General features: G+C 34.9%; 1 protein-coding gene, 2 long non-coding RNA genes and 1 pseudogene across 5 annotated transcripts; 3 read left to right on the top strand and 1 right to left on the bottom strand.

Moving 5' to 3' along the window:
• Positions 1–33,051: 33,051 nt before the first annotated feature.
• Positions 33,052–33,443, top strand: LOC102538219 (ubiquitin-ribosomal protein eL40 fusion protein-like; annotated as a pseudogene).
• A 13,471-nt stretch (positions 33,444–46,914) lies between these two features.
• LOC116281264 (uncharacterized) lies at positions 46,915–62,311 on the top strand. The gene is made up of 3 exons (XR_012074457.1): positions 46,915–47,048; positions 54,163–54,264; positions 62,227–62,311. It is a non-coding gene; the product is annotated as an uncharacterized lncRNA (long non-coding RNA).
• Positions 61,992–118,247, bottom strand: LOC140697423 (uncharacterized). Of its 2 annotated transcripts, none has more exons than XR_012074456.1 (4): positions 118,130–118,247; positions 114,049–114,174; positions 104,110–104,210; positions 61,992–62,281 (listed from the first exon to the last, which is right to left on the bottom strand). It is a non-coding gene; the product is annotated as an uncharacterized lncRNA (long non-coding RNA). The 2 variants fall into 2 exon arrangements; XR_012074455.1 differs by lacking the exon at positions 61,992–62,281 and adding an exon at positions 89,471–89,654.
• Positions 118,248–118,286: 39 nt separating this feature from the next.
• Positions 118,287–139,030, top strand: TMEM106B (transmembrane protein 106B). 2 transcript variants are annotated; one of them, XM_006217749.3, is made up of 8 exons: positions 118,287–118,485; positions 121,013–121,234; positions 124,285–124,348; positions 127,706–127,865; positions 130,971–131,111; positions 131,341–131,390; positions 132,221–132,274; positions 132,987–139,030. In XM_006217749.3, exons 2-8 carry the CDS (start codon positions 121,015–121,017, stop codon positions 133,123–133,125), a joined length of 828 nt encoding a protein of 275 aa, XP_006217811.1. In that variant the 5' UTR covers positions 118,287–118,485; positions 121,013–121,014; the 3' UTR covers positions 133,126–139,030. The 2 variants fall into 2 exon arrangements, with proteins under 2 accessions (XP_006217811.1, XP_072821019.1); XM_072964918.1 differs by lacking the exon at positions 132,987–139,030 and adding an exon at positions 132,384–132,966 and having other exon boundaries at positions 118,328–118,485.
• Positions 139,031–144,179: the final 5,149 nt, after the last annotated feature.

The raw sequence follows: 144,179 nt of genomic DNA, 5'->3' as shown, positions 1-144,179 counted from the left end.
ATTTTTCATACAATATACAGTTGTGGGAAAAAAGTATAATTTTTTAGATTGAAAGTATTTACAGACAACCTAATTACTCATACAGGGAAGAAAAAACAAATGAGCCATATTATCTAGTTTTAAGTGACATGATTTTTTTGGTCAAATATTTACTGATTTTAATAACAATTATATACTAAAATGACCATGTATTTTCACTTAATCATTGAAAGAGATGCTAGATGGAGGGTTCCTGGACATTTGAAGTGGGGGGTGGGGTGGCACACTATGAGAGGCAAAATGCAAGCAGTGTTCACGAGCTTGTATGTCTAGTAACAGAATGGATTACAGGGCAGCCTTCTCTCTTAGCTGAGATAGCAGGCTGGCCTAGAATTGCAGGAGGTGGATAACTGAGTCTTGCAAAAGCTACAAGCTAGGGAACCAGAGGAAATCTGAACAAGTGGGAAAATCACAAAGCAAGATTCAGTACCCAAAATTAAGCAAGACCTGATCAAAAAATGGGAAGTGGTGAATTCCTATGGACAGAAGTAGAAAGTGGCCAGGGCCACAGAGAAAGTATAAGGGACACTGAGAGTCACCACGCTCCTCTCCCCTGCCATGAGGGAATGGTCCCAGTATTCCCTAAATCACCTACCGCAGTGTTCTCCACTCAGGATGTGCATTAAATCACCTGAGCAGCTTTTAAAAAAATACTGATATCTGCATTTCACTCAAGACCAATTTAGTCAGAACTTCTGTGGGGCTCAAGAACACAGCCAGCATTGAGAACTACCAATTAAATGGAAAGAATTACCAAACTCAGGGAAATACTGATGGTGAAACGTAGGTTCCTACAAGGAAGCCCCTGAATCTAAACCTTCCCAGCAGAATGTTCACAAAGCTGATAAGGTTACAGGGCTTGCAGGTCACCAGCAGCCAGGGGGAAGGATCTGCCAAGTCACTAAGCCAGTTCAGAGGACGTGCTTAGCATCGTACAGCAGAAAAAGATTACATAAACTTGTTTAAAATTTGATGTCTATAATAAAGTGTACTCTAAAATAGATTATCACAAAATGGTTATGACTTAATAACTTAGGTTAAGTGTCTATTAAAAGCAAACAATGAGAGATGCCCTAAATTCTTCCCAGCTTCAATCCAGCATAATATAGGGGAAAATGTTTCAAAATTAGTTGAAAGCATCTTTATTTCCAGATTTCTACAATCTGCCTTTATCCCAAATGTTCAGAAGTTCATATATGAAAAAAAAAATCTCTAAAGAAGCTGATCCTTATAGCTGCAATATTTTTCCATCCTGAAAAGCAGCATGCTTCTGTGTATTTCTAGACATTTTTCTCCTAAAATGTGCACCTGACAACCGCAATGAGATGCCATCTCCTCCTCTGTCTGAGAGTCAGAAAAGGGGCTTTCAGCCTTTGCCCTGAGGAGGTTAAGAGCCGTCTTGGAACCTGTCCATCATTAAAACAGTGCTTAAGGGAGTTTACCTGCTCATACTTTCATTATTGTTCTACTCATGTTATTTGTATTAATCCTATGGACATCAACCCTATATCCCTTTTTAGCAATTATTTTCCTTGTTTGTTAAGACATTTGGGTTTACACCAAAACAATCAGCTTTTTAAAATTCATCATATTCACTAGTGTTATGGTGAAATCCATCCCTTGCACTGCTTGTGCTGGAAGACAAGATAAACACGCCACCTGAGCTAACATTTTAGACTGAGTCAGCATAATAATTACGTTATTAGAGAAATCGACTGTACTGATTAGCATACATCAGCATACAAATCAACTTCAGCATAAGAACCAAAACCTTCATCCAAATGTGGGTACACTGGTGCAGCTCCCCACCTGGCCCCACTCCTTTTCCACCAGAGGAAGCTGGGAAACAGAGCCAAAGAAGGATTTCTGTAACATGACTTTAACCGTTTGAAAGAGACAAGACTGTAAATGAACTATTTTCCTGCGTTAAATGTATAACTTGAGGAGGTCAATTCTACAAAGCCAGGGGAAGAAAAAGAGCAGATAATGAGCTGGACAGTGTGGAGTATTCAACACTAAAGGTTGGTTCTGGTGTGTGTTCATTCTACAGTAAAAGATGAGAGCTCACTGGATGGTTTTTGAAATCTGAAAGAGGACAGTTCACTCTCTTAACGGGCTCCTTGAGGATAGAGATTAACTCTTAGAGGTCCTTTTTCTGTGTTTTAAAAGCAAAAGCTTTATTAGAGTAATTTTCCTTTCTCAAACCTTCACCTTTTCTATTTTTACCTGCAACTTAGCAAATTCCACTTTTATTTACCTGTAATTAATATTTATTTTCATGTTGTAAAGTCCCAGAAGACAGAAATCACATCTTACTTTTTCATTTCTCATGATGTCTAATACCTCAATATGTTTCTTAACTGTTCATTATTTCCTTTTTTCAGGAAAGATAGTAAGGTATCTGAAAAGTTACTTACTCAGGGCATTTCCAAGTGGAAGAGATGATTGGAAGGTCCTATGCCAGCAGATATCATCTCCCAGATTTGGCATGTGTAAATAAGAACCATGCATATTATAGAAAATAAATATATTTGGACATATATAAGGGCAAACTGCATTTCCAAGCAGGTAATTAATCTTTTAAATTAAAAAAATCATTTTTCAAAAGTATGAATAGTAATTGCTTAAATAGTAAAGGTCAATGACTTAGGGTAACACATTCTAAAACATGCTTGGATCAAGACTATTTTTTTCTCAGCCTTGCTCTTTAACATGTCCTATTTCATCTTTGAAGACATCCTATTCACTACCATTCCGGCTTTATGACTTTTATCGCATGAAGCTAAGACGGCAGGAACTCTAAGCACTTTGAACAGAGACTGGAACTTCAAATACATTCAGTGTATCTTAGTTAATTATAATCATTAGTATAATTATGTTATCTTCCCTAAATCATTTTTTTCTTTTCTATATGGAGAGCATCTTGGTGGCTAGCATATAATTCTATAATTCTTAATTGAAAAATCCATACACTTAGTTTTATCTATGTAAGTAGGAATGTGTAAAGAACAGAATGCAAAGCATGGCTAAAGTAATAGTGCTCAAATGCATTCACAAGCCTGTAAGAAATTCTATATACTATAACTGATAGCTACTTAGTACTAAAAGACAAAAACCAAAAATCCATTTTAACAAGAATGTTGTAAATTTTTTAGACATTATTCAGCATATCAATAAATGCAAGAGCAAATAATAACACATGAAGATTTATATAGAATTGCTTGTTTTAATTCTGGAGCTCAGGGGGATGATGATCACCAGAGTGAAGAATGATGATGTTAATTCATTCATCAAAAAAGGACTACATGTCACAAAGAACCTCAACAAATTACTCATATAGGGTATTAGTTATTGAATGTGTCACAAGTCAACGCTGTGCCACTATTGACTTTTCAGGCGTTAGAAGAGCTCCAACGTGAGAAGTCAAACTTTCCTAGTATGTATACATGCTACTGGTTCACTGACAACCATCCTCCCAGCCGTCCCTCCTAGAAACAGCCCCTGAACATTTGTTGATGGTTGTGGTTTGCAAGTGGTCATGAGGAGGAATGTTTTTCTTGTTGAACTGATGCATACAAGCCATCTATAAAAAGCATCAGTACTTAAACGAATGCTCACAGATTGTGGTAATAATTCACAACTGAAATTTTGCAACCAAGTATTTCAAAGAGTAATTTGTACTCTAACCATTTTTCTTGAATCAATTACTTCATTGTTGCATTATAGCGTTACGTCAAAGCTGTAAGTTAAAAGTGCTACCAAATGATTAAATACTATCTAATTCCTTTCATGTGCTATTCTCATTTGTTTGCAAAGCTATGTGAAATAGGCTTCTGGGGAAATGATATATTAATATACGTCTGCAGTAGTTCACAGTGCTGAGTTACATGAAGTAATAAAATGCCATTTTCACTACTTTACTGAAGGACAAGGTTCTTATCAAGAACTGAAAGAAATGACATTTTTATAAGAAATTTGAACTTACATTGAGACTAAAAGTCAAGAGCAAGGAATACGTAAACATTTTCAGATTTTCTATGTTTGTCATCATTACTTTTACTATCACTCAACCTCAAGCACTTTACCTATAACCACTTTATTGCAAGAAAAAAAAACAGCAATGATGAAAAATGAAATAGATTAAGTTCGGATATGAGCCACAGTGGGAATCCTGTTGACATTTGGTTCAAGTTACAGCATGGAACTTGAGGTACAGATTATGTAGTTACTTAAAGTTTGTGAACAGTGCAATTTAACAGTCTAAAACATAAAGTAGGATTTAGACAGGGAAATTCAGATCTAACCAATTACTGAACAAAAATATCCATTAAAGGTTAAGTACTGTTAAGCACATTAGTATATTCACTCCCAGGTTAATATGCTGCTATTTACTGCACAATATTTTTGAGTAGAGTGGTCAAGTCTTCTCAAATCAATTATCACAAAGTCTGTAAAAAGTAACATACTTAAGTATATTTTACATTTTTCATCTTCTATAATACACTGTGCTTTTGGCAGAAAAATGTGTTGCAGAACAATGTTTCTGGTGATCACTCGTTGTGGAGAAACTATCCAAAATTCAAATTACAACATTCTGAAGCTGTTGGAAAAATACCAATGTGTGGACTTGAGAGGTCCTGATCCCAGAGAGAAGGTAAGTAAGTACAAAGAATAGAGCCCAACATTCACTACTGCTTTTCCCTTTAGAATCATTTGCTAATCTATAAGCAAAGAGTAGGGGCTAAAACACTACAGAGAGCTTTTTATGGGGCTGGGGAGACTGAAATTGGAGTTAAGGGGCATCAAGGAGAAGGAGTCCTGGGAAACACCTCAGCTGGGATCCATGAATGTTGGTATCAATTATACACAGCCAAACAAGATTATATTTCAACTGCTTCTATTTGTATTTGTGCATGTCTATGTGTATACATATGCACACAAATTTCAGAGCTGAAACAAAAGCAGAGCAGACCTAAGACTGAATTGCAATTCTGAGACTGAATGGAATTAACAGTCTATCCCTTCTCTAAATGTGAAGGAGATTGTCCAAGATGGCAGAGTAGAAAGACCGAGAGTCACCTCCTCTCATCACAAGTGTCCCTACCACAAGGTACTAACAATTGCATTACCCTATTTCTTATTGAATGATGACTTAAATGCATATGTATGAAATATCTTGAGTTCTAATACATCACTACAGGTCCACAGGTTTATAATTCAGATACATATAGATTTTTGTTTTACAGCAAAGTCAGCAGTATTATATCAGGTAATCTAGCACACAAAATTAAAGCAAATACTATTAAAATTTCATTGTAAAAGAGCAGTTTCCAAGAAGCAGATATCCAAAGAATATTTTTAAACAGTGTTAGATTGGAAGGCGTCTCTATCTGAGAACTCATAGGGCTCTGTTCTATTCAGGATGTTTTTCCAAAGACTAAATTCTTGATATAAAGACAATTCTCAAACTCATGATGACAAAGAGCATAGACAAAGAATAAGGAGAAGCCAGTATCATGTATGTTTAATTATTCAGCAATAATTCGGGAGCCAACACCTGTGATTTATTCCATATTTAACTATGCCAATGCCATTATTCCCAGCTTGCTTCCTCAAAGTTCTAAATTAGCTTCCGCTCCTCAGAATCTTGAAATGTTTGTTTCCAATAAAGTAATCTGGTCATCTGAGGCCCTGACTCATGCAAACTCTAAAACACCAGCTCCAGAAAATATTACCAGAGTTAAATGTGCCACAAGACTAATGAAGTACTTCTAAGCTCTCAATGGAATGAAACTCTCCCAAAGTCCTGAGAGATGTCATATAAGTATGTTCACATGGTCATATAATTCTGCAAAATTTTTACCGATTACATTTTAGCCATTTTAAGATCACTACCTCTTTCCATTTTGCTTCTAATCCATTATTCTTCCCATATTTTTGGTCGACATTGAGCTGGTTACAAGCATATATATATATATATATATATACAGCTAAGGGAAACTGATTTGAGAACAAATAAAGCAAAATATATTTGAGTTATAGTCATGTGTATTTATTGTAACCATTAGCTGTCTGGGCATAGGAATGACTTCCAAGCATAATTCCCGTGACCACTCAGCCAATCATTGCTTCATGAAAGTACAGGGTTTGAGATCAATTACAGTATATTTTGAATGTTCCCTGCAGGGCCCAGCACCCCAAGTATGTGGCTCAGAAACATGCTTAAATGTAGCCAGAAGTTGGGTCGCTAGAGAATTACTCCTGCTTTTATTACCATATATGATGAAACATAACTCTCAACTCCAGAATTTTACATGACATTATTAGTAAAAAAAAAAAATTGTGAGGCTGAAATTTTTCTACACTATCAATTTAAAATAAAAATTCAAACAACCATACTAGGAGAAAGACTTCAATATTTTGTTCTTTTTATAAAAAATGATATAAAGCTGCTGTCCTATGAAGAGGTGGTCAAAGTATGCAGCCAAACCTAGGAAAATACAGAAGTGTTTTAGGCAGTTAATTAAGAACATTAAGTTATCTTTCAGGACTTTGCAGTGGGCATGGTGTCCACCAGCTTCTGAAGATGTATATTTCTGAGTTCTTTTCTCAGTCTAAGTAATCATTTCATACGTGTGTGTTCCTGATTTTACATCTATTTTTTCAAGAGTGGGCTGGATAAGTCCTTCTGGCTTTTACTAAGTATGATTATATCTCTGGTATTAACCCAGTTTAGGATATTCAACAAATATAAAAATTATTTTTAAATTATATGGATTCTAGAAATAATAAATGCAATGACCATGTATTATTTCCTCTGATTATACTATACATATGTCCTCAATTTTTAGCAGGAATGGTCAGATAGAAGGAATTTTGAGGCCAAGGGAACAAAATATGCAAAGGTTTAAGGTAGAAAGGAATGTAATTCTTTAAGGGAGCTGGAGGTTTATATAACTGTAATATTCTCTTAAGGTTATTAGTATGTGATAAAAATAAGGCTAGTGTGAATAAAAGGAGCCAATTTTTGATGCTAGGTGAATAATCTGGAAATTTATCCTGAGGGGAACACAGGTCTCTGACAGGTATTAGGCAGAAGGGAAGACATGGAATCCAGAGCCCAGATGGTCGAACAAACCTCAGAAGAATCACTCTTTTCATTTATCAGAAGGGAGAGAGAAAGTATGGTGTGAAGTTAAAATTCAGGTGTGCCGGCAAGAATCAGAGTTGCTCTGTGAGAGAGTTCATTTCCTGCAAAAAATGGCAGGCATGGTTCTATGTGCTTCGCAGCCATGGAGAAGACAGGACAGTCAGACTGATGAAAAATTAATGTTTCACCAAGGGGATGAGATGAAACATGGGATAATGGAGTAGAGGGTACTGCCACGAAAGTGGTTACGTCACATATAAATGAGATTAGAGAAAGCACTAAAGGGAGAAGGCTAAACAGAAGAGTTCTACCATTAACTCCTTCAATTCATTCATTCATGTGACAGATATCTATGAAGACCTATTATGTGCCAAGATCTATCCAGGCATTAAAGAGTCAAAGTACTAGCAATTTCATTAAAATAGAAGAGTTAAGTCTAGTGGGAAATATGACATAAAGCTGGGAATATAAAGCTATGGTCTGAAAATCAGATTTGAAAATAAGGTTACAAATATCAATCAGGAATGCCTGCTATAAGCACCAGAAACAAAGGTGATTAAAGAAAAAAGGCAATGGATTGGCATATGTAAACGAAAAGTCCAAGGGATGAGTTAGCTTCACTGCAGAAGATCCAAGGTTCCAAGTATCAGGACTTGCTGTATCTCCATTCTCAGGTATAAAATATGTTTGGCTTCATTCCCAGGTACCACAGGTAGCTCAAAACTTCTCCTTCAAAGAAAATGGCCACAGAAACCTTAGCCTCATATCCTTTTCGTGACATTCAACAATAAACACCACAGGTCTTGCCCAGTCTTCCTCAAATATTCTGTGACGGAAAGAGACTGGACCAGCTCAGGTTAGGCTAAACCAGTCCAGTTATTCACTGAGGAGACAGCAGTACTCTGGCTTCCATTGGGGTTCTCTGGGCAGAGAACTATCAAGACACATGGCCTTGGATCTCCAAGGGATGAATAAACAAAATGAAATAGAGGATTGTAGCTAGAATAATAAAAATTGGCTGTTAGGGAAGTGAACTATAGATGCTCACTAAAAAGACACAGTTTTTCTAATGTTTCTTATGTTATTGTTGTACCTTCTTATATGGCCACAAGAGTTGATGGCTAACATGGGTGGGAGCTAGATCACTGGAACTGAGAAATTCAAAGTGTTGGTTCACCAGTTTAGATACTGAAGTCACCTAGGATAATGGGACATCTTAAGAGGGAGAAGTAGATTCCAATGTGCCAAAAGGTTTTAAAATAAAAGTGAATGAGAGGGATGACAGAGGGGAAAATAAGGAATGGTAGAGGTGGCAAAGCTAGATGACTTAAGTCCACTATGATTTTTCTAAATAGTGTTATATCCCACATATTGCCAAACACCACTTTAATTGGTCTTAAATATTATTCTTGAAATAATGATTGTTTTAAAAGTCTTAGTTACTTACTTATCTAACACTGTTTAATGTTTTAGGAAATTAAAACATACTAAAAATACTCTTGAAGTATTTTCAGATTTCACAATTTATGTAATATATAATCATATTTAATCCTTGGATTTGTAATACATTTGCCTTCTGCCACATTAAAAAAGAATAATTTCTTTGCCACTCTGATTATATGCAATTTAGTAACATTTTTCATTTCAACATTTTCTGTGAATTATTTTCATGAAATTTCATTCATACTACTAGAAACAATGTGACACTGTTATACATACGTACACCCACATATATATACATTATTCAGGAAAATTTATATTTGTAAAAGAATATTTTTTCAAGAATCTAAATAACAAGAGTAGGGAGAGGGAGGTTGGATGAAGGCAGTCAAAATGCACAAAATTCCAGCTATAAATACATACTAGGGATGTAATGAACAACATGATAACTATAATTAACACTGCTGGAAGTTCTATGAAGTTGTTAGGAGTAAATCCTAAGTTCTTACCACAAGAAAAAAATTATTTTTCTTTAATTTTATATCTATAAGAGATGATGAATGTTCACTAAAGTTACTGTGATAGTCACATCATGATATATGTAAGTCAAATCATCATGCTGTACAACTTAAACTCATACGTACTGCATATTAATTTTATGTCAGTAAAACTGGAAGAAAAATCTATGACACATTTTAAATAGTAATGCAAGAAAATATGTTTATAGTTAGCTTTTGCTTGAGAAATAGAAATTATGGGAAATATTACTCAATTTCAGTTTTTATTAACACTAATGTCTTCTACAGAATAATTTATCTTTAGATTCAGTGCATTTAGAAGCAAATATTTGAGAGGGAACAGAATATGTCACCCCCAAATTATTTGGGGCTGAAAGCAATCAAGACTAGCAGACTGAGGAAAAGCTTTTTACTTCCCATTTAACTGCCTAAAAGAATTTAGATAGGGAGCCTGAACCAGGAAGAGAGCTATTACCAGAAACAACATTTTTATCTGAAAGACTGACCTATCTACACAGCAGGGCAAACATCTGCTCTTCTCATCTCCCTGTGAATCGCTCTCCTCCTCACTGAAGCCCCAGGCTCCTTACCCTTAGCTCAGGATAGCATAAGCCTCAACTGCCTGACTGCATTTGAGTCTCCCGTTTTTGTGGGGTTCCCATGTGTACATAATTAAATTTGTTTTTCCTGTTAGTGCCCCATGTCAGTTTAGTTATTAGACCAGTCAAAGAACCTAGAAGGGAAGGGACAAGTTTTCCACCCCTACATATTATTCAGGTTAATTTTCGAAAAGAATCAAGCATCAGGTTACCACAGTGATTTAGTGAAGCTATCACCATATCCCAGTTTCCATCAGACTGATATTATTTAGAAATGCATGTTTACCTTCTTACCTTACAACTGAGTGGGGTACTCCTCCCACTTCCTCGTCCTCTTCCTAATTCCCCCTCCCCCATCTTCTCCTTCCCTCTCCTCCACTTTGTAAGTGTAGCAGAAAAACAACTTGAGAGAGATGCCTTTTCATTACTTTATACACACGTTTTCATATTTCAAACTCATTACATTTAGAAATAATTAAAATTTACATTAATGAATCTGTACTTGCTGCTGTATGAAAAATTATTTTTTGGTTCACAAATAAAATGTTTCTCAGTGAGAGAAAACAGTAGACAAAACAGCACTGTCTTGAGAGAAAACAGTAAGGGCTTTCTTTTTAAGTAAGGAAAACTAAAAGTCATGAGAAATAAGTTGAACTGATTTCCAAAGAGTGATCAAATTTCTCTACTTCTTCAAATAAACTTCCAACGCAGCAATGCGTATCCATCAAGAGTTGCCTTGTGAGACACTTTTTCTGTTCTGCACTGTAAGATTACAATAGGCATTAAAGACAACAGAGAAGGCCTAATACATTTTTTGAATATTTCTTAGATAATATCAAACCAAATAGCCACAATATGTGACACTACCTTCATCTGAAGAAAATGTATGCCAGATATTTCTGTGGACAGGGAAAACTGTGTGACATACTCTGGCATAGTTCACAAAGAAATGACAGCAGGAAGGCCATTAACACCGAAAAATATGGAGAGGCACTGAGGGGTTTTTTTTGTTTTGCTTCTGTTTTCTTTTAAACAAAAATATTCATGTGTATTTGCCCCCACCTCCAGTTTTAAATGTTTTTAGGAGAAGAGGGGAAGAAAGATTTTGCCAAGTAAGGAGGAAGAGGAGAGGATGAAATCCAAGTCTCAATCCCATCATCTACCTCAGTCTGAAGTATGGAGCTTTCGTTCTTAGTTAGAAACTTGGTCTCTTAAGAGTTAAAGATGGACAAGAAGGTACACTTGGTAAGAGAAAATGCTTTGGGGCTACAAATGTATTCACTCATTGAACAAACACTTAAGTACCAGCTATATGCCCCTCCAGATAAAGCTAGGAAACAGTATCTGCTTTCAAGTAGCTCACTGTCTAAAAGTGGGGAGCAGGGGCAGAATATGTACCATGAAGCATAACACAAAGTTCAATAATATGTATCCGTCCTGGTTACTAAAGAAGAACAGGAGTTAGCAACACTGAGGAAGGAAAAAAATATTCAATGTACAGAGAGCAGTACAAATACACAGAGGCAAGAAAGAATGTCAAATCCGTTAGCTAAACAGTAAATACCTTGCTATACTTGGAATACAGGACTGTGAGTAAATATAAGGAAATATGACTGCAAAGTAGGTAGGGCTTTTAACACTGCTATAAAGTTAGGAAATACTATAAACAAAAAAATAAGATGCCATTGAAAGATCTTCTCATACACTAGTAACACATATTTTAAAAATACATCTAATTCTCAAAAATAAAGGCCAAAGTAAAAATCACATATAATTCTTTCTAAATAAAATCAACATTAACTTTTATTTCATTTCTATCATAAATACAAAATAAAGACTCTTGTTTTGTAACATGACTGATATCAATAGCAAATGGGAAAAAAAAAACAGGAAGAATTCCTTAATGACTGAAATATCCAGTTGGTGCTATAAGAGAATTCTGAAATAGGATGATGACACGACCATATTCTCAACAGCACTGGCAGACAGGGGGAAACTGAGGTGGGCAGAGGCAAAACAAGATAGTAATATAATGAGTTAGAAGCCAACTGCAAAATCCCAGACAATCAAGATGCTTGGACTCCAGTTCAAAAACACTGGATGGGAGTCTACCTTTATTCAACTCCATTCACACTAAAAGAGTAACTAGTTCTACCTATATTGAAGATGATTAATTTTAGCAAAAATCTAGTTAGAAAGAAATGACTGGGCTTTCTAGAAGGGGACCATAAAAGTCAAAAATTAGAAACAAGGATTCCTAAGTTTGGGGTGCCTTGTATTAAAATCTGTAACTTTCTAATAATTAACCCTTATATATTAGTTATTGACTCTTTACATAGGAATAAAATAGCTTTTAGACCTTAAAGCAATGATAAAGTCATTAAAGGCCAATTTCAGCTCAGAAGGCAGTTTTCCTAAGAGTTATGGCGCAAAGACAGAAACAGAGAAGTAAGGGATTCGAGCTCAAAAACCACAGATGTGCAACATTCTTGATACTGCCTTATCCAAATCTGGCTGTCTACGTTCCTAACTAACCCTGGAGCGTCCTTTGCAGTACTGGGCCTCCTGAAGAACAAAATGAGACCTCCTTTTTTGACTAAGTCTAAGGTAAACTAGTAAATTTGGGAAAAGATGCTTTCCACAAGCACATCACACACTTCCACCCCCAGAATTACATAGGCAGTGTGCCCTGGAGTGCAGCAGAAGAGGGAGTGCTCTTGGAGAACATTTTAGTACTTCCCCAATTTGTAATCTCCATCCAACTCCCCTCTCAAAGAATAAGCCAGCCACATCCTAAGGCAGCTTTTGGTCCTTAATTCCAATGCCAAATTCACTAGTATTACACATATAAAAAGAAGCTGATTAAGTTCTTAATATCCTCATTTTGAAAGATAAAAAATTGAAGGAGGTAAGAATATAACTTTTAATGAACTCCTTTATGTGCCAGACACTGGATAGGACATTTTGCCTATTTTATGTCACTTAATGAGCAGATGGCTGATGGTTTGGCCATTAGAATAATTTGATAACAGTAAAAATGTGGTAAAAAAATTAATACTTGAAGCATCAATATCAAGTAATATAAAAAGCTGTAAGTTCTTCACTCTCCTCTTAAATTTATTCAATTTATGTTATGGCACCTAATACATATATAATGACTTTGTTTTGATCAATGTAAAGACTACTTTGTCTGAGAGATTAGCATCGATTGATTCATGTGGAACTATGGTCAATACTGGAATCTGAGCGTCATTTATTTTTGAAATGTGTAACATTATTGACCATATAATGACCAGGTTATAACTTATGAAATGCATAATATTAGAAAAAGATACATATGAAGAGAAATGACTTGCCATTTTAAAGTTGTAGTAACATAGGAAAATTAACTATCAACTTAGTCACTTAACTCAATTTTTGAATAAATTCTGAATCTTACTTTGAATTTTTATCCTCAAAGCTTTCTGAACAGTGCGGGTACTGGCAGGAGGTCTGCAGGGGCTGGTTGTGGAGAGAACTAGGAAAACATGCTACCTTCCCTCTCACTCTAACACTCAAAGTGAACACTCTCCCTGTGATCTGCATCTCCAGATTTATAAGAGCCAACAAGGAAAAAAGGAAACATGTAAACAGGAAAGTAGATAGAATACTAGAATGTGAGAACCTTCAGAACAGTTTGCTCCAAAGTCAAAGAAAGCAATTTTAGCTAGCAAAAGATCAGGAGTACCAGCTCCTAGCCATAGGTTCTGGAACTGCACAGAACCTCCTTAGCTTTCGGAGTTCTAAAACAGGCCCCTGTAGAGAGGCAAGTGGGGGAACCAAACTCCAGAATCCCACCAGGAAGGCGACAAACTATTTCGTTTTGGAATGAGTTCTACTGCTTACTGAGGACTACTGTTTTTTCCCTAAAATATAGGAGTCAACATCCTGATGAGCAAAGGACATTTGGGGAAACATTTTCCACATGGTTTGAACTGTGGCCAATGCCTCTTAAAAGACCTTGTCAGTTTAAATTCTAGCGTCTTGTGTTTGTTTTTTTGGGTTTTTTTTTTTGGTTTGTTTTTTTTTTTTTCAGTTTTTCAAGCCAGTAGTTTCTTAAGCCAGGTTGGTACAAAGGGTAATCACAGAAGAGAAGTTCAGTTAATTAACTTTCATTGATTCTTCATGTGAAAAAAAAAAAACTGAAAATGATATGATTCCTGGAACTGGATTTTTTTTTCTATTTTACAAATACTAAAACACATACATTTACGGAGTGCTTTCCATGTCCCAGGCACTGAAAAGCCTGTATGTATAAACTCATTTAATCCTCACCTTTTCCCTATGAAATATATGCCATTTTTTTATACATAAGAAAACTAAGTTTAAGAAACCTACCCAACATAACCAAGCTAGAAAATGACAAAAAAGGATTCAAAACCTCTCAGTAAGGTCTTACAGTTCCATGCTCCTAGCTGCTACAACACACCAAGTTTACTGAGTCTTATGTTCTTCCAGAACTTAGGAGGCAAACAAGTTAAACAAAAATAGGTAGAGCCCATGTACTGAATTAAGGATAAAGGAAAAGAGTGAAACAATTTTAAGAAAAGACTTTTAAAGTATGTTCTGGCATAAATCAGTAATTTTCCAGAAATAAGACTATCTAGGCCAGCCTCCCAAAACGCCAAGTGAATTTCAGAACCATTTTCTTAATGTCCAAAAGGCAAGTCACAAACAGAAGATATCATTAGATGCTGCCAATTAAAGAACAGTTTAAATGTATTCATTTTTATGTAAATAATTCAACAAAAACTGGCAATTCACAGAGTTGTGAACTAGATGAATCCAAACTATGAATCTTTGATTAAGATTCGCAGAACTGTTTTTTTAATGAGTCAATTTTGGAAGTGCTTTCTGTAGAAGAGTAACTCAAGGAGAAAATAGCTCTGTATAAAATAGAGCAAACAGCCACGATGAGGCACAAGCTAAGAAAAGTAGGTCATGCTTTCATACTAAGAAATCTAAGGAAAATACAGAAATCTAAAGAGTTGTTTATGTATATGCAATAACTTACACATTGATTTCTTCTGGTATTTCATAGAAGAGCATGTTCTTGGGGGAGTCAAACAACTTTCAGGCCCCTATCTTTTTTCTTATTTTTTTTTTTAAGAGTCCCATGATCCATTCCTTTCATAGGTAAAAAATCTTTTAAATTGTTAAGTGTGTATTATTTGCATTTGACTTATCTATGTCACAAATATGTTCTCCTGTTTTAGTATTTGTTGATCTGGTAGTTTTGTTTTATTTACTTACTACATGTTTTAAAAATGATCAATTAGATGGTATCCAGATGAAAATAGAAAAGATGACATTGAGGGGTCTGGGAAAGTCACCCCTTGAGTAATATTTTGGCATAAAAATGAAAAAGTAGAGGGATTCCTGATAAACCTCTGAATATTTGAAAGAAAAAAATCTGTTCTGACCTGCTCTTGCTACAAAATGCTAAACTAAGCTTCCAAATATGGTTCTAGACAAGCATTTATTACAGGGACCAAGAATAAGTGCGATGACTCCTAAACCCCTCAGTCACACCATAAAGGTTTAGAGTATTTTCAAAGAATGGAGGGATGGGAAGCACCATCTGCCAACTCCAAATCAATAAAGGGGGTGGTAGGGAGGGAAGGAGATCCACAGAACAAGTGCTTGTCATCTTTGCATTTTCCAGGTTAAGGTCAAACACCTAGCTACCTTTCTGATGAAAGGCACAATGGAAAATGTAATCCCCACTGGTCGGCTGGTACTCAGAATTTTAAATGAAATGAGTTTATCAGGGTTTTCCAAAGTCAAGATGTAGGCTACATAAATGAAGGAGAAGATGTGGGGTCATTTAAGCTCCTTTCCATAAAGACCACTGGAAGAGGTGTAAACATCTCAGCAAAAGAAAGAGTACGTGACTGGTTAGAATGGAGATTGAAGAGAACAGCTAAGTACCAGCCAATCCACAAAGGCTGTATCTTGACTAACTCCAACTATGTAACATTCTTGAAAAGAAAAACACTGGAGACACTAAAAAGATTAGTGGTTTCTAGGGATCAGAGGACAGGGAGGGATGCACACAGCACAGAAGATTTTCAGGGCAGTGAAACTAATACTCTGCCAATATACAATTATTGTATACTGTCAAATCCATAGATGGTACCACTGAGTGAATCCTAACACAAACTGAGGTATATATACAGTTCATACATCAACATTCATTTATCAACTCTAACAAATGTACTATATCAATGCAAGATGTTACTAGGGAAAATTGCATGCAGCTGGACAGGGGGATATGTGAAAATCTCTGTACATTTCACTCAATTTTTCTTTCAACTGTTCAAATAAAGTCCATTGGTTCTTTAAGATATCCTGAAAAGAAAGCAGCCAGAAACTGTTTTAAAACAGAGCACCAATCATGGAAGGGGGGGGGGAGAGGGAAGAGAATGGGGGAAGGAATAGGGAATGAATAGTGTCTGAAGGTGTGAAGAGTGGGTGAAACTATCTGAAACATGGTTTAGTATGCACTCCTAGACAAATGCTTTCAGACGTGTTATTAGGCACCGTGCCACTGGGAGAGGATTCTGAGGCCAGTGGTTAAGAATCTTCCAGGAGTGTCACTCCTGATACTTAGTCAAGTCACAATCTGTCCTTAAGGATACTTTCTTTATACCTCTAGCTGCGAATATTTATAGGGGTCTCCCATTATTCTAATATTCATTTTCCAAATTCCAGACCTTATAAGGTAGGACAGAAAAGCAAAACACCATCCCAAAATATTAATAAGTGAGTTGATGATCTGTAAAACCCACTAACACTCAAATCTCCCCCACTTAATACTACTTATACGCACATTCGTTGCTCAACGTCTTTACTGTTCAGTCCCTCACAGGCTGTCAACCGGAGCTTTGAAAAAACTGTGCAAATAATACTGAAGTCATTTACAAAGTAAAATTTTAAATGTAACAAATATTAAGTTTAGAAAATGATGTTGGAAATTTGGAAAGCCATCGACAAATGGTGATACGCTAGAGTTAAATTAAAATCTGATGAAAAGAATCCACCAAGCTGAGCTTCAAAGAAGATTAATTTGAATATGAAAGCATTACTAAAAGTTCTAAGGAAAATGGGTAGTACATGGTATCAGGCGTTTTCAAAAGGGATTCTTGTACTAACTTCTGTATGACTCAAATGTAAAATGGAAGGATTAGGTCATAATGCCCTATCATTTTTGTTTGGAACATAAGAAAATACCCTGAACTATTGCAAATAAGAGAAAAATATCTCTCTTCTATTTTTTAAGATAATGTCCTAGTAATGTCCAACCCCCCGCCCCCAACTACCTGCTATGACATTTTGGTCCTTTTATGTACAGTGAGCTTCTGATACAATTATGTTTTGGTAAGATTCCCATAATTGCCCCTACACTTGCCCTATTCAAAATTTATAGGAACTATGACAAAAGAGAACAGACCAAGCATCTTGCATTGGTTTTGCCCCACCTTTAAGCTCAGAGTACCACTATATTTAATTAATAATGATTAATTAGTAGTTTCGTAACTAAAGTGCTTTAACATGATAATTTCCCACTGGTTGACCCTCATCTGTATTTCCAATGCTGTGCCTGTCTCTATTATTGGCACTGAAATGAACACAGAAGAATATGGCCCCATGCCTAAGGGAGCTGCATTCTGATTGGAGTTACTTTTATAGTTGTAAATCACAAAAATATATTCACACTTAATTATCATTTAATTATTTAATTACTCACAATTTAATTAGTGAAAAGGGTGAGGGCTGCAGCAAAAAAAAAATTGAAGGACATTATCAAAGAGGCAGAACTTGATTGTATCCTTCAGAAATGTTTTAAATGGCCACAAAATTATGGAAACAACCTAAGTGTCCATCAGCAGGTGAACAGAAAATAAGATGTGGTGTATATCTACAATGGAATACTATTCAGCCATGAGAAAAAGGAAATCCTACAATTTGCAACATGGAAGGACCTTGAGGCATTATACTAAATGAAATAAGCCAGAAGCAGAAAGATAAATACTATATGGCACTGCATATCTGGAATCAAAATAAAAAGTCAAAAACTCATAGAAAAGTGGCTGCTAGGGGCTGGGGGAAGTAGGGAGACATTGGTAAAAGGGTACATACTTTCAGGTATAAGACAAGTAAGATACGAGGACCTAATATATAGTATGGTGACTATAATTGCTAACATTGTATAATCGGAATATGTTAATAGAGAAGAACTTAAATGTTCTCACACACAAAAAGATAAATAGGTGATGGATGTGGTAACTAGGTGAACAGAATCCTTCCACTGTATATGTATATCAAATCGTAATATGCACTTTAAGCATCTTGGCAGTTTTGTCAATTATATCACAATAAAACCAGAAAAAAGGAGGTGTGTGTTCAACCATTTAAAAAAGAAAAAAAAAGCCATAATTTTTAAATCATAGGTAATAGAGTTACATAAAGAGTGAAAAAGCTAGAGAAAGAGTAGAGAATGTTCCCAACAGAATTAAACTATAACGACAAAAATGAACCATGGCAGTTGTTTTTGTTTTTTAACAATTGTTGGGGCCTGACAGGGTTGGTATTTTATTAGGAAGCAAATGATATGAAGATAAAGAGGGGGAAATATATGATCAATTGGGAGTTTATTACATTAAATCTTTGCTAACCTAGCCATTAGTTTAAAATGCTATAACAAGGTAAGTTTTTCAAATTAGCAACATGTAAGGATCTGTTCAAAACAGCACAATTAGTATTTGACCTTGGAATAGTTAACTTACTTATGTTTTCCATACTTTTGAGCCCAGGATCTTTCTGAACCTTGACTCTCAAATTACATAATTTTACAGAGAATATTTTTCTTAAAGGGAATACCTTGTATACCCTGTATATCCTTCTCATCTCCACTTAACCTCAGAATGTGAATTTTATATTCTGCTCTGTCCTGAATGACAGAAGCCTATCTCCTTGCTCTCTAGTTCATGCAATTCCCAGCTTGTAGATACCCGTCTGCCAGATTATTTTTCTCATTCCTCCTCCCCTGTCCTTCCACACTCCCAATACAAATGCAGAAAAGGAGAAAAAAGGGCAAATTTGCACATGTCTATATTAAGTATAACTTTTGTTTGGTTTTCTCCATTGCCTACCAGCTCACACTCCTCTCCTAAGCTTTTACATTTGACAAAATATGGTTTAAAATGTACACAACACTAACTTAACTGTCTTTACAGCTCCTGAGATATCTGCACTTGTTGTAAACACCTCTATGTATCACTGCTCTACCAAGATGCCTTATAAAATGTTTCTAAAAGATTTTATATGTCTAGGAGAGCATAATATTTTATAAAGCCTTTAACGTTACTTTCGTTTAACTTAAAGGGGTTTCATGATCATCACGAATGCATCTCAGCCGTAAAGTGGAGCCCACAAATAAATTTCATTTTCAAATAGTAATGCTGATTCTAATAAATGCTTTATTTTACAACACCCTCTACTTTGTTTGAAAAGGTCCTTGCACAATGTGAAGTAAATTATGCCTAAAAGGAAATCTGTGATTATTCAATATATTCCATAGATGTTTCTACACTATTCAGAACTCAATACACACTGGATATTCCATAAGCACTGAGTAACCTACCATGAGCCTCTAACCCTGCAGCTGTCCCCAGTCACGAGGATGAAAACTTCAATAATTGCTCACTCAGAATTCTTCATTTTTAGCTTACAAACACATTCCCTTTCATTTTACATGTTTCTACTATCCAATGTTCAGAAAAACTCTAATAAAATTTGGACTTGCATATTTGGAGAATAAAACTTTTCTACTTTGTCACCCTTTTATCAAAGAACAAAACTTCCCGGGTTGGGATTTGATTTAGGGAGCTCATTTGCAAAGGTTAACTTTAAGGGTACATGTCTTTGAAATAATCATGTCCTTTTATTTTTCCTACATTAATGGATGCTCCAAAGTCTCAAAAAAAAAATTTTAACACTGCCACTAGAGAAGTCACAAATTGTTTTACCCTATAAGAAATAACTTTTTTTGTTTAGATCTTGGCAGGACAAGATGTGGTTAGTTTTCTCCAGAATTGATACTTGCAAGCAAGTATTTGATTGTTTCACAACCAAAGGAAAATCAAAGACTAAGGCAGTTTCTCATGATTTTTAAGCTGATTAAGATTATTCTGTAAGAAAATTGAGAAATAGACACATGATGTGACAGATGATGTGACATTGAGGTTTTTGCACAAACTATTAAAAACTATTTCAAATGTGGGATACAACCTAATTTTGCATCTTGGCATTAATTTCTGTTGTTTCTGAGTTAAAGACAGCTGTTCTGCATATGTTACTGTCAGTGGAAAAAAATCTTGTCCGTATACACAGATGATGTATTGGTCCACTACTAGAAAAGTTCTTAGAGAATTCTTTATCAAAGAGGAACTAACTGTGGGTTTTTCTTAGTTCCCTTTGCAAACAAAGCCAAACATTTAAAACAACTGTTAAGAGTTACATGTAGAACTGCAATCACATTTTCCACTGTTTACTCTTTGCTAGCTCCCGTTTTAAACATCTGAACTATGAGAAACACTGTATGAATCATATGAAAGCATTTGTATGGGAAATGTGTAATTCAACCCATTTTAAAGAGGGAGTCCTAGTTAAGTAACTTGTGTAAGATTACCCAGCTATAAAGTAGCAAAGACAATCTTCAATCTTAACCACTGAACTGGAACCTTCCTACATTGAATTTTTAGTATACTTTGGGGAAAAAAATTCTTTGACTATTATGTTCTAGTTCGCAGCTTTTTAATCATGAAAGGAATCTTCAAAAAAGATTGGGAAAAAGTGATCTAATGTATACAATGACAGGTGTGCATGTCCTCTGTTGTTCCCTGATTAAGGTTTGTCAACATTGTGTTTAAGCACATACATAGAACAGTCCACACAATTGCCCCTAGCAAGAAGATGTCTCTTTAGGGTAAAGAGAAAGTCTATAAATCCTTCTGCTATGTCATCCACCAAAATATTACTTATCTGTCTCTCTCTCACACACATACAGATCTTTATATATTTTTATATAATCACATACACATATACTTTAGTCTTAGAAAAGTTAGATTCGTATCTGTTAAAGGGAAAATTAAGAGGAGAAAGCAAGAGGTGAAAATTTAGCACAAAATAATTTGAAAAGCACTACACCAGGACAAAAATCCGGTAGGGAGGCTAGTTGGTAGTTAATGTTTGTTGATAATTCCTACGTGTTATGCAATATTCTAAGTGCTTTATATTTATTAAGTCATTCAGCTTTCACAGCAAGGCTTTGAAGAATGTATAAATATGTCACTTTACACACAAATTCAGCCTCAGGGAGGATAATAAGTTCAAAAATCACATGGCTGGGAAATGGTAAAGCCAAGATTTGCACGCAGCCTGCCTGAATCCACATTTTTCACCATTAATGAGCTAGTTTTGTTTAAATCAAGAGTGCAACATCCTCCCAACAAATCTCTTGTGTGTGTGATTGAAGGTACTATTAATGGTGATAATGATTTATGCTGGCAAGAACTTTGTTTCGTGATGAACCAACAATGATGATTTCAAGTTAATGACAATATAATTGTAAAAGAACTAAATGCAACGCTGTATTCTTGAACTGTTACTAGAAGACAAGCCAATTTCAATCATGTCTTAAGTATATTATGATGCACATTAGCCACAATGTTTAAAATAGTTCCAGAAGCCCCATATTCCTATATTTAATATCTGATTATGAATCACCTAATTAAGTACTTAAGTCCCACTATTTCAGCCTGGTGTTCTCATGCACAGCATCAAAGATACCTAGGGACAAAATAGCAAATGGGAGGAGTTTATTTTATTATGCATTTTACAGCCAATTTCAAGAACTAACATGGATGAACTACCATCTACCCTTTATTTAATGACCCAAATCTTCCTTCAAATACTCCCAATGATTCTAACATCACTATACATTAAACACATGGAAATTCCTGGGAAACTGTTCAGTGTGTTTTACATTTGTCTCTAATAGCAGCTTACATTGTTACTTACCTAGTTTCACACCAAGTTTGCCACATGGCTGGTTAAATTAAGGGCATCATTTTATACCCAAAATAATGTTTTACTTTAAATCATGGTGATTGAAGAGAAATTAGTTAAAGAAGTTTGAAGAGTAGACGAATACTTATGAGATTTCTAAATTTTATAGACATTTTCAAGCCCTTCTAAAGAAAATCATTTATGTTGACAAGTTTAATATCTTCTTTATAATTTAAATATAGCCTAATTAGAGTTGAAATAATTAATAATTTAATTCATCCACAGTCTCACTCCTTTCAAATGGATTGCCAATTTTATTATTTATCAAACAATTTCTTTTATCTATAAAATTTTCACAGTAAGGTTGGATTTTTATTGGGAAATGAATTTCTATACATAAACAGTATCACAGATTATAAATGACTAAACTAAATTATTTTAGTACATAATTCAGTAAACACCTTTAAAGCCAGTTAAGAAAAAAGTATGCCGAGTAGTTAATAAATTTGACAAACACCAAGTAACTCAGAACTACTCAAGTTTACCAGAATTTGAACATTTAAGTCCACACACCAGCACATAACCAAATACTTAATACATCCAGCCCTGAAATTAAAGTTATAGAATGAGCATTATTAAAAATAATTGACTAATTTAAGTATGAATGCTGGTTCACATTCCTTAAGAATTTTTTTTTCAATTCAACAAAAGTTCAAATCTAGAAAATGCTGAAAAAATGAGCATTTTAAGGAAGACTGCCATATTCTACTAAAAAAGGAAAGGACTATTAATTCCTATGGGTTTTTCCAAATGACTTTCAAATGTTCTCTCACATTTTTGAACTAGTATTTTATACCTTTAAGCTAAGATAATTTACATAAATGATTTACAAATTACTTCCTATTTCTTCATTAAATAAGACTAATATTACACAAAATTAGGCTATTATCACTTACATAAAATTGACCAAAAACCAAATCTTTTAAATTATAAAAATAAGACATTGTCACAGAATCTTAACGTTCCTTGGCTGCTTTTTATCATAGATAATAAAGGGGAACACCTGGTGTTTAGCTTCCAGTCCTGGCCTTGCTAGTTGACCTAGAACCTTCATCTAAGATTCAGCTATAAAATGGAGGAGTAGGACTACGTAGCCTACGAGTACACTTTCAACTCAAAATTATATTCCACGCTTGTTATTTAAACACTTGCTTTCAGAAGACAAGATGAGCACAGGAAAGAAGCAAGTTTTAAAATATAGAATCTGTATTTCTAACATCTTCACCAAAACTTTATTGTTTACTGCTCTTCAAAACTTGGGTTATTGCAAACAAGTAGTTTATTCTATGAAAATATGACACTGTACATCCCAAAATGGACACTTAGAAATATCAAAAGATTCTTTCAAGTTCAGATGGATTTGCACTGATCCTTTGCTTCCCACACTTGGATTTTTCTCATCTCTAATTTAAGAGCTATAAAGCTGTGGAGGGAAAATGAACAAGGAGTTGCACAAAGTTATTTTGTCAGATTCTACTGATTACATATTTATAGAGAATTAAGTACCCTTGAAATCACATTTTAAAAGGCAAGAGGCTAGAGACAAGAAGATCAAAGTGCTAAGTACTTTTTCTTCCATTAAAGAACAGAAAAATGCATCATGGATTTTTTTTCTTTTTTACACACATTATAGCTCAATTTGTGGGGTTGAACAAGTGAGTTGGATGCCTTCTCTTTGGGGAGTTTTATTACTGCAGTTATTCTCCCTGGTATACAGAAACTTGCTTGTGTAATTTTACTAAAAATTAACAGAAAGGCCAAAGCCAAGCCAAGCCATGCCTTTATGTCTGAGGTTATCAAAACCTATCTTCACATTTTCAGTGCCTTCCTAAACAAATATCACTCCTCTAGTATTTAGTATTCATCTTTAATTTCATAATATATTGGTTTCTTTTCATTCCTAAACTGAAGTTACAAAGCCAAAGAAAGTAAAAGCATAATTATTTCTTGGATAGTCATCATTCAAGCACCATTTAAGTGCTTTTCTGTAGTTTAAAGCCAAAGTAGTGGTTCTGCGATTTCACATGTTTACATATTGTCCACAGCCACTGCCTCTGATGTGGAGTATCTGCAAATAATTCACTGGCCTTAGGATCTGGATGTTTATATAATCTGACCTTGATGTATTAGCTTTGCCTTTTTTCAACAATTAGACTCTGTTTTGAACTTCATCAGAATCTTCTTGTTTTACTTTTCCCCTAAAACTATTTAATGGAAAAAATAATGACCCACAGAGGCTCTGATTTGTACTCCTATTTTCTCAACTCCATATTTAGTTGTATCTTTAAGAAGTTGTTTCATTGTGTTTGCTTCTGAAGGAGTCAGAAAAGGCTGGTTAGGGAAGTTGAAGCGTCCTTCCTCACACCTGGGAGCAGCAGCCAGAATCAAGGGATCAGACAAGTTTATCCTTTTTGTCACCACTTTCTTCTAGCCCAAGCTCAGAAATCTGTTGCCTTAGCCACTTTGTTGGTGAAATACAGCCTCCATACCCCGTTTACCAAATTGAGACTCAAGGACAGACTCTACATAAAAGCTTCTGCAGTTTAAAGTCAGGTTGCTAAATGCTTCTAGCATTTTAGGCAGGCTGAGGCCTGGGACCTGCACCTGGAAAAACAGAATACAAGGAAACCATAAAGTGCTAAAAAAAAAAAAACAAACTGCAGACATGTGCAGCTGAGGCAAGTTATGAAAAAGTTATGCACAGAACACCCAACTGCTTTTTCTGAGGTGTGAGGGTCAACAGGAGGGCACTGGGGACAAGAGCAGGACACTGAGGATGAGCACTGCACACAGCACCATGAGAGGGTTGGGCAGACCACCCAAGCCTCCCTCCTCTCCAGCCCAACCCTGGTCAGCAAGAGCATGAGAAAAACCCTTTAAACCACTATACAGTTAAGCAGTTACAAACACTATTACAGATATCAGAAGGTCACCAATGATGACAATAGGATCCTGCTCTGTTACAAAGTCATTCTGATGATTTAACTTAACAGCTTAGCACCTAATTGAGCCCAATACTGAACTAGAAGTTATGACATTTGTGTAAAAATCAAAGGTGTTGATAACGCAGTACTTGTCTACGCTGTGTCAGGCATTGTGTTAGTAACAATTTATTTCTCACATATTGTGATTTGAGATAGGTACTAATTTTATGCTCATGTACTGACACAGAAACCAAAGCTTTGGACAGATTAAGCACATTGGCCAAGACTCCATGGCTAAGCTTAAGACAAAGGAATTAGGAATAAACCATTTATTTAAAGAAGTCAGGACTCCTTAGTGTGCATAAAAAACTTTCTCCCACTGTCTTTCAGCCTCCTCTGTGCTAGTTCTTCTCTTGCTCCTGGGAAAAAACCTTAGGAAGTGTCTACAACTTTCTAGTTCCCTTTAGTCAAAAGAATAATTTCATTCCACTAGCTGAAATGTCCACTTACTGTAATAATCCAAACTTTAAACTTCACAGAAAGTGAAACATCTCTTCCATCTTGAGCCCATTTCAGGCTAAGAAGCCTGTAGTGGTGACAGGTTAGGTGCTTTCTTCTCCTAGTCCTGCCCCCACTCAACTGTGACTTATTAGGGGTCAATGGGGGAGGGACAGGGACCACTGTCACGTGGAGGCAGAGTCCTTGGGGTGACAGAGGACAAATCCTGACTGAGGAGAGAGGGAACGCATCGTCAGTTTCTCAAAGGATCATCCACTGTGAACAATGAATTTCCTCTGACATGGAATATTCCTCTCTGCTGGTGGCTTCCACTCACTTCCACAGGTCCACCTTCAGTCCTCTTGGGTAGAAAAACTTTCAAAATGGCTTCAAGCCAAACTTCTTTCCAAGAGTCAGCCAAATTTGTACATCCTTCCCCCACTGCATGTCACTGCAGCTTGATCCTAGTGCAGTTTTCTACCTCTCTGCAGTCAGGCAGGGGCATCGGTCTCATCTTTTCAGGCACATTTAAGTATTAATCTCCAAAACTCCAAGAAACATTATCAGGCCCTATGAATGGATACTTTGAAGTTTCTTCAACTTGATTTCTGGTAAGGGGGAAACATTTCCCTCCCTCAAAAAGCGTTCCCTTTCATTCCTCCATAGCAAAGGGGTGAACCACTCATAATTTGACCCAAACAAGCCTGTCCACAGATTTCAACACCCTCACCAAACCTCTAGCTACCTCTAATATATCTTCCTAGTAACTGGTAAGTTCAGAGTTGAAAACTAGATTTTTTCACTATCTTGTTTCCAAATCTTATGTGAGTGGTGTACTGGCACAATTCTTGTATACCTTATTTGAAATTCTCTAATTTTAATAGCATGTTATGGTATTTTAGAGGTTAAAGACAAACGGGATAATTTTCCCAACTACCCTCGGAAATAGCTGATAAATAGGTTTACAGAATCCAATCTGCACAGACTATCCAACCAACATAAGCAATCTCAAATAACATACATCAAGGGCTGAGATCTCTTGACTCAAATTATTAATATTCACAAGAAAATAGGGTAGCAATCCTCAGTCCTTCAAAATACCATGAATGTATGTATATTCATGACCTAATCAAACAGCAAACCTAATATTATATGATTAACATGTATATATTATAGCAATCCATAAAAATAAAAAGTAAGATTCATTTCTAGGCATGGCCTACCAAAGATAAAATAAGTATTCAAAGTAACAAAAAAATTCATCAGATACTAATGATTCAAGGTAAATTCTAGAGAAATCAAGGAAAACAGGGCACATCTTAAGGCAGAGATGGGGTTCAGGGGAGCCCAATTTTCAGAGGATCTCATCCAGACAGTCTAACATACAAGTGTACCAAATTAGAAATTAAACATCTAAAGCTATTTTCCTGCAGCCCAGTAAGACTTTGAAAGTATTCACTCCTACACTTTAGGCCTACACATCCCATGAATTTAACACATACGCACCATAGTCATGGTTAGACACAGTATTTCAACCAAATATTTCAAATACAATGCAAAGGTATTCACTACTCCACCCAGCTTAAGTGTATATTTTACTACTTTTGTGCTTAAGAAAAAAAATATGACTAAAGTAAAATCTTTGGCAGAAAAATCAAATAATTAATAGTTTGCGAAGTTACATGGTAACTCACCCAGCCTTTGGTCCAGACCCAGCCTTTAGTTCAGGATTCAAGGATCTCCTGATGAGGAGGGAAGAGGAAGAGTCCATGATCAGAATCACCTGGGAAATACCCTATCTCGCCCTATCCTACCTCTACCTGGTCCAGCTCAAGCCGTTGGGCGTGAGGAAGCTGAGGTACTGTCCGAAAAACAGCGATAAACAGCATATTCCCACTAATAAAACAATTGACTAATATTTAAAGTTTGAGGAAACTGGCCCCAAACTGTCAAGTGACTTGTCCCACACCACACAGTGAATAAGCAAAGCTCCAACAAAAATCTGACTCCTTTTGCTCCATCATACGTGAAAATGAAGTTGTATCAAAGTAGCTTAATTTACAGGTTTGGCGTTAAATTCACTGTCTCTTCTAGAAAAGTTTCCTTACCACCCCCAGCAACCCCACCGGCCCCAAAATTGTCCCTTTCCAAATAGGTTATATTCATAGAACTGTTCAAAAGTGTTTTTCAGTAAGATACGCACAGTGCCAGGGTTTTAACGCAATTAGCAAAGTTAACCATAACTTTCTTTTCATATAAAGTCAACATGAACTCTAGATGCAGGCAAGCAAGAGATAAAGGGAACTTATTTTAAAACTTTTGAAACGACTTATCCTGCCATTTTGTTAACCAGGCCTGTTTCAGCTGAAAAGGATTATTCCATTAACTACGTTTGCTTGTCTAATGAGGCGCTTCTCCATTTTACTCTCAATACGGTCTTCCTTTTTCCACTGAGTCTAACTTCAGGTCATATTTGTTCAAGGAAATAAAACATGACCGCTTGAAATGATGAAACTCAACGATAAATATGCTAATTTAATATATTTACTGTTTCCCTCGGGTCAAGTTTCCCTCACACTCCCCACAGTCCACTCCACACACACACACCCTAAAAAACAGAGAGGGAGAACTACTTCAGAAGTTTTCAGTTGTGCTGACTATGGGTTCTCGCCCCAGAAAGCCGAGTCGAGGTCCTGCGGGGCACCCTCTCCGTGGGTAGCCCGGGTCAGGCGGGCCCGGGGTGGGGGGCTCCCCGCGGCGCCCTCGACAGGACACGTGGCCCAGAGATACTCACTAAGCCTACGACGGGGCGGGCGCAGCAACGGGGCGAAGGAGACAGACTGACTGGGGCGCGGTGTGGAGCCGGGAGCCAAGCAGGCGCCACACTCAAAAGGACCCCGCGCACCCGGGAGGGAACTTGCCGGCGGCGCGTCCAGCCCGAGTTCTCCTCACGCCGGGACCCCGCCCACGCGCCCGACGCCGGGGCCGCGCCTGCGCCTGCGCCTCCGCCTCCCGGGCCGCGCGTCCCAAACGCAGTGCAGCTGTGGCGGGCTCTGCGCGCCTCCCTCCGCCCCGCCGGCCCCGTCCCTGCTGCGCAGGTCTGATCAGTGGCAAAAGAGCTGGATTACGTGAAAGAGGAGAGCTCCTAGGAGACTAAGGCAGGATGAGGCATAATACGTTTCAGTACTTAACATCTGATAGTAAGAGTTGGTTTTCCATCTTAGAGAAGGGGAAACTGAAGTTCTGAAAACAGTAAGTCCTTCCTCAACAGTCAGTAAAAAAGAGAACTGTACTTCTTTTTTATCTTGCCACTCTCCCAAATTGCTCACACCTGTTCTTGACACTGTCTCTTTCCCACTCTTCCAAACTGACTCTTATAAATGGTATGCTTTTCTCTACTTCACTAACCTTGATCAGACCTGATGATGGTTTATGAACTCTCCAGAATACACAGTTAGACTCAACACACTTAATACACTCTATATTCCTTGTTGAGACTTGAAGACCCAGAAATTGATAAACCTGAATTTAAGCTTCAGACTAAAGTAAAATCACTTTGAAATGACTGCACAGCTAGTTGGTAAGCTTCAGGACTAATCCAGAGAGCTAAATAAAAATAATAATAATAATAACATCTAAGAATTACAGAACAGCATAGCTAAAGTAGAATTACAGGCCATCTAATCTAGCCCTCTCCTCAATCAAATTTTGGCACCTTGCAATCAGCAGGTGAAGGTCATTGCTGACAATGGTGGAAGAGCTAGATTAGGTACAGGACAGCTCCTAGAAAAGTAAGGCAGCATGAGGCAGAATATGTTTCAATACTTAACACCTGATATAAAAGTGGCTAAGACTGAAGTATCATCTTATAATAGAGAGTCTTAAGGTTTATTTGTGTATCTGTTGTGAACGTGTGTATTTCATAATCACCTAGGCATCTCCAGCCCAGCAGATTCTATGAGTGAACAGAGAGTAATGTGATTATCACAGCCATTCCTCAACACTTACAACACCCTGCCCCATACTTCAACATCTTTTAGAATAGTGAATCTCAATTCTGGCTGTACATATATACCACCTGTAAAGCTTTAAAAATCAGAGTACCTAGATTCCAACCGCAGAGATTCTGATTTGTATGGTGAGGACCTGGAATTGTAAGAGCTCCCCAGCTGTTACAACAGTACATTGATTCCAATATATTGCCAGGATTGAAAGCAATGGTTTTAGGACTCTGGCCTTAAAAAATAAGGAAAGTCAGGTTAAAATAAGCAATAACAGAAATTGGGGGTGGGAGGGTATTTATATGCCTTAATTTAAATACTTTAAATTGGAATCTTAATTTGGAAATTAATATTATATTTTTGCTATCATTTTAGCACAAAAAGTCTATATATGTATATAAAGCCTAAAACACTAGCTAATCAAATTCAAAAATGGGTTCAAAAGATAATACAGTATTATAAAATATAATTGACATTAACGATGTATATAAACTTTAACATCAAAAAATGTATCTCTACAATTCTTCTCATTGATGCATCAAGAAGAAAAACTGCAAGATTATGTTTATATATGGAGAAAAGGAATTTGATAATGTCCATTCCTATATGTTGTAAAAATTATCAGCAAACTGGAAATCCATCAGTTCCTACTAGTTAAACATACACCTACCCTACGAAACAGAAATCCCACAATCAGCACATACCCAAGTGAAATTAGTCCGTATATACCACTAGAAACAACAAAAACCCTTGTGCAAGAATATTCAAAGCAACTTTATGCATAATAGTTCCAGGTGTGTGTTGGAATCACTTTGCAAAAGCTCGCAAGGAAAACTGCAAGCTTGTCATTAAGCCATACAGCTTGAAATTGGCCATGGTGAAATTATTTACATCAGGGCAATTGGCAAATACTACAAATCAGTGTGTACAGTGCTACAAATCCCCCTCCCCTGTAACCCTCAGCTCCTTTACCAGCACATCATTGAATAGCTCCAAATTGGAAACCATCCAAAAGTCTAGCAACAGGAAATTAGACCAAAAAAGTGGTATATTCATAAAATAGAATACTATATGACAATAAAAAGAACAAATTACTGATGCAAAGACATAAATGAATCTCAGAAATATTATGTTGATTGAAGGAAGTCAGACCAAAGGAATATATAATTAACCTATAATCATAGAATTCAAAATACTGATTACCTCTGGAGGTGAAGTGTTACTGAGTATAAAGGGGTATGGACAGATTTTGGGGGTAGTGTCTATGTTCTACATTTTTATTCTAAGTGGTAATGACATGGTTAGATACACATACAAACATTCACTGAGCTGGACACATGTACAAATGATATCTTAATAAATAAAGATTAAGGTTTAAAAATAGGTTTATATGAAAGATTAAAATATATAAATCACTAAGGCAATTTTGAAAGAGTTGACCCAAAATATCAGGTACATGCCCTATTGGATATTAACACATGGTAACTACAATAGTAAAAGCATATGGAATAAGCAGAACAGAGAAATAACCTCATGAAAAGAATACAGAGCTCAGAAAGATATAAACATAATTTTGATATATGCTAAATAAGGCTCCACAAAGCAATGAGTTATAAAGAGATTATTTAATAGGTTATGCAGGGAAAACTTTATGATTACACAGAGGAAAATAAGACTGAATCATTAACAGATACATTAAGTAAAAAATGGAGAATATCTTTGTGACTTCAACATGAGAAAGTACTTATTAAAGAAAACCCTAAGACTGAAATCCCCAAATCAGAAATTAATGTGATTGAATAGATCAAAAGTAAAGATTTCTTTTGAATGAAAAAGATCACAGAGAAAAGTAGCAGAGAGTCAGGAAGAAGCCAACTGCAGTAGGTAACATCACCAAGGGACCGATGTCTAGAACTGTACTCTTTAGCAAAGTAGCCACTAGCCACATGTGACTACTTAAAAGTAAATTAGTTGGAATTAAGTAAAAGAAAAATTCAGTTCCTTAGTGCCACTAGCCATATTCCAAGTGCTCAGTAGTTACATGTGGCCAGCGCTATCATATTAGACAGAAAGAAATAGAACATTTTTATCATTACAGAAAGTTCTATTAAACAATACTAGCCTAGAATATAGGAGTTTCTGCAAATAAAGTGGAATAGGATAGCAAACATGATAGAAAAATTAGCCAAAAAAAAAAAATGAACCCTAAAGGACAAAAAAGACAAGCCACCAAGGAGAAATCCAGGGAGTTTATACGAGTTACTCAAATTTTCTAGTAATCCAAGAAATGCAAATTTAAAAGATATTATACTTCTACACCTACTAAACAGAAAAAATTTGGATGTGGTATAATACCAAGTATAGTCAAGGATGTAAAGAACTAGGAATCTTCATGCACAACTGGTTGGGATACAATTGTTCTGGTTTTACTGGGAAGCAGTTGGTCACTATGAAGTTAAATTGAATATGTATATAAATTATACCCCAGTGGCTCCACCCTCAGAGAATTTCTCTCAGAATTTCACAAAGGTGTTTACACAAGGTTATTCACTGTAGTGTTTCATGCAGTTCCAGAAGGCTGAAGGCATATACATACTAGGTATCTTTTCTTCCAGGAATGGATAAGCAAAATGTGGTGGATGCACACTGTCAGATAGTATGGAGCAATTAGACACAGTTCATTAGGTAAATTTACATAAAGCAATAAAAGTATTTAAATATATTTTGAATATATTATGAATGTTATTATAAGAAGTATCAAGCAGAATAAAGACTATATACAAAAATATTTATGTAAATTCAAACATGTATATACAAAATAACTGTATTTTATAATATATATAGAAAAATGTGTATATATGTTTATATGTACATGTCAAATACACATACACACAATAACAATAGGAGTGGAGATAGGACAAAGGGAAAAACAAACAAAAGAACAATTGAATAAGAAGTGTATAGATCAATGGAATAGAATAGTGTCTAGATTCCAGAAATTCACGCACACATATATAGGCAATTGACATTCAGCAAAGATGCAGTCAATTCAATGGAAAATGATAGTCTTTTAACAAACAGTGTTGGAACAAATGGGCATCTATATGCCAAAAAGAAAAGAAAAGGAAAAAAAGATAAAAAGTAAAGAAATAAAGAACTTCAATCCATAACTTGTTCCACATAAAAATATTAATTCAAAATAGATCATAAACCTAAATGTAAAACCTACAACTATAAAACACTTAGAATGAAAACAGTAGAAAACCTTTGAGCTCTTGACTTAAACAAAAATTTCTTAAATATGGCAGTACAAGCATGATCCATGAGAGAAAAATGAAGATAAATTGGACTTCATTAAATTAGGAAATTTTGCTTTTCTAAGTAAGACACTGTGCCATAAATGAAAAGTCCTACTCCAGAGTGGGAGAAAATATTTACAAAACGTATCTGATATAGGACTTGTATCTAAAATATATAAAGAACTGTTAAAACTCTAAGAAAATCTAATTAAAAATGGGCAAATGGTTTAAACAGACACCTTACCAAAGAAGCTATACAGATGGCAAATAAATACATGAAAAGATGCTCAACATCATTAGCCATTAGGGAAATGCAAATTAAAGCCACAATGAAATACCACTAAACATGTATTAAAATGGTAACAATTAAAAGGCTGACAGAGCCTTCTTTCTCTTCACCGAGGCAGCTGAGCAGCAGAGGCAGAGATGCAGATCTTTGTGAAGACCCTGACGGGCAAGGCCATCACCCTCAGGTTGAGCCCAGTGACACCACTGAGAATGTCAAAGCTAAAACCCAAGACAAGGAGGGCATCCCGCCTGACCAGCAGCGTCTGATTTTTGTGGGCAAACAGCTGGAGGACAGGGACACTCTGTCACACTACAGTATCCAGGAGTCCGCCCTGCACTTGGTGCTTGTCTGCGAGGCGGCATCATTGAGCCTTCCCTCGGTCAACTTGCCCAGAGATACAACTGCGACAAGATGATCTGCCCCAAGTGTCAGGCTTGCCTGCACCCCCGCGCTGTCAACTGCAGCAAGAATGCGGCCACACCAACAACCTGTGCCCTAAGAAGAAGGTCAAATAAGTCCCTTCCACCAGCTCCTCCTCCATCGGCTCCTCCGTTTCCCACAGGGTAGTCTTCTGCCCAAGCTCCTGGGGCCTCAGTAAATTTTCCCTTTCGTTGACTAGAGCAAAGGAAAAAAAAAAAAAGGCTGACAGAGCAGTGTTGTGAACTCTTGCATAAAACTAATGAGATTGTAAACTGGTACATCCAATGTGTAAAAAGGCTGGATGTTACTTTAAAAGTAATCATTCACCTATTATATGACCCAGCCATTCCATACCTAGGTATTCACACAAGAGAAATGAAACATATATCCACAGAAACACAGACATTATTGCTCATAACAACTTAATTTGAAATAGACAAAAACTGGAAATGACCCAAACGTCAATTAACAGATGAGTTGATAAACAAATTCCAAACACTGTAATACTACTTAGCAGTAAAAGAAAGGAACAATACACACTTCAACATAAATGAATCTCAAAATAATTATGCTGTGTAAAAGAAGTCAGACAAAAAACAAATGCATACGGTATGATTTCATTTATAAAAAATTTTAGAAATTGCAAACTAACTTATAGGACAGAAAACAGATCTGTGGCTGGGAAAGTGACAGAAAGGAGAACTTACAAAGAGGCACAAGGAAATGTTCAGGGCTGATGCTCATTATCGTGATTGAAGTGATGGTTTCATAGGTGTATTTATAAGTTAAAACTCATCAAATCATACTTTGAATAGGTTCAGTTTCTCATATGTAAATTATACCACAATAAGATTTTGAAAAAGTAAGAGAAAGAACAAAAACGAGAGAGATGTTTTGCATGAAACAGTGTTGACTGACGATATGCCATGAGCTGGGAAAAATGTTTCCCAAACTACCTCATCCATTGCACCTAAGTTCCTCAGAAAATGTTTTAAATGAAAAACTATACTTAACTAGAAGATCTGCTCAATGGTCTCAGTTGTGGTTGCTCAGAACCAGATCACCAATTCCACCACTCATCCAGTGCTAGCTAACCTTACTATGGTTATAAAAGAAACAACCTCCCTTTGATATGCAAGCATTAAAACTAACTTAAAAAAAATTAGGAATTCAAGATTTGCAGATACTAACTACTATATATAAAATAGATAAATAAGTCTATGCTGTACAGCACAGGAAATATTCAATATCTTATAGTAACCTATAATGAAAAAGAATATGAAAATGAATATCTTTATGTATATGTATGACTGAACTATTATGCTGTACACCAGAAATTGGCACAACATTGTAAACTGACTATACTTCAATAAAAAAATAAATAAATAAAATAAATCACATGGCATAGAAAAAATTAGAAGCAATCACTGGTGTCATGAGCAGCTAAAGTTTAGAGAAGATTTTAGTAGTGTTGTGAGAACAAGACTTGGATTAGGCAAATCTGAATTTCGATAGTTTATCTAACATGAACAAGCTGATGACAAAAAGTTGGTCTGGGTATGAGTCCTTCTCTCTCTTTATTTACTTGAAAGGATTTTTACAATAATAAGTAAAATATTAAGCTGGTTTTACTCCTCTTTGAGTTAAAAAATATCATCTCTTACTCCAGGGCTCTGTCGTCTATTCAGTTGTCCATAAAAAACTCACATCTAAAGGAACCATGTTTCTTTAAAGATACTCACAAAAGAAGATATTCAGGCACAGACATCCTTAATGGGTACACCATATTGGAAACTTCTCTCTTAGGATGGGGAGTACTTTGGAAAACAAAAAAATTCATGAAAAAAGATGACCTATTTCCACATTTTCATGAAATTCGAAGCTAAAATATGACATACTAAGTCTAATAAAGCCTACAAGGAAACACTGTAAAAGCAGCTGAATTACCCTCACATATTGAAGCATGTTCAGTGTGTGCCCCTAAAAAAGGAAAGGGGGAAATAGAGCTTAATTTATGGTGGTCCTCAAAATTACCCAGAAAAAAACTCTTCAGATCCTTTCTTTCAGAGAGACGTTTCAAGGTAACATTGAGTCTGGATCAAACAAAAAAGGTAGCTGTAATTTTCTAGCAGAAAAATGTAATTTCAAAGCAGAGTATTTTCCTAAAATGTTGTAAGCGGTCACTGAATGCCTAAACTCTTTATAGAGAAGCAAAAAATATCTTGCAGACTGTGGAGCATGCAGGACAGTAGTTTTCTTCCTGAAGTGAAAAGGTCGATTCATTGTTATTACTCTAATATTTAACAAATGCTGGGGTTTTAAAGAGAATTACTTTTCATTTTAGCTTTGGTATTAATTTTATATACAACATTGCTCAAATTTCAGATCCTGTATATCTCTTGATTTTTTATAAAGCTGCAAAAGTTTATCTTTAAAGATTAATACGAATTATAAGCTATTTTTCATAAAAATATGTTAAAAGGATTTTAAACTTATGAAGAAGAAATTATGACATTAACTTTTAAAAGACATAGCTAAAGAGATGTGACTCTTCAGATGAGAAGTAGTAAATGATATATTTTCAATATTTGCTCGACTGGAGGTTGTTTGAATCTGTAGTTTGATGTAATAAAACTACCTTGAATCACTACTCTTACATGGATTGACATGTCAAAAGCTCCACTGAGGAAAGCCTTGTATGGTTGTCATTAAAAGACTGTAAAGTGACATGCTTTTCAAAGATGAGATCAAGCAGTTACATTGGGTATTATATCATGTGTATAATAAATTGTGTAGTATATTATGCGGCATTACAGAATCAGTTTATGAAGTGCCATGTGAAAAATACCATGACTTTAGGTAAGAGTAGTCCAAGTTTTCTTATATATATACCTAAATATAAGTGGATTTTACTGAACAGTAATCTTAATTATCTGTTTTTCATTCTGCAAGGGAAAAAAAGGTTGCTTCTACAATAGGCCTTTTTAATTTACAGTTAGCTGACTGAAGTGCATGCAAATGGAAATAAAACTGCAGCCCTGGGACATTCTAAAACATGACACATGAGGTTGCCAAGGTAACCCACCAGGAGGCTGTCTTGGCATCTTCTGGAATAAAATGGGAAGAAAACATTATAGTGAACAGATGGGGGATGGGGATCTTCTGGGCCCAGTTATATAACAAAAGTGTTGCAAAAAACTACAGCTCCATGAAATTTGTTCCAAACAAAAAAGGAACAAAATATCTCTCAAACTTCCAAGGTTAAATTGGATTTATGATCCTTAAGAGTGGAATTTAAAACAAATTATTTTCAATATTATTTAAATGGTATAATTTCTTTAAAGCCACTATGTGATAACATTTATAAGCTTTCATACTTGCAAAAATTCAACATGGGTACAGATCTGATATTCAAGGTACAAAAGTGATGCTAACTTTGTAATATCTGACTATTAGAACAGATCTTGGGAAGGTAGCAGAATTTGCCTTAGAAAAGATTCTCAAGATCTGCGTCCCAAGAGAACAAAAGATGACAGTCAGAATCATTTCACTTTAGCTCATGGATAATTTTACATTTATTTCTTACATTCTTCTTTCAGAACTGCAAAGGATTCCTTTGATTTAGGAGTTGTTTCCTTATAGTCCACAGTGATGCTGTTTCCATTAAATGCACACACACAGCTTCAGCTCCCTCTCTTTGAAGAGCAGATTCTCTCTAACATAAGGTTATTCTATAAATAGTCAGTGAATCTCCTTGGCCTGTCCTTAGGCTTTTTTTATTTCTCCTCTGTCCCTGAAGATTGAATAAGAACTCTCTGAGCTGATGAAGGGCAAACACAGAGATAGGCCACTTGAGCTGGTGTGTGACAGCACTTGTGGCTGTCACTGCTGAGCTGCATTTAAGAATTCTACACACAAGCAAAAAGTTCCAATAAGAAAAAGGAGAATTAAAAAATAACACCATCTATTCTAGATGTTTATAAGCTTAATAATTGCTTTTTTTTTTAACTTTACATGAAAATACAGAATTTGTGTCCTTTGGAACATTGCCCAAAGCAAGATCACTAGAATCTTTGATTATTGTGTGCCCTGGATTGCAGTAATCCAATCAATTCCATTATAAAAAAATCAAAGCTGATTATTTTACATTGTACATTCATTCATAAAAACCAATGTTACTTTGTTGTTCTGGTGCAGTAGAGATATTAAGGTACAATCTTCCTTTTAAGAGATTACTTTGCTTTTAATACACAAGCAGCTACAGACCTCCATCTGGTCATATCACTATTTTCCTTAAAATCTTTCGATGTTTCTCATTACCTGTAGACTAGTAGAGTCAGCTTACTATAATTCTTAGGGCCTTTCTCAATTAAGCCCACAGATTCCTGCAAATGTGCGGTAGGCTCCCACTATCAGAACTCTTCATTCTCTCTGAACATCCAGTAGTATTTATTTTTGGTCTCTCTAGGGCATCTGTCTACTTCTCTGGAGACTTGCTTCAATCCAGCTCACATGTCATATCTTTAAAATACTGTACCCTCCGCCTCTCTACTAAGGGAAGTGGTTTTTTTCCTTTGCTACTATTGTATTTTGCATTTATAATTGCATTATGTATCCCATTGTGCATGATTTAGAACCCTACCTCTCATGTATGAGATTCTTCTTGAAGACAAAGCTATGTCTTGCTCATTTTGGACCCCTGGTACCTAGCAGGGTCTCCAGCACACAGTATGCAATCAACAAATGTCTGCTGAATATTGAATGAATAACTGCAATTATAGAGTGAAGAAGTGCTGGGGTGAAGAATGGATTCATAACTAGCTGATTCCTAAATTTGTATTAGATCAGAGTCACAGAGTGAAGTAGGTCTGGAGTTGGCCAAAGACATCTGCTTCTTAAATAAGTATTGCACATGATTCTGACATCAAAGTCTGGGAATTGAGACATAAACTACTGAAGAGTATTTCACATGCACCACAAAAATTTTCTAACATAGGAAAAATGGATAAATGGAGGAATAATGTAAAACTGGAGATATTTTCCATTAAATAACTGACCTAATTCATTTTAAGAAAATGCAGCATAATGTGGTATAAAAGCTGACCATCAAGTCTAAAATGTAATCTGTTTGCAACTTTTTTTAAAAGAATATCTGTAACATTTTAGAGAGCAAGTTACAAGGTCACAGAATTATAATCTCAATTAGAGAGCATGCTCCATCTTCTCAAGTTCAGAAGAGCACCTGTAATATCATCTTTGTAAGCATCCAAATATGTCAGACCAAGGAACTCTAGAGTTCCTTCAGTGAGAATCCTAGTATTCTTTCTATTTGAGAGAAATCAGAGAGAAGAATTTACAAAATGAGTGTCAGGTATAGAAAACCACTGTATCATGGACTGAAGTCTCTGCTGCTTGGGAAATGAACACTGGACACCGATAAGTTAGCATAATTATTGGTTATATTTTAAATTTTAAAATAATTAAATCAGGCTTATTTGAAGAGCTAGGGAAGTTGATGCTTATACATGTCAGCTGATCTGTACCTAAAATTATTCATTTTGCTACTGCATTTCAAAGGTTGCTAAGGATCCCATGGAAGAGTGGGAATGAGTGGTGTGAAGGAGATGCTGAACGGGCTCATCTCCTGTCCCCTCTGCCTACCATTCAATAGGGATGATAACTGATCTCTCAGCTGTGCACACAGTATATGGTGTTGAGTCCTGCACAGCCGCAGTCTGTATCAGCTTCTCGGCAGGAATGAGGTAATACATTAAATCTGTGACTCTAACTCGATCTCAGATTCGAATGCCAGCTCTCAAATAGGGAAGGAACATTTTTCTGAGTCACACCTTCTTTGCTTGGTTCTGATGTCCCGTCTTGCCTTAGCTCTCACTGTCACCTTAAGATGTGAATAGCACTATCTGTCATTCCTTCCAGATCCCAATCATTGGCCAGAATTCCTTCACGGTGAGCAGATTACTTGGATTAGAATTTTACATCTTGCCAGTTCTCATGTGGCTGTACCCAAGTGAAGCATAGGGCTCTATAATTTAGCCAAAATTGCCGTGTCCATGACTCTTCTCTCTAAGCCACTGAGGTAATATACAGATAATTATTCATTGCAAGATTCAGCTCTCTAGCTGTATTCAAATTCTTGCCCTGATAAAGCTGAATCTTTACTTCCTCCTCTTTTCATTAGATTAAGATGCAAGGGCCTCAGCATATATTACCATGAAGCCTGCATGTGCTAGGACATGATTAAGTCTGATTAAGTCATGAACTCACTGGGAAAGCAATGCATTGTTTGCTACTGAGAGTCTAAAAGTCCTCACTCTGGCTGGGAAAAAAAGAGTCACATCATTTAAGCACGGAATCACTGAAGATGGAAGAGTTACCCCTGTTGATCTCCTGGCACATTTCCTTTTAAAGGCAGTTTTTGCCTGTATATTAAAAATATTCATTCTCCTCTCCTTTAAAAATCCATACATTATTTACCAAAAAAAAAAAAAAGTAGCATAGAGGAGAGAGTCTCCTCATAGGGAAAGAAGTCTCTTTTCAAAGAAAAGATGCACTTTGGAATTGATGGACTATGAAAGGGGAGTTATCCCAATTTTGGTTGATTTTTGTTGGTTATTGTTGCTGATTCTTTAAACTGAACTGGTTGGTTGAAGTAAGCTGTAATATCATCAGACTAAATTGGAAACAAGAAGAATAAAGGGGAGAAGAGAAATGGCAAAAATGGAAGAGACACAAGAAACAATGTCGTAACTGAAAATACGTTTCTTCCTCACAACTTTCTCCAAAAGGCTTTAAAATCCAAAAAATAAGAGAGCCTAGGGTCAGAGGACCCCAAGGTGCTCAAAAGTGTGATATATCTCTGCTTTATGGATTTCAAAAAAGTAATGGGAGAAAAGCAGCCCTGAAAAAAGCAGACAGAGCAACTCTACTTGCTTTCCTTCCTTGCTCTACTGCTATAGTCCTCTGAGGACTAATAATGCAAAATGCACTAACCTCCCCATCTGCTTTGCTTCTAGAGCCGTAACACTAAAGGATAAGTGTGTATATAAATTAATGTTATGGAACATCAATTTGTATTTGTAAATTTTACTAGAATTTGACAATTATTCCAGTAATATGCTGAAGACAGAAAAAGACCTTGAGTAACTTTGCCTGAGTGGAGACTTAGAATTAAACCCAAGGCTGTAAGAGAAATATAGTTTTGATACCATAACCAAGTTACTTCTCTATAATAGCTACTTAAATATATATATCCAAGTGTTTATCTAGTGATGAAAATGTAACCAAACTAAAATTAAATACCTTTAATTCTTGATTAGAAAGCAATGTAAAACTTGCTTCCATATATGACACTAAGAAAAGATACAAAGGTGTGTTGTAGTAGTAGTGGTGGTGGTGGTGGTGGTAATGGTAGTGGTAGTAGCAGTGAGCTCGTGACTACAATCATAAGTATCATGACCCAAATAGAATCTGGTCAGATAAAAATCTCAAAACCAAACATCAATCCTACATGTTGAATCTTATTAATAAGGTCAATGTTAACTGAGACGTATTAAGCACTGTGTGCCATTCACTGTGTTATATGCATTGAGATTATAGTATTTCATTTAATTGTCATAAAACCCTAAGAAGTAGACACTGGGAAAAGTTAATAGCTGTATCTGTGACTTTTTCTCTAGCTTTAGGGATGTCTGAGGATGTGAATTAAATCGAGTCTCATAGCAATATATTTCACAAAATTTGTAAGAAAATAGGATACCAGATTGAAAATAAGAGAAAATCCAGCCCAAAACTATGTATTGGACCAAATACTCACTTTATTGTCCAGAGCAAGTAATGAAGAATCTATATTGATAAGAGGCAAATTTTCTGAAGAATGGGCTAACTATGAGCACCTAAGGTGGCTGTGTGAGTAATTAAAGAAAAAGCTAAAGGGACTGCAGCACTGATAACTCCCTAAGCCGAGGTTGTCCAGCATCTTGTCTCATGATTTCATTGTCCCAAGGATAAAACGACTGAGACATCAAAAGCAGTACATGTTAGTCGTGCAGAGTCCATGGCCTCTGCTATGTCATTGCTATGTGTGATGTATTTCCTTCTTATCCTTTCTTAAAGCTAAAAAAAAAAAAAAAAGACGCTGGTTAAAAGATATTGTGTCTCATGGGTTTAATGGTCAATCCAAACCATACCCCATCTGCTAGTATGACAGAGCGAGTTTGCAAGGACTATTTACTAGCTCTGTTTTGCAGATAAGAAGACGTAGGCTTAGAGATTTTAATGATGAGTGGCCAAGCCAGTACTGGAATTGCCTGACATCAAAAAATGTGCTTTTAAGTAATACCAGATGTTTTGTCCATATTGCTCCCTGCTGTCTTAGCAAGCCCAGTTATGGGACTCTAAATTGTTGGTTACTAATGACTTCATCATATAACTGCATTTTGATAGCTAATGTATAATCTAATCTTATTCTCAATGGGTGAAACTCATCACTGTACTGCGGGAAATCTATCTGATGTCGAGAAGTATCTATCCTTCAGCTCTTTCTGATTTATTTCCTTTTACTGTGCAAATCATCACTGAAGTCCCGTATTTTTCCTGAATTTCTCCCCAGGAACAGAGGAGAAAATAACAATTTTTTTTCCAAGGCTTATTTACATATGCATCTATAACTATTTTGGTGATTTCTTCCAAAATGCACCAAACTCTCAGTTTATTATTTTTGTTTCTTATTTAATGTCAGGAATATTTATTTTCCTGAATACTCTTTGTGATTGTTCCCATCCATGTTATCATAGACAACAACTACCTTAAAGGTAGGGAATGTGTCTGCCAACATCTTACTCTATGTGCCAAGATATCACACTTGTTTAATAGTGGTAAATATTATAATAGAAGATCATTAATGGACATATGTCGTATGCACAGCTTTTATATAAATAAATAGACATCTGCTAAACTCGACTGAGGCTACCATTTTTATAGAACGCCCCCAAAAAAAGAGCTGAAATTTATGAACCTGGATTTATGTTAGAGGGTCCATGAAAGAGAAATTTCATCTGAGTTGCAACTTCATATTAGCCTTAGGTATAGAAAACTTTATTCCCCTTTGTTATTACTTTTAAAGAAGAGATAAATTTTACTACAAAACCTACACAAACTTAATGATGAGAAGAAAAGGAGTTAGTTTATCTTCTAACCTAAATGTAAAATAAAAATAACTGAATGACCTGGTTCTGCCTTATATACAGTTGTTCAGGAAAATATCCACTTTTCATTTTTGTGGGCCCAATTTATAACTGTGTGAACCTTTTAGAGTTCTTCTACCGTCCAACTTTCAAAAGCAAAATTATACCTTAAACATCTCAGTGGATCACATCTGGTTTCTGTAGCGTACATAAGCACATACTCAATGATGACAGGATTACTTCCTAGAGATACTTACAAATACAGAAAATTATCAGAGGATATATATTATGGATGATAAAGATTTCCTCCTATCAGATATTACTATTTTTATTCTAAAAATATGAGGCAATAAAGACTTACTAATGTTATATATTGTACCCCTTAGCTTACCCAATAATTACATTAGGTTACTTAAAATTCTATTCTTTCCCTAGTTTATTGCACTATTGTTCTTTTTATATATTCAGCTGAAGATATATATATATACTATACATATTAAAATCATATATAAATATTATATATGTATATGTAATTATTGTTTTAAATCCATGGAAATGTCTTAGTTTGTTGGGGCTTCTGCAACAAAAACACCATAGACCAGGTGACTTAAACAGCAAACATTTATATCTTACAATTTTGGAGGTTAGGAAGTCCAAAATCAAGATGCCAGAAGATTTGGCGTCTAGTGAGAGTTCACTTCCTAATTCATAGACAGCCATATTCTTGCATGGTAGAATGGCAGAGAACTCACTGGAGGTGCTAACCCCATTCATGAGGGCTCCACACTCATAATTTGATCACCTCCCAAAGGTCCCACTTCCAAATACCATCACATTGAGGATTGTGTTTCAACATATGAATTTGGGAGAAACACAAACATTCAGTCTATAGCAGTAAATTATTAATAGTATAATTATTTTTTAAAGTGTAAGAAGTTTTTCATGGCTCAAATAATTGTTTCATTGGAAAGGATACTTCATTGACCTAATCATGGTTATCCACGAAAAGCCTACATGAAACTTGATGATCATCTTCTGTCCATTTTTAGATTGAGTTGTTTGGCTTTGTTGTTATTCAGTTGTATGACATATATTGTTAAATATTCTTTCACACTACATTTCATGGTTGTGTAATACTCCCTTATAATAATTTACAATAGAATAATATTACTAACTTTCAACTTACAACCTGTGTTGTCAAGTATTTAGATCATACAACAACATGAAATTAGCCAAAAAAGTTGCTTTTGACATTGGTTATATTCATGGCTTTCCAGCCTCACCCTGATACATTCCTCAATTCTGAGCAATTTGAATTTTGTTCTCTACACTCAGCTGAAACTATTCTTGTCAACAGCAATTTACAAGCTTCCTGTTACTAAATCTAATGACTGTGTCATTTTTCTTAACTGACTCATCTGCAGGGGGTGTCACTGTAGACAACTTGCTTCTTTTCTTCTCTTAGCTCATCTAAGGTCATATTCACTTGTTTTCACCCATTGATTTCTCCACCATATCTTTCAAATCTTAGCTTGAAAGCCACCTCCCCAAACAAGCCCTCTCAAAACATTCTCTGCAAACAAGTTTCCCACTGCTTTACACCCAGAACACCATTCATTCAGAGACTAAGCACAAGTTGTTCTTAAAAACAACAAAAACAAAAACAAACTGTTTGTTTATTGAATGGATGGAAAACACCAAAGTGAAAGAAACATTTCTGTTTTATTTAGAAATGTAAGTCTATTTTACATCATAATGTCTAGCCCTGTGTACTGTTCCGAACAGTGAATGGAACTTTCCTTTCCCTCATTTCTCATCACGGAGAAGGACTTTATTTGAAACCTTATCACTGAAGGGCATGCAAGTACTATGTGACTCAAGGTAATACTGTAAGCTTTGTATAATTCATGAAAATATTTTTTTAAAGTAGTAGCATCAAAAAGAAAAGAATGTGTCTCTTACAGGGAAAGTATCCCTTCTTCCACTCATGAGGTCCTTGCTAAAGAAACCTATTAAAGCTGTCACTAACTGTGTGTGATCATAAGCCAGTCAACCTGCTCCAGGACAGAATTTGATCAGTAATTATAGACAACTCACCTAGATTAATAGTTTGAGACTCTTCATTAAAAAATAAAAACGATGCTAAGGAAATGTCATAAATGCACACACATTCTTTGTTTTCACCTTTTAAAGTAGATGATTCTATGTTCTTGAAAATTCAATTATACATCTCAAAAAGGACAATTGCTACTATAACACTTTCAGTCCTGAAGATTAATTACTTTCCCCTAGCTTTGCTCCTTCAGTTGAGTCTCCTATAGCAGACATTTGCTAGTGATTCCATTGTCAGCATCTTTAAACTTTGATCTTAATTATATATAAATTTTTGCAAACTTTTTTCAAGCTATTGTGGTTCAAAGTATTAAATGAATGCTTCTATGAATCCTTGCATATTTAAGTGTGCCCTGTAAGTTCAAATGTTAGTCTTGTCTCCTGATGAGAAAACATGCTTCATTTTATTCTTGATTTTAGAGAATTGACTAAAGCTAATTTCTTGGCTTAAAAAATATTTTAAACTACATTTGTTTCCAATGTTGAATAACTCCCACATTAAAAAAAAAAAAAGAAAGAAAAACACAAGCTCTATGCAACCCACCAATTACCCAGTTCCTGTCTAGATCTCTGGTTTCTCTAGTCCACAATTGCCATTACATGTAGATTGCACTCCAAACACAAACCAGCCTCTTTCCCAAGCTCATCACCTGGCAGCACTCTGTGAGCAAGAAGCAGTTCCAGAATATGTTTACTTAACCAAGATTTTTTTTTTCTGGAGCTATCATGTCCCTTTCAAAGATAGTAGTATACTCCTAAGATCGCTAAAATTCCTGAGATAGTTGTATTAAACAATATATTGATAGTCTTAATCTTAAACATAGTATTGTCATGCATGGATTTCTTAAAGAAGATAAGTAAATTGCAGCTGCAGTCAGTTTCTTCATTATTTTTTTCCCAGGAATAAGAAATCATTTACATTGTTGAAATATATTTAGTTAGTAACAATATGACTTGTTAATCAGTAGATAGGGCAAATAGTTATTCCATAATTGCATCTCAATGAAAACAGTTGTTATGTCCTGACAAGCAACCAACACATATTCAGTATTATAAATGATGTTCTCAGAGCATGAGGTTTTATGGTGATTAGTGCAAAATTGCAAGTCACAGTACTTGTTAAGATTTTGACAATTTATATAGAGTCAAGCCAAACACATAAAGTAAAATAAGCATTTTAAAAGCTTGAATCTGGTTTCTCTGGTAATAGCAAAAGTTTAAAACTAATTTCTGCTTCCAGTGAAGATCTGTGCAGGATTTTTATTCGTTCAGTAGGTGTGTGTGGAACCCCACCAATAAGACAAACTGCCCTGGGTGCTGGCAATAGCAAGACGAACTATGCACGTGAAGACTCTGCTCTTACAGAACTTTTATTCTACTGTAGAGGAGGAGGAGGCTAACCAACAAAACCAACATAAACCGGAAGAAAATACCACCAACGACTGTCCCAAAAGACAACAGAAACCAAGAGAGGTAATAGTCAATGATGGGTGGTAAACTTCTAGATTAGTCAGAGAAAAACTTCCCGAGAAGGTTACACTTGCTTTGAGTTGGCATTGACAAGGAGAAGATAAGCAGGGAGAGGAAATAACTACTTCAAAGGCCTTCGTGGAGAACAAGCTTAGGATTGGGGCCCAGAGGCAAGGGTGTACATCACAGGACATGGTTAACAGGAGCCCAACATGTTGGTCTACAGACCTTAACTGAGGACTTCGGCCTTTACTTCAATCGTGTTGTAAAGTTACAGAATGTTATAAGCAGTAGGAAAGGGGATATGGTTGGAGACTATGGGTCTAGTTGTATTTTTTAAAGATCACTCTCTGAAACATAATAATTATTCAGTTTTAACAGGATTGCTTGCTAGAGTTTCACTATTGATCAAAAATTTCATGACTGTATGTATGGAGGACATAGTCTAAGGTGACTCCCTGAGTCATATCCTTATATAATTCCATTCTTTTGAGTACAAGCAGAATTTGTGGTTTGCTTCCAACCAATAAAAACTGATAGAATGTGACAAAGGTGATGTGATGTCACTCCGATGATTACCTTAAGTTTCATAAAACTGGATTACATTAGCCCACAGTTGGGAGAGATGCTCTCCTGCTGTCCATGTTCCGAAGCACCCAGCATGGCAGGGAACTGAATGTAGCCACTAGGATCAGGGAGCAGCATCTAGCCAATAGTAAGAAAGAAGCTGGTGCCCTCAGTTCTCCAGCCACAAGGAAACCAATCCTGCCTGCAGCCTGAAGGAGCTTCTAAGTAGATTCCTCCCTAGTCAAGTCTCTGGAGATGGTGATTTCATATATATAAGTTAATGTTTTAGAAGGATAATGAGGACACAGTTTGCAAGATGAAAGAGATTCTTCAGTCAGTTGTGATAAGGTATTTGAAAACATCATTTCTCTGTTATATCTGCAGCTTCAGTTTGCACGTGCTTATTAAGTCCCTAAATCTTTCTCCTTCCTCCAGATACATTCTCTAATCCATCTTCCACTTTGCAACCAGAGGAGCCTTTCTAAAATCTTTCTATGGCTTTTTCTTCTTCAATGGCCCTTTTCAGGCTGAACAATAAGCCTCTAACCTTTTGCCTTAGCATATAAATCCCTCCACATTGTGCCCCTGCTCAACATTCTAGCTTCATCCTTCATAGTTCTCTCACACTTATTTACTATTGAGCATGTGAAACATTCCCTCACACCTATAGACCTTTGCATGATATGATTTCTCTGTCTGGGATGATATGATTTCTCTGTCTGGCCCCACCTACAACTATTATCTCTAGTCACACAGGCCCACAGTCCCTCCCCAAACAGATTAAATCCAATTTGCCAACCTAGCCTCCTCTGAAGTATCTCTCTTTTGCAGCTCCCTCTAATCCCCTAGTCTCAGGAAAACATTCTTAGCTTCATAAACTTTGAACATCATTTCACTTACTGAGCACACATTTGCCTTATCTGTCTATTCTTCTAGATGATAAATTCCTTGATGGTATGAACTATTCATTTCTTTTCTGAGCAAAGGGGAAGGTTAAAATATGCAGTAATTACTATAAGTCTTATATTTGCATAGGCATGAGTTTCATTCAGACACTCCATCTGAGTTGGAGCACAGTTTACTTTGTCACAAATTTCAGTCTGTTTCTATCCACCAAAACCCATGTACAAATTCTGACACACTTAACAGTAGAAATAAATGGTAAAGTGAATTTCTCTTCACACCTGTTTGTTTGATATTTGTTCCTCCTTCATTAAAAGGGGAGCAACTGCATCACGGGTAGGTAAGGGGAAATAAAGATATCAAAATGGACTAAGTTTGTCTCTAACAAAGCTAAAAGTAGATTTGGCCAAGGTTTAATTGGATCATATTAGGCATTATAATTCATCATAAAGTTTTACATTTTTAATATTTTATCCTGTCATCCTTCATTTTATAAAAGCGGTTATAATTATATATCAGTCCCTTATAATTCTTTTTATAATAAAAGCACCCCCAAAATATTATATGGGAAGATTTGGAATCATGGCTAATTCACTACAGCACATATTTTTATTTACTTTTATACTAGGCAGATTTTTACACTATAAGCAAGTTGTACGTAAAAAGATAATACAAGTAATCCAAATATCTATAATTTAACACTTCGGGTTGCTTAATCTACTTGGGATGCCAAACTGGCTAATGGTATGGTATTTTTTTTTTACAGTGGTTGGTACTTCATACGCTCTAATTCCAACGGGGCTTAATCAGTACATTGCAAAAAAAATGAACAGTATAATTATTACAGTAAATTATTACGGAGACTCTAAAAGTGAATATTAAAGTAAAAATAATTCTCCTTAGTTATTTAAAAGTCACTCTCTTCTATTATATTCCTTTCCTAACATGCTCTAGCCATTGCATCTCTATTTTTATTTAGCGTTAGGAATTATTTTAAAGCATAATGTATTTTCTGTTTTTATAAATCAAAGGAGTTAGAGAATATCACATATCAAATTTTCTTTATTCTTTCAGTGAGGAGGAAATAACAGGCACTAGAGAGAGGATTTACTGAGCATCTACTCTATATGCGACCTACAGTCTAAGGATAAATACTGGATTTTCACTATCTTGTTTAATCAGGCCCACTCTCAACATTCTACAACACATCTGAGATGGCCAGGTCTCTACATCCTTCCTGTTTGGTGGCATCATCCTACCTTTACTGTCCTCTCTGTCCAGCTAAGATCCTATAACTTATTATTCAACTACTCTCAGTATTTTTCCCTGCAATCTGCTTTGGTGTTTCCTCCCACCCATCTGCCAAAGTCCTAGCAAGTATCCACCATCTCTGAGCTTGCTTCTAGGCTCCTAAATTCTGCTAGAAACAATAACCAACACTAGGGATGGAGATTGGACTTTCCAATTCCACCAATTTCAAGATTGCCTAATAAATTTCTGAATGCATAACAAGTAAAAAAAAAATTGGGAGGAGGGGTGATATAAAAAACAAAGCTTTTATCTAGTGTATTTAGCTCTATGGAAGTTAACAGGTTGTCAAATCTTAGAAAATAAATTTTAATTTTATCACAAAAATCTTATTGGAGTTTTAGATACCAATCTATCAAGTGGCAAGACAGTAATAAGCACACATAGGCTTTATGATGACTCACTCTTTTAAATGATAACCATTTGCAAAGACTACACCTAAGCAACCCACAATTTATTTTATTGTTATATATCCTTATGAACCCAATCTGCCAAAAACCAAATCTATGGGGTTTTTTATGGCTTTTTTATTTAACCCAAGGGCACCTAATGCCATTATTCTGGCTCTACGTGTATGTAATATGGTTGAAGTTAGGAACCTGCCAGCTTTTCCCCATTAAATACTTACTATTTCATTCACCTTAGCCTTATCTGTGAAGCAGTGATAAGACTTAGCTATCAGCTCCTTGTGCAATAATTCTTTCTTACCCCTATGTCAGAAAACTGAAGTTTAAAAAATGTAGCCCTTCATAATTATAACGAAGTCCTAAGCTCTTTTCACAGTGGTATCTAAATCTAAACTTCTAAGCACATAATTTTATCACTTAAAATAATTTTTTTTTTTGAAATTTGCAGTGAAAGGATCGTATTCTGTTTTCAATACCTATTTAAAATTTTATTTAATGTGCAGACCACTAAGCAGAAAATACAAAGACATACTTTTGTTAACAAAGAACAAATGACTAGAACGAAAACTAATGTTCAGCCTGTTACACTCACTGAATACTTACAGGAAAAACATAAAGACCCTGATTGCTGACTTCTTTCTGGACTGATTGATCACTGACTTCTCTTTCTGATCACTTCAATACAATTTATTTAGAAATTCAGGTCTATCTATCTAGTTGTCAAATTCAAGTTTTAAAATCTTAACTTAATATCTCTTCCATGGCTCATTCCTGTTGATTATTTCCCTCTTAATCACATTTCTTTTCTCCCTATTCTCTTACTTTAACTCAAGTTGTGTTTTTAATATTCTTTCCCCTCTCCCCTCTGCCTCCCCCCCCCCACACACACGCACACACGCACACTCAATTAGCCCCTAACACCCCTTAGTCTACCCACAAGCATCTCTGCCATCAGTCATCTCTTTTCCATGTCAACAGCCCCAAACATGGTTTGGGTGGTCAAAAACTCCTAAGTGGCAAAGCTTTATAACCATTAACTGATTTCCTTCTTTAATCTACTTGTTTTTAGCCTTTGGGAGTTTCAGATTCCTTTGAAAATCTGATAGCTTCAGATCCTCTTGCCAGAAAGCTCTCATACACATGAAATTCACTGTACAGTTTCTGATGATTAGCCGAGTTACAAAAGCCAGACCACGAGAATTAGTTCAACAACTTGCTTTTGTTTCCCCCACTTCCAATATACCTCTACCGGACTGCCACTTTAAGTCCCCTAAATGTATCAGTGAATCATATTCATTTCCTCAAAAAACTTGTTCAACCCCAGTCTTCACTGTATTAAATCTAAATCTTTATTCTGGATGCAAAATTCTATAATCCACACCTTTAACTCCTGAGACTCACCATTACCTCACTCTGGAGCCCACAGTCTCGCCTATATTGACATTCACCAAATTTGCTCCCATGCTGTCCTTTCCTTGCTGATTTTTTTCTGCCTAAGTCTTCTCTACTCCAATTAAATATACCAACGCCTAGGGCCTAAATCAAGACATTCTGATGTAGTCAGTTTGGGGTATAGCAGGAGCATCACGGGTTTTAAAGCTTTCCAGGTGTCTTTAATGTGTAGCAAAGTTGAAAACCACTGATGCAGATAATCTAATACTCTAATCTCTCAGTTCTTTCTCCATTTTAATAATCTTTCCCTTTAGCCTCAACTCTAGAGGATAACACAGGAAAATATTTTTATAACCAAATGAAAGGCAATGCTTTTTTTTTAAAGCACCAGGTATAAAGGAAAAAAATGCTGAATTAGACTTGGTTTAAATGAAGAACTAATGTTCATCAAAAGACGAAACTGGAAGTAGATATTTCAAACATATTTACCTGGTAAAGGACTCTTATCTATAATATATTAAAACTCTTGAAAATTAGCAAGAAAATGGCAAATAAAAAATTTTAATGTGCAAAGGACTTAAACAGGCATTTCATTAATTATAGTACACTTATCTAAGTGACCCAATGATAAAACAAAGGGATGAGCAATATCATGAGCCCAAAGATGCCTGCAAATGCAGATGACAGTAAGATACTACTACACATGGAGAAGGTTGAATAAATAGTTTGACCACAAAAAGTGGTGGCTAGCAAGTTCAGAACTAGAATTTCCCACTCAGACACATGTAAAACCACTTTGGAAGATGATTTCACAGTATCTATTAAGGCTGGACATAGCTGAATATACATATCCTTATGACCTGTTAGCAATTTTACTCTTAGGCATCATCCCCAAAATGATGTTCACACACATAAAACAGGTAAATATAGCATTATTCAAAATATCCCAAAAAGTGGTAAAAATATCAAATTTCATTGTACAGTAATTAGACAAATAAATTGTCTTATGTTCATAGAATGGAACACTACACAGCTATTTAAGATAACAAATTACTGCTACATGCAGCAACATGGACAAATCTCTCAGACATAATGACTAGTGAAAGAAGCAAGAAAAAAGAGTATACTCTGTGTGGTTTTATTTACTTAGATTTAAACTGGCCAAATTAAACCATGGTGGTGGAAGACAGCATAGCAGTGAATTTTGGATGGACAGATGGAGGTAATGACTGACAGGAACATTAGGAAGTCTCCTGGCCTGCTAGACAGTGTTCTAAATTTTGATTTGGTTGATGGTTACAAACATGTGTTTACTTGGTAAAAAATGCATTGAACTATACATTTACCTGGATGTACATTATATAATATACTTCAATACAATGTTTTCAAAAAGGAAAGAAGATTTGTACCGGCATACCTCTTTTACTGTGCTTCAGTTTATTTCACTTTGTAGATATTGCACTTTAACAAATTGAAGGTTTGTGGCAACCCTGTGTTGAGCAACTCTATTGGCACCATTTTCCTGACAACATTTGCTTACTTCATGTTTCTGTGTCACATTTTGGTAATTCTCACAATGTTTCACAATTTTTCATCATTATTCGATATGTCATGATGATTTGTGATCAGTGATCTTTTATATAACAAAATAATACAAGACAGTGAGCTGAATGGGTAAATGTTGTATGTGTTCTGACGGCTCCACCAACCATGCAGTCCCCCATCTCTCTCTCTCTCCTAAGGCCTCCCTCTTCCCTGAGACACAACAATATTGAAATCAGGCCAATTAATAACCCTACAAAGGCTTCTAAGTGTTCAAGAGAAAGGAAGAGTTGCACATCTCTCACTTTAAATCAAAAACTAGAAATTATTAATAAGTTTAGTGAGGAAGGCTTATTGAAAGCTGAGATAGATTGAAAGATAGGCCTCTTGAATCAAACAATTAGTCAGGTTGTGAATGCAAAGGAAAAGTTATTGAAAGAAATTAAAAGTGCAACTCTAGAGAACACACAAATGATAAGAAAGCAAAACAGCTTTATTGATGATATGGAGAACATTTTAGTGGTCTGGAAAGAAGGTCAAACCAGCCACAATGTTCCCTTATGTCAAAGCCTAATCCAGAGCAAGGCCCTAATTCTCTTCAATTTTATTTGGGGTGAGAGAGGCAAGGAAGTTGCACAAACAACTGAAGCTAGCAAAGGCTGGTTCATGAGGTTGAAGAACAGAATCCGTCTCCATAACATAAAAGTGCAAGGTGAAGCAGCAAGTGATGGTGTAGAAGCTGTAGTGAGTTATCCAGAAGAGCTAGCTGAGATAATTCATGAAGGCAGCTATACTAAATAACAGATTTTCAGTATAGATGGAACAGCCTTCTATTGGAAGGAGATTCCATCTAGGACTTTCATAGCTGGAGAGGAGAAGTCAATGCATGGCTTCCAAGCTTCAAAGGACAGGCTGACTCTCTTGTTAGGAGACGCTGTAACACAGCTGTTAACTTTCATTTGAAGCCAATGTCTGTCCTGAAAATCCTTGGGCCTTTAAAAATTGTACTAAATCTATTCAGCCTGTGTTCTATAAATGAAACAATAAAGACTGCAAGGCAGCACATCTGTTTACAACATAGTTTACTGAGTATTTAAAGCCCACTGATGAGACATTTGCTCAGAGAGAAAAAAAAAGGCTCCTTTCAAAATATTACTGCTCATTGACAACGCATCTGGTCACCAAGTGCTCTGATGGAGATGTACAACGAGATTACTGTTGTTTTGTGCCTGCTAACACAATACACATTCTGAAGCCTATGGACCAAGAGTAATTTCAAATTTAAGTCGTATTATTTAAGAAACACACTTCATAAGGTTATAGGTGCCATAGACAATGATTCCTCTGATGGATCTGGGTAAAGTAAATTAAAAACCTCTGGAAAGGATTTACCATTATGGATGTCATAAGAATACTTATGATTCATGGAAGGAGGTCAAAATACCAACATTAACAGGAGTTTGGAAAAAGCTGACCCAACCCTCAAGGATGACTTTGAGGGGTTCGAGGCTTTGGTGGAGGAGGTAACTGCAGATGTGGTGGAATCAGCAAGAAAACCAGAATTAGAAATGGAGCCTGAAGATGTAACTAAATTGCTGCCATCTCATGATACAGCTTTCACAGATGAATTGCTTCTTATGGATGCTCAAGGAAAGTGGTTTCTTAAGATGTAATCTATACATGGTGAAGATGCTGTGGAGATTGATGAAATGACAACAAAGGACTTAGAATATTACACTTAGGCGATAAAGCAGCAGCAGGATTTGAGAAGATCAACTCCAATTTTGAAAGTTCTGTCAGTAAAATGCTATTAAAAAGCATTGCATGCTACAGAGAAATTGTTCATGAGAGGAAGAGTCAATTGACATGGCACATTTCATTGCTGTATTATTTTTTTAATATTGCCACAGCCACCCCAGTCTTCAGCAGCCACCACCCTGATCATTCAGCAGCCATCAACATTGAGGCAAGACCAGCAAAAAGATTGTAACTCACTGAAAGCTCAGATGATGGTAAGTATTTTTTATCAGTAAGCTACTTTTAATTAAAGTATGTATATTGTTTTTTAAAGACATAATGCTATTGCACCCCTAACAGACTACAGTATGGTGTAAACATAACTTTAAATGCACTGAAAAACCAAAAACTTTTTGTGACTCGCTTTATTTTGGTATTTGCTTTATCGCAGTGATCTGGAACAGAACCCACAATATCTCCAAGGTATGGTTGTATATATTTACATATCACATGGGTAGAGCTTTAAGATGTATTGCTATATGTAGAAAGGCACATTTTATGTAAAAAAGGAAATACCATTTGGAAAATTATGGGTCATACTTCAGTGGTGAACATGGATATTCAACAGTGGTGCAGTTGTCCCTCAGAACCTACAGGGGATTGGCTCCAGGAGCCCCACATATACTAAAATCTGTGGATGTTCAGGTCCCATAGTTGGCCCTCCATATCTGCCTTTCTGCATCCATAGATGCAACCAGCCTCAAGTCATGTATTATCATATGTATTTATTTAAAAATAAACAAAAAAACAGTGTATTTGTGGACCTGTGCAGTTCAAATCCATGTTGTTCAAAAGTCAACGGTATTATCATGTTATAAAGGACCCATATTTGATAATAATGACACCCATGCCACACTGATTCTGCAATGCTGAATAAGGAGAATCAAGGACATGAGTGCTCAGATAGGAGTTGAAGTAGGAAGATGTAAACCCTTCATACAGAGCAGGGATACATGATGATTGTTGCCTGTTCTCCCACAGTTGAGGTAGTAGTGGCCTGCAATGACTGGCTTACCCTCATACATGAGATTTCAGTTTAAGGGACACATATTTCCTTAATGAATTTCCTAACATCCAGGAAATAATTTTTCTTTTCTTAAAACAGGCTCTGAATCCTTCAAATAATTTTACAGTTTTTTCACTTTCTGGAAAATATGAATGTATCACTATTAAGGGGAAAACAAATTTGTCTCTCCCCATTACATACACAGTTTACTCAATATTTTTCAAACAGAAGCAATGCAAGATTAATTTAGGTCACCAAGTTTATCATTTCCATTAAAATAAAGCTTAAATATTGATTAGATATAAAATGATATGGTTATTTCAAACTAACATTACCAATTCTATATGATATGTTGCAAAATAGAAAATTATTATTATGTGTTAAAAATTTTATTGTGACATATTTAAAGATTATACTTTCAATCACCAAGAAGCTATTCTCTTTTGTAGACAATCTATATTAAGCACAATGTATATGAACGATCCTGTTATTGACATACTTTCATAAAATAATGGTTAGCTCCTTATCTTAGCAGCAGACAGAAACATGAAATTTATTTTTACTCCACTCCTCTTTTTCCTAATCATATGTTTTTATCTGCCTGTAGAAACCTGGTCAATGTATCATCGTATAATTCATGTGTTAAGGTGCATAAAATTCAGAAAACCTGAGGTTTATATCCAAATCTATCCAAAATAGATTTTTAGCATCTAAAACTATATTCTTTAATTGTGAACTATGATCATTTTTGTAACTAGAAGTATAAATTTTCAAGATTAATATTAATTATTAAAATATATATTAAATAAATATTTCTGCTAACTATACTAACAAGCATTTAAAATAGCTAGAAAGTATATAATTGATTAACACTATATTTAATGGTAAAAAAAGTATACATTATTAGGGCTTTGTGTTTAGATTAAATTTTTTTTAAATAAAAAGGTTGGGTATATCTTAAAATCAACTCATGTGAGCCAATTACCTTAGAGGCACTTAACCAAAGACTGTATATGGATGGCAAAAAAGCATATGAAAAGATGTTCTATATCATATATCATCAAAAATTCAAATTAAAATAACAATGAGATACCACTGCACACTTACTAGAATGGCTAAAAATTTTAAAAACAATGACAACACCAAATGCTCGTGAGCATGTGGAGCAACATGAACTCTCAGATATTGCTTCTAGAAATGCAAAATGGTAGAGCCACTTTGGAAGAGAGTTTGACATTTTCTTATAAAACTCAGCACACTCTTACCATAAGATCCAGCAATCATGCTCCTTGGTATTTAACCAAAGGAGCTGGAAACTTATGTCCACAAAGAAACCTGTACATGGATGCTTATAATTATTTTTAATAAAGCTGCACACAACTTTATTCATAATTGCCAAAACTTGAAAGCAACCAAGATGTCCTTCAGTAGGTGAACAGATAAAGTGTGGGACATCCAGATAGGGGAATGTTATTCAGTGCTAAAAAGAAATGATCCATCAAGCTATGAAAAGACATGGAGGAAACTTAAATGTGTATTACTAAGTGAAATAAGCCAACCTGAAATGACTATATACAGTATGATTCCAACTATGTGACATTCTGAAAGAGGCAAAACTACAGAGAGAGGAGAAAGATCAGTGGTTGCTAGGGATTGGGAGAAGAGTGATGAATAAGTGGAATATTTTTAGGGCAGTGAAAATACTCTGTATGATGCTATAATTATGGATACATGTTATTATAAATTTGTGTTATGTACATAAAGACATTTGTATAATGTATATACAGAATGCTCAACACCAAGAGTGAACCCTAATGTAAACTATGGACTGTGGGTAATAATGGTGTCAGTATAGGTTCATCAATTGTAACAAATGTACCATTCTGGCAGGGGAGGTTGATAATGGAGTAGGCTATTCATGTGTGGGAACAAGGGGTATATGGGAAATTGCTGTACCTTCCTGTCAATTTTGCTTTGAATCTGAAACTCCTCTTAAAATAAAGTCTTAAAACAATCAATTTATGATGGAATATAGAGGAGAAAATGTACTTCTCTAGTTCACTTTTCCAAAGTGTTTCAGAGAGTATTTGCTGTAGAAGATAGGGAAGTTTCATTAACTTTTTTTTTGTACTGACATGCTTTGATTTCTTTCTTACTTTCTTTTGTGTATCTTCCATAGATGTTTTCTTTGCGGTCACCAGGGGCTTATAGAAAATATCTTATAGTTAAAAAAATCAATTTTCTGATAACAACTTAACTTCAGTCATATATAAAACTACTCTTCTACATCTCCCGACCTGCAGTTTATGTTATTAATGTCACATTGACATTTTTATTTATTGTGAATCTATTAATATAATTTTATATATTTATTTTTGTACTTTTTGTCTTTTAAGTTCTGCACCAGAATTAAAAGTGCTTTACATGCCACCAACACAGTATTATAGGATTCTGTATTTGCCTATGTATTTACCTTTACCAGCAAGCTGTGTTTTCATAATACTTTCGTGTTGTTGTATATCATCCTTTCATTTCAACGATCAGGACTCCCTTTAGAATTTCTTGTAAGGCAGGTCTGATGGTGATAAACTGCCTCAGCTTTTGTTTATCTGGGAAAAGATTTCTTCATCTTTGAAGGGACAGTTTTGCCAAATACAGTATTGTTGGTTGATAGGTTTTTTTGCTTTTCCTACTTAATTATAATATGTCTCTTGGTGTGGGCCTTTGAGTTATCTTAGTTGAAGTTCATTAAGCTTCCTTAATTTGGCTGTCCATTTCCTTTCCCAGATTTGGGAAATTTTTAGCCATTATTTCTCCATATATGCTCTCTGTCCCTTTTTCTCTCTCTTTCTCTCTCCCCTTCCCCTGCCTTCTGGAAATCACATTATGTATATATTGGCTGTGTAATGTTGTCCCTTAAGCTCCTCAGGCTTTCTTCATTTTTCTATATTCTTTTGTTTCTTTGCTCCTTTGACACAATAATTTCAATGACCTATTATTGAGTTTGCTGATTTTTTTTCTTACACTTGAGCAAATCTGTTGTTAAAACTCTCTAGTGAATTTTTCAATTCATTTATTGTATTATTCAGCTCCCGAACTTATTTTTTGGTTCTTTTTGTCTCTTCATTGATATTCGCTTTTGTTTATGAATTTTCCTGATTTTGTTTAGTTGTCTATCTGTATTCTCTTGTAGATCACTGACCTCCTTTAAGACAATTATTTTTAATTCTTTGCCAGGTAATTCATAGATCTTTGTTTAGATTTTATTTTGTTCCCTGTTTCTTATTTTGTTTCCACGTTTCTTTGTGTCTCTGTGATTTTTTTTTTTTTTTTTTTTTTTTTTTTGCTAAGCAACACTTCTTCCAGTACTTTATAGGTTGGCTTTGTACAGTGGAAGCACTTCATCAGTTAACTAAGCTAGAGATTCTGGGGGCCTCTGAAACCTTTTTCAGGGGGATGCAACTTCTCTGGGCTTGTACATGTAATTGCCCAACTAGAGAGATTTGCGAATTTCTTTTTCAGGAGTTCATAATCTCTTGCTCCCTCTAGTGTCTCTGTGCAATATTGCAGGTCCTGTGGTGCTGCAGCAGCAATTGTCCAGTTCCCTTTTATTCTCAGTGGCCTACTGGCAGCCAAAGTATCCTGGCTCCCTGTCAGGTCTCCAAGTCAGGCTAATCAGAAACCAGTCTGTCGGGCAGCCCTTCAAACACCTAGATGAATGCTCCACTCTTCTATCTCCCTCCCCAGAAGCCACCAGTCGGGTGCATTCTTCTGATAGCACCAACCCACACTGGCCTCTGCCTGTGGCACTGCAGGTCCTCTGGCGTGAGAGCGAGCTACTGCTACTCTTTCTTACTTTCGGTGTAATCCGAACTATGCTGGTTCCAATCATGACAATGCTCCAAGTCACACGAGAAAAAACAAGTCCCTTAGGCAGCCTCTGAAAATCTTGCACGTTAGACACTTGCTCTACTCTTCTCTTTTCCCCCAGGGAAAAGCCTTGAGCTGGAGTTCTCTCCAATGGCACTGAGCTGTGCTGACTTAAGGGTGAGACAACGGAGGGTAAAGTGAAATAGGACTCATCGCTCATTTCAATGTGGTTGTTCTCAACTTTTCACCTGCCTGGGGTACTGCAACTTCTTAACTGGTTTCTGGAGTTCTCATAAGGATATTTTGGTCTATATATTGTTGTCAGGTTAGTGTCTTTGTGTCTTCTTATTCTGCTACCTTGCTCTTAGTTTCATTGATTTCTGCTCTGATCTTATTTCCTTTTACCATTTGGTTATATTTTGCTCTTCTTTATTTTGTTTCTTTTGGTGGACACTGAAATCATTGATTGAGACCTTTTTTCTTCTCTAATATAGGTATTTGATGTTGTACATTTCTCCTTTATTACTGCTTTAGTAGCACCACACAAATTCTAATTCATTGAATTTTCATTTTTGTTCAACACAAAATACCTTCTAATTCCTCCTTTAATGTTTTTCACCCATATGGTATTTAGAAGTATTATTTAATTTCTAAATTTTAAAGGATTTTTCCAGAGAATATTCTGTTAGTGATTTCTAACTTAATTCCATTGTGGTTGGTAACATTCATTGAATGCCTTGAATCTCTTTAAATTTAGTGAGATTTGTTTTAAGGTCCAGTGTAGTCTATCCTGGCAAATGTTTTGTGTGTACTTGAAAAGAATGCTTGTTTGAGTGTGGAGTATTTTATAAATGTCAGATCAATTCAACTGACAGTTATTAGAATCTTCTATTTTTTTTTTTTTGCTTATTTTTCTCTTCTTCGGTTCTATCCATTATTGAGAGTATTATTGAAATCTCTGACTATAATCGTGGGTCAGTCTCTTTCTTCTTACAGTTCTCACAGCTCCTGCCTCATGTATTTTCAAACTCCGTTATTAGGTGCTAGCAAATGAGAAACTAATTTAAATGTGTATTATGATGACCAGCCAATAGTGGTCTCTCTAAGCAATGTGATAGATCTTTGATGACAATATACCTTATAGACTCTCCTTTATTGTATGATTTGGCATTAAAAGTTTACTAAAAATATTCTCTAGTATCTTTTCTCCAAGCTATGGTGGATAATTTTTCTTTATATTTCATTTTTCTAATTACTGTAAATAATAAAAATAAATGTAAAGTAAATATATTTCTGATGTTGTCTGAACACTTTATGAAATACTAAGTTTAGTCATTCACATGAATCCTTAAAAATACTTTATAAAAAGAAATCATATTTTCTGCCACTTCCCTTGCCTACAGATATATTTATTTACATGAAATAAATTATTTATTTACATGAAAGAAATCAATGACCAAATTTAAAAGCTAGTCATAGGCTTTCTTTTTTTAAATTAACATCTCAATTCAATAAACAGCTATCAAATACACAACTGAATAACTTCAGATAATCCTTTGTCTTAAGATTTTAACATGCACAATATTATTGTGCAGAACTTTGATTTGCTAGTTTGTGTGTGTTATGTAATTTGGGTTTTTTAAGTCCATATGAAAATGTTGCAGATGCACAAGGGGGCAAGAGCCTAGATTCACAATAATATCCCCATTCTGTGCTACACCTTCTTTTTCATTATTTGGATGGGCAGGAAATGCAAACAGGGCCTATAATAATGCAACCATTTTATAGCAAGTCAGGCCATGGATATTAATCCAAATCATGTATATGAGAATCCCTTCCCAAGATTTGGAAAAAAAGGGTTCTTGCTCTTCTTTCTTGCAAAACTGTCAGGATATGAGAAAAGTGCTACCACATTCTGTGACTTTGGTTTGGTGAAGAAAGCAATATGTGAGTAGTGAAATGATACCAGCAAGTAAACTGAGAGAATGTTATGGTGCTCCTCACAGCTTCCAGCTGTCAGTCATCTTCAGATACACCCATTCTCTTGGCAGTTACATTAGCCAATGAGTGACCTCTTATGCTTAAGAGAGTGAGTTAGGTGTCTGTCACCTAAATTGTTCTTAAATATTGATATTAAAGTATTAAAATATGCTTTTAGAAGAAAATCTTACTCAATATTCAACCAAAATTGCTTGATTCAGTATGAATATAATTAGACAGTAAAATTTAGGTAGTAATAGAAGTCTTCATGGTCCACAATTATAAGGATTTTTTCTTGGATAAAATAGAGATGATGACTTGAAAGGAAATGGAAAGGTGGGACATAATAGCATAACTGAGGCCTGAAATGAAACACAAAATGTAAAAGAGATCCTGGGACATCTGGTTAATCCTGGATTTGATACTGTATCAGGAGCGCAAAACAAATTTATAAAGTAAAAGCGTTTTTTGCAGTTTTTATTTTTCCTTCTCTAAGATATCCAGTAATTAATATGATAGATATGCCTATCAATTCTACATTTTTATCATTTTATCTCATAATATAGTCATATATTTTCTGTGAGTAAATGGAAAGCAGATCAACTGATAGATATTAACTGATTTTAAGGCACTGTGCAAGGTACTACAGGCAGCATTGCAGACAGGGGATTTCAACACTCTCTAATGTTTGCTTCTGAAGTGTTTACATTATGAATAATATGATTTAAAGATTCTATATCCTCTAATTGGCAGAATTTTGTTAAAACAAGTTTTAACAGATTAGGAAGGAGAGGAATTACGGATAGTTGAAGAAAAAGATGACTCATACTCTCAATATAGCCCACAATTTCCACCCCCAAATAGTTCCCATATATGAAACCCCTTAAATTTTATTGTAACCTTTCCCTCTAGAGTCTTGACCTGCAGTTTGAGAAATACTGGCATTGATATATGAAATACACAGATAATGCAAAAAACTCATTTTACCAGAGAGTTTCACCTTCTGCCCCCATCAATCATATTACAGAATCTGTCAACAGGAAGCAAATTGCCTGGCTTAAATTTCAACCCCACTCTCTTCACATGGTCACTTTAGAGGATGTGTTAATGGCCAATATAAATGTCAACAGTGAACAGGAATATAGATATGGAGACACAATTCTAGTTAATTAGCCTCTAAAGAGTAATATTAAACTATATTGCAAACTTGTGTTGAAAGAAAAAAATGGATCTGTTTTCATTATGTCTTGAAGAAGGATTGATACTATTCTCCAGTATCCGTGTTTCCCTTTTACCTTCTCTTTGCTTTCCTTCTCTGCAGGTCTTTGGCCGATTTTTTAATCCAACTTTCCTCCTTCTTCACCTCACCTAATAGCCTGACAAAATTCAACATGGTAAGAGGGTGCAAATAAACTTGAAAGAAAATATCTTAGATATATGAAATTATATAGTAAATTCTAAGTTACTGTATTTGTCAGTTGCCTAATATTTACTGTGTGCCTATAACCTACCAGACAATATTATACATTCAGATGATGGACATGGTTAGCAAAATAGCTCTTTTTCTCATGGAGTTTACATTCAACAATTAACAGAGAAAAAAAAATATTGCACCAGTATTTACTGGCTATTAGAAATTGTTATGTGGAAAATGTAAGGAGTAGATTTTTATAGTGCTAAGGAAATGTGTAAATTGGAAATCCAGCTTATTCAAGTGCATTAGGAAGGTTCACCTGCATAGCAGTATTCAGGCTGTGATTTTAAAGAGGACCACCATCAGATAAGGCAAAGAGAAGGGGCAGAGCATTCCAGGAGGAGGGAACAGTGTGTGCTGAAGCTGTGAAGCAGGAGAAAGCACTGTCCACTGAAATGGAGAGCCAGAGTGGCTGGCATGAAGCGGGCACTTGGTAGAGCTGTGCGCGTGAACCTGGGGAGCCAACTGAAGGACAGGTTGTTGGGATTTTACAGGCATTATTTGAAGGATCATTGGAAATTGTTGAAAGATTTTAAAAGAAAAATGATATGTTTACATCTCTGCCTTAAGAAGGATACATTCTGGCTGCTGTGTGGAGAATGGAGAGGAGGAGCAGAAGGATTATGGCTGTGGTGACCATAGACCAGTTGAGGATTCTGACAATAAACATAGATAGAGGTGAATGAATTTAAGAGTTAGGTGGTGGAATGTATTAAATTGGGGCATAGGATGAGAGAAGAGTCTAGAATTATGTTTACTTTTTATTAAAAGATGGCAGACAGTAGAGAGTTTTACTGAACTTGGGAAAACTGAAGATGGGAAAACATTTCTTAAATGGGAAAAAAAATGTGTTTATCTTTGGATCACAAAGGTGACCCAAAACTTAACTACTAGCTGAATATTAAATGTTTAATTATCAATCATTCTAAGTGCCCTTTTTAGGGATTAGGAGAGTTCTGAGTACATGATTTGGATGGCCTATTTCTTACTAAAACTTTCCCAATTTTGTATGAACACCTACGGCATCTAAAGTAAATATCACAATTATTTTCAAATATGGATGTGGCCAGTAATTTATTTCTCATGAAGAAAAAGAGCCATTTTTAAAGAGCTGAAAAGCATGTCTTACTCCTTTGTGAATCCAGAAATAAAAGAGGAATTTCTAGTGGTGGAAATAATACCATCAGGAAACAGTGAGAGCTTTAAGTCTTTTTTTTTTCCCCTCATTTGTCCCTTCGGCCACTGAAATTTTCAGTTTGGGCTTGTAATTCTGTATTCTCTACATGATAGGCTACAATTTATATCTTACCCTGATGCACAAACCCAAAAGCTGCCAGCTGCTTACACAAAACTGCTTTGAATATTCTTTCTGTAAAACAAACTCCAGTTTTATTACGTCAATTTTTTCCCATACTACAGCCATAGATTTTGGTTCAGTAATCCAAAAATTAATTATTCATTCAAGTTTAGTGTAATACCTATTTTGAGCCAAGCAGTCTGTCTGCTAAGTGCTGAGTTGAAACACACACACATTAACTTATTATATATCTCACAATGATTTAAATCTTGCTCAACTGATAGCAGAGTGCTTCATATAATTTTAGGAAGAGTAAACAAGTATAAAATTATTAGCACCAAGTTTTAAATTAACTAACTAATATGTTATCATTAAATATTTCTGATATAAGACTTAAAGTATCTTACCAGCTAGCATAATCGTCTTTTTGTACAAAAATCTCATACTAAGATCTTTGTAAAATCTTTGTACGAGATTTTTGTACATTCAAATACTTATAAGCTAATCAATTAATCTATCAGTTATATTTAAAATGTCTCCTTATCACCATCACTGTTGCTCCTTGCTAGCCTTGAGTGATTATCAGAGTTAAGATGCATGTTAACATTAGTAACTGTGAGGAGATATGTTATTAATAATTCTTCTAAATGAGAACACCACTCTGTCTTGCCCAAACTTTGAAGGTTGTTTTCCAGTGATTAGCCAATTCTATTTTAGATTCAGATTTTAGGAGAATTGCACTAAATTTATATAAACATTATTTAAAATTCTCATCTTTTCAAAAGCAAATAAAAATGAGATAAAATCTTTAGATGCATTCATGGATCATATATACCTATTGCTTCTGTGATAGATTTCCTGTCCTGGTGTTTGCTATTAATTTGAATCAGGCATAATTTATAATGCTAACATGGGCTTCTGGTTTAAAATGACAAATTAGGCACAGATATTTAACCCTTCTTACTCCTAAGTTTAGAACATCTTGCAGATTTTATAAAAGCATAGAATGCCTGAACAAACAAAACCAGTTTAACCATTTTCCCACATCTCATCCCTCTGTTATCCAGTTTCTTCCACCTGTACATTATATTTTCATTGCAAGGTTGGCAATATTTACATTCTATTCAATGATAATATATAAAATTTGCTATCTTTTGAATATTGGTTAATTATAAAAGTTTATAGCCTATAACAGCATTTATCTCACTATAATGATATAAATTGTTCATTACAGAGCCATATTATCTTCTTTTTTAGTTCTATTTGCACTTCACAGGGGAGAATTTCTAATAGATTTTTTGTATCTAACCCTTTAACCAGTCTGAACAACAAAGAAAACACAATACAATAATAAATAAATAGATAGATAGACAAACAGACCCTCAGAGATCTGTAGGACTATAATAAAAAATTTAACATTCTTATCATCAGAATCCCTGAAGAAGAGGAAAATGATGGGGCTGGAAAAATACTGAAAGAAATAAGAAATCAAAGCTAAATAATTCCCAAATATGGCAAGGGACATAAACCCTCATATTCAAGAATCTGAGTCAAACCCAAATAGGACGAACCCAAATAAATCAATGCCAAGACATATTACAATAAAAGTTTGATAACTAAAGACAACAACAGTATATTGGAAATAGCTAGAGTAAAAGAATCCCTTACTGTAGAGGGCAAAAGGGAGTAGCACAAAATTTTTCAGGTGCAAAAATACCAAAACTGCCCATCTAGAGTCCTACATTCAATGAAAATGTTCTTCAACAATGAAGAGGCATTCAAGATATCATAAGGAAAACTAAGAAAGTTTGTTGCTAAAGAATACAGTAAACAAAATTATGGGTAAATAAAATAGACTCGCCTTCTCTTGAGTTTTTAAAATTATGATTATGGTTAAAGCAAAAATTCTAATACTGATGTGGTTTTAAATATACATATGAAGAAAATATTGTTTATAAATGAGGGAGGATTAAGGGAGATAAAGAGAGATAAGGTCTTTATATATCACTCAAACTGCTGATGAAATGATACCAGTAGACGCCGATTAATATATCTACATAATTATAGTATAGACATAAATATAAATATATATAATTAAAATATATAGATATAACACAATCACACATACTCATACATATACATATATGTAATGTAATAGAGCAATCACTGAAAAGCCATACAGAAAGAACAGAAAGACACACTCAAAAACAATAAAGATAAAGCTAAACAGTAATCTAACAATGCAAATAAAAAGTATCACAATTTGAGGGAGATCCCTAAAGCAGTGCTGAGAGGAAAATTTCCTGCACTAAATATGTATGTTATCTGTGTGTGTGTATATATATTTGCTTAGAAAGATAGAGGATCAAAAATCTTAAGAATTATACTTCAAAATATTTTAAAATATGTCTAAGTTGTAAATATGTGTATATATGTATTATGTATATATGTATATGTATTATATATTTTAATATACATACATAATAAATATAACAGAAACACTTGAAAATATTTAGAGTATAACTCTTAAGATTTTTAATATACTAACCTTCCAAACAATAAATTTTGTATAAGAATAATCTTATTTTTTGATTGCTTAGGAAGACTAAACTGATACATTCAGTTTCAAAAGCTGAGCATGTGTGGTATTGATTGATGTCCTGACTCTTGCTTTGTGAGTGTTTAAAATGTCTTAGGTCTTTTCTGACACTGCAGTAATGTAGATACATTTAAAGCTGGGATTTCATATATGAAAAGGGACTATCTACCAAAAACCATGTAGCCAGACCTCTTCTCTGTACTCTTTATGCCACCATCATCTCTCTCCTACCATCATCATAGTCACTGATGGCTACGGATTCCACTAAGAACACCAATCTCAACAAATTGGACACAGAAGCCACTGAGCTCAGAGAATTCAAATGAGTGAGCTACTAACTAGAGCATCAAGAACATAAAGACATTGTCAGGACAATGCAGCAAGTCCAATTAGAGTGTAACAGAGGAAGGCCATGAATAAACTTCGGTGCTTACAAACTAACATTGACTGTAGCCACTTGAGTCCTGGAATAGAAACGTGATCCCGGAACAGAAAATGACGTTCGTGGGGAAAAAAAATACCCGAAAAATCTGAATAAATCTTTAGTTCTTTTTTTAATAATTAAGTACCAATACTAATTGCTTATTTCAACAGATGTGCCCTGGTTTTATATGTCAACACAAAGGGAAAACGGACGAAGGGCATCCGGGATCTCTCTATACTTTCTTTGTAACTTTTTTACAGATCTAAACACATTCCACAATGTAAAGTTGATTCATAAAACATTAACACTTAAATCTTGTGTACAAACACAGACTTAGTAGTGAGGGCTTTGAAGCATGGAGGTGTCATTCTATCAAGACTCAGAATAGGTGGGTCAGGAGCAAGGAGATGTGCCAGAACAGATGAACCAATGCTGAACCAAGACTGGTTCTTTAGTCATACTGGTTAAAGATCGTCACCACTTTCTAAGTGGTAAATCCAGAATGAAATCAGAACGTATCACATGTTTTACATAATTTCACAAATATAATAGTGTGCATTAATCTTGTGCCAGAATAGTTATACTTTGGAGTTGCCTATGCTTGCTGTATGCCTTAGAAATGAACACAAAGAATCTTCAAATTCCCCACACAACAAAAGGACATTTGTATGCAAAGATGGAGAAACGTTGAGGAAAACTCTGTATAATACTTTTACTAAATAAAGACTGTCTTTAATCTTGGAAGCAAAGTATAAAGAGTACGAAGCCCTTGTGACAGGCCAAGCAGCTTGAATTGAGTTTCACCTACAATATGAATTCAATTTTCCTCCGGGTTGAAGAATGTAAAGCCATAAAGGTGAAATCTCTTCAAGCTACTTACCATATTTTCTCCTTTAAGCAGATATTATAATTCCTTTGAGGAAAAAACCATGAGTGCAGAAAAGCAAGCCTGTGTCCCTTGCACTGATGTTTTCCTATGTTGCACAAAAATGTGAGTTGGCTGGTCATTGTCCGATCCCTGTCGATAAATCTGTCTTTGGTTCTGTATCTACAGTAAGTAGTTTGAAAGGACCTACCATTTGATCCAAAAGTTAGAAAACATGAGAATGTGGCCAAGGAGTATTTGACATCATTCTGCTCCTTCAGGGGATTGGAAAGTGAGTAAAATTAGCATCAATCTGCAACATCCTTGCCCAAATGCAGTGTGAATCTGTGGTGGATTATTCCCTGTGTGTTTTGAGGGGCCAGCTCTCAAACGTTCTGAAAATTGAGTTAACTGATTTCCCTTTTAAATTCTGGAGACGTATAAAAAGAAATAATAAGGAAAAGATGACTGTAATTTTAAAGGCCAGAACTAGGTACTCAATTTTGTTTTCTTCATAAAATACATAACAGAACATAAAAATTCCAGAGTAAATGCCATAAAATATTAAAACTAATTAGAGTAGGCAGATATCCTACAAACTGAGTTAATTTGTATTTAGAGACTATAATTTTTCTCCCATTGAACATAGCAGATTCTACTACAAAAAGAATGAGTAAAATAAACAGCTGGTCTTGGTGGAAATGCATTGCATCAGCCATAGTTATTGGCACTATGTTTGCTAGTTAGACGCCTTCTCAGGAACAGTCAATCCTACACATTATACTTAAGCCTCTAGATCAGGTTACTTTGATGAACAAGTTTAAGAGAGTTCAACAACAACTTTATACGTGACTTACTCTGTAATAAAATTAAGCATAAGCCATGCAATTTTATATAGGCATATACTCTGTCCCTCTGATATGAAGGTGATTTGCATATATCTAAAATCATTAAAGTTGTGTTCTTTAAAACATTAGAAAAATTGAGACCAATGAATTAGAACTTACACTATAAAATACTTTTGTGTTCTAAATGTCATTATTCTTCAGATAATTCATACCTAAAAGACATTAAAATTAAAATATTTCAGGGTAATTTATCATCTTATGCCACTGTATTAGAGTAATTTTTAAATTAATAGATTTGGTCTAAATTATTAGTCTATTTCTATTTAGACACAAGTCTAATTATTTCTTATTATCAACACATAATTTTGTGTGCAAACAACAAAATAGCCAAGGGATTAAAAAATGTAGAAACAATGCGATGAGATAAATAGATACTATGGAAAAAAAGTTTTTACAGCTTTAAGAAGCTGATTCCCTCCAGGAAAGGAATAATATTGCTCGTTTGCACTTCAGTATGAGTAAGTCACTTTCCTCTTCTAGGAGAGGATACATTTAAATTGGGAGAATAAAAGGATTGGCCCCTGGGAAAACACTACAGATGTTAGCAAGGCAGAGGGTGGCATCTGTGGTCAGGAGAACTTATGTTTTTGAAATCAGACCAGACAGGTACAGCTGCCTCGCTGGCCTTTGTCCTGGGTGTGCCCCAGGTGGGAGGGCTGGGTCAGTGGGAAAGTCCCACCATAGACCCCTCTGCTTCCCCTTTCTTCTGTCTGTTTTGAGAACACACACTGCAGTCCTGACACAGCAATCCCAAAATGTGTATGAGCATTCCTGCACCGGGGAGAGAAGGTGTGGGAGGCCTCACACACACTTCATATCATCTATACCTGTTGCTTGGAGGCAGGCACCATCCCCCTCAGATGGCTCTCAAAGGATCAACTTCTGTGAGTTGGGCCAAGTTCCAACAATAATTTTGTCATCTTTTTCCTTTAATTGTTGTTTTACTTAACTTCATCGAGGTGCAATTTCTATGTCCAATTAACTTTTTTGAGGTGTAATTTGCACACTACATATATATAAAGTGTAAAATCCAATGAGTTTTGTAACTAACACCCCAATCGAGACACAGAACATTGCCATCAATCCAGAAATTTCCTCCTGCTCCTCTGCAGTCATTTCTCCCCTGCCTCCACCTCAGGAAACCCTGGCTCTGTTTTCTGACACCATGGATGAATGTGGCTTTTTCCAGAACCGATACAAATGAAATCATACAATACGTTCTGTTGGGGTCTAGCTTCATTCACTCACCATAATGGCTGTTGAGATTCACCCATGTTGCTGTTTCTCTCTTTATTGCTGATTAGCAGCCCATTAAATGAATATACCACAATTTATTTACCTGCTTATCTGTTGGTGGTCATTTGTGTTGCTGTTTTTTTTCTTGTACATATATACTTTTTATTGAAGTGTGGTCAGTGTACAGTGTTGTATCGATTTCTGGTTGTACAGCACAGTGCTTCGGTTGTGCATGAACATATATATATTCATTTTTATATTCATTTACACCATAAGATACTACAGGATATTGGATATAGTTCCCTGTGCTATACAAAAGAAACTTGCTGTATGTGTTGCTGTTCTTTTCATTTTTTAAATTAATCCACAAGCTTCATTAAGTACCATTAATGAAATTACTTTATTAAGTAAGCACTGAGCTAGGCTTGGGGGACACTGACCACTATCCTGCACGATTGGCAAGACGAATAAAGTCACTAGATAGAAATGTTAAAAAAAAAAAAAAAGAAGCTGATTTCCTCTTCTCTTCTAAGAATGAATAGAGAAAAGTTAAATAATTTTTAAAACAAGGCCTCCATTTCTACTTCTTTTGTCAAGCAAACCATATTAAAGGTAAGATGATTCTTATTAGGGAAAATGGCAGCAAAAAAGTATAATGGATTATAATTTCATATAGATTATTTGCAACACTCTTTCATAATAGTAATAATCAGATGGCTTCTGAAGTCAGATCATCTGGCTTCTAATCTCAGATCTGATTACTTGCTGTGTGACCCTGGGCAAGTCACTTAACCTTTCTGTGCCTCCTTCTCTTCATCTGTATTGTGCAGACAATAATTGTACTTACAAAGTAATGTTTAATACAATTAAATGAGAAATAAAAACTGCTATTTAAGTGTTAGCTGGTGGTAGTAATAGTAGTAGCAGTAGTTGAAGCAGCAATATAGCTTAGCCAGTGTCAGAGTTATTAAGGTAGGTCTATGTATGAACACCTCGAATCAAGATAACATGTACTAAGAAAGAATTTCACTTTACAGATGAATTGTATACATAATAGTAATTCTTTGATTTTCTAATGATTTTCATAGTAATAAACATTAATAATTTGTCTCTGACAATACTATACAGACATATAAAGAACATACAAAAAATTTAGAGGCCAGGAATTACCTTTCTAAACTCATGCCCACAGCTAAAATCACATATAAACTATCTTCACCATAGATGATTAATTTAACATGTATCCAAATATAAATGTCTAATCTTGCTCATAATTATGTATCTTTATTTTAATGTTAAAGTTAATAAGGTGATAAATATATTTTTTAACCACTTATAGCGTCTCTTCTCTAGATTACCATTATGATAATACCATTCATTTCTCTTTGAGTCTTTTTTTGTTTTGTCATGTTGAATCACATAAAAGGAATAAAAAATGTATTTCAATTATGTATATGAATCTGGAACAAGTCTAATTACAAATAAGTTAAATAACAGTGTGGTGGTCTGTATGCAGTAATAAACCTGAAGACTTCAATCTCAATTATGTAACCTGAATTCAATATTCCAGCATAAATGTTTTAAAGTATGATTTTAAATGTGTGACATTTTTTATATGTTAGGGGTTGAATTGTGTACCCCTCAAAAGATATACTGAAATCCTAACCCTCAGTACTTCCAAATGCAAGCTTGTTTGGAAGTAAGATCTTTACAAAGTAAACAAGTTTAAATAAGGTCACTATTCTGGGCTGGTGTCCTTGTAAAAAGGGGAAATTTGGACATAGAGACAAACACACAAATGGAGGGAAGATGATGCAAAGGTGCACAGGAAAAATGTCATGTGTAGATGTAAGATGGGAGTGATGCGGAACACCTAAGGCTACAAGCATAAGAGCCTTAGAGAAAAGGCAGGGAAAGCTGCTTCTCTACCGCCTTCAGAGGGAGCAGGGCCTTGTCAACGCTGCCTTCAGACTTCTGGCCTCCTGAACTGTGAGACAAGAAATCGCTTGTTGTTTTAAGCCATCCAGTTTATGATACTTTGTTACAGAAGTCCTAGGTATATATGACTTTTTACAAGAGATTCTGTTACTTTTCTGATGTTTAGTTACCTGTCTTCGACAATCTTAATCCTAGTTCAAACTGACACTGTTCTGTAAGGATGTCACATTCCAGTTGAAATAATACTGAATCTGAAGGTGTGACGCCACAGGCATATGTCAGATGTTTTTCATAAGTAACTTTTTCTGTATTCTTTTACATTCTGTAAAATGTGCATTTTATCTATGCATAAAAATTGGATCAGGGTTTTCCATGGAAAAAGCTAATATAAATTTCAGAGTTTTTAAAAACTAGAATAATCTATTTTATCTTGGACTTTTTTTCAGTGAGAAAAAGGATCTTCTATGTTCTTCTACACCCTGATCTGAATATTCAACAAAAACACATCTTAATATCAATATTGGGTCAAGGATAACAACGTTGAGAGTAAGAGAGATATACTAAATCACATCCTACATATAATTTGAACCACAATAACTGAATACATTGTTAATATGTATTAGTCATAACCATTCACCAGAAGCTAAGTACAGAACAACAAAAAGGAATCAACTAAAATTTCTCTTATAAAACATTCCATTATAATTGAGAAACATATTTTCCATCATCCTTCTTTTCATATTTGAGGAAGTAAATTCATTCTTCAAGTCATAATTCCTGGGTTACTCCTATATATAATGCATATACTCTACTTGCATAATAACTGTAAGAATGATGAAAATGTTTACTTTCTTCTCTCCTACTCAAAAATACCTTCCTTCTTTTCTCTTGGACTTTCTCTTTCAGTTCAAACTAATAGATTTTTATTATTCCTTCCCATGCACTACTTTAATTCAGTTTTGAATACCTTAGATATTTCAGTCTTTAGTGAGAAGACTAAATTAGTAAAAGATTATGTATATTACATAATGTTAAAGCAATTGTGGCCTGCAAAGACATATGTTGACAGCTTCCAATGGAAGGAGAAAGTAACTTGGTATGATCTGGATGGAGGACAAGAGAAAACAAATTAAGAAGAATGGAAAACCATGAAAGCATAAAGAATACCAATCAATGATCAGAAGTGGAAACTTGGAATTAGGACCCAGGCAAGTCGGAGGCACCATAAAGAATGCAGTTTAAACAAATGGGACCTAGTTAAACTTAAAAGCTTTTGCACAGCAAGGGATACCATAAACAAAACAAAAAGACAACCTACAGAACAGGAGAAAATATTTGCAAATAATGTGACTGACAAAGGATTAATTTCCAGAATATATAAACAGCTCATACAACTCAATGACAAAAGAACAAACCAAACCAAAAAGTGGGCAGAGGACCTAAACAGAGATTTCTCCAATGAAGACACACAAATGGCCAATAGACACATGTAAAAATGCTCAATATCACTAATTATCAGAGAAATGCAAATCAAAACTACAATGAGGTATCACCTCACACCAGCCAGAATGGCCATAATTCAAAGTCCACAAAAGATAACAACTGGAGAGGATGTGGAGAAAAGGGAACCCTCCTACACTGTTGGTGGGAATGTAATTTGGTGCAGCCACTATGTAAGACAGTATGGATATTCCTTAAAAAACTAAAAATAGACTTACTGTATGATCCAGTAGTCTCACTCCTGGCATATATCTGGAGGAAACTCTACTTCAAAAAAATATATGTACCCCAATGTTCCCAGTATCATTATTTACAATAGCCAAGACATGGAAACAACCTAAATGTCCATTAACAGATGACTGAATAAAGAAGCTGTGGTATATATATGCAATGGAATACTACTCAGCCATAAAAAAGAATGAAATAATGCTATTTGCAACAACATGGATGGACCTAGAGATTATCATACTAAGTGAAGTTAAGTCAGAAAGAGAAAACAAGTATCATATGATATGACTTACATGTGGTATCTAAAAATGGCACAAATGAACTTATTTACAAAACAGAAATACACTCACAGACATAGAAAACAAACTTATGGTTACCAGAGAAGAAATGTCAGGGGAGGTATAAATTAGGACCCTGGGATTCCAGATACTAACTACTATATATATAAAATAGATAAACAACAAGGTCCTACTGTTTAGCACAGGGAATTATATTCAATATCTTGTAATAACCTATATTGATAAAGAATATGAAAAAGAATATACATATATGTATAACTGAATCAATGTGCTGTACAACAAAACTAACACGACATTGTAAATCAACTATACATAAAAAAAAGAAAAAGAAAAAGAGCTCTTCTTAAGAAAAATAAATAAATAAAGGATGTAGTTAAGTGTGTAGATGGTGGAGTCACAGCACATTCATTGGCTGTATCTCTTAGTAGCTGTGTGATCTTAAGCATTAATTTTCTCATCAATTAGAAGTAGTAACATTATCTATCTCATTAGTTTTATTATAGGGATAGAGTGAACTGACCTTTTTAAAACTCTTAGCACAGTGTGTGGCAATCCTAACCCTTTGATAGTAGCCAACAATTATTTAAGACTAGTAGCCATGTTAAGGCAGACAAGAACAGGCCCATTAAGTAGCAAAAGTAGGATTATTTTCTGCACCTTTAAAAAAAATCTAGCTGACTGGAATATTTCTTCTACATGTCCACTGAAACAAAGTAACTACCATTCCCTTATTGATTGTTAATTATATTTTCATCCAGACCAAGGCTTTGAAACATCAATGCCTTGATAACTCTAAAATTGTTATCTCCAGCTCTGGTACTCCTTTGGAATATATATTCAGTTTTACTCAGTTTATCCACTTGGGTGCCTACCATCTTTTAGGTGGTCCTCGTGATCCTCATATCCTAGCTTTCACACCCTTGTAGAATCCCCTCCCTTTGAGTGTGGGTAGAATCTGTGGCTTGAATATAGCACAGAATAAGTGATGTCACCCTTGTGAGTATGTTACATTATATAAGGCTCCATCCTGCTAGTCGATTGTTCTAGAGTCTTGCTCCCCTTGCTGATTTTTTTCTCTCCTTGCTGATTTTTTTCTCTCCTTGCTGATTTTAAAAATGCAAGATTCCATAAATCCTAAGGCTTCAAGGCAAGGAAGTCTGCCAACAATCTTAGTGAGCTTGGAAGCAGATTCTTCTCTACTCAAGCTGCCAGATGAGAACCCAGATGGCTAATAACTTGTTTGCAGGCTTGCAAAGAACCCAACTAATTCATGCTCAGACTCCAATACCACAGAAACTGTGAAATAATAAACTTGTGTTGTTTAAATTCACTAAGTTTATGATGCAGCAAAGAAAATAAATACAGTGATCCAACAGGCATCTTCTCATAAAGTAATCCTGTCCAAAATAGAGTATTGATCCTCCCCATTCCAAATGGCATCTCTTCTAAGAGTTCCCTATCTAAGTTAATGTCCCCATAATTCACTCAGTTGATCAGGTAAAGCCTCTTGGAAACATTCTTGATGCCTTTGTTCCTCTTGGACTCAAATCCTATCAACTTTACACATTATGTCCAGAGTAGGAATACGACTTCCTATTATCATTTGGTTCTATCCACCACGAATTTTTGCCTGGGCTACTGTAATACCTCTTTTCTTCAATTCTTAACCCTCTAGAGTCTATTTCTACACAACAGCCAGAGAGGTTCTTTAACAGGTAAATCTATCATTTTCCTGCTCTCAAGCCTTCCAAATACATCCATGATACTTGGAGCAAAACCCAAAGCATTTGTATGACTTGTGTTCGAAATGATCTCACACATGGATAACTCTCATCTCATAGTCTACCTTTTCTTCCCTCATTCATTTTTCTTCAGCCACACTGATCCTTTTGCCAGTCCTTAAATACCCAAGCAAATTCCCTACTATGGTCCTCTGTCTGATTTTCTCTTAAACTTTCTCACAACTTGCTTTTTTTTCTATTCAAACTTCTGCTCACATGTTATCTCCTTATACAGGCCTTTTATGAAGAACCTATCTAAGGTAGAAAACTGCATGACTTCCATTTCACTTACCTTGCCTTAGTTTTTTTTTTAATAGTACTTATTTAAATCATCATCATTATCATTTGTTTATCCATTTATATTCTGTCTCCTCAGTACAATATAAGTTACACAATGCTAAGTAACTTGTTGGTTTTGTTCACTTCCATATTCTAGGACAACACATGGCAAAAGACAAATTGATGAATTAGGCATAAAATTGCAGTTGAAACCATTTTGGAATCCTTCCAGAAAAGATACTCTGCTACAATGCTTTTAGAAGTTCAAGTTATCTCAGAGAAAAGCACAAAAGTACATCTAAAATTTTTATTGAATATTTAATGCTAACTAATCACAAGACAATATTGTCTTCATCTCTTTGTACTCTGTTTTCAGAAATTATTTATGTGAATTATCCTTATGAACCAATGAGTATCCCAAACTGCAGCTCTTGATTTATCTGTCAGCTACATTTCCACAATCATTTTTTACTCTCTATTGTGTATTTAATACAAAGAAATAAAAAACAGTGTGGCAGAAAAGTAAAATAACTTATTCCCCAAGTATGTTAACAGTGAGTGTAAAAGTCAGGCCTGTAATGTTATCCGACAGAGGCCAGAGACTGTATTCATGGGGGAGCTGCTTGGGGTGACTCAATCCATCATACTGCCATGGTTTGACAGTCGCAGGCAAGAAATACTTTGGAACTGCAAATGAATCTTCTCACTAACAATTCATGGCAATTTGCAGAATGTTACATTTGGCACGTTTTCTTCACATATGTTCCATATGTTCCAATAAAAGGAGGCTACTTTTTATGCTGTTCATATTTCATACAATATGATATTTGCTAACAGAGTGGCATAATGTATTAATGAGTTGAATCAAATCATTCTCCCCTCCCTTGTCTGAGCCAGTGCTTTGCTGCTGGAAGAATGGGTAGCGTAGATGATTGATAACAGAATCCACAACCTTTCACCTCCAACTCACCAGTTGGAACCCAACCTAGTTGAGCAACAAGAGACATTTGTTTCCATAGGCAGCTCGTCAGAGGCTTGCATGAAATGAATGGGTAGTCTCTGTTTGCTTACTGGACCTGAAATGATAGTTACTTTCAATCAGAAATATACTCTGCTGTGAGCAAAGGTCTAGATTATCATTATAATAATATCCTTTTCTCAAGGCCCGAAAGTTAATACATAAGAGTTGATATTCAGTTTCTAACTAGAATTTTACGCTCTGAGATAAATTTTCACCCAGTGTTTTCAATGTTCTCAACATTAAATAATTTTTATTGTAGATTTTTAATAATTAAAACTTAAATGTATCATAGTAGTAAATCAAATATGCAATGTAATAATTAAAATTTTGCCTTAGGTTTATTTTCATTTCTCAGAAGCTGGGATGTCACTTTTTGAAAAATTTAAATAGCTCTTGCAATAATTTAGGTTAATGTAATAATTAATGAGCTTAAAAGTAAACTCATAGAAGAATGTTTTCTGAAGACATTTCAAGATAAGGGAGATTACATCTTCCTCTATTAGACTGACATGATTCAATGGATAAGTTAGAAATAAGTCAGGCTAATTGGGCTCTTCTTTTTCCTAGAAGCTATCAAAATATATGCAAAGAAAAAAGTTATTTTTCACCTTTTTAAAAAGTGAAAATGATCTTTTAAAAGATAATTTTAAAATATACATTAAAAAACTGATACAGAGAGAGACCCCAGACACCAAGAGGTGGTAAAATGTGTATGACTAATTTTCTACTCCAAAAATGCAATTTACAGCACATTATGTTCTTCCCAAATGAGTGGTCCTTTACTTAGGTATTTAAGACACGCAGGTAATGTTTAATTACATAAACAAAGTTGTAATGCCCCCTCCTAGACCCATAATCTAACTAAGATCCTTAGCTAAAGACAAGATGTTAAAGCAATAGGTTCTCACTCCTGACAGGGACTATTACAACCTGACACATAGAGAAGGAGACCAATGTTCTCATGGTCACTTCTTGTTGGTACAATAGGTACAGATCTGCCATCAGATCCCAGAAAAAGCAATATTAGTTCAGGCTGAGTACAGATCATTGTGCTTTACACTTTTCCTGGGGTAGCCATGAGGGGCCCTCTTCTGCAGGGGCAACACTGTGATTTCACCATTTCCATGAGTGATCAGGCATCTGAGGACCAAATAGAATGATCTCTATAAAGGTGCCTGTCTGTTGAGGGGATGGGCACTAATCCCTAAAGCAAATCAGTTGGATTTAGCAGACAAAGACATAAAGGAAGCTATTTTAAATACATTTAAAGCAGAAAATAAAATGTTTATGTTACTTAAAGCAGAAAATAATGAGCAAGGAGAAAGAGAATCCAGGAGGGAAGTGAAAATCACAAAATATGCCAAAGTTGAACTTAAAAGTTCAATCATTTAAATGAAAAATCACTGGATATGATGGAAGAAGTTGTTAAAGAATGTGAAGACTGATTAATAGAAATTATTCAAAATAAAAAACAGTGAAGAAATCGAATAATGAACAGAGCTGCAGTGACCTATGGGACAATATCAAACAGCACTGCAATTGGACTCTCTGAAGGAAAGTAGAGGGAGGCCTGGGCAGAAAAATAGTTAAAGAAAATGGCAAACATTTCACAACTTTTTGGGAGAAGAACAGAAGCTCACAGAAGGTCAGCAAACTCTAGGAAATGTAAATATAAAAGAAGCCATGAACTTATATTGAATTTTATCAAGGGATTTTTCTATGAGTAACCTATTTTTCTATTGAAGTAAAGGCTAAAAATTATATATATACACATATATATGTGACTTGTAAGAGTCTCCTTTGCAGTATCATGTCCCTATACTCACTATAATGGTTAGGGTTATTATTAGAGCTATTTAAAAATATTCTGTTTGTCCTTCCTGGCACACAGTAGGTAAGTTCTACATTTAGGTGTGGACATGCGACTTGCTTTTTCTAATAAAATGTGAGTGGAAATGACATGCGGTACCATTCCTGCTGTGGCCATGATCATGGAAGTATAAATCAGCCTGGCGCGGACCCCTCCTATTGGAATAGCGAAGAACAGACTCCATATTGAATCTGTTTCTTTTACTTTAACCTTTGCGTTCTATTGCTTTCGCTACAAGTTAATCACTAAAGGGATATTGCCTATAAGCTTAAATTTTACTTTATGGCCCGTTTCTGGGAACCTTGCCTCCCAGGCAATGAGCATTAAGCTAAAATACCTTTGTTTAGCTCATAGGAAACATTCTGACCAGGGCCACCTGTGAACAGCTGTAGGAAGGAAGAAACTAGCACATCACCTCCAGAGGCTGACCAGAATCAGGAAGTTTGACTTTACTCCCTTCTCTTTTAGTATAAAAGAAGCATGAATTCTAACTCAGGAAAGATGGTTCTTTGGGAGAGTAGTCCTGCATCTTCTCCATCTGCTGGCTTTTGGAACAGTCACTATTCCTTGCCCCAGAAACTTGTCCCTTGATTTATTGGCCTATCGTGCAGCTCTATGCATAGGGAATTACATAAATTATTATTAGGAGGAGAAATAGATCACCACTGTGAGGCAACTGAGAAAAAAACACGGGACCTGATTCTTCAGGGAGACTTTTAGAGAAGCAACAATGTTGTGTGATGTATAGTACCTGACACATGCCCCTCTGAAGCCTCCTTCTAATAGGTCTTTGGTAAAATCTTTTTTGCCCACTACTTCACTATGAAATGTATTTTCTTTGGGGGACTGGAAAAAAATGTTTCAAGGGAGAAACCAGAAGCTACCAAGGGGAGGCAATCAACACAGTATCTTTCCCAGGAGATAAATCAAAAGTATATTTTATGTGGCCAGAAAATTTATAGCCTTTGCTGTGATTAATATTTAGGTATTCATAAATATTGCAAATATGAAATATTGATTTAACCAACAATTGTAAATATGTGTATTGGAACTACAGGAAGAGGGAAAACGTATGATGAAGGGGAGGAGCCAAAGAGGAGAAATAAAATCTCATCCAAGGAATTCAATAGATGTTTGTAACAGAAAATCAGGAAGTATCAGTTTGTACGTGTCATTTAGATATATGGACTAAAGCACTATAATAATCAATTAGATGGAAGTGCTTATCTCTGGGTAATGGGGCTTGAGAGTGAGGAGGAGAAGTGTATGGAAGAATCAATCATTCCTTCAAAAAGGTAGTTTATTATTTGATAAAAACTAAAAGCATAAGTAAATTTAAAAATATATTCACACTTTCTCATCTTTAATCATCTAAATTTTTGTTTTGATGTGTTTAATTTTTTAAAAAAAGTTCAATATTATTGTGATTTTTCAAAGAAAATATGTGCTCCTTTTACAAAACTTAGAAAAATACAGGAAAATATCACTCTAAGTTGGCTACACTTCCCTAGCCAATGTCCAAAGTTGTTCTACTACACACTCAAATAAAATAAGGAACTGCTTGGCTAGACATCAGTGTTTTACTTGAATGCTGAGACTATCTTCCATCTCGGTATCCACAGGGCATAACAAAGTGCAAACTTAATAAATAATTATGGACTGAGAATTTCCACTTTGACACCTGAATGTGAGAAGAGAGTCAATGTAGATTATCAGAGCACAGAGCAACGCACATTACTCAGAAAAGACTTTAAAATGATCAAGAACATCACCACTTGTGATGATTTACACAATTACATTATTGTGAGAAACACAAGAATGCTGAACTAATCTATTTCATTGAAGGCTTTTTGATCAACCAGTCAAGTAAAGAAAATGATCAAAGAAAAAAATGGACAATGCTAGATTTTTTTTCTCTTCTTTTTCCCTTTCCTCCCTTCCTCCCTTCCTTCCTTCTTCCCTTCCTCCCTCCTTTCCTTTTCCGTAAAAAGCAAGTGAAGGAAAAATAAGTGAAAAGATTTCTCCTCAGGAAACTGTTGTTGCAGGCTCAGGATGCCACACAGAATCAATCTTAGCTGAGGAGCAGTGGGAGGAAAACAGGATTTCCCAGGCATTTTTTGATGGCTGTAACCTCCAGGGCTTACCATTCTTGTTGATGTTGTTTCTTGACTTGTAGTTTTCTAATGTTTCCCACTAAATCGATTATTGCCTTTAGAAGTAATTTCATGGCTTCTGGAGTACTATAGCTTTATCTCTCCAACCTTCATGGTGCAGTGAAAGATTGGTCTCATTTATTGTTAATTCTGATTCTTCTTTGAGGTTATTCTTTCACTCTCCAAGGGAATCATCAGGTATTGTTTTATTAGTCTTGCACATCATGCCACCGCTGGGGAATTTGTACCAGCTAATTCATCTTTTCTGACAATTGCCAAAACAAATGGTACCAGAGTGCTTGTTTTATTTCTGTGCACTTATTTTATTGCTTGCCACCTTTCCCAGCAGTGAGCAGTCATAAACACCAAAAAGATGAGGATTTTCTTTTTCCAATATTATATGTAATGGTCAATCTTAAATCATTAAAGTTGTAAAAGTTTTTAAAAACTAGTTTAACTCTACATTTTTTTATCTGACATATTCATTTCTTCTTTATGTGTCAACAAAGGATAATGGAAGAAACAGCTTATTAATATTAGAGTCTAGATTCTGGTCCCAGTCCTACATATGACCTCACAGAATTTACTTAAGTCCTCAGTTCTATCATCTATAAAATAGAGGAATCCACCTCTGAAGTTGGCTGAAAGTTTAAGAGATTGTGTTCCCTGTAAGAAAAATGTATCTTCCAATTGTCAAATCTTTAAACAGCACCAAGTTGTCTCAACAATGTATTTTACCTTCCATTAATTAAAATGTGTCCACATAGAATACAAACTTGTGGACGCCAAGGGGGCGGGAGGTGGGAAAGGATAGCCTGGGATTTCAAAACGTAGAATAGATAAACAAGATTATACCGTATAGCACAGGGAAATGTATACAAGATCTTATGGTAGCTCACAGGGAAAAAATTATGACAATGAATTATACATATGTTCATGTATAACTGAAAAATTGTGCTCTACACTGAAATTTGACACAACACTGTAAATTGATTATAAATCAATAAAAAATGTTTAAAAAATAAAAAAGGATAAATATTCAAAAAAATGTATCCAGAGAGAATATCCAAATGTCTCAGTTTTTAAAAAGATATGCCTTATTATGAAAGCTCTTTACACATACACAATTAACATTAGACTAATAGATGCCAGAATCACAAAAGGTTGCAAAGTTTGGAAAATCATCTTAGAGCAAGTTATTAGAGTAATACATAGTTTCAATTTTTTTTTCTCCAAAACCCAGCCTTCAGATTCTAAAATATTTAGTATCTGGACTCTATCACCAAAAGTTTTCCAAACCTTGGAAATAAATAAACAAATGTGAGAAAAGAACAAATCTTCCTTACAGGAGAATTCTAAAGATTAAATTTAGAAGTGTGAGAAATGGAAAATCACCATTAGAACACAATGCTAACAATTGCTGCAGACAAGATACGTTATTGACCAATGTTAAAATTAGCAGGCAAAACTTTGAGAAACAGGATAGTTGCATAGCATCAAAGTACCCCCTCCAAAATATGTATTAATTATTATGGTTACTCTAACACCTACACAAAATTTGTGATACTCCTCCCTCAAGAAAACTGTGCTCAGTTCTACTTTTCAGTCTGGGCTGGATTTAATGACTCATTGTAAAGAAAAGAATATGTAAAGGGAAAAACAGTGACCTTATAGGGGAGAAATACGGCAGACACAATCTCAAACAAGTGATCAAGGTTACACTCACCACTGATTACACATGTTGTATCATGTGCCTCTGACAGGCTGCAATGGGTAGGGCATTTCATCTATGTGGTGCTCTTCCTCAAAACCCAGAACTGCGGTGTAATCATGAAAAAACATCAGTTATGCCCAAATTGAGGGACATTCAACAAAGCATTTAACAAGTAATCTTCAAAACTCTCAAGAAACCACAGAGAAAATGACATAAACTGGAGGAAACTAAAAGACATGATGCCTAAACACATTTCAATAATTTGGATTAGATCTGGGAATAGAAAAAGGATACTAGTAGAGAAATATATACCTGATAAATGACTGCTTTGCAAATATATATAGAATACTTAAATTCTACAGTAAGAAGACAAACAATTCCATTAAAAATGAACAAAAGATTGGAACATTTCGCCAAAAGAAAAAAATGTGAATAATAAGCAAATAAGCACAAGAAAGTTGCTCAGCATCACTAGACAACAGAGAAATGCAAATTAAAACAATGATATACCATTCTAACACCAACTAAAATCATTAACATTAAGAAGACAGACAGTACCAAATATTTACAAAGATGTGTAACTCTTGAACACTCCCGTGGAAATATAAAATGATACAACAATGAAATAATGTTCAATATAGCTAATCATCAGAGAAATGCATATCAAAACCACAGTGAGATATCACCTCACACCTGTCAGAATGGCTATCATCAAAAAACACAAATAACAAAAGTTGATGAGCATGTGGAGAAAAGGGAACCCTTGTACACTGTTGGTGGGAATGCAAAATGGTGCAGCCACTATGGGAAACAACATGGAGGTTTCTCAAAAAACTAAAAATAGAACTATCCTACTATCCAGCAATTCGACTTCTGGGTATTTATCCAGAGAAAACTAGTACAGTATTACAAAAAGATACATGCACTTCTATGTTCATTGTATCATTATTTATAATAGCCAAGATATGAACATAACCTGAGTGTCTATCAATAGATGAATGAGTAAAGATGATGTGGTATATATATAATGGAATACTACTTAGCCATAAAAAGGAATGAAATTTTGCCATTCGCAGCAACATAGATGGACTTGGAGGATATTATGCTTAGTGAAAGAAGTCAAAGAAAGACAGATACTGTGTGATATCACTTATATATGGAACTCAAAAAATACAACAAACTGGTGAATATAACAGAGAAGAAGCAGACTCACAGATATAGAGAACAAACTTGTGGTTACCAGTTGGGGGAGGGAATTTGGGAGGGGCAAGAAAGGGGTAGGGGATTAAGAGGTACAAACTACCATGCATAAAGTAAATAAGCTAGAAGGGTATATTGTGCAACACAGGGAATATAGCCAATATTATATAATAGCTATAAATGGAGTATAACCTTGAAAAATTGTGAATTACTATGTTGTACACCTAAAACGTATATAATATTGTACATCAACTATGCCTCAACTAAAAAAAAAGCAAGAAGGAAAAAGAGACCTTATTACTTGTTTACAGAGTTGAAGACTAAACAGAACCATTCCACAGTACTCTGTATTTAGTAGATATTTAAAAAGCACTTGAATAAATTAATTTACAGGTAAATGCTATCTAGCTCATAGGATATTTGTACTAGAAATTAAAATCTCAGGCTTCTCACTCACTTTAGCTTATCTTTCTCTAGTGTTTCTTTCTCTTTATTTCTCTGTCTTTATACACCTCTGTCTCTCTTTCTCTCTTTTTCTATTTAGCTGAGTTCATTTCTGAGAGGGCAGAGAAAAGTTAAATGGCCACCAGGAAATTTCTCTAGCCTCTACACTCAAATACCTTCTGGAAAAATACACTTGATTTACAACCACAACACATACAACTGGGTATCTTAACTGTAAATCTAACGTAATGATTATTTCTTTAGATATTTCCTTAATTTTATATAAAATATACCTTTTAATGACAAAAAGTAAAAAATAAAATAAATATGACAACTTTGAGAAGTTTCACATGTAAATGTGTACCATATGACCCAGAAATCCCATTAGTAGAATAGTTACCTAGGAGCAATGAAGACATACATTCACAAAATCATATTCAAATGTTAATAGCAATGTTTACTAGTTATAGCCAAATATTAAAAACAATCTAGATGTCCATCAACTGATAGATGAATAAATAAATTCTTGCATATCCATATAACTGTAATACATTGCAACAAAAAAGGATGAACCACTGATACATGCAAAAGCCTGAATTTCAAAAACATGCTAAGTGAAAGAAGTCTGCCACAGAGGACTACATAGTGCACTATCCCAATTCTATTAAACACCCAGAAAACGCTAGCCTACAATGAGAGAAAATAAATTAGTGAGTGTCACAAGCTAGGGTTAGTGGGAAGGGATTGACTACTAAGGGGCCCAAGGGAAATATTTGGTCCAATGTTAAAGTCTTATATCATGTATATTGTCAAACTCCATATAATTGTAAATTTATTGGTGAATTTTATTGTGTGTAATACCTACCTCAAAAAAGGCTGATTAAAAATAATTTTTAAATGGCAAAGATAAACCTCAAATAAGTTCCAAATATTTGACAGATTATAGGGGTATCCTTGGAATATCTGCCTATATTTTATTAGGGCCACTCATCATGCTTTCCTGCAAGCCATTCACAGTGTACATCAGACGTTCCTGGGCATCTACTGCTTATGACTGTGGAAGAATTTATTTAGTGAGTGAAGGGCACAGATTAGAGACTATGTCTTGATAATATCAAGGGATTATGAAGGGGTCAGGCTATAATATGAGTGTGAGCTGGACACAGCACGCTGAAGCCTTGAGACAAGTCTCAGAGCGCTCTTTGTATAGCATACAATTGGAAAGGGGTAATGTAAATATCAGACACCACAGTGTTGTTGAGAGGAGGAGGCTGGACAAAACTCAATATTCATGTTCTAGTGAAAGAAATGTAATTTGTTAAATGATTGAACAGGAAGGGCTGAGTAAAAACTTCCTCTTATTCTAAGATTCTCTGCTTAGGGCTAATGATCATATTGACTTTAATACGTAACTAGGAATTATTGTATTAATTCATGTTTATATGCAACATTGGATGAAGTAATCACAGACAGAGATAATCTCTAAAAAAATTAAGAACTTTATATAAGATCTATTGTACAAAAATGATAATATATAATTATATATGTAATATAATGTTAATATCTATTAATATATAAAATACTATAGATATGATTATTCCTTTATAAATATGACATAAATTATTGGTATTAAATGAGTAAAAAGAAACACTGAATTAAATTCCATAGTGCAAAAGAGAAAGCTATAAAGATTGGAACTCTGTTTCTAATTTTGAGCTTTTTCTTTTAAAAATACATAAGAAAATGAAAGACAAAAGGTTGATAAAATGCTATATAATAATCTGTTCTTGGGGAGAAGAGCAAACTAGGAGTTTGGGATTAACAGATACACACTACTAAATATAAAACAGAGAAACAACAAGGACCTACTGTATAGAACAGGGAACTATATTCAGTATCTTGTGATAACCTATAATGAAGAAGTATCTGAAAAAGAATATATATACATATATGTATAAGTGAATCACTTTGCTGTACACCTGAAACCAACACAACACTGTAAATCAATTATACTTCAATAAAATTAAATTTTTAAAAATCTGTTTTTATATGATAATTATTCTTGACAAAGTGATGTTTCTCCATGCAAAAACTCCTGTGAAGTTAAAAAAAATAACCTCTTGAAATATACATTTGTTACATTATAATTGCATCTATTAGTGAAATATTTTTCCCTAACAGCAGAATGTGAGGTGTCTCTCTCCTTTCTGTTTTATTTTGAAGAGAAAGTGGCCCAACATTAACGAAAATATATTCAGATTTGTGTTAATAATTTCTGACTGAATCTGAATTATACAAGAACAAGGGATAGCTTATACTACAGACAAAGACAATTAAGTGTCAATTGCACATTCAGACTTCAACAGATAAAAAAAAGCCTCTAGCTACTAGGACAAATTACGTCTTTTCTAGGAAGTTTACCCAAAAGCCCCTCTCACAAAGCTGTGGTGTTTGCCGGACTGCCCTTACCATAGCATGCCTGTTTTGTTTAATGAACTACGTGTTTGTTAAAGAGTGACATCAGATTCAGCTAGAACTTGGCCTCAGCCTAAATCAATGTTTTTAAAAGTTTAAATGAAGTTTGTTATTTAAATAAATAATTCCACTGTAGGTCTATTCTTTTCTCAGAAATCACTGACCCTCCACTCAAAAAATGCTAGAAAAGAACAGAGATGTGAACCTTATTGCCAGCAAAACAACAGTACAGGTTAAAGGACTGCCAGAAGTAGCACAGGTCAAGCAGAATGCAGCAAAATGTGGAGAACAGGTGGCCCCAGCTCTATGTCGCTGACACTGTCGGTAGAACACACTTCTCCAAATAAAAGCATCTCATTCTGAGACACAAAACCAAAAATTACCTGTTTACAGTAAGGAAGAAAGGATAAGTGGGCAGGCAGTGAGAGCCTTCCTGTAGCTCATGCGGTAGAAGGCAAGGATGAACGGGGAAAAAACACAGGTAAGCCATTTCTGAGCTTTGTTTCTTTTCCTAGATGTTGTTGGTCAATTGAGTATTCATTTCTGATAAGTCATTTACCTGCATGTATACTTATGTTTAGTTCATTTTTCTAATGTTATACATCCATAAAAATAATTAATAAGGGGTTCCAACTTCTATTTATTCACCAATATAACTTGAAGAAACTTCTTTTCCAGTTATTATAGCTATGCAACAAATTACTCCATACAACTATTTTTATCTTCATAGATTCTGTGGGTCAGGAGCTCAGACAGAGCACAGCAGGGATGGGCGTTCTCTGCTCCACACTGTTCAGGTGCTCAGTGAGAAGGCTCCCATCTGGGAGCAGGAACAATCTGAAGACTTGTTCCCTCACATGTCTGGCAGTTGATGCTGGTTCATACCAGTTAGAGGATATTATAAAGGATACAACTTCATTTACAAGAGCAACAAAACAGACCAAAAAAGAATAAGGAATGAGAGAGATATCTATGAAGGACATTTTAAAGTTTTACTGGGGACATATATCAATAGAAAATAAATATTACATGTCTGAGGTTTTTTTTTTTTAATGAAGAATACAAAGGTATTAATTCTCCCTATTTTAATTTACAAGTTTAATGTGTGTTAACTAAAATAAAAATAGTTATTTTTCTCATAAGGCAAACTGATTCTATGGCAAATTACACCAGCTGTCCCACAAGTTTTTAATTAAATTCAGAGCACCTTTTCCATCTCCATGGCTGGCCCAAGCCACAAATATCTCTCATTCAGGCTACTGAAACAGCCTCGCTGGCCTGCCTGCTTCCACTCTTGCCCTCCTGCCCTCATTCCCCTCCCATCCACCACTCTATAAGCAATGAGTGTTCCTCTGATAGCATCAATCAGATCCCATCCTGTGGTTCACCTGCTCCAATGGCTTTCCTACACACTTACCCTAAGTTTTTCACATGGTCTACACTGCATTCTAGGACTTTGATATTTCTCTGTACACATTTTCTATCACTGCCATACTTACTCACTTTCTACTTTTTCACTTTCTTACAGTCCTATTCCTCAAATATGCTTTTCAAGCTCCTATCAGCTTTCCACTCATTGTTCCATCTGCCAGCAAGGCTCTTACTCTATAAAAACACATCCATTTCACTTTCACATCAAATGTCACCTCCTCAGAGAAACTGCCATTGAAAATCCTATGTAAAATATAGGTACTTACACTGATTTATTTTCTTCATATCATATACTTATTTGTTTGGGGGTTGTCTGTCTTCTCCACTTGGAGGTATATTTTTATGAAGATGGAAAGCCTTTTTCCTGAACACTTAAAATAATATCTGGCATAGAGCAAGTATTCAGTAAACATTGAATTGAATGAGTAAATAGAGTGAGAATCATTCTGAAAATTAGCATATCATAAAAATAATGTAACCCTATACTAACATAACATAGATATAATCTCAATCAACAGAATATACTATGTATATTTAAGACCAGAAAGTTATCCAAATACAAATGCATTTTAGTATAAAAGAGAGAAAACATTTCAAGTTAGGAGAAAGATTCGTTCATAATTGTTGGTGCTTTAACAACTTGATTAACCATTTGGAACAAGAAAATAAATTAAGCAGAATCCTTACCTTATACCTTAAAACAAAATAAACTCCAGCTGAATGAAGTGTTTAAACATTAAAAAAAAGATACCAAGAAATACTAGAAAATCCATGGTAGAATTTTGAAAGTCACCTCAGAAATAGGATGAGTTTTAGTAAATGTGGCAAAAAATCCAGAAACCATTTTTTTAAGTGCTGAAAATTTTTACTACAAAAAATTTTAAATGTCTTTATTTTAAAAATCACTTAAAAAACCCAAAGGAGGGGAAAACATCTGCAACTTGTATCACACACAAATTGCAAATTTTCTCAATACATGAAGAGTTCCTAAAAATAAGAAAACTGACAATCCAGTAGAAAAATGAGCAAAGCGTGTGACTAGATATCACATTGAGTTAAATTATTCTTAAATCTATGAAGATAGGTTCAACTGCACTAGAAAACACAATTCAGCTGACAATGACATGTTATTATTTACATATCTCATTGGCAAACATTAAGAAAAATGACACCACACTGTGTCAGAGACGGTAGATAGAGGATGTCAGGCACTCTCATACACACATTGCCATTGGAAGTATAAATTAGAACAACTTCCATGAAGAATGTATTAGTTATCTCTTGCCACATAAAAAATTACTCCAAAACCTAGAGGCTTAAAAACAACAATGAACATTTATTTTCTCTGACAGCTTCTCTGGGTGAGAAACTTGCGAGTAGCGTAGATTGGGCAGTCCTGGCTCAGGCTCCCTTTTGAGGCTGCAACCAGGATATTAGTTAGAGCTGCCGTCATTTTAAGGCTTGATGAGGGCTGGATGATCCACTCTTAGAAGCGGCTCACACAGCTGCCTAGCAAACTGGTGCTGGTTGTTGGTGGGAATCCTCAACTCTTCTACATGTAAGCCTCTCCCGTGGCCGCTTGAGTGTCCTCATGACATGGCAGAGGGATTCCTCTATAGCCAGAGATTCAAAAGAAAGCGAGGTGGAACTTGGGATGTCTTTTATGACTAGACTCTGTAGTCATGTATCATTTTGTCAATGTTCTATTGGCCGTATAGGTCAGCATTGGTCAATGTGGGAGGGGGTTACAGAGAAGCATATATTTCAGGAGAAAACTGGGGATCATTTTGGAGGCCAGCTACCACAGGGGATAATTTGGAAAATAATTCTCAAAATAAAAATTTCATATAAATTCTGAAACCTGAATTCTACTTCTGGTTATCCCCCAGATAAACACACACACAGTTGTACACAAGGATATATTCATCTCAGCTTTGTAAGCAATCACAGAAAATAGAAATAACCTAGATGTTTTTCAATAGGGGTCTGATTAAATAAATTATGCATCCGTACAATGTGATATATATGTGTATTTTAAAGGAATAGGATACTTTGGATAGAATCCACAAAAAAATAGAAATAGTATTGCCTTTGGGAAAAGGAAACAGTGTCAGGGTGACAAGGGAAGAGAAGGAAATTTATTTTTCAATAAGTACTCTTCTGTACATTTGATATTTTGTAACCATGTACAAAAGTTACCTACTTTGAGAAAATGGGAAAAAATACATAGCTGCTGTAATCTTTGTAAAACTAATTTCCCAAGCAACTATTGGTTGAGCTCTATTGAGCCTTCATGGCTTTATTTTGTCTTTCTGTGATATGTTAACAAATTTGCTATCATCATCATCATTATTTGGACTTTCAACTGAATTCTTCCCTGAGATTTCAAGCTTCTTGAGGGTACTGATCACCTGGCATACTTTATATCCCCAAATGTTTCTAAGCACAATAACAAGCATACAGGAAATACTCAATGCATCTTTGTTTAAATCAGGGTTTCTTAACCTTAGCACTACTAATATTTTGGGCCAGATAATTTTTTGTCAAAAGGGGCTGTTCTATGCATAGTAGGATGCTTAGCAGCATCCTTGGCCTCCTGCAAACAAAAATATCTCTAGACATTGTCAAATGTTCCCTGAAGGGAAGGAATCATCCCCAGTTGGGAACCACTGGTTTAAAGTGATGACATATCCAATCTTGGAGTAGATACAGAATTTAAAAATAGACTTTTAAGCAACATTTAGTAGACATTACCTACTACAATATAGTAATGCAATATATACTTTTGGGATAAGTGACTTAAGAGTTAGAATATAATGTTATAGACTATAAACTAAGACTAATCTTTAATACTTTTGTCTTTTTTCATTTATTATTCTTAATTGTTCCTTGTTATTTTATATCCAGAATTGACCTAGTATAGGAAAATGAAGAATTCAGAATCCCTCATTTAGTGAAACAGTATGATTTACAACATGATGAACGATGGCCTATATGTGAGATATATCATTTTCTTCCCCCTTTCTTCTAGATGACTATAATGATAGCAAAAATTGATTATCAGTACACCAAGGGTATGATTTGGAATAAATACTCCATTATTTGATGCAGATCACTTCATCAAATAGGGATTAAACTATATAAAGATTAATTACACTAGCCAAGGTATTAGTTCTGGATGATTCCTTTTAACTGATAACCAGTGGTTTACAAACTAGAAATTATCATCTGTGAAATTGGATAAAGAGCCTTACAGTGAGAATGACAGATAAAGTAACACTAAGGATACCTGAGATAGATCATTGTCAACTCACAAATAGCATTACTGAGCAGAAAAGACCTCCATAACACATGGGGAAATTAACAAACCTTTCCCTGTCTTCAAGATTATCATTTTGTCATTGAAAGTCTTTGTGCTATTAAGAGAATTTCCCATCTCTCCTACCCAACTCATTTTTCCTCTTTGTGTTAATCCCACCAAAAGAAGAAGGAAGAAAAGAAGAAAGGAAGGAGGGAAGGAGGTGCGAAGGATGGGAGGGGAGAAAGGAAAAAGGGAGCAAAGGAAGAATGGAAAGTAATTTTTCTGTGATAGAGTAAAACCATCATAGATCTCTAGTCTACAAGATAAAAATTAAAGTAGTAGCCTAATTTTATATCTTCTTTCCCTTTAACTCTACCAAAACACAATTTAGCCAGCATCCACGAAGTCCATTTTGAAAAATACTTAGGAAACTTAATTAGCTAAAACGACTATGTTCATTTCCATAGCGTAATGTTTAAATATATTATAAAGGACCACCATAGACAGACTTCCTGGTGTTGTTCAGCCTAATTTCAAGCAATAGTCTTAAAAACTAAAAATTCCTGTTTCCTTTAATTCTACAGTATTTGCATTGCTTTCTCTTATCTGCCTTGATACCTGAGTATCTACCAACAAACCCCAAATGGTTTTATATATCTACCAATAGTTCCAGTACTTGAAAAATGAACTAAAAAAATTTCAACTCCATCCTAATCTGACTACAGTACCAGGTATTAACACTAGGTACTATTTTTAATACTGACTCCATTTTGTCTGCACCATCACTGTATAACAGTCCATTACTTAAAAACAAATATAAGCAGAGTGAGGTACCTAATTATTCACTATTTCACATTAACATAGAACATAATTACAGCATAGTATTATCATTATTTATTTATTTACAAAGCTACTAGCTTTATGGCTTGACTGTTTATATAGCAAGAAAAAGACATTTTAGAATCATCCTATCAAGGTAGGTTACTTGTATAATAAATAAAAATTTACACAGAATCTATAATTCAGTAGTTTGAATGATTGGCCATACGTCAAGCTCTAAAGACAAAATAATTAATCAAGAAGGAACAGGCTTTGTGTGCTTTCAGGTAGAAGTATTACATCTTCTTCAAAAGATAAATGTTATTTCATGGAAAATAATAATGTCTACAACATGATTAACCCTAGATAAATTGACCTTAGAATCATGATGAAGCTAAGTATAATGTTTATATTGATGAAGCTAAATGTAATGTTTGTCTAGAAATTCTAATTTATCTTTTTTCCCAGGAAAAAACTGACATATAGTATTATTCATTGAATCTTCGAAGACAAATACTCCTGGTGTCATAAACACTTACTCGTTTTGCATTCTAATTTCTCTTATTAATTTAAGCCAAATGAAAAAAATGGCAGAAACTGCAGTTTCACATGGTTCAACCTAATCGTATGAGCAAGAAGACGAAGGAATGGAAATGTGAGGTAAAGAAAGAAAATATAAAGTAGAATTCTGGCTTAGTATAGGCAGACAGTCCTCTTTAATTATGTTACATTCAACAAAACAACTTAGGAAAATCACAAAAAAATACTAATATCCAAATAGGTCTTTCACTTTGAAAACCTTACAGAAAGCATTATGAGGTTTAAACAACCAACACACATGTGACATGTAAATCCTACACTTTAACTTGGTGTCATAAGCAGTGATCTAATGGATGAGAGATTAATAAATTAAAATATTCTATAACACTGAATAGTTAAGCATAGTGAATGCATAATTCTGATTATAATTTATAGAAATTAACAGTGCATTTGCAAGAGAAGATATTCTTTTTCTTTAAAAGATGTCAATGACAGGGTTTTATCACTCTTTCATGACTTTGATTTTAAAATGAAACTGTAGGGGTTAAGGGATGGTCAGTGATATCTTACTCTGAGACTGTTCTAGCTAAAAATCTGGGGAGCAATCTGGCATGGGTTTATTAAGAATGTGAATGTCTACAATGAATCCTAATTTATGAATCAACCATATAACAGATAAATTTGGAAGGATATAAAGGTCAATTATCTGTGATGATTTAGGATATTAATACTAACTTGAGAAGGACAAAAATGATAAAAATACCATTGATCTCAGCTTCAGTTTGATAACTTATAAAACTTATACACAAACCAAGTGAATGTAATCTGGCAATTTGGGAACTATTATATAAGTTAAGACATTCATAGTACAGAACTTGAAAGAACTGAAAGAATTCAAAGCCCATAGTGTGGAGTATAAGACCTTATTCAATAGAAGCATCATGGACCATACTTTCTATTTGAGTATTGAATTTGGAGCATTCCTCTAAGGGGCGGAATCACCTGGTAACTCAGGTTGACAGAATAACTCAGTGGTTCCTTGCTCTGTCCAGTACTATTGCATTTTAGTTGTGACATAATACATAATATACACTGGTGATTATAGTCACCATGCTGCACTTTAGACCCCCTAGAATTTATTCATCTTATAACTGAAGTACATACTCTTTGACTAACATCTCCTATATCCTCCCACCCCCTTCAGCCTTTGACAAATGTCATTCTATTCTCCATTTCTGTAAGTTCAGCTTTTTTAGATTCCACAATATGTTCCACACATAAGTGACAACATATGTTATTTGTCTTTCTCTCTCTCACTTACTTCACTTCACTTAATACCCTCAAGGTCTATCCACGTTGTCACAAAAGCTAAGATTTCCCTTTTCAATGGTTGAATAATATTCCATTGTGTATATATACCGCATTTTCCTTATCTATCCATCACAGACACAGAATCATCCATGGACACTTAGGTTGTTTCTGTATCTTGGCTATTGTGAATAAAAGCTGCAATGAGCGTGGAAGTACAGATATCTCTTTGATATCATGGAACCAGCAGGTGCTGGGATGAACCGGGGCCTGAAACTCCTCACCTGCTATCCTTAGCACTTATGAAGATACTTCCATGTGTGGATAGTTACTCAAACTGTTACTGCTGGGAGAAAACAGGTGCTAGAAACTCCTTTACAGCCATCTTGCTGATGTTCTTCCCTTGTTCAGGAGTATTTTAAACAAAAGATTATTTTATATTTTTGGTTATGACTTCATTACTTATTTCAAAAATTTCTAAACTATGACAAAGTAAAATGAAAAATTCTAAAGGTACCGGAAATCTCATTACTTAGAAAGAAAAGCTAAAAGCATTCAATTTTAGGACTAATTATCACATACCTCTTTAGCATTTTAAAATAAACATTTAAATTAATTGATTAGAATTTCACACACAAAAAGAAAACTATTCATGAAGTGAATTAATGTACTGTTTCCACCTCAAATAATTTCCAGGTGGACAAAATTTGTGGCAACCCTCTTTTATTCCAAAGAAACTAAAATAATTTTTGTCCTATTACTTCAGGTATATGACAGTTCAATTTTTTTCAGATGTTTCTTTCATAAGATGAAGAATGATTAGACTACCAACCCAGACATCCTCTGCTGCTATCTCTCTTTGGTCAAGAGTTGTTCCCTTTCTCTGAAACAAATGTTATTTTGATCTATGCTCTACCACCACTACCTCCATGCCACCAGTACATCAGCTTTCTCCATAAACCAGCATCCTCTCCTTCATCATCAAATACTGAGAGGCCATAGTGAAAGGATAATCTTAGCACCAAGTCCTTATAGTGTTCTTCTTTGGCACCCACAGCTAACTAAATCAACTGTTACTGTGTACTCCAAGTCCAAAACCTTCTACCACTCACTGGTCCAAGAGAAAGCAGGAATGATTCAGCTTCAGTCACAAATATACTTTGGGACTTTATCACTGAGGCAAGGAGGCATGGATTTCTCGTACAGGTACACCTTCTCCTTCCTGGATTGTGGCCAAAGGGGAAATTCTCAAAGAAGATTTGGGCAAAAAGCCAATGACATTGCTAGTAAACCTTATAGAGAGTTATAGGAATCCTCAGAGATGGGGCTGTGATATCATCCAGTCCTCTGAGTAAATAGATTATTCTTTCTTTGACCTCTTTAGAAATTCAAAGTGTTAGTGTCTTATTAATGTCCACGTTTTGACAGATCAAGAGCATTTTATTAAGGTAGCCAGATCATTGTTTATAGGTCAAGAAGGAAGAAACATGCCTAGCTCCCCATCTGGTATGTGCACTTTATTCTTATGATTAAGCAAAATAAAAATACTGCATGTCAGAGAATGTCAGGTCTCTCATACAGATTTTAAAAACAAGAATACAAAGTCTCCCTGTATATGTAGTACTATAACAAATGTGGTTTTTAAAGTGAATTTAACTTCCTCAAAAAATATGTCATGTAACAGAAAAACTGTTATCCATAATTCTGGTTGGTACAGATCCTAAATGAATTAGCCAAGAAATTAAAAAAAAAAAAAGGAAAAGAAAAAGTATCGTTCTACATTCTTTTAGGTGGACAGATTTGCAGACAAATGTGAAAGTGTTTGCCAAGACCATGGCTTTCTTCTCTGATAACTATGCTTCACTTCCCCCACTCATAGACATGTAGGCCTTGCCAATATGTTTATTGTAGGCAACCTGATTTCTGCCTGGCTACATATATTTAGTTCAAACTTAAACGTGCATATAACTCACTTAATAGAATGTGTTAAATGCACATTCTAACTCAGTAAAGGTGTAGGTTATAGTCTGAGATTCTGCATTTCTAATGAGTTCTAGTAATGCCAGTGCTCACAGACCACGGAACACACTGAGTAGCAAGGGAAGATTTTAGGAAATTCCTGACACACTATATTTTAACTATTATAAACAGTATCCTTTAATAGGTCATGCTAACTTCCTAAATATTTATCTGAACTGGTATTTGTGCTGGACACAAATTTAAGTGACTACCCAGCTCACAACGATCCTTCTAGCAGCTTTAGTAGTCGTATCATTTCCTATCTACCTCCACTCTGTCACAGGAAGACACCTGGTCCGTGAAGACAGTGAGATTCTCTCTGGGTGATTGTTAAAGCAGTCCCTCTAAAAGGCTCGGGTTCCTGACAGCGAGGTCCTTGGAGCTGACTTTTTGTCTGCCTTTCTGAAGCTTGGTTAACTAATCCATACCTTAATCCATGAACTAACTTCATGGCCCTTCCAAATAATCCTCTTCTTAATTTAAGATGCTCAAAGTTGACTTCTGCTGCTTGCAAACCACTATGGCAATAACATAATTTATCATAGTAGGGAAAAATATTATTACTAAAGACATCCCCTCTACTGAACACCACAAGAAAAGAATGAGTGTTTTTATGCTATCCAACAGTGTAGCCATTAGGCACATGTGACTATTTAAATAAATTAAAATTCAAGAAAATTTAAAATCCATCTCCACTGTCTTAACAGCCACATTTTAAGTGTTCTATATCCACATATGGCTAGTGGCTGTCATATTAGTTGGTACAGAAAAAGGACATTTCTATCACTGTAGAAAGTTCTTTGGGAAAGCATTGTCAGATTAGGCATCAGATAACTGGGGTCTATGGGTATAGCAAAGTCTCGAAAAAGACTATTCAAACATAATAAGAAATTCCTCCACTGGCAAATCTGTAAACGATGCCTCTAGGTTCTCATTTCTCTTTTCTGAAAAAAACTATTCATAAACTGTTCATTCCTCTAGGAACGTTATCATGTTCTTGACCCAGTTTCTATGACTATTTGGTCAGTGTGCTGATCCAATCCTTATAGTCATTAGTAAACCACATAGTTATTATTTGAAAAAAGAAATCTATCTTAGCCTGATAAGATTAAGTCTAAAAGAGGAATTATAAATAATTATAAATGAATAAAAGAAAATAAGCTTTGAAGTACTGGGGTAACAAATACTAATTAATTCAGCATGTATATTCAGATTAATTAAATATGCTAAAATATTCGTACTGAATAGTAAATGCTAAAATGAGGCCATTCCCCAAGACCGTAAAACAAATCAGCCTCATATAGTCATTGCAGACTGATGAGGAGGGGCTCAAAGACCATTCACAATTCATTGACTGGACAGTATCTTCCACTGACGATACAAGACGTCAGCTTAGTATTTTTTTATTTAAGTCTAAAGTCACATGTCATAGTATATTTCTACATTACCCATATAAGAAAAGTAAAATACAATGTTTATGTTAGAGGTTAAATATTTACCACACCATCTTCCTAATAGGCATGCACTCATTAAAATGCAGCATCAACCTTATAAAGGGGAAAGGAGACTACATGCACACATATACTAGTACATTCATACACACATGCACACACACATCCACAAATCTGGATTCAGACTCTTATTCATCTGAATCTTCAGCCCTGTGTTTTCCAGTCACTGTTTTCTCCCTGTATGTGAAGATAGCATGAAAATAACCACTTTTTTGTTCTTTCTTGTTTTCAAACTAGTGTATACTGCATCTACGAGGCAATAATTCTCAAAAAAAACCCTTATTAATAAAAGTGATGACCAAGTTACAGTCTGTACCCATGTACATGTCATTGTAAGAAAACTCATAATATCCTGAAGTAGACTTAGAGTGACAACACCTGTAGGCTGATGTGTAACAACGAATAGAGCAACTCTTTTTGCATGACATTTTAAATGTTGCAGCATGGTACTTTTAATCTGAAAGATGATGAATATATATCGACATTTAACATATTATATTTTTAAATAAACAGGCTGCATAATACCCATAACAAAATATGAATAATACTTAGAATATGAATAATTGTCTCTGAAATTCAGATATTTAGCCTTCTAAATAATTGCAGAAAATATTTTAGAGTATAGATGATGAAATTACTAGTTGATAAGTATGCTAACGAGACTTTGATTCCTTTATACAGTCTTTTTCATACCTCTTTTTTCATTTTGCTTAAATCTTAAGACTGTCTTTGTGTGACTGTTTGTGTGTATATGTGTGTCTGTGTGTGTGTGTGCGTGAGAGACAGAGATACTGAATTGATGTACACGATCCCTATATCAGGAAGAACAGCTTTAGCACATGTGCTACTGACACTGGATCAATAATATTATTTCTTTTAAAAATGACACTTAGTCATGTTGCTTGTTTATTAAGTTACAGCATCCTCTAAATCTGGAGCCTATTATGGCCTCCATTACATCATATGCAATTCAATAATGGATAAAATAATTTTGGTGGGCTTTCCCAGCAGATTTACTAGTACTGATTCCAGGAATAAACCAACCTATTCAATTCAGTGTGGTTCAATTACATGTAATTGGCCTGTGATCTTCTAACTCAAAACACAACACTCATTAAGCTGCAATACATCTTATTACTTTATCTAACAAAACCATCATACATCAAAGCAATAGAGCAGCTGTGGTGAAACAAAATACTCTCTTCCCCTCTGGAGATCGTTAGAAAACCAATCGGATAGGTGAATGAAATCTACGGGGAAAGCTCAGATAGAACAGTAAAACAATATGGATAGGGTTCTTCGGCAGAATTATAATCCTGTTAAAGGAGATTTCTCTCTAGAACCGTCATCAATGACTCCTATACTTGTTCATATTAGAACACGTTCGTTGTGTGACAAGTGGAAGGTAGATCTGCTTCAAGCATGCAATGTCATGTTTTTAAAAGATTCTGAGGCTTTGCCACTACTCAGGTGTCTTACTTCTCAAAGTTAAAATACATACGCCATGATGTTACCATGGTTATTTATTTGCATTTGCCTAAAAAATTATTTATCACTGGCCCTGTATATTTTTTGTTTGCCACTGACACCAGTTTTATTTCATATTGATGCTAAGAAGAATAACAAAATATTATTTTGCTATACTGTCATTACCACTTATTATAGGGTTGGCAAATTTCCAAGGTAAGTACAAGGAAGACACTTTATAAAGTGCACTGTGGTACACATTTCTACTGCGCCAAAATATTGTGTTTTATTAGTGTAAATGTTTAATTTTTTGATATAAATTAACATTTGAATGTAAATGTATTAAGGAAATAATCCAGTTCAATCTATATAAATACATTGATTTATAGTCAGTGAGCTATAGAACAAGAAGATGTGGCTTTAGAGAGAAGAGGTTTCTGGGATGGAAATACATGAAAGAGGAGAGCAGTAGAAAATTGAGAAATTTAAATTATAATTATATAATTTTTAAATCATAAAAATCAGCGTCAATGTAATAAACCGTCCCTTTTCCACTAGGAGTTGGAGGAAATGGAGGAAAATGTTTACCAGGTGGTGGATGTTCCAATTAGTGGAGGACAATAGTACTCCTTTTCCCCTGTCTCTACAGTACAGGGGCCATCTATCAATAAAGTCATCTAGTCAGACCATGTGGTCCACTTTAATGAGTCCTCCTGAGTCCTAACATACTAATTAGCAAGTTATTATATAATGTCTTATTATCATTCTGTAGTTTATAATCGGTTTCTCACTTCCTTCATTTTTTTAGAGTATCTTTTATAAGTCTTATAAAGAAGTTCAAATGCTTACAAGAGCTCAGTGTAGCAAAATGTTTTGTGGGGTGGGGGGCAAAGAATTGATACTGGTGGGGAGAGAGTGGAAAATAAATGAGACAACACAAATGTGGATGATTAGGAATAATGAAAGACAATAGTAATGATGATGAGGGGAGCTAGTCCGTTAGTTTTCCGTATCTCAGGCTTTAGCACCATTTAACTGGATAAAATATATATGGTTCAGATGATAGTAGAATATTTTTCCTTCCTTGAGATTTATTCATTCACTCAACAACTATTTATTGTTTACTTGTCATCTTTCTGGCAACATGGTCTAAGATAAAATTACTTTTTAAACTTCCTGATAAACATGAATTTTAGGTCCCTTGCCTTTTGCAAGTACCTTCTGAAGTCAACCTGTGAAAAACTGAATACTTAAACTTTGAAGACAGAGTAAGGATTAGAAAAATTTACAAAACAAATTGGACACAAGCATAGAGACACAACAGGAGCCATAACTGAAGATCAAAAGAAATGAACCCACACTTGATTAAAAAGATGATGTCCATACACACACTAGGGTAGATTTTATGGCAAGTTTTTACTGGAAACGGAATCTGGAAACCTACTGCCTGTTGCTTATAATTATGTTCCCAGTTGATTGCATAGTAAAGTTTATATGGTTGTCATTCTACAGTGAGTTCAGTGATTCTAAGCATAAAGTCTTCTTGGAGTCCTAATAAAAGAATTCTCCCAGGCATATTTGTAACAATGACCTCTACAAAATTACTCTAAGTTCTAGTGACAGGAGTGGGAAAAACAAAATAGTGGAACATTCTCACAGATGATTGTTTTCAACAAGGCTTATTTTTGTTTGGGTGTTCTATTTATTACATATGCATGCCTGACCTCTTGTGAAACTAATGCCCTGTAGGAATGTCAAGGTTAGAAGTAAGCTTCTGTAATTTTCCATTAGTCATCAGGTACTAGATTTAAGTAGCAGGTTGTGTCCTCCAACTGGAGGTTATTTAGCTGGTGCCAAAGCCTGTTCAAATATTCCCCGTGTGTTGTTCACTTCTGTATTTGTGACTCAAAGTATGCCTGCCAAGTAATCTATGAGCTCTCCAAAATAATTCAGTGAAATAGGTTGGCAAATGTCATAGGAATGATTACATTAAGGGGGAAAGTTCAAGTAAATTTACAAGCGAGTTGGGGCAGGGAGAAGTACTTTCATGTAGACCATTAATTCTTAATAACGAAGATAATAAAAGGAAGGCATTGATGATATACTAAGTGTTTAACATTAGCTGGGAAATAATGATTAAGCAGTTAAAAACATACAAAACTGGTTGAAAGGTGATGGGTACATTCCAAGCAGAAAGCAGAGCAGGAATGAAACTACAGTGGCTGGAAAAACAAGACAGGAAGGGCAGAAGAGCAAGGCCTGCAGAGACCTGGCAGAGCATCTGCACTTGGATTCTTTGAAGTAGGCTAGAGATCCTACCAAACACTCAAGCGCATATGCCCAGGGTCAGACACAGGGGCTAAAAGCTGCCACAAATATGACCAGATGAACAAAAAGGCACCTGTAAATGGAATTAATAAGCCAGCTCTGCAGGACACAATTCTCATTTCTTTTTTCTAGTATCTGACAACATTGTCTAACTCCTCAAGATTAAAGTGCAAATATCAATCATATGATAAAGCTTTTCAAAGCTACTGTCAACTTTGCCTCTTTGGTTTATAGGATTCAATGCATAACCATTGTCTATTTCAAAATTCTGGATTTTACATATGCCTGTTTACTCTCTCAGTCTCTCTCCAGCAAGACCTCAATAGTAGATCAGAAAACAATTATTTAATAATGAATATTAAAAAATTAAATTAAGATATATAATACATGGTGATTTTCATGACACTTACTGTATGTATTGAATCTAAAAGTTTCTTCCAAATTATTTATGATCAGATCAGGCCTGGTATATAGGAGAAAATGCAGAGATAAGGAGATAAAGCAAAGAACCTTGGCAACACAGGCCAAAGGCAAACCTTCTATTTAATAGGAATTCAGAGCCTAGCTCTAATATTAATGGCAATGATACCAAATCAAAAAGGGCTCCAAATGAATTGAATTTGTGACATCGTTTCATGGAAAAAAATAATAAGTATTGAGCCACTGTAATAAAAAGCCAAAACAAATAGGAATCTCCAGGCTTGAAGAGGAAGTTAGGTAAAGAAAAAGAAATGCTCATCTAATACTTAAACTTTTTAAAGTATGAGTTTTAAATTTTTTATTGAAGTATAGTTTACATGTAATAAAGTGAAGGTCCTTAGTGTTCGTTTCAATGAGCAACTGCATGCAACTCTTTTCTTTTTGCAAAAAACCAAGATAAAGAGCATTTATTAATCCCAGAAAGTTTTTTCATGCCCCTTTTCCTGTCCACCTCTACCTCTAACTGAGGCAGCCACTTTCTGGAGTCTATAACCATGTATTAGTTTTGCCTTTTCTTGAAATTGATGTAAATGGAATCACAATGTATGCATTTTTTTTTGCATCTAGATTCTTTTGCACAACAAAGTGTTCTTGTGATTCTTATGTGTTGTTTATATCAATAATTTATTCTTTTTTCACTGAGTAGTATTCTGTTATATGAATATACAAATGTACATTATTTGATGTACCTGTTAATGAATATTTGTTGGGTTTTTTTCTTCAAGATCGGGTCTAGTAAGAATAAGGCTGCTATGAATACTCCTGTATAAGTCTTTTTATGGGCATGTTTGATGTCCCTATAGCTGGGTCACAGGCTAGATGTATGTTTAACTTTCTAAGAAACTGCCAGATAACTCTCCAAATAATTTATTTTTTCATTCCCATTAGCAATTTATGAGCATTTTATTTGCTCCACGTGCTCATCTATGGAGAGTTCCTATGGACAACAGTTTCCACAATGTTATCAGCTTATGTTAGGATGCTAAATTTGTTAGAATTAATGAACTAATATTGATACATTTGGTGTTCCCAGGGTTTGTTTTTCATCTTAGCCCTTAGAGTGGATAGGAACTGGTGTATCAAAGTTGTCATTTGCATTGCCTATGACTAATAACGTTCATTACCTTTTCATTTTCTAATTGTCTATTCCTTTTGCAAGGTATGTGCCATGTCTTTTGACCATTTTAAAATCAGATCGACTTTTTACTGTTGATTTGTGAAATCTATATATTCTGAATGAGTCTTTTGTCAGATAACTATATTATATTTTATCAGTCTTGCCTTTTTGATGGTATATTTGATAAGCAGAAATTCTTAACTTTGATAAAGATCAACAAATACATCAATATTTTCCTTCTGTCATTAGCTTTTGTGTCCTGCTAATAAAACTTTTCCTACCCTTAGTTAAAAAGTACAAAGAATTTCCATGTACTCTGCACCCAGTTTCCCCAACTATTAACAGTTTATACAAACACAGTGTATTTGTTACAATTAATGAACCTATATTGATGCATTGCCCATACTTTATTCTGATCTCTTGGTCTTTACCTAAGTTACTTTTTTTCTGTTTGATCTTCAGATCCAGGATGCAACAATACATTGAATTGTCCTCTTAGGTGTAAGTTTCTGACATCCATTGTTTTCAATGATTTTCACAGTTGTATGGAGTACCAGTTAAGTGTTTTGTAAAATGTCCCTCACCAAGGATTTGTATTGTTTTCCTCGTGATTAGACTGGGTGGTTTATTTTATGAGACAGCTTGGCTGGGCCACAGTGCCAATATTTGGTCAAACATGATTCTGGACGTTTTGTGAGGACATTTGTAGTTAAGATTTATATTAACTCTTTGGACTCTGAGTAAAGCAGATTGTCCTCCATAATAGAGGTGGGCCTTCCTTATTCAAACAACTAAAGGACTAAACAGAATAAAAGACTGATCTTCCCACAGGAAGAGGGAATTTGGCCAGCAGACGGACTTCAGACTTCGGACTTCAGACTTGAACTGCAACACTGGCTCTTTCGGGTTTCCATCTCTTTTTCTCTATATCGATATTGATGTAGATAAAGATATCAATATCGATACAGATATAGACAAAAGCAATACATCTTGTTAGGTTCGCTTCTCTAGAGAACCCTGGCCAATACATTACAGTTATAGGTTTTGGGGTGGAAGACTCCAAAACTAAAGTGTCATTCTTCATCCCATTATATCAAGGACATGCTACTATCATGACTTACCACTGTTAATGTTAACCTTGATTACCTGGCTGAGGTAGTGTGGATCAGATTTCTCACCTGCAAAGTTACTAATTTTTCTGCCTTTCCATACTATGCTCTTCGGAAGAAAATCACCACATGCAGCCCGCAGTTAAGGAATTGGAGTTATGTTCCACCTCCTAGAGGGAAAAATTTCTATGTAAATTATTTCAAATTCTTATACATAGATTGTTTATACCCCATAATTATTTATTTATTCAGTTATTTATTTATATCTGTATGACTTGGTGCATTTTGTTTGTTTGCTTAAGCAATTCCTTACTTTCCAGTACTACAAGAGTGTTCAGGCTCATCTTACATATTTCTTGGTCCAGTACGAGAATAATCCCTTTCTCCAAGGATCCCTGGTTTCTTTTATTAAGAAAGGGTATTAGAAATCAAGTTCTGGGCACTAGATATACTCACTGCAACTGCACAGTAGCATGTCATTCCTTCCAGGCCCTCAAAACTGAAAAGAAAGGAAATCTCTGTGTGTATACTAAACTGTGTATATACTATATTTTTCTGTTACTATCTGTACCTCTATTAAGCTAAACATGAATTCATACTGATGTCTCCAACTGTAATTCATTACTGCATTGATTATTATAGCCTATGCCTTTGCCTACCTGTAACCTCCCACTCCAACAGTGAAAAACCTGGCTCCACTTGTCTGCCACCCATTCACTTAATTGTTCAATTCCCATATATACGTATGTATGGTGGTATCAGTACTGGTAATCTGTAGCTTCACATGAAACAACTTTATGAACTATCTTATGTTGCTTATATACATTTCCTTTTGACTTTAGACTTAAAAGACTCCATTCATTTCCAAAGTTACCGAGGTCAGTATCTTTTCCAATACCTTCAGCAAAATCATTTCATATATTAACAATAAAGTTAGCTTAAAGAAAGGAATTGATTTCTTGAAAAAATTCAGCTAGCCAAATTGATGCATAAAGGAATAGAGAAATCTGTGTAGTCTCATCTATTAAGGAAATTGAAATTGTCATCAAAACCTTCTCACTCAAATTTCAAATGGCTTTGCCAGTGAATTATATCAAACACTAAATGAAGAAATGAAACCAATCTTAAATAAATGCTTTCACAAAATAGAGGAGGGAACACTTTCCAACTAACTTTATCAAGCAGCACAACCCTGATAACAAAACCTGCTAAATACAGTACCAGAAAATAAAATTACAGACCAATATTTCTCATGATAATAGATATAAAATTTATTAATAAGATACTAACAAATTCAATACAGGAATACATAAAAGAATAATGCTAGTGGTTAACACTGAAAATGTAATTCTTAACAGTATAGAAGAAAAAAATCATGTGATCATTTAAATAAATGCAGAAAAGCTAGTTGACAATATTCAATATCCATTCATTATAAATTTTTTTAGCAAACTGGGATAGAACTATATATAAGGAACAAGGCAAGGATATTTGCTCTCATCATCTTCCATCAACCTTTTACTATACTTCTTAGCCAGTGCAATAAGCCATGAAAAAGATTGAAAGGCATGAACTTTATAAACAAAACTGTTTCTCTTGTTTCTTAATGTGAAAACTTAGCTAATTCACTGAATATCTTTCTTCCTTTCTTAAATAGACAATTAATGTTATAAATTTCCATTTTGCTGGTATCTTAGATGCATCCTACAAATTTTTATATATTATGTTCTCATTATCATAGAGTTCAAAATATTTCTCATTTTTCCTTATGATTTCTCCTGTGATTGATGGGTTATTTAGAAGTGAGTTAATTTCTATTTTGGCATTTTCTAGATATTTTTCAGTTACTGATTTCTAATCTATGATCATAGAACATATACTCTACATTTCTGATCTTTTGAAATTTATTGAGACTTTCTAGTGTGCTAACATATGACTGGTCTATTACTGGTCTCACTGAATGTTCTTTGTGAAACTGAAAGGAATTTGTGCATTTAGTTGATGGGTATCAATATTCTATTAATTCTGCTAGATTAAGTTAGCAGTTTTGTCATTCAACTCTTCTATATTTTTCCTGATTTTCTTTGTATTTTCTATTCATTACTTATTGTAGATTTGTCTATTTCCCCATTTAATTCTGTGAAATACTGCTTTGAGGTTTTTAAGACTGTTAGTAGCTGCATACATATTTAGAACCATTATATCTTCTTAAAACAATGATGACTTTTACCATTATGAATATGACTCTATATCTCTGTAAATACTCTTTGAAGTCTTATTTTTTGATATTATTATAGTGCTTATTGTTTTCATGATATATTTTCCATTTTACTTTATGCATCTTCAATTTTTAAACTTTACTTTCAACTGATAAATTATTACTTAAAGAATAATACAAGAACACTGCAACACCACAACCTATTTACATTCCTTCGTACACTTTGTGCCCTTGTTGGCATATATGTTACTTCTACGTATGTTATAACCCAAAATATATTGTTACTATATTCACTGCAGTCAATGATCTTTTAAAGCTATATATAGCTACAGATAAATATGATACATGGGGATACATATAAAATAAGGATAACAGAAATATTTGTATATTTTTATTCAGACATCACGGCTTCCATTTGGTATCATTTCACATTAGCCTAAAGAACTCCAATTTTGGCTGGAGATATTCTGGAGATGAACTTGCTAAGCTTTTGTCTGTCTGAAAATAGCTTTATTTTGCCTGAAATACTTGGGAGTTTTTGCTGGATATAGAATTTAAATTGATAGAAGTTTTTTATATTTTTAGAACACTTCAAAAATGCCATTCCATTTTCTATGGCATCCATTGTTTTTGATATAAAAAAAATCACTAGAGATTTTAATTGTTGTTCTTCTGCATGTAATTTGTATCTTCTTCCTGTGACTGGTTTAAAATTTTTTTTGCTATGATTCCTTAGGTTTGCTTTTCTTTCAATTTTATGCTTTTTAGGATTCATTGAGCTTCATGAATATATGGATTGATAACTTCAGTCATTTTGGAGATTTCTTAGTTTTCATTGCTTCAAATATTTCTTCTGTCCCCTTCTTTCTCCTTCTTTTTGGACACCAAGTACGTGTATGCCAGACCATGCGATACTGTCTTGCATCAGATACTCTCTTCCATCTGTCCCTCTTTTTTTTTGCTCTTTATACTTGGTTTGTATAATTTCTTTTGACCTGTTTATCCAAGTTTATGGTTTCCTCCTTCTGCTGTGTCCAGTTCACTGATAATCCTATCAAGTGGGTTTTTAATAGCTTTTAAAATTTTTACTTATTTCTATCATTCTCATTTTTTAATTTAATTTTATTTTTCAACATTTTTATAGAGTAATAGTCATTTTACAATGTTGTGTCAAATTCTAGTGTAGAGCACAATTTTTCAGTTATATGTGAACTTATATATATTCATTGTCACATTTTTTTTTTGCTATCAGCTACCACAAGACCTTGTTTATATTTCCCTGTGCTATACAGTATAATCATGTTTATCTACTCTGCATTTTAAAATCCCAGTCTGTCCCTTCCCACTCCCTGCCCCTTGCAACCACAAGTCTGTATTCTCTGTCCATGAGTCTATTTCTGTTCTGTATTTATGCTTTGTTTTTGTTTGTTTGTTTGTTTTTGTTTTTGTTTTTTAGATTCCACATATGAGCGATCTCATATGGTATTTTTCTTTCTCTTTCTGGCTTACTTCACTTAGAATGACATTCTCCAGGGGCATCCATGTTGCTGCAAATGGCATTATGTTGTTGGTTTTTTTTAAAACATTTTTTTAAAACAATTCCCTTCTCTGCCAAAATACTGTGTTTATTCATGCACGTTGTCCACTTTTTCTAGAAGTCCTGTAACATATTTGTCATAGTGGTTTTAAAACCCTTCTCAGATAATTCCAACATCTGGGCCATTTCCGTGTTTGCCTCTATTAACTGTTTTCTCTTTTGACCATGGCTCACATTTTCTTGTGCCTTCACATATCTCATAATTTTTATTGTATGCTAGATACTATACAAAAGAAAACAGCAGACAGTAGATATTTACCCTAAAACATATCTTGCCACTTTTTTTCTACTAGGCTTCTTGTTTTGAAGGCTCAGTCAGTTAAATCTTTAGATTTGCTGAGTCTGGGCTTGATTGAAGTTAATCAGATTCAGTTCACCAAATCCTTCAAATGTGCTTGAGTTCTTAGCACCGGAAAACCTCTGGAGATGACCCTGTACCATCCACTGAACCCATCCACTAAACTGTTACTCTCTTTGCTTAAAAGCTTAGCTTCCAGCATGTCCACAGGTTATTGTCCTTACTCCCCAGTCTCGCCTGTCTTTCTGTACCTCAGTAGAACTCTCTGCACCCTGCTGCCCTACCCCTAGCCTTCAGAGGACTGGGGCAGTGCACCTAAAGAAGGCCTGCAACTTCAAAGGGATTTTTCCCAGCAATCCTGCCTCAGTCCCTGCCTTTTACATAGTACTTTTGAGCACTTAGTTAAGGCCTTGGGAAAGAGTTAGAGGGTGGGTGCAGACTCACTCTGTGATTGGAGCTCCATGAGATTATAATCTATCATTCTAGCCCCCACAAAGCCATTAAACATTTGGCTAGTCTCCCTTCACCCTGTTTATGGTGTATTCACATAGTACAGAGCTACTTGATTCACGTAGTAAAAAGTTATTTGAAAAAGCACCATAAATGCTATAAACTATTCTGTAACAAATAAAAGTAGTTGCCATTCTCTTCTCTCTTAGGAAGCTCTTGCTATCTTTTGAATTTAAGGTTATTAAATTTACTTGTGTCCTCAGCTCTCTATTTTTAACTTACAGAAAAACTTCTCTTCTTGTGCTTGCTATGAAGTGAAATACGTCTCCTACTACTTTATAAATCCTGAGTGGACTCTCTGTTTTTATTTTACAGCCCTTTTAGTACACCTCCTCAGGAGTTTCTGGACCCAATTCTCTTTGCAGCAGTAGTGATGCTCACTAGCAAAAGAGTGAAAATGCTTCCTTCTTTTGCTCCTAACCACTTAACTTTACTCATTGTTCTCCCTTGCATTCATGTAGCAAAACGTACTTGATTGACAGTTATTATCTGGCTTTGTTTGCTATTCCCCAAGATTCTCACTCCAGTCATGTTTTCCTTCTTCTCTACCTATTGGTACCCACCACAGATGTATTATTGCTCGGACATTTTGTCTAGATTCTTAACTTACATTATGTTGACTCTTTGTTCAGCGTTTCTTTTTTTTTTTAATTTTTTTTGGGGGGGGTTAATTAGTTTTGTTTGTTTGTTTATATTTAGAGGAGGTGCTGGGATTGAACCCAGGACCCTGTGTACGCTAAGCACGTGCTCTACCACTTGAGCTATGCCCACTCCCCACTGTTCAGTGTTTCTCACACTGTTTCAAGAACAGCCTCTTCCTGAAACCTTTTGTTGCTTTAATACAAACCATTTTGTCTAATCCTAGAATTGTAAAGTACTACTTCCAAGCTGGACTGACTTTTTGGATTTGACCAACTGCCCAGCTGAACACGTAAAACTTGCCTATCATTCTCTGACTTCACTGATCTCTACAGCTATGATCTTCAAAGAAAAAAGATCAGTCAGTTCCCTTTCCTTCCAACCACTGGAACTCCAACTCGAATAGTTTAATTGTCTCCCAGTCACTTATTAGATTTGTTGTCTCAGATGAGATTGCTCTTCAGACTATCTAATAATTAACCTTAAAATACAAACACAGGGCAAATTAATTAATATACTAACACCAGGAGAATACATTATTCTCCTAGAAAGATTTGAATCCCAAATAATCTTCAATTTGCAAAACATATGGGGATGTATTTTGAGTATACTGGTCTTCCTCTATTCCTTGACTTCCAATGGCTACTACTAACCTAATGACTATGTTGATCTTCCTGCCTTCTCATTCATTCCACTCCACTAGTTCATCAGACAACAAAATATATAAAACAAATAATGAAATTTCAAATTACGCATCCCTGTTTCTTAGCTACACAATTTATGCTGTTTAAGCTTCAAAAATGCCTTTCTCTAAATTCCACATTTACCTCGTTCCACAGTCTCTCATGAAACAGTGATAACCAAATCTTTCTGATTCTATTTTCCAATTATCCATACCTATTCAACTTCTGAACCCAGGTATCATTACTTTTGTCCTGGGTTCTTCTCACAATTCTTATCTGGTCTCTCAACCTCAAATATCCTCACATCCATTCCCTGTGCATTTTCAGCAACAATTCCAGAAAGATTTTTTTTAAATGCATATATGACCATTGTGATTAAAAATCATAACTTCTGAATGCACAGGATCCTTGATGACAAATTTACTTTATCAGTGGTCAGCCTAATTTCATTTCCTATTTCATCCTCACATGTACACTATACTCCAGTCATACAGATATTCATAGTTAAATACACAGTACTCTTTTATAACCTGTGCACATGTTCTTTTCTTGCCTGCAACTCCATTCCCAGCTTTACTCAGATAGCTCCTCAAGTATCTCTTCCTTCAAGTCTTTATTACTTTGGAAGTCTGAATCAAATGCCATCTCTCTATACATCCCATGCAAATCCTTATAGCACTTATCAAATTATATTGTAACTTGATTTACCTAACGCTTTTCACCACTTGGCTTTAGGTGATGTTGATTAATTTGATTCTGTCAAAATTAACAACTTCTGCTCTTTTTTTTTTGTTTGTTTGTTTTAAATTTTAATAGAAGTTATGGGGATAGAACCCATGACCTTGACCTTGTGCATGCTAGGCACATGCTCTACCACTGAGCTATTATCCTCCACCCCCAAGAATTTCTGCTCTTTAAAAGATACAGTTAAGAGAATGAGAGAAGAGTCACAGACTGGGAAAACATTTTTGTACATTACATACCTGATACATGTTTGTATTCAGAATATATTTTTAAAAACCTTCATAACTCAGTAAAAAGAAAACAAAATAACAAAAATGGGGCAAAATTTTGAACAGATACTTTGCCAAAGACGCTATGAGAATGGCAAATAAGGACTTGAAAAGATGTTCAACACCAACAACCATTAAAAACAGAGTAAGAAACCACTTTTCATCCATTAGAAAGGCTGAGACTGAGTGTTGGCAAAGGTATGGCTCAATGGAAACAAACACAACTAGTGGGAATATAAATTGATACAGCCTCTTTGGAAAATAGCTTGGCACTTTCTTAAAACTTTAAACATACACCTATCATAGTCATTCTACTCCTAGATAAATACTCCAAAGGACAAGCAACATGTCTTGGAAAGACCTGTACGTGAACATTCACAGCAGCTTTGCTTGTAACAGTCAGGAAGTTGAAACTCAAACCCAAATATCCATCAACAGATGACTAGACAAACAAATTGTGCTATATCATTATAAAGGAACACTCCTCAGCAATAAAAGGGATGGACTATGAGTGCTTGCAACAAGATAGATGAGTCTTAAAACAAGAGGACTGAGTGAAAAAAGCCAAAGAAACTGTTTGATTTCACTACTGTAAAGTTCTAAAAGATGCAAGCTAATCTATAATAGCAGAAGTATACTGGTGGAAGAGTAGCAAGAGTGAGATTACAAAGAGACACAAGGAAATTTTTGTGGGTGTGAGTATGTTCATTATTTTGGTCATGGTTTTCATTTTACAGGCATATTCGTATGTTCAAACTTCTTAAATAGTACACTTTAAACATGTACAGTTAATGGTATGCTAATTATACCCCAATAAAACTTTAAAGAAATTTTAAAAAAATCTCCTACACATTCCTCACCTTTTGAAGGAATCTTCATCAATCTTTTACATTGTAGTCATTCTATTTGAGTTAAAGAACAAAAGAAGAAAAGATTTCAAAATTTTAATAGCAAATGTCATAGCATTCTAAAAGAATTGGGAGGATACTGCTGTGATTGAGAAAAACCATTGGGAGACATTTTGGTTACAAAAAAGAACTCTCACGTTGAGATAAAGGTAGAGGCAAACTGGCCTGTATAAGAATTTTCCATTGTCACTGCAGCAGCTTGAGAAAACAGGAGTCTGGGCCCCTGCACTTATAGGAGAGCATCAAGAAAAAGCTCACTAGAGTCAGGGTGGGCTCCTGGGGAACTGACGGCTGACTGGGCTCAGGAGGGAGGGGGATTACAATATGACTCTTGGCAGAAAATGAACTTTGAACTTTAGTAAAAATCAATGTCAGATACTCAGTTTTGTTTGCTTTTTTTGTGCTTACACTACTTTTAAATTTCTACATCTTTGGTAGTAATCTGTTACACATACAGTTTTCTATTTATGGAGACTTATGGTATGAGAGAAAGGAACCATGTTTAAATGTGTGGCAAAGAGATGCGGAGAGAAGAATCCAGGAGTAGTGTTAAGACAGCACAAAGTGATCAAGACTTGAGCCAGAAGCAGAGCACAGAAGATAATGACAGTCAATTATCAGCAAAAAACTGTAAGTCTTCCTTCTCAGAAATCCAGAAAAATTGGGGAGTACATGCCCCTGGAAAAGAGCGTTCATGTTATTTCATTTGCCTGTTAATGGAAAAGGGGACTGTGGAAGATTGGAGAACTAGGGATACACGATGGGTAATTTTTACATATGGAATCTATACTCAGATATTTTCAGTTTCTTACCTACTTTCAATTCCTATCTCAAATTTGATGTTTAATGAGAAAGAACAAATGTATTTAATTATAAGCTCTAACTAGATTTTTAAAACATCATTTTGAGCTTAGGGAATACTAGGTGTCAAAGTGATAAGATTTCAGTATTGAGGTGCTCCCTTAAGACTTAAACTTCACATTTTTAATTAATTTGATTTTTATTAATTCACTCTTAAATCTATTGTATTATACTCTGAAGATCACTCATATGACTAGGACATTGAAACTTTCAAAATACAGCCTATAAAACAACGAATCTACTTAGACATCTTCCTGCCACTCTGCACCTGGTGATCACTGAGACAAATTTGAAGAACACAGCCAGAATTCAGGGTGCCCAAGCTATGTTTCATTTCACAAATAAAAATTGAAACTCATCCCTTTATTAAACTGCAATTTAAACAATAATGATACTTTTTAAACAGAAAAAAATAGAAAAACTGTAAAAAAATAATAAATTTTTTCAGGGTTTTCTGAAAAGAAATGTGGGATCACCTAGTATTGATGTGCCACAATTGAATCCTGCCTCTATATGTAATTCATAATTACTGTTTCCCTAAATTATTTTTGAAAATGGAAAGAAATAATGTCTAGCAAATGTAACACCATTGTTGTAATGACTGAGATACAGCCATCTTTATCTAATTGGGTTTTCTAATCCGTTTTCTTGCCACATTATTTCTTAGCTATTTTACAGTCAGGGTTTTTAATCTGGTCCTAATGGACAGACTTCAAGGAAACATGTGAACCCTTTGAAACTGTATACAAAATGTTTTTGTGTCTTTTTTCCCCTTTGGGAGAGGGAGGTTCATATCATATTTCAGATTATTAAAGAGGTTTGTGACCTAAAAATAATTTAACAATCACTGCTTTGAAATGTGCTTTAAATGAACTGTAATTTGATAAATCCTGTTATCTCTTAAAGAAAACCTATCATCTTATACGTGAAATACTAGAATAAGATACGAAAACACAAAGCATTGTAAGATTCTTAATGTATTAGGAAAGAATATCTAGAGAAAATTAGAAGTATCTATGAGCATATTTAAGACCCTACCTAAGAAACCTAAAAAACATTATTCTTGCTGCTTTTATCATTTTCATCCATTAAAGCCTACAGCAGTTTTATTCCCTTCACAGTCTCTAACATGAAATTTAAGAATTATTTTTATATTGGCATTTACCTTTCAGTATTCATGTGTTTCAACCTTTTTTTTTCCAGACAAAAATTCTTCTCCCTCATTAAATACAGACACTTCTGTTACAGTGATTAATTGTTTAGGCTTTGGAAGCAGAATACCTTAGTTCCAGTTCTTCTATTTGCCAGCTCTGTGGCCACGGGTAAGTCATAGTACCTTGAATCCTCTATTTCCTCCATTTGGAAAAAAAGATGTGGGCTAATAATAGAACCTAATCCAAAGTGTTTCTGTAAAAAATTAAATGAGGTGATATTAAAAATGCCTGGTACAATAAATTCATTCATTCAGCACAGCTTTCTCAAACTCCTAAAATCATTTTTATTAGAAATTATAATTAAGACAAAGATTCTCCAAAAGATTCAGATAAATTAAAGTCACTAACTAGTTTTAATTATTTTTACTTTTTTCCACCTTTATTGAGATATAAAACATTGTGTAAGTTTAAGGTATACAAAAGGTTGATATGATACTCATATATTGCAAAACTGTACCTTCATAGCATTCATCAACTAACACCTGCATCATATCACATAATTACCATTTCTTTTTTATGGTGATAACATTTACGATCTATTCTTTCAAGCATGTAATACTATATCATTAATTATAGTCACTATGCTCTAACCTGCACATTAGATCCCCAGAACTTAATCATCTTGTAGCTGGAAGTTTGTACTCTTTGATCAATATATCCTTTTTCTCCTACTCCTCAGCCCCTGGTAACCACCACTCTAGTCTGTTTCTATGAGGTCAGCTTTGTAAAATTCCACATGTAAGTGATATCATACAGTATTTGTCTTTCTCGGTCTGACTTATTTGATTTAGCATAATACCCTGAAATTCCATCCATACTGCCACAAACAACAGGATGTCCTTCTTTCTCATGGGCAAATAATATTCCTGTGTCACATGAGATATATGCACATACACACACTCATTCACACACACACACCACATCTTCTTTATTGACTCATCCATCAACAAACACAGGTTGTTTTGATACTTCGGTTACTGTGAACAATGCTACAATGAACCTGGGGGTGCAGATATCTCTTCAAGACCCTGCTTCCTTCAGATATATACTGAAGAAGTGGTTTTGCTGATCATATGGTGGTTCATGTTTTAGTTTTTTAAGGAATCTCCACACTGTTTTCTAGAGTGGCTGAACTAATTTACACTCCCACCAACAGCAAAAAAGGATTCCCTTTTCTCCACATTCACACCAATCCTTCCCTGTTGAAGAGGTGGGAAGATGAAGAGAACCCTCCCAGGCCTTATGATGTGGATGTGGAGTGTCAAGTACCAGACTCCCTCAGTGTTTGCACAACTGGAAGCATCCCTAGTGGACCCCGGTGAAGAAATTGGCCTTGAATGATCTTAATTTCAATGACAAATCTGCTTTTGCTTTCTAACTTCCCCTGCTCTTTCTCAAAACTCAATACTTGGCATATTTCTCTCACTGCTTTTTCCCCTCCTTCTTTCTCAGCTCAAACACTCTGTATACCCTCTAGACTGACCTACCAATCAGAATAACAATAAAGAATGTGGATTCTGAGGCTGACTGCTGGCTCAGATCCTGGCTGTGTTGCTCGTTATCTGTATAATGTGGAACAAGTGGCTTTTCCTCACTAAACCTCAGTTTTCTCACCTGTAAAAAGGGGGGAAAATTGTACATTTCTCGTAGAACTTCAATGGGCTCACATTATGGTTATTCACTACTGAATAAGAAACCACCCTGGATCTTAGTGAGCTAAAACAGTGAGTCACATTTATTTTGCTCATCAATCTGCAACTTAGGTAGGGCTCAGTGGGGACATCCTCTATGCTCCACTTGGTGATAGCAATAAACTCCATTGTTTGACTATGGTTGACTTTATTAAGATTTAGGTGATTTACCATTACAGAAGATTAAAGAGAAGACTGGAATGTGAGGCAAAGCTAAGTTTTCAAGAGTTAATTAAACAGAGAAACCCCTTAGATTCATCATCAATGGTGAATATAACAAGAAATCATTACAGACAAATTATCACACATTCAAAGTTATCCTGGACTCTTAAATAAATCAAATGGCCTTCATATCTGATAGCACATAGACTGAAATGGAACTCAGAAAAAGGCTGTTAACCAAACAATTGCAAGCTTTTCAGATAATTTTCCTTTCAAAATGTGCTTTGATGATGAAAAGCAGCATACAGGAGCAAACACAGCAAGCATTCAATATCTATTTTAAAAAAATACTTCATTGTTATATGCGCAATGAGTTTGTCGTAACAGTAATATTTACTAGGTAACTTAAAAATGTCAGCTCCTGGCTATGACCTATTGAGATTGGCGTTATTACCATCCCCATTTTCACAGATAATAAGTCAGGTATAAATAAGGTTAAGTATTTTTGTCCACTGTTACAAAGACTCTTCTAGTCAGGCTGGGCTCATTCTCAGGCAATCTGGTTCTAAAGGCTATATTCCTGACCATACCACTAAGTTGCTTCTTACAGGGATCTTAGAAAGATTTACTCCTATGTGAATTTCAGTATTTGGATAAGGACATGTTGTATGGCCAGAATTCTTTTAAGTTAAATGATAAATTTAGTTGAGAGAATAATAGCTAAGTATTCTCTCAAGAATTAAAAAAAAAAGTAATGCCTTTTTTATTGAAAAGTAGTACATGTTAAATTATAGAAACATTTGCTAATTCAATAATGTATATGCAGAGAAAATAAAAATAGCCTCAAATGGCAAATGCCTATATTTTGTATAGTTCCTTCAATTTATAACTATGTTCTAAATGTGAATATACTTTATAGCCTTTATAATACTTCATATACTACCTACTGCATACTGCTTTTAGTTAGTGGTATATCATTATCCTTACTTCTCATGTAAGAAAACATCTTTACAACATAATTTTTATGGGCTTTATAAGATCTCACCGCATGGCTATTCCATATTTAAGGAATCCTGTATTGCTAAGAAGGGTTGGGTCACACAGGTAGACCATCAGAACAGATTTCAAAGTTACTTTCTTTTTTTGCTTGATTTTGATGTGTTTTAGCCATACTATTTATTTTGAAATTTCAAACCAAGTTAGTGGAAGAAGCCCACTCCTCTCACCTTTGAAAGGCCTGAGCTAAATATGAGGAGTTAAATGATTTAATTAATGCCCCATTGGAAGACATGGGCAAAGAGGGGAGGTCAGAGAATGATTTAATCAGCATCCCATTGTGGACATTTAGGTTATTTAAATGAACATACTTTGTACAGAAATCTTGTTAGAGTTTTCATTAGGTTTAGGATAAATCCCAAGGGGTGGGATTACAGGTCTAAAGGCTGCGAAAATTTAAATTTTTAATACTCTTGCTACGTATTGCCTAACTACTTGCCAGAAAATTTATGAATTTATACATCTTCACCAATGTGGTGTGAGAAGGCTCATTATCTTACACACGTAAAAACAATTTTAGATAACTGCATACTGTTTTGACCTGCATTTCTCTACTTTTACATATCTTCATACTCTACTGGCCAAACATACCCATCCTGTCAGAACAGAGAAATAAATTACTAGAAGTCATTTTCTTTCTTGGGGACTATGTGCGTTGTGACCATTTTATAACCAGAGCTTTCATCCATTAAACGTTAAACTCTCTGCAGACATAGTCTAGTCAGTGCCTGACAGTTATTCCCAATACCTCATTTAACCCATGAAACAACTCTGTATTTTTATTCTTATTTTCTACTTGAGATAACCTACCCTTTGAGATGTTAAGGAGAATAGCCCCAAGTCACAGCATTGGGTTGAAACACTGGGATTTGAGCGGGGACTTCACACCCTAATAACTAACCACTTGGGGGAGGGGGAAGGGGGGACATCATGTGGAAAAATAAATGAAAACAAAACCAACCAAAACAAAACCAAAGCCGAGTCTCGCCCACTTACTGTCATTCTAGTAAGCAAGAGGTTCTAAATTAAAATAGACGTGACTTTTCCGCTATCATACATATGCTACCAACAGAGCACCTCACTCCTGGCGTCAGGGAGAGTGAACTGAGAGGCTGCGCGGCTCAGGGCTGAGGCAGACAGTACACGTTTTCCCCTTTGCAAAGGAAAAGAGCCTGACAGGGAAAAAGAGGAGGAACTACTATTTTAAATTCTTCCAGAGCTAGAGCGGCCGAATTTTACCTCTAAGTTTTGGGAGACCAAGGTAACGAAACAGGGAGAGCTCACACGCAGAGCAGCTGCCCCTGAGAGCTTTAGAAAGGCGGAGGAAAGACGCAGGAAAGACTGCGTCCAGCCTGCATCCGGGCCACACCCCTCTCCGGGAGCGCTGTGCGCAGGCGCGGTCGCAGGTTGCAGCAGCACGGGGCCTCAGCTGATGCGGTCGTTGTGCTGCCCCTCCCCCACCCCGACCCCGCGGCGGCCCAGCGCTGCAGGCCCGTCGCTCCAGCTCCAGCTCCCGGGACTGCGGACTCCGTGACCCTGTCCTCGGGCCTGTCCGCGCCGGAGCAGTTCGGGACTGCGCAGCACCCCGCGTGCCGGTGAGCGACCCGGGACGCGCAGCCCCCAGGTTCCCCTTTGGAGCGGGGCCCACCGGGCGCTCTGGGAAGAGTCAAGCCGGACGAGGAGGGGGAGGAGGGGAGGCTGCTGGGGATCTGGGCACGCCCGGCGACCGGGGAGGCGCTCTGGGCTGGGTAATGGAGGCGTGTCATCCCTCTTACCCCGGCCAGCTCCCAGCCAAGGGGCTCCAGGCTTTGGCCCCAGCCTGGCGCACAGGGTAGATTCCAAGCCTCCACACCTTGAATGGCCAAGTGGCCCCGGCTTTACTGTTTTTGAGTTCTCTTCCTGGACCGCCTGTATTTTATCTTTACCCTTTCCTTAGGAGGTAGGCTGTGTTCTGGGTTTTGTTTCTGTAGCTTATGAAAGGCGCCGACTTCCTTCGTTTAGAAGGTCATGACCCATTTAAATTGGATCGAATCCTGTGCTTTTTTTTTTTTAAACCATCTCTTTTAAAGAGTCTGAAATCCTTGTTGGTTTTCAGTAAATTAAGGGATTTTGATAAAAACATTTAGCACAGGAAAGAGAAGGGGATCTGGTACCTCTTGGTAAATGAAGAGTCTCCAAAGATAAAAGTGGTTAAACTTAACAGTGCTCTGAGGAAAATACAGTAGAGGGGGCAGGGGTGCCCAGTACCTGACGAAGTCAGCCACTTACTCATTAGCCCTGATGAAACAAACACCAGTCAGAGGCTTACTCTATCAAGGGAGCTGTTATGTAAGAATAGAAAACATGTCCAGACTGAGAGCCACTTGCTTTTGCCTTCTGTGTCTTTTCCCCTTAAGGCATTACGGTGGGCGGCAGCTTATACCTCCGTTGTGTTAACTGAGATCCCGGAAAGGGCCCCTCTGAGGCCCTGGATGATGAGGCCGTCTGATATCTTATCTAATATTCCACGTGGGCCTCAAGGTCACAGTGTGTGGGGACACTGATGTTAATTCACCCCTGAACCACCTGTGACTGGCAGGTATCGATTTGGCTTGGATTTAGTTAATGTCTTTGAGCTAAATCAAGAGAAATTTACGCAATTTTAGAAGCCATAAATCATTTATATTTTTCAACTTAATGGGTACTGTGTGCATAGATTATTTTTAAGTAGTGAAAATATGCATCTTTGTTCATCCTTCTGAAATTTTAAGTTTGTCTATTAGTTGTATAGTTTTCTATCCTGCTGTTTACACTGTTGGAGTGACCCCACCGACAGATGGATGACATGCCGGTTTTCAAAAGGAAACTTTCATTCATAGCAAAAGATAAATTGAGTTATTTTGAGTGTTGGTTTTCCTTATTCAAATCAATGAGAATTTTTAAAAGCAATATTATTTATCTTTTTTATGAATGTCTGTAGTAACCTATTTGTAGGAACTGATAAAAGATATATAGTCAAATTTAGAAAGAGAAGTGTGTGTTATTTTAAAATTCGGCTTTCCCTCTTTGTTAATTTGCCTTCAGAATATCAATAGATTAGGTTGTATGACTTTTTAAGTTCTTTTTATCCATAAAATTGTATGACCTTAACTGTAGTTTTACTGTATTACCTACCTGGAGAGGTTATTTTTACATAGGTACAAGCACTGATTACTTATTTTTATTTGGCTCTACATTTATATTTAAATTTCCCTCTCTATTTTTGGTACTGTCATCCTAAAATTTTGAAATTAATTTTCTAAATTTGCTGCTTCGTATAGGTGAATTAAGTTAATATTTTGGAACATTTATTTCATAATTTTAACTCCACCAACTGTTGAATGAAAGAAAAATTTGCAGGTTTTATTTTTTTGAGTTGTTTTCTTGCAGATATTTATATGTTTAAAGCAAGAAATGTGAGGATGAGAAAGATTTGGATTTTATTTATCACAAAGGGTCATGAATTTTAAAAGGCTGTAAAATACTACTTCTATATTTCCTGGTTAAACTATACTACCTAGCTGTAATCTATCCAAAGCAACTTTTGTCTTCAGTGCTAATTGATTTAAAAGTAGAATGTGTTTTTTTTGTAGTCTAAGAAAAGTGAAGCTCATGTGTTTCTTTTCAGAGAACCCTAAGAAAGTATCGACTTCCAACCAATTTTAAAGTCGTTTGAAAGCCCGTTCTCATCACAAGTCTAATATGATATCATTTCATAATATTTTGTTAGAAAAACACTTTTGGGGGAGGGTATAGCTCAGTGGTAGAGTGCATGCTTAGTATCTATGAGGTCCTGGGTTCAATCCCGATTACCTCCGTTAAAAATAAATAGGTAAATGAACAAACAAACCTAATTACCTCCTCTGCAAAAAATAAAATAAAAATTAATTAACTGGAAAAAAAAAAGAAAAATGCTTTGGACTCTAATAAATTGCTTCCTTGTTTCAGTCATTGTTTAGTTTGTGTATAATTCTAATCCAAATAGTAGCTTGAACAGTCCCTTGAAGGTTGTTCTAACTTTTTCAGATCAGTATAAATATCCTCTAATGTTCTTGAGTATACCTTTTTACTGAAGTTTACTATAATATTTTTCTTTTTCTTTAGACATGGGAAAGTCTTTTTCTCATTTGCCTTTGCATTCACACAAAGAAGATGCTTATGATGGAGTCACATCAACTGAAAATATGAGGAATGGATTGGTGAATGGTGAAGTCCATAATGAAGATGGAAGAAGTGGTGATGTCTCTCAGTTTCCATATGTGGAATTTACAGGAAGAGATAGTGTCACTTGCCCCACTTGTCAAGGAACAGGAAGAATTCCTAGGGGTATGTGTTACTGTACTGTTTTTCCTCTAAAGAATGATTCCAGGCATTTGCACGAGTACTATAAAACCCATGGGTCTAAGCACAACCCTTGATGTTTTAAAAGACTCTTAGAATTAAAGGTAAAACTTCATGTTAGTTATTTTCAGTCAAAAGGACACAAAGAAACACACATGAAGGTATTAATAATTAAGGTTCCTTACAGCAAAAAATGAAAACCACCCCCTTTACCTCCACTATCTTTTCCTTTCCACCTATAGTTACAGCAGATATACAGCATCTCTTGTCTGTAAACTTCTGGTCCTATTTGGCATCGATAGAGGTATTTTCACAGTTGTTTTGCTGTATTGGTGTGAGGAGCAATTTAAGTAATTTAGTGACCTAATATTTTTAATTTGTTATTTCGAGAATAATAATGAGCTGGTCATGTGCCAATTAGTTATGTTTTAAAGGAACTACATGAAGAGAGATGGTATATTAAGATGAGTTATGTAGGAAAAACGAAATCAGTTTGTGGCGTGACATGGGGAAGTCAATAGGAAGTAATCTCCACATACTGGTTGTAGATTACTTTAGTAGCAATGGCAACAAGCAGAAATGAAACTATGCTGTAATACTTTCATTTTTCGCTTGATTGACTGTTAATATGTGGCCCTGGAGAGACCCTGAGGGAAGGACAAAGTAACAGTTAAGGTTTCTTTGTTTTGGTTTGGTTTTTTGTTTTTAATTTAAAAAAAAATTTTGGAGAGTGGGGAGGGTTTACTTATTTGTTCATTTTTAAAGGAGGTACTGGGGATTGAACACAGGACCTTAGGTATGCTAAACATGCTCTTTACCTCTTGAGCTGTATCCTCCCCGCAAGATTCTATAAGATAAGGTTTTATCTTTGCAGAGATAGTTGCTATTTGAGAATAAAAAGATTATCATAGTTGAAGAGATTAATGCACCTGGCTGGGGAAGGGATCTGGGGGCTGGAGTACCATTTTAGCAATCTGGATATATTTCTGAGTTATGGCCAGTAGATATTTTTCTGCTGCCTAGATGTGGATTGTAAATAGTAGAATCAAGGATGATTTCAAAGGTATTTTTGTCTGAGCACCTGGAAGAATGAAGCAGCCATTTATTAAGATGGAGTAAAGAAGTTTTGAGTATGTGTCAGGGAGAGATCAGCACTCAGTTTTAGATGTGTAAGTTTAGAGATAACATGTTTGACATCTAAGTAGATATGTTCAATAGTTGGATGAGAACACCTAGCTTGTCAGTATGAATAGGAAACAGAAGAGACTCTAGCATTGAACCTTGGGGCATTGCAACATTTCAAGGTCAGTGACATGAGAAAGAATTAGCCAAGGACACGAAAAAAGAGCAGCTAGAGTAGAAGGAGGAAATTCCTTTGTGGTGTCTTGGAATATAAATGAAGAAAGTGTACCCCTTGGGGAGGAGTGATTGATTAACTGTGTTAGATGCTACTGATAGTTCAAGTAATATGAAGACTCAGAACTGACCAGTGGACTTGGTGATATTGAGGCCACTGGAGACCTTTAAAAGAGCAGTTTAGGTAGTCTGCAAAAGTATATACATATGCTCAGGAGTGCATAAGAGGAACAAAGTTGTATAGAGAAAATAGCTTTTTAAAGGAGTTTTGCTATATAGAAAAGGAGAGAAAAGAGGTGGTAGCTGGAAGAGGCTGTAAGGTCAGGAGAGGAATTTTTTTAAAGATGGAATGAATAATATGTTTGTATGTTGATGAGAATGATCCATAGAGAAGACATTGATAATGCAGGTAACAGAGAATTATTAGACTTAGTGCGCAGGTGCAAAGGGCTCCTCTTACAGAGGAGCAGGGGCAGTTTACTCTTAGCAGTGGGAGAGAAGGTAGAGTATATGGACACAGAAGTAGGTAGGTGGGTGGATATGGTGGTGAGAGCTTGCGGGAATTCTCTTTACCACATCATGAGCCAGGAGTAGGACAGGGAAAAAGATATTGGAGGTTTGAAGAGGAAATTGAAGTTATGAAATTGCAGTTTTAGAGAGTCAGATTGACAGTGTGAACTAGGGAAATACAGTGTGATTGTTGGCATCTTTAAGAGCTACTTGAGATTAGTGATGTAAAATGAGATCAGTCAGCATAGTTTATGTTTTTCTCTATTCATTTTTAGCTGTGTGGATATAGGCATAGTAGCCAGAGGGTTGGTTTTAACCAGTTGCAGTTTAGACAGATGAATACCACCAAACAAGATAGGATATAATACACAGTTGAGGTGTATTATATGTATTTATATATTAATATGTGGGGATGATGGGGAATTATTGATTGTTGATGGGGGGAGATTTATGGGAGGGGCAGAGAGGAATAATAAAACCTCTATGGAAAGCTTTAAGAGAGAATTTGACTATGGTTCTTTAATAGTTAATATGAATTGCCAAGTTATTTTAAGATTGGTAATTGGGCATTTAAAAGTTCATATATCCATTAAAGCATATGCATAAAGCTCAATCCAAGAAAGGATTGTTGGATTTTGAAATGACTTACTATGAAGAGGAGTGTGACCTGAAAGAGTCCTGGAAGGCTCATTATGTGGGGGTTTTTGAAGTATGAGACTTAGTATGTGTCAGTTTTGGTTTTCAAGGGGGACAGTTTAGAAACCTCTCAAGTAATAGTCTCAGGACACAGGGGCAGCAGTGTGTCTCCTCTACTCTCATCCACATAACGAAATTAGTCTTAATGGAAAACTGGGGTTGAAAGAAGACCTAGTAGATTCAGATCTTCTGAAAACCTGGGACTTTTTAGATTTTTTTCAGGAGAAGAAAGAATTACTCTTTCATTCTTTATACTGTTCTGATTAGCTAGAAATCTAGATAGGAAAAAACACAGTGTCTGCTTTGGAACTCAACTTCTACTGGATAATTTTTGAAGATTTTAAGAGCAATTTTCCAAAGGAATGAGATGAGAACCAGATGGTATTCTCGTCTTTCCAAAGCAGACATTAATGAGGAGCCACTATATTTTTAACTAATCATGTTAATAAATGTCTACTTCTTTTTACTTTTAGGGCAGGAAAACCAACTGGTGGCATTGATTCCATACAGTGATCAGAGATTAAGGCCAAGAAGAACGTAAGTATTTATGAGAAAATGGCATTTTTTCTTTGTTTGTTTTTTGTGTTTTTTGCTTTTCAAATTATTTATAAATAAATAATCTAGTTAAAACTGTTAAAAGGAAAAATGCTATCAGGTTGTTAAGTTATGCCATCATATGCTTTATGTCATTAAAAAATTATAAAGGGTTCCTGGTTAGGGTAAGTTCTTGAAAGCAGCATTGTATCTAAATCTTCTCAAATCTATAAAACAGAAAGACCAAAAAAAGCTGTTAGGAAACACAATGACAACATTTGCATCAAAAATGAGTGTCATGGTATTCCCAGTAACCTCAATAAATATGGGTATTCAAACCATGATGACGCAAGGTCCCAAACATGCTTAGCAGCTGTGTAGAAGCTGTGAAGGGAAACAAAAAGAGAGTTCCTAAGAGCCCTTACATAGAGTAAATGCTTTACCCCCAAAGAAGAGGCCCCTACTCAGAGGACTTCCAGCAAATACTTCTAAGAATAATCTGTTAAAACTGTAGTTTGGAGAGAGTACATCAGAGGCCTTGAGAAGATCAGAAGGAACTGGACCATCTAAGCCTTCAGAGACATTAAGGAAACTCAACATAGACTCCTGCAAAAGAACAGACACAGCCTAAGGAAAAAAACTGCTGAGTGTAGAATACAGTTTGTGTAGGGCAAGAACAGGGATAAAAGAAAAGGTTCAGAAACTAAGGAGAGAATCTCAGAACTACAGAAGTGGTTATACATTGAGGCTGTCTTTTTTAAATGTTTTCTTTAACAACAGAGCATGGAGTTCCTCAGCACTGGAGCTGGGAAAGCAATCCTGGCCCATCCTCACCACCTAAAATGGCAGTTTCTCTTAAAAGTATGAAAATTTGTCTCATTTAAATACGAGCAACAAAAAAGAATTATGATCAAGCATCATACAAAGATAGTAAAATTTAAATAAGAAAATGAACTGAGCAAAACACTAACACATGATAATATCAGAAAAGCACATGAAATCTTTAACTTAATATTTAATGTTCTAAAAGAGATATAAGAGAACTAGAAAAGCTATTAAGTCAGAAATTGAGACGCTCAGAAATGAGATGACTAAACAATGGAGTGCTATGAAGAGAGTCTGTGGGCCCCTGGAAAGAGGAAAAAAAAATAATTTCAGAAGTGAAGACAAAACTGAAAGAACTGTACACACACGCGTACATATACACAAACAATAAAAAGAATTGGAGAGAAAACAGTATAGGACACAAGCTAAGACAACTGAGCATAGATATAATTGAAGTCCTTGAAGAGAATAAACGCAAATAACTCTGGATCTTCATTTGTAAGTTGAGGGACTTTTGATAAGGTAGTTAGGAAATTATTAATTGCTTTTGTCTATGTACTTTAGCGATGTCATTTGATCTGTGAAATAAACTGATGTTTTAAAATGGAGGAAAAGAGTGAATTATCTAAAATACTGCAAATAGGAAATGGCAGATATAAAAATCATAACTTGAGTCCAAATACCATACAACCTTCATAACTTCATCAGTACTGTATAGTACTATCTACCTCCCAGGATTCTGTTACTGTTTCTAGAGCCAAGAGAAAAATGATCGCTGGAGATCTGTGTACTTCATCAGTGAACCAGCCAATTTTTCAATTTGATATGAAATACTACATAGAATGTTGTTTTGTTGTCCCACCAGTTTCAGTAATACTTGTTGTGGCTGTAAACTTTGGGTGCAGAGTAATTTAGAACACTGATTCTGGTAGTCACAGCTAGGGCTGATTTACAGGCCGCAAGCCCTGGAGTATGATGAGCTTACCTGCCCAAATGTAATTATAAACAAAAATAGTAAAACGTAAGAAAATCCAGCAAAGCTCTCATTTTTATCATGATTTTTAAACTCTTTTTATACCTTCTTTAAGGTGTTTGGTGTACAGTGGGTACTGTACATGTGTGCTTAATCTGCCTATTAGGTAACCCAGTAGTGATCACCACCTGCTCAGGTTGGGAAGAAGCTGACAGTGAGTCGGAACTGCTTTGTTTGCTCCAGACAGCAGAGTGGGCCCACCATTCACTAGTGATTTAGGGAATTTTTGTTTTGTCTTTTAATAAACCATCTTGCTCTCTTAATTTGGGCAACTTAAAATACTCAAACATTTATGAAACATCGGCACGAGGCACCTGCAGTAGCTGTTATGAGGGATAAGATGAGATCCATCAAGGCATTTAGGTGCAAGTCAGTAGGAAAAAGAGGATGGAAGAAGGATAAAGAATTTTTTGTATGGTGAGAAATACAAAGAAAAGATAAAGTAAGTGATATGCAAAACATAGGAAGAAACAGAAAAAGGGTTCTCTGGGCTTTGAGCAGAGCGCTGTTTATTGGAGAAGCCAGGAAATATTGTCATCCCTCAATAACCACGAGGAGACTGGTTCAAGAAGTCCTTGCATACAAAAATCCACTGATGCTCAAGTCCCTTATATAAAGTGGCAACCCTCCGTGTCTTCGGTTTCAAATCCATGAACTCAACCAACCATAGAGGGAGATTTCAGTTGATCCATAGAGTGAAAAATCCATGAATACTGGACGGCTGACTACAGTTTCTTGAAATTCTAGTTTTGAGGGTAAACTTGAAGATAAGAGGAAATTTTCATCTATGAAGGTTGGAAATAAAGAGCAAGAGATGGAATAGAGCCATTTCAGGGGGTAGTTAGGACCAATAGCAAAGTCTTGGGAGGTTTTTTTTTTTTTTTCTTGTCTTATGCCTGCATAAAATTATCCCTTCTTGATTTTAAAGGAACAGTTTAACAACATCTTCAAAGCAGACTTGATTAATATAAACAATATTTTTTTTAACAGTGCATAAATACTTTGGGATGAGAAGACTCAAAAAGGACTGTGCTAGTGAGCATGATGAGGCATATGGTTACATCGTTACAGTTTCAAGGGCTTCACAGGTGGTTCTGATGAGCAGTCACTTTAGGGAGTCATACAATGGCAAAACTAACACGTGAAAATTCTGCTTCAGTGAATTCATCAAGGAGTCTTGAAATACGTATTTATATAAAGCTACCCAGCTTGGTTCTGATGTGCAGCCTGGTTGGGAATCACTGCAGTAAATGTATCTATAATAAGCCTGAAATCCTAGTCTCCAAAAAGATAAATAATCATCTTTTGAGGTGAACATTTTGATACTTAATAAACTCAAACCAACCCTACTGAATACTATTATAATGTAAAAAATTGGTCAAATTATACATCTTTTCCTGCTGGTATAATAGGGGAAAATTCAAGTTGAAAATACCTTCTCCAGATGTTTCGTTATGTAATTTTTGCTGCATGTGTTTAAATACTCCCATTTTCCTTTTCAGAAAACTGTACGTGATGGCTTCTGTGTTTGTTTGTCTGCTTCTTTCTGGATTGGCTGTGTTCTTCCTTTTCCCTCGCTCTATCGACGTGAAATATATTGGCGTAAAATCAGCATACGTCAGTTATGATGTTCAAAAGCGTACAATATATTTAAATATCACAGTAAGTACATACTTATATTAAAAATATTTGATTTCATTTCTTTATCATGTTAAGCAGCACCTTTGTGCCTATTGAGAGATATTAAATGTAACACATTAATACTCAGTTTGCTTTTTGTGTATTGACCTCTACCAATTGTGATTCTGCTGGAAATGGCAAATAATAAATACTGGCAGTCCTGTGTATACAGAATCATTCAGCATTTGAAGATGTCTTTAGGAGAGTAAAATATAGTAAACATTTAAATGCTGGGAAAAACAGTATTTACAACCTGTTTAGTTTTCAACATTTGATTATGAATAGCTCCTAGCAAGATGTTAACATAGTTGATTCAATAGATGTTATAAATGTAACCTTTTTATTTCCTTGTGTTTTGCCATCTTTCACAGACCATTCCTTTATTCTTTTTAAAGATAAAGTACAAGTGACAGTTTGATTTCTCTTTTAAATTAGTATGTGTGAAGATACCCTCAGTATTTCCCAGGATGGTGTTTGTTAGGACTCTACAGTCTTCCACACCTGAAAACAACACACAGACAGACACCTCAGAGAAGGTCTTCTGTTTTACGTGCTAACACATTTGAAAAAAACCATGGTTTGCGAAACACTGTATTAAAAAGGAAGATATGTGTTGATTCAGGGCTTAAGGTGTATCTGTGTGGCAGTGATTTATTTGGAAGAATGATACTGGACTTCAATTGGTTTTCCTCCAAGAGGTGATTGGATTGGTGTGGTAGAGGTTGAAGTAGAGATGCCTGTTGTGGTAGTTGGGAGAAGGGAGATGTAAAGGGACCTAGAGTGAAAGGGGAGTGGTGTGTTAAAGTGGGACTACTACTTAATTACAGGGAAGAAAGAACTCCCATGGATCCATTTATCCTCATTGCTTACTGTCAGAAGTTGCCAATCTACGGGAGGTATATATATATCTGTGGAAAAAAAATATATATGCATGAAGGTAGTTTAAAGTCTTTCATAATAAATTGTCATTATTTAAAAGTTCATGATTATGGTCCCTTGACTTACAGATTAATGGGATTCTCACTGTTTTCAGTAACAAAATGTCTGATCTTTAGTACTAAACTTTTTTGTCTTATTTTTTGTTGTCTTTCTTGATGTGTATCTTTGTGTTTTCTTTCTAACTCCCAGTATATCTTTTTCTAATTGTCATAAGTATTTTTGTTCTCAGCCTGTTTTGCATCACTGATCTTTTTAATATTCTGATGAAAGCTATGGACACTTCAGAAAAACCACATACCAATATTATGTTGCATATATAAAGGATTCCAAGATTCTACTGAATCCCATTCGTTGGTCTGTATCAGAAGGTTTATTACTGGCCTTAAATTAAAATCTTTTCCTATAGTGTTTTGAAATGAAATTGATATTGGTAATAAGAGCCAAGTAGATGAAAATGTTTATACATTTAGACTAAGGTTATTTTTAATTTAATTTAATTTTATGAAATTAAAATTTTTTCTCTACGTTTATTGCTATAATAGTTTAAATGAATACATAAATGTGATCATATAATGGCTAATTACTAGCACATTCTTTTTTAATTAACTTTTCTAAGACTGTTTTCTCTTTTCTTTTTATTTTATCCCATATTGCATCTTTCCATATCTTTCTCCATATTCATATTAACTTACAGATTCACATGTTCAGTTTTTCTTAAATCATTATTTTTCAAAAAATAATACTTTATTCATACTTTTATGCATCTTGGTTTTCTCACTTGTTAATACCTTGTAGAAATCTCTTTTCATTTTCTGGCTTAAGATTAATTCATTCTTTTTAATGACTGTATATCATTCATGTAATGACATATTATTTTTTCTATCATTCTTTTTTACGATGAGGATTCATTTTATTTTCAAGAATTTTTTTTTTTTTGCCACTACAAAGAACATTGTCATTAACATCCTAATGTTTTTATTTCTTTGGAGTAAATGCTCAGAATTAGAACTACAAGGTCAAAGGGTATCCTTAATTTTTACTTTAATGGATATTGCTGTAATGCTTCACATATTTTCCAGGACTATGAAAATATACCCTTCTGCCCATATCTCAGCCAGAAATAGAATGTCACTTTTTACAAGTTTTGCTAGTTTATTGGATATAAAGCAATACTCCATTTTTGCTTAAATTGACTTTTCCCTGACTGTAAATGAATTTGAGAGAAATTTTGTGTTTTTTGACTATTTGTATTTGTACTTTTCTGATTTCTTTACTCATATCCTTAGCTCTTACTATTTTTTAACAATAGGAATGTCTTTGTCTTTTTTTTTTCAAAGCTATATGAGTTCTTTGTATAGGTGATAACCATTACTATCTGCCTTACAAAACTTTAAGAGTTATCATTTAGTGTTTGTTGAGTTTGGTTATGGTTTCTTTTACTATGCCTGTGTTAGATATTTTATTATCTGTTATTTCTTAGTTTAATTTTTTTTTCTTATTTTCATTGACTGTTTTTTCTGAAGTAATTTAAAACAATTGTTGTAAATTAGAATTGCAGAAGTTGGCCCCAGCTGTTTCTCATAAGTATAGAAATGATGCAGCTGCATTTCTTTCCAACTAGTCTTGACTGTATCCCATTTCTTCTCAAAAGTGACCTATTGGAAATCTCTACTCATATATAAGTTAAAATGCCACTTTCTTTTAAACAAAATTTTTGAAGTGCTGTTTAACATGTTAAATGGTTCCCTTTGTATTTAATAGAGGAGGAAATAGTTTAGTCTGTAGAGACATGTACGTACTAACATTTGGTAAAAATTTAGATGGAATTTTAGAAATATTTTTATTGAATTTTTGCTAAGGCCACAACATTCTAACATTTCTAACTTTCTTTTTCCATATTTCTGTACTATACATTTTCTGGGCTTTTTAAAAGTATGTGTTCATTGTAGGCATATTATATACATAGTACTCATGTTTAAACTACATAATTAGTTCATTTAATGTTCTTTGACATTTTTGGTGTTACTTTTCCAACTAATAATGAAACACAGCTGCGGCTGAAGTCATTTTCTCTATCAATTTTGAATACATATTTTTTATGCTTATTTTAAGATAACTTGTACATTTTCTGCTCCCTTTGTTTTTCAGAACACACTAAATATTACAAACAATAATTATTATTCTGTTGAAGTTGAAAACATAACTGCACAAGTTCAGTTTTCAAAAACGGTTATTGGAAAGGCACGCTTAAACAACATAACCAGTATTGGTCCACTGGATATGAAACAAGTAAGCTTCATTCATAAAGTACTTTGGAGGAGTTAAATGAGTAAATGAATCTCATCTTTGTATATCATATTAATGTGAGGGAGCTGGGGGATTTCCTAAAAAACTAGAGAATGTTTCAAACTTAGAAAGGGAGAGATTTTTAAACTTTTTGAAGTTATGAAATGTATCTGAAGTACTTGATGTTTTGATCCTATTGTCTATTGGTTTGTTTTTGTTTTTTGCCTTTCAGATTGATTACACAGTACCTACTATCATAGCAGAGGAAATGAGTTATATGTTGTAAGTTCTGATTTTTAATTATTTTATCTCATTAAACTACAAAGAATACAGTGCATGTGTGAATAAATATATATATATATATATATATATATATATACACACACACACACACACACACATACATACACATACACATGTGTATGTATTTTAAGTTTTCCATCATCTTAGCAGTGAGAAGACCACATTTTGGAATATTCCTTCTGGCCTCTGATCATCTCTCTATTCCTTTTTCAGCATACAACGTTAATGAACATGAACCTATGCAAATAATCTTTTTTCCCCCAGAATTAGGATCATATATACCATGTCACTTTTTATTTACTATGCTATGAGAACCACATTTGTATATTCTAGTACTTCTTTCTATTTTAGTATAGGAGTACTAAAAATACTAATGATGTATATAATACTCTGTTATTGGTTTGAATAATATTGGTTTAAATTGGGTCTAAATGATTATTAACTCTTGTTAAGTAAAAAATAGTGATAAATTTTCATCATCTTTTGATATCAGCCAGATACAGAAATTTTTGAAAAAAATTGGTTACTAAAATTTCAAAAGGTGAACAAAAAGTAGAAGTAATTTTTAGCCCATGTTAAAACAGTGCTACAACTACTATAGCTTGGAAGCATATGTTTTTAGAATAAGAAGTCTTGAAAATATTAATCATCATTTGAAGTATAGAAAATGCTCAACCAATAAATGCTAATTTACTTTGCCTTAATAGTATTTCTGTTAACTTTAACGTAGGAAGGGGAATTGTAATTAAACTATTTTAAATTTATAATGTCATAGTTTACATTTACTCATGTTATGTTTTCTTTAACAGTGATTTCTGTACACTGATATCCATCAAAGTGCATAACATTGTACTCATGATGCAGTAAGTAAGACTTTTTTTTGGAAAGAGATTCTTTGTTCAAACTTCAGATTTATAACATTGGCTTATAGCATATACATCTTTACAAATGTCATGTCTTTTGGATTTTAAGCCTTATAGGAGTGCGATGAGGTGAAGTAAATATTATGCCATTTTACACATGAGGAAACGGAAGCCCAGGGAAGAAGTGCAGGATCACATGGCTCTAAATAGTGAATCTGGACCTTTCAATAACTCAGGAAAGTGGCAGGGGTTGGAGGAGAGAGAAGGATGAGATCAACACCCAGTTCCTTGCCACCTGTGATTAAGGATTGTTAATAGTGAGGAGGAGTAATATTACTGGTTTGCAAATTGGGTGTCATCCTAAGTCATGAGAACATTGTAGATTACAGGTTGGATATTTGAATGACTAGCTGACATTTAATTAAGAGAGATCTGTGTATTTAAAAAATTTTAAGAGTACAGGAACTTACCTATTTTCAACTAAAGATGGGTGTTTTGAAAAATTAACATTTTTCTGTATATAATTATTTGGATAGGGCTTGCTCTGCCAGCATTCCTATTGTCTCTTGAGGAAATATTCCCTAAGAGGCCCATATCCACTGTATTAAGTTATCATTAATCAAATAATCGCTCCCAAGAGAGAGTTTTGATGAATAAAGTGCTCTCACTTAGAGAATATTTCAATGTTTCTCCCCATTTATTTTATTTTTAGAGTTACAGTAACAACAACTTACTTTGGACACTCAGAGCAGATATCCCAGGAGAGGTACCAGTATGTTGATTGTGGAAGGAACACAACTTACCAGTTGGGGCAGTCTGAATATCTAAATGTGCTTCAGCCACAGCAGTGAAAACAAAGGGATGCAGCCGGAGAAGAAGAGATACCTATTGATATTTTCCAAACTCTGAAGGATGAGGTACTCACTTCCTAATCAGAGACCTTAAATTGAACAAACTTAAAGTTTACACTTCTCTTTTAAGAGTACAGCTAAAAGTATGTGGACTTGCAGGTTATTACAACTCTCCACTCTGTGTTCATGATATTTGTACCAGGATCTTGTACTTGAATCCAAATTTACTGATTGGTTTTCTTCTCTTCTGGTCCGCAAGTGGAAAACTAAGACTTCTACAGAACAGTAACTAATTATTTAAAATTCACAGCTCTAACCACTACTAAAAACATAATTTTGGTAAACATAATTTGAGAAACTTTATTTCTGAATGTTTTTATAGAATATTACCGAGGGCCTAATATTCATGAAAGACTTTTAAATAACTTTTTTTCCTCTTTTATAAATTCCCATTGCTACTTGGTAGTACTTCAGGTGTATGCTATTTTAGCTGTTAGCTAAACGATTTTATTTTCTCATTTGAAATTCTACTCATCTGCATGTTTTTGTCAGTCTTATTTCAAGCTAGTGCTTGCATAACACTTATAAACCAAAATAATCTTTGCAAAATTCTGTACCTAAATTTTTTAAAAACCCCTAAATGGTGTGTTTCACATGTCTTTCCATATTAGATAGAATTCTGCAATATTTTTGTGTAATCTTCAAACATAATCATTTAATGTACAGTATTGTAAATAAATTGTGCATGGCTTTTATATAGCTTTAAATAAATGTCAAAGTGGTACAGATTCAGAATAAAGTAAGTTGCTCATAAAAATAAATAAAATGAAATTTAGAAACCTAAAGAATGTGAATATGGTTCCAGTTACATATTGGGTCAGGCTAAAGTAGATTTAAAATAGAATATTTTAATGCTCCACTTTTTTAATGTTGCTTTTCATACTAAAGAATCATGAAGACACTTAAGTTTTCACAACTATTAGATACCCAAGTCATCAATTTTATGAATATTTTAGAGGAAGAAATTCTTTGGTAGAAGTTATCCAAGAAATCCTGCCATTAAATGATGGTGGCTAGATCAAAATAAAACCTATATTATGCTTTTAAAATTTTTATCATTTTGATATAATGTCTCTAGTAACATCACATTGATATAATGTCTCTAGTAACATTTTTAAAGACTTTTCATTTTGGTTTGGATTTTATTTAAAGTTGTTTTCAGGTGTAAATTACTGACTTACTCATTTTGCTGTTTTATATTTTTCAATACCATTTTCCATTTGGGCTTTTTGCCTTTTCACTTACCAAATTTGGAGTACCTTTTAAATACAAACCACTGAGCATAGGGGCTGACTATACCAAAAACAGTAAGTGGCTTGAGATTAATTTCTTTCTGTTTCCTAGTGACAGGAATCAGGTTCCTCCTCTCCCCGTCCCCCAAAGTGCCTAACTTAGGTCTGAAACACTTATCAGTCTGGCTCTCTCAACTATAAAACATAAGCTTTATTTACTTTAATTAGAGCTACTGAAGCCCTCCTTTCTGCCTTTAAACACACTCAGGTCTCCCCTTACCTTTCACATCATTTTCTCTAAGTTTTCCTGAGTGAACATTTAAAAATGGGTGAAACGCACTGACTTTTTTTTTTTTTACTACTTAGTTTAGTCTTCCCTTAGCATTGCTAATTCATCTGTCCTTACTATTAGAGTCACCCCGTTCAATTTATTATGAACTTCGTAGTCCAAACCAATCTTTAATTTTTTTCCGCTGTTTTTTGACTACTCTCCTTCTCCTTGAAACTGCACAATTCCCTAATGTATGTATTCTATTTATGTATTAAAAACATAAATGTCATGTCATTCTCATTTTATTTTTCTTCATTCTCTATCTTTTGATATCTTTTAATGAGTAGTATCTAGACCTCTTCTGCCACAGATTTTCTACTCCTGTGACTTTAGCAGTCACCTACTCGGCTTTCCAGATGTATTTCTACATACCTGACCAATCACCTATCTAGTTTCTTATTTAGCTAATGACTTAGAGATAACAGTATTTCAGTGACTGTGTAAAATCAAAAAAACGGTGAAAAAAATTTTATCATATTTTGTTTTGTTCTCACCTTGTCCCTCATGTCCCATTTCTTCGAAGTCATTCTTTAGTTCTACCTTTTCAGAAATTAATCCTGATTAATTTTCTTGCTTTATGTCTTTTAACGTTGGAAAATTATGTAGTGTAAATTAAATGGACTTTTGTATTAATTTGTGGCTCTAATGCCCTTTTAAGAGTGTATGCAGGATATCTGCTGAAGAGTCAGGACAGTGAGGGAACGTTTGCTATTTAGTGACTTAGTTTTGAATATTTTTTCTTTATTCTTTAAATTAAAACATCTTTATAGTACCTGCTTTCCATGGAGTTTAAGTCAGAAAAAAAACGAATTTAAAATATGTAAAAACACAATAATAGAGAAATATATCACCTGTGACTCCTTTCAGAGAGGGTTAAGTAACAGCCAGAATAAACCTAGAACAAAGCACGCTACAAACTAATAAAACTATCAAAACATATTCAGGTAAAGCAGACTTAAAGCCACTAAAACTGTCTGAAAAGAATGGATGAGACTTTAATTTTTCTTAGGTCATTGTCCAGTGTAGTTTCTTGTATGGTAATAGGTTAACTATAGATATAAAAATTTGCTCTCAGATCTTACCCAAAGGATATGGTAAAGGTGTTACAAATTTTTTTTTCTGATACGTCCAAGAATAACTTTCTCCTAAATTACACTTTTGATAGGCTGGTCATCCTAACCAAGTCTAATACTGTAACAAGCCTATGTGTTTTGATATGACATGTATGTAGCACTGTGCTGTTTTTAGAACTTTCATATGTTTTTCTTATACCATTTCCCATAGTCCTGTGAGTCAGAAAAGGAGGGTGGTAGGATTCTTATCTTTTAGAAGAGGAAGAAGCATGGAGAAATTAAGGAGCTTGGTGAAGATCTCGTATTTAGTAAATAGTTAACTGGGGCCAGACCAAGTTTTTCTGTCTCCCATATCTGTGCTATGTCATTTAAAATATCCATTGGAAAACACTATTGACTCAGGTTGGTATGAATAAAAATTAGAGAAAGTATTCACATAGTTAATAGTGACAATCAGAGTAATACTGATGGACTAAGACTTAGGCAACTTGAAAAACCGGTACCAGAAATATTTTAAGTGGAAAATGAACACTTAGGAAATATTTTGAAGCATAATCTGTAGCTTAACTCTTCTGTTAAAATTTAGTATTCCTTGATCATTCCAATATGGATATCCCAGGTATATTTCTGAAAAGACTATAAATAATCGAGTTCATTACATTTGAGATTTGAAATAAGAACAAAAAGTGGTATAAGAAAATAGATACCAGATAAATTGCTTGAAATTGCTAAATAACCAGCCTTACTGTAGCACATAACATATAAATGACTGGCTTTATTTGTGTGCTTTTTTTTCTATGCCTTTTGTTTGTTTAGGCCAATGAGGTAATTATTTTCTCTGAGAATCATGACAAGAAAATAGAATTCACTTTAGATCTTATGAATTGTAGTTTGGAAATGATACAATGCGGTGTTAAAATAGAAGTGACTGCTAAAACAATAGTGACTTCAGAGGCTTCAAACATTAGCCTAACTAATCCTTGGTGGTTCTTATTATTATTGTAATATAATTCTGGATGTTTCATTGGAGGACATGTTCCCAGCTCTCTCCCATGCCATTTTGTTTGCTTTTTTAAATTTTTTAAACAGTTCTTTATATAATGGCTCTATCTTATTTAAGAAAACAGTTTATTAGGTACTTGACCCCAAAGTATGTCATTTATCAGTGTAAATATTTGTTGGTTACTTACTGTGTCACACACTGTACTGTACTAATCTTTTACATGCATTGTCTTCTTATCCCTCAGAAGAGCCCTCTAAGGTAGTTACTGTCGTGGCCCCCCATTTTATCTCTGAGGAAATTGAGTTTACAAAATATGCAGAAGCTTGAAAGTGGCAGATTAGAGATTCAAAACAGATCAGTTTGACTCGAGCATCATTCTTCTTATAATTAGCATATTTTCTTTCTAGCCTCATTTTTACAAATAAAAATGTTTTATTTGTAAAAATATATTGGTTCTTGCACTTACTATATAAGACAAGTTTTGGATAGTATTTTCAAAAATACTATTAGGATACTTTATTATTTTATAGATTTTTAGTACAGTGAAAGTGTATATCATTGATTCTTTAAATATTAATACTTACCTGTTAGGACTTTTTTCTTTTTAAAAGGTGTAAAAATTTAAATTTACAAATATATATGAGTTTTCTTTGATAAGCAGCATGAATTGAATTTCAGGTTATTAGGTTCTAAGCCAAAGGTTACTCACCATAATGTCATAATTTTTAGCTCATAACATCTGGAAACAGCAACTGCTTGGCTCAAATACATCTAAAAATAATTTTATTTCTCTTTTTTGTAAACTCAGATTTTAAATGAGATGTTTTATCTTAAACTATTTTAAGGAAAAATACGTGTTTGAGAAGGTGCGATAAAAAGACTGTTAAACATTATTTCTTTAAAAAAAATTTATTTTTACATGAAAACAAAATATATTTGCAGTGTACTTCAAACAAAATATTCACTTCTATATCCCAGATCAGCGTATTTCAAAGTAAAAATTTTCACTTGTCAGCTGAAATTTCTGATTAGAACTAACATTTGTGTATTTTTGTGCTTAGTCAGTATGTAAATTTCATAGTGGATTTTTGAGATTTATCCTTAATTTGGATAAAAGCAAGTGATATATTTATATAGTTACTATAGGGATAAAAATAGTAATTTTCATTTTAAAAAAACTACCAATGTGATTATGGTTTTAGTTCTTTTTACATGTGTTTAGCATAGGCTTCAAATTAAAAAATACAGTATGGTTTGTATTGACCCAAAAATATTCCATAAATTAATTTAACAAATATATGGCAAGTTTTTCATAGCTAGATCTAATTCTTCTAGAAGGAAGTTGTTGCCTTGTGTTTAATTACATTAATTGAAATGTGTTTAAGAGAAATGTTTTCAGCATATTTTGTATACTAAAAAAAAAAAAAAAAGGAATAGTATTGGGCCAATGGCCAAGAGGTAAATATTACTACCATGTAGACTGTTACAGTTCAAACTGTCCCACTTCCCCCAGAATTTTAGAAACTAGAAATCTGGGAGGTACTATATCAGCTGTAGACGGATGATTCTAAATGATGTTAAGTACTATTCACCTTTTAGTTACTGTGTGAGATGAAACAAAGGCCAAGTTGCAAAAGATGCATAATTTCATTGTGTAATGGTTTGTTTAAGGCGTAAAATATCAGCAAGCCATGTCTTGTGTGTTTTGTCTCATATTTCCTCATAAAACTAAATTAAGAAAGATTTTGGAAAACGTTTGAAATGCTTTCTGACTTGACTTGCTGCGTCACATATTTGAATGATGGCATTACTGGGTAGTCTAACCCATGATTCTAATTGTGGAATAAAGTATAATACACAGTGTGAGACTATGTTTGGGCAATTACTCTTTGTTTGTATTATGTATTAGCCTCCATCATAACCCACTTATTAAATTTCCAAGTTGAGCAGTTCTGTAATTGTAACTCTTGTTGCCGTTCCTGTTACAAAACATGCTTATTCATAGTAAAATAATAGAAGTGCCCCAAAATGCTATTTTTTTAATTCACTTGTAACTTACTCTTGTAATTGTGTATGACAAAATAAAATTTGTAAAAATTTTAGCATGAAAAATAAAATTTATATCAGTCAAGTATCTTGGTTATGCTTTTAAAAATCTCTTGGCATAAACACATCAGTGTAAATATTAAAAGTCCTTTATCTTAAAGCGCTTAAGTTATTAAGTTATTTCCCAGACTGCACACTAGCATCGTATTTGATTTCTTTGTCTTTCATCCACTTAGCTTCCAATTCGTTGCCTACTTCTATCTGTTCTGTCTCTGGAATCTGTCTTATACTTGAATGTAATATCTCTGGAATCTGGAATCTGCTTCATACTTGAGATCTCTCTATTCTGTCTCTGGATAGCAAAGAAAAGCATGTTGTGCTATTTACTTACATTAGGGGAAAATTGTGTAGCTCATACACCAAGTCATACATTTATAGAATGTTTTTAAATTGGAGGTACTCTTGGAATGTTTGTATTCATTGAATATTTGTTAAGAAATACAAATGTCATATAATAGACTTTGAAAAGTTACCTCAGGAGCCTATGTGTTTAGTCGAATGAAGTTGATTATCAAAGTAAGAGCTAAATCGTTAAGAGCTTTTTTTATGTCGAACACTATAATTAGCATTCTTTGTGCATTATTTTATGTAATCTTTACAACCATATGACGGCATACTGTTATTGCTGTTTTCCATTTTACAATTAAGAAAACAAGCTTAGATCAAATTGGGGTTTTATTTTGACTTGAACTTTTAACTTAAAAAAATAATAATAACATACTAATGTCGGGAAAGCAATGCATTGCTTTTGACGCCTGTTACTCTGGGTTTTAACTTAGGTCTGCTTTTATCAGCTTAACATTTATTAAAGGCAAATGTATTGTGTAAATAGTACCACAATCTCCTTTCTGTGAAAATTATTTTTATCATATATTTAAAAGTGTATCTAAAGACCTAAGTATGATGCTTAGAATCACAAGACTAAAAGTGATACAGTGTTGGGTACCCAGTTTCAATCATGTAAACTTTGAGCAACAACTGTATATGAGGCACTGCATCTGGTACTAAAGGGAATGCAAAGATAAAAGTAATACAGTCCCAACCTCAAAAAAGATAGTTAGGGGAGGGTATAGCTCAAGCGCTAGAGTGCATGCTTAGCATGCACGGGGTCCTAGGTTCAATCCCCACTACCTCCTCTAAAAACAAATAAACTTAATCACCCCCCTCAAAAAGAGACAGTTTAGTGGCTATGAATAAAGTGGCCCTCACCTTTATCTCTTGGGCACTTCATCCTCCTCTGCCCTTTGCTGTACTATGTTGGGAACAGAGTAGGAGGACAACTGTAGCATTTGGGGAATTGGGAGTGTGGGATCCAGAGTAAGGAAGATCTTGGGAGTCAAAGCAATTAGAGTGCTGCAAATGGGTTACAGGTGTGCCAGCATTCTGGCAGCCAGGTGAGTCCTGCGGCTGCTGGTCATCTCAAGTTGTAGGCATCCTTGTTAGTTTGTCCTCATGGGCTGAACAGATATTTTCTGTGAATACTATGGAGGGAAAATGTTCGGAAGCCTTGTACTTGAAGGAAATGATGGACAAAATAATTTCTCTTTGTTAACCCTATTAACTTTGACAGAAAAATTATGTGGCATATTTCTCAACCTTTCCCTACAATAGACTATAGTAGTATTAGAATTGTTCTAGAGAAAGATAGCTGAAGGAATAAAAAAGAAAAAATTACATATTATAAAAAATATTCCAGAAAGGAAAAAATTTCTGAAAACAGAATTGTTAGGTCCAGGTGAATGTAGATTTAAAATGACCAACGACTCTCCAATAAGTCTATGTTCAGACTCCTGCCAAAAGAGTGCACCATCTTAAATACCAGTTTTATGTGTATACACATACTGGTTAACTAGGAGGGCAAAGTAACTTTATATAGAATGAGTCACTTGAAACATTTTTTCTTTTGAAACCACACGATTTTAAGTGCTGGTAGCTTTGTTCAAATCCTCTTCACTTTCCAAGTGTAGAATTACACTATTCAAGGACACTTGCTCTCAGTGGTCAGCATTTGTATTCAGCTTATCTAGAGCTATAGACCAAATCCTGGCAGCAAGGTGCCAGTTTTTGACTTGTTTTACAAACCACCTATTTATGTTTTGGACAGTTCACTCTAGTAGGATACCAGTTGAGGTGCAGATCTTCAGGGCCAGTTGGTTGTATCCAGAATGAACTGGAACTCTTAACTAGGGCAAATAACAGATATTCATTTGTATTTATCTTTCAAGACTATGTTACTTCGTGGCTGAAAAGTTGGAACATTACAGCAGCCTGGTAGCCATGTCTGTTTACTCTTTCTAATGGGCATTGTTTTCTATTTCATGTCGTAGGTAATGTAATGATCTCATTATTTGGGTTTGATTTTTCAGCCCACTCATACACTTACTATCTTTTGATTAAATTTAAAAAGAGGAGGCTAATGCAAACCCACCCTTTATAAATCAAATCCATTTGTTTCAGATATCAGTGCTAATCAGAATGAGTTGGATTTTACACTTGAACTCACAAATAAAGAAATGCAAATAAAGCGTGATTTTTTTTCTTTCAGATTGGAAAATATTTAAAGGTTTTTTATAAGCCATTGGTGGCAAAAGTTTGGAAATGGCCTTCATTGTGAACTCTTTTGGCAGGGGTCTGAACATAGCCTTATTGGAGAGTCATTGGTTATTATCTCTCAATTTTAAATGTACATTACTTAACAATTCTGTTTTCAGAATTTTTTTCCATTCTTCCCTGGTGATCTAGTGGTTTGGATTTGGCACTCTCTCGGAATTTTTTCCTTTCTGGAATATTTATATGAGTAAATAAATACGGAGGTATGGTTTCAGATTTTAACATGTTAGATTAAACACACAAAGTGCAGTATGTCCTTCCTAGACCCCATTTTTTAAAAAAAGGAATAGCTCTACTCAAAAACAAGAGAAATTTACAACTGACTAGAAACTGAAGACTCTGTGAAATAGATACAAATAAAAATTAAAAAGAAGGATCATATTAAAGAGAGAACCCAGTCCATGTAATAATACCATTCTAAAGATGGGAACAAGAGGCCAAATGCCTGAAGGGGTAGAAATGGAAGCAGGAGAGAGCCCAAGGGAAACTTCCAGTGTGATCATCTTGAAAGGAGACAATGGGAGTCGTACCAAACAAAACACCACCAAAATGTAGAAAGCAAAAAGTGATACTGGACACGGAGAAATCGATAAGTAGACGATGTAGTGGGAAATTTAACGTATTCAACGTATATTGAAGATTTAGGTAAAAAAGTTAATGATCTGTAATCTAACATATTTATGGAGATGGGTAACTCCAAAACAGAGAGTGCTCATTCTTTTCAAATACACATAACATTTTGTCAGAACATTAGTATATGGCTTGCCATAGGTAACTTCCACTCACCTGAGTACAATACAACTAGGAATCAAAAAAAAAAAAATTTAAATGGTGTATGACTCAAGGCAAAGAGGAAATAAAATGGAAATCATTTAGAAGTGAACTGAGAGCATAACCTTTTAAAATCTTTCAGATATATGCAAAATGACAGGAAAATTGCAGCCTAAACTACATGCATCAGAAAGTAAGAAAAACTGAATGTAAGTATAATCTGTATTTCCAACTCACAAAACTAGAAGAAAAAAAGGTAACAAAATAGTCCCAAAGAAAATAGAATGAGAAAAAAAATTCTATGATGATAGAGCAAAAAACTAGACTAATGCAGAGATTATTAAAAATAGATTCTAAAAATTAAGGCTTCTGTTTCCAGCATTCTGGTGACCTTCCCAGTACAGAACCTCTAAGAACATTAGAAAACTATTTTTAAATACATGGCTAGGCTGGTGAGAAGGAAGTCCTCAGAGACCAAAAATCACTTAGAATGGCATGACTAAGAAAGCACTACATGTCAAAAAGTGTCTGAGATAGCAAAAGGATTACGAATGTCAGGGAATTAGTCAAGGGAAATACTATAGTATTTAATGCATTTGTTGGAAAATAAGAGACAGAAAATACATTTGCCAAACTTTCACAAGACTGAGGGGAAGGGAAGGAGAGTAAAATTAAACCCCAGACAGCTCCAAAGACCCATTTAGTTTCAGCATGCAGTTGGAAGTCTGAAATCTTCAGGGGTGGAGGTGTCCTTTCCCTCAGTTTCAGAATTAACCTCTCATTTTCCGGTGAACTACATGTTAAAATGAGCAAGTATTTTCTCGCAACACACGCAATGTACAGGATGACTAATAGTACTGCCATTTAGCAAAGGGAAGAGATGGAGTTAACACGCAATTAACTAGTGCATGGCCTATATCAGGTATTGCTGGCCCCAAACCACGTGGCATCCCTGCCCTCAGAGTGCGTTGTGTTCCTTGTTAAGTCAAGTTGGCAGTTCTGATTCTGCTGTCTGGGAGTATCTCACTTCGTTGTCCTCCACAGTTGCATCTGAGAGGGTTTCCTGGGTAGGAGCTTTTAGTTAATGGGTAGCCATGTATGTGGATTATAAGGATAAAGAATGGAAAGGAAGAAAGGATAACACCATTATTTAAACATGATACTCCAAGAAAATCAACTCAAAAACTACAAACTGTTCATAAAGGACATGAATTAAATTTTAGCACACAAAAAAGTAGCTTTCTGATATTACATTAAAACTAATCATCAAAGATCAATAAAATATAAACAAAACCCGGTTCACAATAGTAGCAGTGGTAAAGCACTTAGGTATAAACCAAACAAATATATAAAGCTTGCTTATGGAGAAATCTATAGTACATTGTGATGATGAGTAAGATTTAATACAGTAAAGCTTCCCGTAGATTTATAAATTCAGTGTTATCCCAATCAAAATCCTGACAAAAATTTTCATGAAACTTGACAAGCTAACTCTAAAACTCGGAAAAATAAAGGGGCAAGATTAACTAAGAAAAGTTTGAAAAATAATCCTAAAGTTTGAGTTTGTCATACAAGTGATGAGATCATACTTGAGATCATGTATTAGGTCGTATTTTAAAACTATAGAAATCGAAACAGGCTATTATTGACTCAAATAGAAAAATAAATTTTAGGGACTGATAACAGTTTCATAAAAGTCCCTTCCTTTAAAACTGTTAGGTAAAGACATACTGTTTAATCAAAGGTATCAGAGTGATTTACTATCCATTTAGGTAAAAAACAGTTAAGTTTGTGCCTCACATTGTTCACAGAAATAAGTCCAGAGAGTTTAATGATCTAAACCAAGGGTCGAAAAACTTGGATCCATG

The sequence above is a fragment of the Vicugna pacos genome, chromosome 7, assembly GCF_048564905.1.
Source record: "Vicugna pacos chromosome 7, VicPac4, whole genome shotgun sequence".
Taxonomy (NCBI): domain Eukaryota; kingdom Metazoa; phylum Chordata; class Mammalia; order Artiodactyla; family Camelidae; genus Vicugna; species Vicugna pacos.
The sequence above is the reverse complement of the archived record's forward strand: the minus strand, read 5'-3'. Positions and strand labels throughout refer to the sequence as shown.

Excerpts from the sequence above, each read along its gene's own strand:
- TMEM106B (XM_006217749.3), top strand. The coding sequence starts at position 121,015 with ATGGGAAAGTCTTTTTCTCATTTGCCTTTGCATTCACACAAAGAAGAT. Across the intron at positions 121,235-124,284 it reads AACAGGAAGAATTCCTAGGG|GGCAGGAAAACCAACTGGTG; the intron begins GTATGTGTTACT and ends TTTTACTTTTAG. Across the intron at positions 127,866-130,970 it reads CAATATATTTAAATATCACA|AACACACTAAATATTACAAA; the intron begins GTAAGTACATAC and ends TTTGTTTTTCAG.